Source organism: Phocoena sinus, chromosome 5 (genome assembly GCF_008692025.1).
Source record: "Phocoena sinus isolate mPhoSin1 chromosome 5, mPhoSin1.pri, whole genome shotgun sequence".
NCBI lineage: Eukaryota > Metazoa > Chordata > Mammalia > Artiodactyla > Phocoenidae > Phocoena > Phocoena sinus.
The window spans coordinates 34,413,370-34,521,177 of record NC_045767.1 but is presented as its reverse complement, the minus strand read 5'-3'; the positions used below and the strand labels follow the sequence as shown (position 1 = coordinate 34,521,177).

At 37.8% G+C, this 107,808-nt stretch overlaps 1 protein-coding gene and 1 pseudogene across 5 annotated transcripts; both read right to left on the bottom strand.

The window, feature by feature from the left end:
* Nucleotides 1-387: 387 nt before the first annotated feature.
* On the bottom strand, nucleotides 388-100,107 carry PPA2 (inorganic pyrophosphatase 2). Of its 5 annotated transcripts, XR_004349895.1 has the most exons (13): nucleotides 99,887-100,106; nucleotides 84,239-84,303; nucleotides 80,301-80,345; nucleotides 75,516-75,569; nucleotides 73,948-74,067; nucleotides 66,435-66,521; nucleotides 59,126-59,252; nucleotides 31,402-31,529; nucleotides 29,696-29,781; nucleotides 23,350-23,579; nucleotides 21,613-21,682; nucleotides 1,662-1,699; nucleotides 388-596 (listed from the first exon to the last, which is right to left on the bottom strand). XR_004349895.1 is itself a non-coding variant. In XM_032631829.1 (12 exons), exons 1-11 carry the CDS (start codon nucleotides 100,068-100,070, stop codon nucleotides 1,679-1,681), a joined length of 987 nt encoding a protein of 328 aa, XP_032487720.1. In that variant the 5' UTR covers nucleotides 100,071-100,106; the 3' UTR covers nucleotides 388-596; nucleotides 1,662-1,678. The 5 variants fall into 5 exon arrangements, 4 of the variants coding, with proteins under 4 accessions (XP_032487720.1, XP_032487723.1, XP_032487721.1 ...); XM_032631829.1 differs by lacking the exon at nucleotides 23,350-23,579; XM_032631832.1 differs by lacking the exons at nucleotides 388-596; nucleotides 1,662-1,699; nucleotides 23,350-23,579 and adding an exon at nucleotides 87,477-87,592 and having other exon boundaries at nucleotides 12,386-21,682; nucleotides 99,887-100,008.
* On the bottom strand, nucleotides 93,535-94,722 carry LOC116753871 (annotated as a pseudogene).
* Nucleotides 100,108-107,808: the final 7,701 nt, after the last annotated feature.

Sequence of the window (107,808 nt, the reverse complement as noted above, 5' to 3'; positions counted from 1 at the left end):
ATTAACTTACTAAATTTATTATTTTTATATTAACTCACAGAAATAAAAGTTAATAGGGCTTCCCTGGTGGCGCAGTGGTTGAGAGACCGCCTGCCAGTGCAGGGGACACGGGTTCACGCCCTGGTCCAGGAAGATCTCACATGCCGCAGAGCGGCTGGGCCCGTGAGCCATGGCCGCTGAGCCTGCGCGTCCGGAGCCTGTGCTCCGCAACGGGAGAGGCCACAACAGTGAGAGGCCCACGTACCAAAAAAAAAAAAAAAAAGGTAATAAAATCTTTGGGTTCCTTCAGGCATGCAAATTGGAACTGGTGAAACTCAATGCTTCTAAATTTTTGCTATGAAATTCAACAACATCTTTTCACATCAATAAATATCCAAAGGAGACTAATTCAAAAATTTAAATGTTTATTTACACTGTGCATATCCCAGAAAGTTTGAAAAAAAAAAAAAGTTTCAAAAGGAAGTTAGCAAATTCTCATAGATCTGCTTGTTTCTAGCACTTGGGGGAGATGGAGTCTTGGAGTTTTTAGAGACTGGAATCCTGATGGCAGAACTTCAAATGTTCTCATCACTTGCCAAGGAAGTGCCATACTTGATCTGTGTTTAAAAATGGGGGAAGCAGGGTGTTAGGGAAGGGGTGGAGAGGGAGGGGGGGAGGAAAGGAGGATAAGACAAATTTAATTTAGACCTTTCGGAAAGATTTAGGCAGATAAAAACAATCAGAACTGAGTATGACACATTTCTATATTTAAAGCCACTCACCTTTAAACTCCCATCCTAAGTTCTCTCATTTGGCTAAGGCCTTATATTCTAGAGCCTTCCCACTTTATTTCCTACCTTACTGGGTCACTTTAGTCTTTATTGAATAGTACTGAAGCTAGTGTCCTAGCTACGGCATGAAAGGTCTAGGAAAACCCTGTACTGTAAAATCTGACTGCCTGTCAAATACCCAAAATGGGATAGTATTGCAAAGAAACAATGTGTTAGTTTCCCATATAAGGAATATAGTTTGCTTTCCCACGAAATCATGTCTATACATTTGCTCCTTTCTAAACATCTTACAACTCGATTCATAGTAAATAGTTCTCATTTTTCCTCCAAACTTGCAAGTTGAATATTCTTCTAAAGTTTCATATTAAAACAAAAAGGCAAAAAAGCCTTGCAATATTTTAAAAGGCAAATGATACATGCACATGCTTGTATTTTGAAATTTTTACTACAGAACATTTTTACTTGTTTCTCAAAACAGCTTCAAATAATGGTAATTTAAAAAATGCTATTTTTAATCCTACTATAAATTTTGATTTTAAGATCTTTAGTTAAAATGAGTGATTCATTAAAATGATGATAGATAATTAATAAAGTCTCCTAAATGCAGACATTTGGAGGCTTAAAATTTATCAGAACTAGCTGGGACCTCAGTACTTCACCAACCATCACTGCACAATCAAACTACTTTCTAGCCTAAAAGTAATAAAACATGTTCCTTATTTTCTGAAATTAGGGAAATAATTGATTTCATCTGAAAATTATAATGACTAAAAAAGTACTTACTTAGTTTATATAATTTTTAAATTAATCTATTGTATTTTTTGGGGTCTCCACTACTGTAAATGAATAAATTTACATATCTAGCTCCTCAAGAACCAGCATATACCATACCTTCTTCATTACTTCCTTTATTCAGTGAAAAATGACACCTGAAAGATAAGAATAGAGTCTCTGTTATAATGAAACGTTAGATGTGGAAACTATATCCAGAATGGTTTTCTTTTAACATGAAATTATAGAACCAGAGGAATACTCCTCTTTGCCTTTATTGTTATTGCCTGTTCTTTCAGATAAACAAACCACAGACTTAAGAGTCAAATAAGAAAAAAAGACATTCTTGAAAAATTTTCTGTCATTAACCCATGCGAACTACTGAGATGTGAAGAGAGGAGAGGGGGTTTTCTTTCAGTTTCTTCTTTGGCTGAGGCCTTGAGAACAAAAATCCAAAACACATATTCATAGATACATGCACACACATGTACGTAGGTACACACAGAGAGAGACATTATATAATGTATTTAGCTGTCTTCTAAAGTGTTTAAATTAATTTTTCTCTTTTGATGACTGGGCCAAGATTCCTAGAACAGACATAACCTGTGGAAGACAAGATTGAAAAGTTTTTATGAGATATAAGATTTTTTCCTAATTAAGCATAATACATTTTTAAAGGTTTAAAAAGACATTTAAAGAGAGATCCATTCTCCACAGAGAATGCACAAAGCCCAAGATAACCAGAATAAGCATCTATGTAACCAACACCCAAGTCGAGAAATGGAACATGCCAGGCACTTCCCCAATCATAACCTCTTCTCCCTGAGGTATAACCACCACCCTGATTTTATAACACACTTTTCAGATTTCAAATTTAATAATCAACTTCTAATTCTCTGAATTTGCTCAGCCTTAGTGGGAAAGATCTGCCTCTGATATCTGAGGTCTGGGGCAAATGTACAAATGGAGACCCATATATCATACACCTGAGTAGTTAAAGGTTATAAATCAAGCTAATAAAGTGACTATAAAAACTGTTGCCTCCTACTATCTTGATAAATATACCTTTGCACTGGCTTGGAAGCTCTCGTTTAGCATTCTGGACACCTTAGAGACTGCCTGAACATGGCAGAGTACGGAAAAGAGGCACATGGCCTTCAGCCCACCCCGCTTCTGCTACCCCAGGCTCCATTCTGTGTTGAGGGCCTCACCTGCACAAGGGTAGCTCACACATCTAGGCATCCCCTGCCTCCTAACAGCCACCCACAGGCCCCTGTAGAAGTAATGGTGAGCAGAGTCCACACAGTCACGAATGTACACTTTGGGGGAGATGCCCACGTAGGCCCTGGAAACAGGCTTGCAGCTATCTGGGTAAGGAATTCCAGGGACTTGAGTAACTAAAAGGTGGTCTAGAATGGGGGCTTGGGCTCCTGGTGAATGCACAACTTTGGTCCCTCGGTCTTGCCCTGTGAGGAGGGACGTGATTGGATGAGGGCCAAAGCAGGACCTTCTAAAAGGAAGGACCCAAAGCAGGGCCCTCCTTAGGTCTAAGGACAGTCCTGAAGAACAACTCAGCAGGAAAATATAAATTTCAGCAATATTAAAAGATTCTCTGATAGTTAATGTGCCAACTTGGAGGTTGGTTTTGGCTGAGATTAACTTTTAAACTGATGAACTCTGGGTAAAGTAGATTGCCCTCCATAATGTGAGTGGGCCCCATTCAATCAGCTGAAGGCCTGAACAGAACAAAAAGACCAGCCTCCCCAGCAGACTGCCTTTGGACTTCATCTGAATCCCTGGCTTTCCTGGGTCTCCAGCCGGCCATCCCCTTCTGCAGATTTTGGAATCACCAAGCCTTAACAATCTCTTCATATGTATCTCCTATTGATTGTTTCTCTGAAAAAAACACTGGCTAATACATTCCCCTGAATCATAAATGGGTTAAAGTTAGTTTTCCTTCTACTCTTTGAGAAAAAGGTTAATCAAATATGCTTTGTTTTATTTTCTATCATACAAAATGATGATATAACAATGTAAATAAAGAAGACCTCTGTACAAATTTTATGCAAAACATCCTTGAGATTTTTCCAAGCACTTCCAAAAAAAAAAACCGAAAGAAAATTCTATTCAGCTTCCTAGCACAGAGAAAATGCTTAACCATGGTTGGTTTTGAGGATGGCAGAACTTAAATCATTCTGGGTGTGAAAGTAACACTACAACATAAAAACTGAGATTAGGCCTTTGGGATTTGATGGCTCTGTTTTTCTAAATAGACTATAAAACAGAATAACTTGCTTATTCTTTGAAAGTCTTACGCTCTTTAAATTGTGCAGGACGCCTATTACAGAGTTTGTTGGAAAGGTAGCTGTTTAGATTTCCTGCTTAAAATTAGCAGCTGCTTCTTGCTGGAGCTGTCAAACATTTCAGGGGAAGAAAATGTGTGATATATGAAATAGAATAATCGAGCAGCTTCTCATTAACCTAAAAAGCATTACAGAAAAGAAATGGACAAACTACTCTAGCTAAAACATTTATCATTACATTTTATTTTAAAAATAATTCCTAGAATGCTTTATTTCTTTATTCCTAAGATATATTTCTTGGTTGGTAGAATATATTCAGACTGTACAAAGCCTCATATAAAAGAAAACAAATATCACAGGTAAATCTAACAGAGATAAAATAACTATGAAAGTCTGGAAGGTTTTTTTTGTTTTTTACACTTTTCCATATTAACATATGTCAAAAGAGACCAACATTTAAATTTGAAAACAACAATGGGTTCATGATACACATCAGCTATTTAACTCATCACCTACTGTCAATGACTTCCTGATTCTTAAACATTACACTTGCTTACAGAAAATGGAAGAACAAAGAAATGCACAGAGCAGCATTTTAAAGTGACCTAATCCCAACCCTCACTCTCAGAAGTCACCATCATTACATTTTCCTTGTAAGAAACAGAAGGATTTTCAGTTACTTACTTCTCCTAATTTCTCAGTAGGGGATGAATGTGGGCACCCTCTACTCATCTAAGATAAATTCTCCAGGAAATTGTATTACTTTATACTCACATTCTAAAAATGCTATCTCCTTTCCTCTCCCACTCCAAAAATACTTCTCATGAATATTCATATCTTTAATTTCTTTCAAACAAATTTAGTGTTCTTATTACCAAAGTATTCCTCTTTTATCAACCAAAGAAGGCTTACTCTTTTCTGTCCCTACTCATGTATAAACTGTATTTTAAATGAATATGAACTTTTTTTTTTTTTTTTTTTTGTAGTTGGAAAAGCCAGGAGTATTTTTCTTTTCTTAATTTTTTTTTTTTATTTTTTTATTTTTTAAACATCTTTATTGGGGTATAATTGCTTTACAATGGTGTGTTAGTTTCTGCTTTATAACAAAGTGAATCAGCTATACATATACATATGTTCCCATGTGTCTTCCCTCTTGCGTCTCCCTCCCTCCTACTCTCCCCATCTCACCCTTCCAGGCTGTCACAAAGCACCGAGCTAATATCCCTGTGCCTTGCGGCTGCTTCCCCCCAGCTATCTTCCTTACTACGTTTGTTAGTGTGTATATGTCCATGACTCTCTCTCGCCCTGTCAAAACTCACCCTTCCCCCTCCCCATATCCTCAAGTCCGTTCTCCAGTAGGTCTGCGTCTTTATTCCTGTCTTACGCCTAGGTTCTTCATGACATTTTTTCCCCTTAAATTCCATATATATGTGTTAGCATAAGGTATTTGTCTTTTTCTTTCTGACTTACTTCACTCTGTATGACAGACTCTAGGTCTATCCATCTCATTACAAATAGCTCAATTTCATTTCTTTTAAGGCTGAGTAATATTCCATTGTGTATATGTGCCACATCTTCTTTATCCATTCGTCCGATGATGGGCGCTTAGGTTGTTTCCATCTCCGGGCTATTGTAAATAGAGCTGCAATGAACATTTTGGTACATGACTCTTTTTGAATTTTGGTTTTCTCAGGGTATATGCCCAGTAGTGGGATTGCTGGGTCATATGGTAATTCTATTTGTAGCTTTTTAAGGAACCTCCATACTGTTCTCCATATTGGCTGAACCATTTCACATTCCCACCAGCAGTGCAAGAGTGTCCCCTTTTCTCCACACCCTCTCCAGCATTTATTGTTTCTAGATTATTTGATGATGGCCATTCTGACTGGTGTGAGATGATATCTCATTGTAGTTTTGATTTGCATTTCTCTAATGATTAATGATGTTGAGCATTCTTTCATGTGTTTGTTGGCATTCTGTATATCTTCTTTGGAGAAATGTCTATTTAGGTCTTCTGCCCATTTTTGGGTGGGGTTGTTTGTTTTTTTGTTATTGAGCTGCATGAGCTGCTTGTAAATTTTGGAGATTAATCCTTTGTCAGTTGCTTCATTTGCAAATGTTTTCTCCCATTCTGAGGGTTGTCTTTTGGTCTTGGTTATGGTTTCCTTTGCTGTGCAAAAGCTTTGAAGTTTCATTAGGTCCCATTTGTTTATGTTTTTATTTCCATTACTCTAGGAGGTGGGTCAGAAAGGATCTTGCTGTGATTTATGTCATAGAGTGTTCTTCCTATGTTTTCTTCTAAGAGTTTGATAGTTTCTGGCCTTACATTTAGGTCTTTAATCCATTTTGAGCTTATTTTTGTGTATGGTGTTAGGGAGTGATCTAATCTCATACTTTTACATGTACCTGTCCAGTTTTCCCAGCACCATTTATTGAAGAGGCTGTCCTTTCTCCACTGTACATTCCTGCCTCCTTTATCAAAGATAAGGTGTCCATATGTGCGTGGGTTTATCTCTGGGCTTTCTATCCTGTTCCACTGATCTATCTTTCTGTTTTTGTGCCAGGACCACACTGTCTTGATTACTGTTGCTTTGTAATATAGTCTGAAGTCAGGGAGCCTGATTCCTCCAGCTCCTTTTTTCGTTCTCAAGATTGCTTTGGCTATTCGGGGTCTTTTGTGTTTCCATACAAATTGCGAAATTTTTTGTTCTAGTTCTGTGAAAAATGCCAGTGGTAGTTTGATGAGGATTGCATTGAATCTGTAGATTGCTTTGGGTAGTAGAGTCATTTTCACAATGTTGATTCTTCCCATCCAAGAACATGGTATATCTCTCCATCTATTTGTATCATCTTTAATTTCTTTCATCAGTGTCTTATAATTTTCTGCATACAGGTCTTTCATATCCTTAGGTAGGTTTATTCCTAGATATTTTATTCTTTTTGTTGCAATGGTAAATGGGAGTGTTTTCTTGATTTCACTTTCAGATTTTTCATCATTAGTATATAGGAATGCCAGAGATTTCTGTGCATTAATTTTGTATCCTGCTACTTTACCAAATTCATTGATTAGCTCTAGTAGTTTTCTGGTAGCATCTTTAGGATTCTCTATGTATAGTATCATGTCATCTGCAAACAGTGACAGCTTTACTTCTTCTTGTCCGATTTGGATTCCTTTTATTTCCTTTTCTTCTCTGATTGCTGTGGCTAAAACTTCCAAAACTATGTTGAATAAGAGTGGTGAGAGTGGGCAACCTTGTCTTGTTCCTGATCTTAGTGGAAATGCTTTCAGTTTTTCACCATTGAGGATGATGTTTGCTGTGGGCTTGTCATATATGGCCTTTATTATGTTGAGGAAAGTTCCCTCTATGCCTACTTTCTGGAGGGTTTTTATCATAAATGGGTGTTGAATTTTGTTGAAAGCTTTCTCTGCATCTATTGAGATGATCATATGGTTTTTCTCCTTCAATTTGTTAATATGGTTTATCACATTGATAGATTTGCGTATATTGAAGAATCCTTGCATTCCTGGAATAAACCCCACTTGATCATGGTGTATGATCCTTTTAATGTGCTGTTGGATTCTGTTTGCTAGTATTTTGTTGAGGATTTTTGCATCTATGTTCATCAGTGATATTGGCCTGTAGTTTTCTTTCTTTGTGACATCCTTGTCTGGTTTTGGTATCAAGGTGATGGTGGCCTCGTAGAAGGAATTTGGGAGTGTTCCTCCCTCTGCTATATTTTGGAAGAGTTCGAGAAGGATAGGTGTTAGCTCTTCTCTAAACGTTTGATAGAATTCACCTGTGAAGCCATCTGGTCCTGGGCTTTTGTTTGTTGGAAGGTTTTTAATCACAGTTTCAATTTCAGTGCTTGTGATTGGTCTGTTCATATTTTCTATTTCTTCCTGATTCAGTCTTGGCAGGTTGTGCATTTCTAAGAATTTGTCCATTTCTTCCAGATTGTCCATTTTATTGGCATAGAGTTGCTTGTAGTAATCTCTCATGATTTTTTTAATTTCTGCAGTGTCAGTTGTTACTTCTCCTTTTTCATTTCTAATTCTATTGATTTGAGTCTTCTCCCTTTTTTTCTTGATGAGTCTGGCTAGCGGTTTATCTATTTTGTTTATCTTCTCAAAGAACCAGCTTTTAGTTTTATTGATCTTTGCTATCGTCTCCTTCATTTCCTTTTCATTTATTTCTGATCTGATTTTTATGATTTCTTCCCTTCTGCTAGCTTTGGGGTTTTTTTGTTCTTCTTTCTCTAATTGCTTGAGGTGCAAGGTTAGGTTGTTTATTCGAGATGTTTCCTGCTTCTTAAGGTGGGCTTGTATTGCTATAAACTTCCCCCTTAGAACTGCTTTTGCTGCATCCCATAGGTTTTGGGTCGTTGTGTCTCCATTGTCATTTGTTTCTAGGTATTTTTTTATTTCCTCTTTGATTTCTTCAGTGATCACTTCATTATTAAGTAGTGTATTGTTTAGCCTCCATGTGTTTGTATTTTTTAAAGATCTTTTCCTGTAATTGATATCTAGTCTCATGGCATTGTGGTCAGAAAAGATACTTGATACAATTTCAGTTTTCTTAAATTTACCAAGGCTTGATTTGTGACCCAAGATATGATCTATCCTGGAGAATGTTCCATGAGCACTTGAGAAAAATGTGTATTCTGTTGTTTTTGGATGGAGTGTCCTATAAATATCAATTAAGTCCATCTTGTTTAATGTATCATTTAAAGCTTGTGTTTCCTTATTTATTTTCATTTTGGATGATCTGTCCATGGGTGAAAGTGGGGTGTTAAAGTCCCCTACTATGAATGTGTTACTGTTGATCTCCCCTTTTATGGTTGTTAGTATTTGCCTTATGTATTGAGGTGCTCCTATGTTGGGTGCATAAATATTTACAATTGTTATATCTTCTTCTTGGATCGATCCCTTGATCATTATGTAGTGTCCTTCTTTGTCCCTTTTAATAGTCCTTATTTTAAAGTCTATTTTGTCTGATATGAGAATTGCTACTCCAGCTTTCTTTTGGTTTCCATTTGCATGGAATATCTTTTTCCATCCCCTTACTTTCAGTCTGTATGTGTCTCTAGGTCTGAAGTGGGTCTCTTGTAGACAGCATATATAAGGGTCTTGTTTTTGTATCCATTCAGCCAATCTGTGTCTTTTGGTGGGAGCATTTAGTCCATTTACATTTAAGGTAATTATCGATATGTATGTTCCTATTTCCATTTTCTATATTGTTTTGGGTTCGCTACTATAGGTCGTTTCCTTCTCTTGTGTTTCGTGTCTAGAGAAGTTCCTTTAGCATTTGTTGTAAAGCTGGTTTGGTGGTGCTGAACTCTCTCAGCTTTTGCTTGTCTGTAAAGGTTTTAATTTCTCCATCAAATGTGAATGAGATCCTTGCTGGGTAGAGTAGTCTTGGTTGCAGGCTTTTCTCCTTCATCACTTTCAGTATGTCCTGCCACTCCCTTCTGGCTTGTAGGGTTTCTGCTGAGAGATCAGCTGTTAACCTTATGGGGATTCCCTTGTGTGTTATTTGTTGTTTTTCCCTTGCTGCTTTTAATATGCTTTCTTTGTATTTAATTTTTGACAGTTTGATTAATATGTGTCTTGGCGTGTTTCTCCTTGTATTTATCCTGTATGGGACTCTCTGTGCTTCCTGGACTTGATTAACTATTTCCTTTCCCATATTAGGGAAGTTTTCAACTATAATCTCTTCAAATATTTTCTCAGTCCCTTTCTTTCTTTCTTCTTCTTCTGGAACCCCTATAATTCGAATGTTGGTGCGTTTCATGTTGTCCCAGAGGTCTCTGAGACTGTCCTCAGTTCTTTTCATTCTTTTTTCTTTATTCTGCTCTGCAGTAGTTATTTCCACTACTTTATCTTCCAGGTCACTTATCCGTTCTTCTGCCTCAGTTATTCTGCTATTGATCCTATCTAGAGTGGTTTTAATTTCATTTATTGCATTGTTCATCGTTGCTTGTTTCATCTTTAGTTCTTGTAGGTCCTTGTTAACTGTTTCTTGCATTTTGTCCATTCTACTTCCAAGATTTCGGATCATCCTTACTATCATTATTCTGAATTCTTTTTCAGGTAGATTGCCTATTTCCTCTTCATTTGTTAGGTCTGGTGGGTTTTTATCTTGCTCCTTCATCTGCTGTGTGTTTTTCTGTCTTCTCATTTTGCTTATCTTACTGTGTTTGGGGTCTCCTTTTTGCAGGCTGCACTTTCGTAGTTCCCGTTGTTTTTGATGTCTGTCTCCAGTGGCTAAGGTTGTTTCAGTGGGTTGTGTAGGCTTCCTGGTGGAGGGGACTAGTGCCTGTGTTGTGCTGGATGAGGCTGGATCTTGTCTCTCTAGTGGGCAGGTTCACGTCTGGTGGTGTGTTTTGGGGTGTCTGTGGCCTTATTATGATTTTAGGCAGCCTCTCTGCTAATGGGTGGGCTTGTGTTTCTGTTTTGCTAGTTGTTTGGCATGGGTTGTCCAGCACTGTGGCTTGCTGGTCGTTGAATGAAGCTGGGTGCTGGTGTTAAGATGGAGGTCTCTGGGAGATTTCCACCGTTTAATATTATGTGGAGCTGGGAGGTCTCTTGTTGACCAGTGTCCTGAAGTTGTCTCTCCTACCTCAGAGGCAGAGCCCTGACTCCTGGCTGGAGCACCAAGAGCCTTTCATCCACAAGGCTCAGAATAAAAGGGAGAAAAAGTAGAGAGAATTAGTAGAAGTATGAGTAAAGAAAGAAGGAAAGGAGGAAAGGAAGGAAGGAAGAAAGAAGCAAAGAAGGAAAGAAAGGAGGGAGGGAGGGAGGGAGGGAGGAATGAAGGAAGGAGGGAAAGACAGAAAGAAGAGGGAAAAAAGACAGAAAGATGATACAGTAAAAATAAAATAAAGTATAATATAGTTATTGAATTAAAAAATATTTAGAAAAAAAAAAAGGGACGGATAGAACCTTAGGACAAATGTTGGAAGCAAAGCTATACAGAGAAAATCTTACACAGAAGCATACACATACACCTTCACAAAAAGAGGTAAAGGGGGAAAAATCATAAATCCTGCTCCCAGAGACCACCTCCTCAATTTGGGGTGATTCGTTGTCTAAAGGAGGGAAGGAAGGAAGGAAAGAAAGAAAGAACGAAGGTAAAGTATAATAAAGTTATTACAATTAATTATTAAGAAAAAGAATTTAAAAAAAAAAATCATGGACGGATAGAGCCCTAGGACAAATGGTGGAAGCAAGAGTATACAGACAAGATCTCACACAGAAGCATTCACGTACACATTCACAAAAAGAGGAAAAGGGAAAAAAAATCATAGATCTCGCTCCTAAATTCCCCCTCTTCAATTTGGGATCATTCCTTGTCTCTTCAGGTATTCCACAGATGCAGGGTATATCAAGTTGATTGTGGAGCTTTAATCCGCTACTTCTGTGGCTGCTGGGAGAGATTTCCCTTTCTCTTCTTTGTTCTCACAGCTCACAGGAGCTCAGCTTTGGATTTGGCCCTGTCTCTGCGTGTAGGTCGCTGGGGGGCGTCTGTTTTTTCGCTCAGACAGGACGGGGTTAAAGGAGCCGCTGATTGGGGCCTCCTGGTCACTCAGGCCGGGGGTTGGGGGATGGGGGAAGGAGGGGCACTGCGTGCGGGGCGGGCCTGCGGCGGCAGAGGCAGCGTGACGTTGCGGCAGAGGCCGGCGTGACGTTGCACCAGCCTGAGGCCCGCCGTGCGTTGTCCCGGGGAAGTTGTCCCTGGATCCCGGGAACCTGGCAGTGGCGGGCTGCACAGGCTCCGCGGAAGAGGGGTGTGACCTGTGCTCGCACACAGGCCCCTTGGTGGCGGCAGCAGCAGCCTTAGCGTCTCCCACCTGGCTCTGGGGTCCGCGGTTTTAGCCGCGGCTCGCGCCCGTCTCTGGGGTTTGCGCTTTCAGCCGCGGCTCGCGCCCGTCTCTGGGGTTCGCGCTTTTAGCCACGGCTCGCGCCCGTCTCTGGAGATCCTTTAAGCAGCGCTCTTAAACCCCTCTCCTCGCGCACCAGGAAACAAAGAGGGAAGAAAAAGTCTCTTGCCTCTTCGGCAGGTGCAGGCTTTTCCCCTAACTCCCTCCCGGCTAGTCGTGGTGCACTAACCCCTTCAGGCTATGTTCAAGCCGCCAACCCCAGTCCTCTCCCTGAGCTCCGTCCAAAACCAAAACCCAAGCCTCAGCTCGCAGCCCCGCCCGCCCCGGCGGGTGAGCAGACAAGCCTCTCGGGTTGGTGAGTGCTGGTCGGCACCGATCGTCTGTGCAGGAATCTCCCCGCTTTGCCCTCCGCACTCGTCGCTGTGCACTACTCCGCGGTCCCGAATCTCCCCCCTCCTGTCCTCCCGCAGTCTCCGCCCGCGGAGGGGCTTCCTAGTGTGTGGAAACTTTTCCTCCTTCACAGCTCCCTCCCACTGGTGCAGGTGCCGTCCTTATTCTTTTGTCTCTGTTTTTTCTTTTGCCCTACCCAGGTATGTGGGGAGTTTCTTGCCTTTTGGGAGGTCTGAGGTCTTCTGCCAGCCTTCAGTAGGAGTTCTGTAGGAGTTGTTCCACGTGTGGATGTATTTCTGGTGTATCCGTGGGGAGGAAGGCGATCTCCGCGTCTTACTCTTCCGCCATCTTCAAGGTCCCCCCGAATATGAACTATTAAACAACTGTTTTGTACTCCTTCAGATAACCCCACCAGGTCCCTATAAGCATTTTCACCTGCAGGTTACATTTGTTCAAATTAATTAACAAACATGACACACTCAACCAACATAAAAGCTTGCTTTACTACATGATATGAAGACTGATGTTCTTTTACTTTATTATAAGGATTCAAAATTAAAGAGAAAAAAGTTCCTGATTTTTCATTCAGGTGCAGTAGGGTTTTAGTTGAATTAAATTACCTTGGGTATTCTCTCCCTACATTATGTTTCCATGGTTCATAACGCAGTTACTCTATATTCATTTTTCTTCTTCTTCCAGTTTTACTGAGAATAATTGACATACAGCACTGTGTAAGTTTAGGGTGTACAACATAATGATTTAACTTACATCATGAAATGATGACCTCAATATGTTTAGTGAACAGCCATCATCTCATATAGATACAAAATTAAAGAAACAGAAAACACATTTTTCCTCGTGATGAGCACTCAGGCTTTACTCTCTTAACAACTCTCACATGTAACATACAGTGGCATGAATGCTATTTAGCCTACTCTACCGCGTATCTCTAGTAGTTACTTATCTTATGACTGGGAGTTTGCACCTTTTGACTGCCTTCATTCGATTCTTCCTCCCCCCACCCACCGCTCTGGTAACAGCAAATCTGATCTCTTTTTCTGAGTGTGTTTGTTTGTTGCAGTATAAATGACCTACCACACTAGGTTAGTTCCTGGTGCACAATATAGTGATTCGGTATTTCTATGCGTTACAAAATAATCTTACCATCTGTCACCATACAAAGATTTTACAGTATTATTGACTACATTCCCCTTGCTGTACACTTCATCCCCATGATTCATCTATTTTGTAACGAAGTTTGTACCTCAATCTCCCTCATCTATATTCATTTTATTTTCACATTTCTTTTCTGATTTCTGCTTTATAAATCAACAAAACGTGACCAATTCTTAGTTATCCACTAACAAAATGTAAGAGTTTTTTTGTTTTTTTTTTAACATATTTTATTTATTTGGCTGCACCGGGTCTTCATTGTGGCATGCGGGATCTAGTTCCCCGACCAGGGATTGAACCCCAGCCCCCTGCTCTGGGAGTGCGAAGTCTTAACCACTGGACCACCAGGGAAGTCCCTGTAAGAGTATTTTAGGTTTATGTTAGTTTAATCTACTTCCTCTTCCTTTCAAGAATGTATACAATTGGCTAGTAGCTGAAAAAAATTATTTTACTTTCATCTCCTTTGTTCATCTTTGAGTGGTAATGCAGTGAAGCTTTTAGGAGGAAAGAAACGGAAAGGAAGAGGGAGATATACTAGAATCAGATCCTGATTTACCAAGAAAATACATCATTTAAATTTTTTAATAGTAAACTGCCACAAAGATGTTCATTTTCAGAGTCACAAATAAAACAAATCTGTATGGCATAAATATTGTAGCATGACCTCATTAGAAAAATCACATCCACAGAAAGGTTCCACTCTAAAGGGAAACACAGTCCTCTTTGATGGAGATGTAAAGTGAGTGCCCACAGAGGGAAGGGTCTCTTGCCTAGGCAGTACAAGAGGTCCAAGCAACCCTGGTAATAAGACGGCATCCCAGACAGAGTGATTTCAGAACTTAGTTTTGAGTCGGCTTGATTTAAAAAACCAGAAGCCAAGGATTGTCATCTTGTTCTGAGATGTGCAAGGAAACTATTCTTGATGTCATCAATAGCTTTAAGCAGAGATGAAGTACATGCCCAAAGGAAATGATCTGAGAAGCATGCTGTTAAAAGTCCTATCCAACAACTATAATGAGCTGTAACATTATTCTTCTGGTCATTACTTTTCATATTTGAAACTATTTAAAAATATTCATTAGTTGGTAGTTTCCCATTAGAGCACAGAACCCCAAAGTTGCTGCTTTATTGATTATCTTTGTTGTGGGCCTCTAAAAAAATGTTAATATGGCTTTGGTGTGAATTTTTTTAAGTGCTATTGCTTTTAAGCGATAACAATGCCTCAGACTCACATCAGACACTTTTGATGATGGATTCACCTAAAGTCCTTCGCCTGGTTACGTAAACTCAAACATGCGTTTATGAGATTGCTGGTAAAGTTTAGGGATGAAAGAGGTGGCCACGGTATATACTGATGTTAACTGCCCCCGTACGGAATAACCAACTGTTCAGGTGCTATTTGTTGAAAACTTATTACTTGGAAAATCAGTTGTCCACATATATGTAGGTCTATTTCTGGATTTGTTTTAACTGATCGTTCTCTAGTTTTATACCATTACTATACTATTTTGATTACTGTAGCTGTATAAAATGTCTGTAAAGAACAAAGCTGGTATTCTAACTTTGTTCTTTACACAGTTGTTGAGTCTAATCTAGGTCCTTAGTATTCACATACATGAGTTTGTTAATTTCCACAAAAAAGTGTATTACAATCTGATTGATACTGCATTAAATCTATAGATCAATTTGAGAACTGACATCATAACAATATTGAGTCTTCCAACCCACGAACATGATACATCTTCCCATTTATTTAGTTCTCTGATATCTATGGGCAATGTTTTACAGTTTTCAGGGTACAGGTTCTTCACTTTTTTTTTTCCAGATTTATTCCTAAGTGTTTCATATTTTTGAAGCAATTATAAATAATGTATTTATTTTTCATTAATTTTTGTTCCTAATATATAAAAATACAATTGCTAATTGTATATTGAGCTTATATCTTGCAACCTTGCTAAAATCACTTATTCTAGTATCTTTAGATTTTATGGAATATTTAATATAGACATTCATGCCATCTTCCTTTATAACCTGGATGCCTTTTCCTTCTTTTTAATGCCTTCCTGCACGGCTAGAAGCTTCACTACAATGCTTAATAAAAGCAGTGGGGTCCGAGGTCTAGAGTTGTAGAGTTGTATTTACAGAAAGGTTTTTAAGTGCAAATTTAAGTTGCTTATGCCTATTTCTTCTTCAGTGAGTTTTGGTAGTTTATGTATTTCAAGGAATCTGCCCATTTCATCCAGCTTGTGAAATTAACTGGTATACAGTTTTTTCACAATATTTCTCTATTGTTCTCCTAATAGCTCCTAAATCAGTTAGTGATGCCACTTGTCTCATTCCTGACATTAAGATTTGTCTTCTCTCTTTTCTTTCCTGAACATTCTGGCTAAAGGGTTTATCAGTTTTGCTGGTCTCAAAGAGTCAATTTTTGGTTTCATTAATTTTCTGTGTTGTTTTTCTGGGCATACAAATTCTCTTAATTATGAAATATCAATACTTCAAACACACAGAAAATGAAGAGACCATTATAACACATATCTACTCTCTAGATTTTTTTAGAGTTAACATTGTTATTTCAGAAAAGTTACAAGTGAAGTCTCTTTTTCTCCCAACTCATCAAAAATAAAGACCTTATTTATTTTATTCCCTCTCAGAAATAACTTCTCCTAACCACTATGCTGAAACTGGTGTTATTGTTCTATTTATGTTTCTAAAATGCGAGCAATGTATCTGCTTGTATTCATTAAAAATATATGGTGCTGCTTTGGGTGTTTTAAAATTTACTTCAACAATGCATACTATATCCTGCTGCAAATGCTTTTTTCACCCAATACTGCACTTTCAGGTTTTATCCATGTAGAGTCATATAGTTCTAATTCACATATTTTACCTGTGGTATCGTATTCCACTGTACAAATATACTACAGTTTATTTACCCAGTTTTCTATTGACAGACATTTGCCCAGTTCCAACTTTCCCATGTCTGATCATAAAAACGTATGTATTAGTGTCTCTGTAGGATGTACGTCTAGAAAGGTAACTTCAGAGTAGTGGGTTATAAGCATCTTCAACTATACTAGAAATCACGTAATTGCTCTTCAGGTAGCTGTACTAATTTACACTCCTATAAAGCATATCAACAAGTACGAATGGTCTCCCTTCTCCACTTGCTTAAAAACACTTGTAAACGTTTGCCTATCTGATAACTATGAAATTTGCACTATGTCTTAATTTGATTTCATTGATCACTGGGGAAATACAGCAGATTTTCACATATTTACTGTAATTTAAATATTCTCTCTTGTGAGTTGCCCAGTCATACTTTTGCCCATTTTTTTTCCTACTGGTTATTTTTTCTTGTTGATTTGAATAAGTTGTTAATCCTTTTGTCACTTATATGCAAGTACCTTCTCCAATCAATGGCTTATCTTTTTGACTTATTTTGTGGTATCTTTAATTGTTTACAGCTTGAAAAAAAACTTTAAATTTGTCAGTCTTTTCTAGGTTATTCATGGCACTTTAATATTCCATATACATTTTAGGATTATCTTACCAAGTTCAGTGAAAAACCCTATTGAAATTCTGATTAAAAACAGATTGACTTCATTAATTAATATGGGATAAATTGTCATTTTCATAATAAGTATTCCTTTAAACTGTTGATAAGTCTATTTGGGTTTTCTGTTTATTCTTGATTTGACATTGTAATTTATATTTTTTAAAAATTGTCAATTCATCTGTGTTTAGAAAGGTATTGCCAAAAGCAATTTAGAATGTTCCTTTCTTTCTTTTTTTTTGGCCACACCGCGTGGCACATGGGATCTTAGTTCCTGAAAAGGGATCGAACCCATGCCCCCTGTCTCCCCTGTAGTGGAAGCATGGAGTCTACCAGGGAAGTCCTGAGTATTCCTTTCTGACTACTTACATATCTCCTGTGTCTGTAATAATGTCTTAATTTTAATTTTTGATATTTTTATTTATGGCTTCTCTATTTCACTGTCTTTCCTGTAATAAGCTTGTCTATATTATTAGCCTTAAAAGAAGAAAACCCAGCTTTTATTTAAATTGATCCTTTTCATCATCTCCTTGTTTTCCATTTCATTAAATATTTGCTCTACTCTTTATAATTTTCTCTCTTATAATGTAAAAAGATAGAAAAAAACAGAGTGCTTGTTGAGTTGAATGTTCAGCCTCTCAATTTTCTTTCTTCATTTCTGCTGTACAGTTAATTTCTCTCAAAAATTATTTTTGCTGCATCATGCAAGTTTTGACATAGAGTGATTTAGTTGTCATTCAATTTAAAATATTTTATAATTTTTCATAATTCATTTTTTTGCGGCATGACTTGAGATGTATTTTTAGTTTCCAAACAACACAGATTTGGGGTTTTTTTCTTTTAATATTTTTACAGCTGATTAGCAACCTTGTTATACTGTTGACAAAGAAAGTGGTCTGCATTACCTCAACTCTTTGGTATTTTTTTTCCAACTCTTTGTGGCCTAACATATACTTAATTTTTGGAAGTATCCACATGTACTAGAAAAAACAATCTATTCTCTAATTATATATATTGATAAAGCTTGTAAATTTTGCTCCCATCTTCTCAATATATTTTCCAAATAACACTTTATATACAGTAAAGGATCCTAAAACTAGCATCTTAAATCCCAGAATCAACTGTCATTAAATATCAACTGATATTAGATCTGAAAGGAAAACTACATGTGTGCACACACGCACACTCATGTGTGCACACACACACACAAACATACATTCCTTGTTCCCTATAAAGGCTCTGAACCTTGTTCCCTGAAATAAATCTCCAACTTCTGGTCATACAGTCTTCAAAAACTGGGAAAGAGTCCTACCTTTTGGGCTATAAAAAAGACACACTATCCAAAAAAATGTAATTGGGTGGTCCTGTGGTTGAACTACCACTGAGAGTTACTCCTGTTGCTGGTGGCCACACACTGTAGCCCAGAGTAACCAACTGCCTCTGTGGATCCCTAGTGTGTTCATATCTAAGTAGCAAACCTTGTTTTTGACACAGCCATGCCTTTCATGGTTGTATATAATTCAAACATCTGTATTTATAAACAAAATCCAATAACCTTTCTGACCATTTCAGTTCTCCTTATCCTCCTCAGATCAGCTATCCTTCTTAAGATCTCTAACCTACGTCTGATAAATTACTTCTGTAGATATTTTCTCTTTTGTTTCTAAAATGCATCCAAATAATAGTCATCAGGGTGTTGGCTTTTATTTTATTTTTCTTGGTTATGGTGACACTATTTTTCCTAATTTAATTGATCTGTACATATTGTTGGGTGACCACTTAATGATTTTGGGGGGAGGCCTCAATGCTACTACACTTAATTGTATTTTGATCAATATATGTTCACCAGTATATGCTTCCTGCAACAGTTCTCCTAATCCCTCAAGAGTTTAGTCCATTTCTTTTCTTTGTATACTTTAAACGTATATGTTCACCAAAACCGATTACTTGATCCTAAAATCTCACCTAATTAACGATCATTCTGAATATTCTGTGAATATACATCTAGAAAGTGAAAACTTGTATTACTATCTGGCCCTGTTTTAAGCATAACTTCGGGCTCATTTATTTATCTATTTTTTATTTTTTAAAGATTTTTTGATGTGGACCATTTTTAAAGTCTTTATTGAATTTGATACAATATTGCTTCTGTTTTATTTACTTTTTTGGTTTTTTTTGGCCACGAGGCATGTGGGATCTTAGCTCCCCGATCAGGGATCGAACCCACACCCACTGCACTGGAAGGCAAAGTCTTAACCACTGGACCACCAGGGAAGTCCCCAGACTCATTTAACATCTACACATCTGTCTTAAGATAATATTACCTAAGTTGATTAACTTGTTAGAATGAGTTCACTTATTCTAAGTCCACTAATAAACCTTGGGGTTATAATTCGTTTCCATACAGGCCCAGGATTGATGTGGTCTGAATATGATCAAGTTTGATAGATGACTTTAATGTCTTAAGTTATTCTGAGCAAGCAAAGGACAAACAAAAGCTGACAGTACTTTGAAGTCAGTGCAACATTCAATATATAGCAAAAGAGAGAGATCTGGGAATATGTACCTAAGTAATGCTGATTCAAACATCTCAATGTGGTTGTGAAGAGATAAAATGCCAAGTCAAAATGCTCTGATTACAAAGAATTTCATCATTACAAGTTGATAAAATTTGCAGGAGAAATTGTTACCTAATCTGAGCTTCTGAATCACTAATGAGGCTGCTAATAGAGCAATTCTTTGATTTACAAATTTTTAATGGTGAAATCCCATATACAGTAAATTCCACTAGAGCTGATGACGAGGGACTGCTTTCTCCGCATTTTGATTCTACCATAGTTTCCTCAGTGAAAAATCAGTATAGCACCTTCTTCATTATTATGAAACACAACAAAGCTACCAAACCATGTAATTAAAGCTGGATGTTAATGCTTCTGAATTCTAATCTTGTTTCCCAAATCAAACTATCCAGATCATATCCATGTTCTCCAATTATTATTTTTTTCCAAGAGGACTTTTCCTACTAATATGCTAGGAAAAAACTTTTTAAAAAAGATGTAATATTGAAACTTTATTCTTACAGCTAATTTTAAGACAAGTATCTATTATATCTATCATTTATAAAACCCAAACTAAAATGAATGAAACAGTCTTAATCTGAGATTAGTGGGAGACTACGTGAATAAAGTTTTTAATTTGTTTTCCTTAATTTTTTTCTTAAAGAATTAATAATAAATATTGATGAGAACTAAGTTCAGAATGTAATGACACAGATATAAAACTGAAAACTTGAAGAAAATACACCGATATTGTAGCCTGCACTACTGTCATGGCTCCCCTGCATCTTCCCTTGCTTCCCCAGCCCGTTCTCACCAACGCAGCCAGAATGATCTTGTTAAAAAATCTAAGTCAGATCATATCACTCCCTCAATGGTTCTTTCTTATTCAGAATAAGAAATGAAATTCTTAAAGTAGTCTCTAAGGGTATTTTACAGTGTCTTTCATAATAATTTGCCTCCATTTTCACCCCCAGATCCATGCATTTCTGATCTCATCTCCTCCTTTCTCCCTTAGACTCTTTCTACTCCACCAGCCACTGTGGCTCCTCGGTTATTTCTTGAACATGTCAGGTACCCACTTGCCTCATGGCCTTTGGGCTGCAGCATGGAATTCTCTTCCTTTACATAGTCACTTGGCTCAGTCCCTTACCTTCTACAAATCTTGACTCAGGTCCGTTCTCCCCTCAGTGGGGCTGTTCCCTACTACTTTTCAATCACTACAACTCCCATCCCACTCCTGACACTTTATCCCCTCTTCCCTCATTCATTTTTCATCATAGCATTTATCGCATTCACAAACACTATATATTTCACTTGTGTATTTATTATCCATCACCCCAACCTAGAATGTTAAGCTATACGAGGAAAGAGGTTTTTGTGTCTTTTAATACTGCATCCCCAGCACCTAGATTCTAACCACACGTAGCAGGCAATAATTAAATAACTGATTAATTAATGGAAAAAAAATTCAAAGCAGCCATTGTAAGCAAACATTTTTGTTGTTCCTTAAGATCTAAATTCACTAGTTTCTATCCGATAATTAAGAGAAAAAATACCCCAAACCCCTCAATTTATAAATGGGATTTCTAGCCTAAGATCACTCCTGAACACACTTTACACAGCAACATTACTTGATTATCTGAATTTGAATTTCCTTATTTAGTGGTTTCCAAATCAAGCATTACTTTGCTAATAAATTCAGTTGCCTCCAGGCAGTATTATCACTAAGACATGTAAAATCCAAGGGTATCTTCTTAGTTAAGAGAAGGAAAGCTGTGAGGTAACCAAACTAAATGGGAAAAAAAAAAAAAAAAAGGAAAAGAGATGTATTTATTTCATTTTTTTTGAGCCGAAATGCACCTGTGCCAGCAGCCAGTCACAATTTAGACACTGGATTGTGGATAACTCATGGGAACAGGTCAGTACAGAGGAGGGCAAATGCATTCACACAACAATAAACTGGTGAAAAATAGTATCATATGAAATCAAGTTAAGTGGTTAATGTACTTTAGAAAACAGAAATACAACTAAAAGGTTTTAAGGTTTTTAATCTAAATTCCCTGCATGAAAAAATAATTTTAATGTTATTTTAAAATTTTATGCTCCCCAAAAGTCTTGATACATTTCACTGCTAGATTTTTCAGAATTTCTGCTAGACTTCCCCATGACATTTATAAGAATAAAGGATGCCTTGGACATTTGTTCCTTACCGATTCAACTAATGATCTTGCTTCCTCTTGAGAGCAATGGAAAGGGCTATCACATACCTGCACATTTGTGCTGGAGAGGAAAAGAGAATATTATTATTAAACAGGATAAAAAGGAGCAATTACCAAAAGAAAACCAGCTCTCAAGTGCTTTACATTTGAGTGTATGATCCCAGCCAATAGTTGTTGAGTCTTTGGATCTCAGTGGATAATAACATACACACACACACACACACTCTCTCTCTGTCTCTCACTCACTCACTCAAAAGGAGACAAGAGACCTTCTAATGCAGAATGCTAGAGCACTGCAGAAATGTGATTAAGATACCCTGAAAAAGGACCTGGATGAATATAAATTAGGACAACTGGGGTCTTGTACATTCTTTCAGACAAAGTTATAAATATAAAGTGCTCCATAGCATTGCACCCTCCAGAATTAAAAAAAAAAAATCAAATGATAGTATACAAATTTAAATAATCTCCTGGTACATAAAAGGCTATTCCACTACTCTTCACCTTTACTGAAGAAAAAGGAAAAAACAAATTTGACCCATAGGACGACGACCACGAGGAAGAATTTTCCTCTAAGTGAGGTGATAAACACTGTAATTGGCTGCTGATAGATGCTGTAGAATCTCTTTCTCAGACAGGTATGGAACACTAAGCTAACAGTGGTGAGAAGAAACCACAGGAACATGAAAGCTCAGTTTTTGTACAAGTAAGGAAGTTTAGCAAGGCATAGACAGCAGCTCCTCCCATGACCAGTAAAGGCTCTATAAAGTCCAAAGTCTTCCCACACAGTGGGGACTAGCATGCTATCTCCACAAACATGCTGCCCACCACCTATTTCTTACCTCCTAGATGAAAGCAAATGCATCATTCCCCTCAAATGTATTAAGTCTGATTTTTGAAAATTTCATCAAAGAAATCAGATTAAAATGGATATAGAAAAAGGTAGTAGAGAAGGGCATTAAAGCCAAATTAATTTTTCAGAATTGAAGAAATAATTGATTAGCAGATCCCTAAAGGAGATAATTAATAGATGAAACACACACATGCACACACACACCCACACACACGCATGTGTGCTCTCCAAGTGGATCTAAGGGATGTACATTATCAAATTTATTTTGGCAATGGCTTTGTGAAATATGCTGGGATATATATGATAAAAAGATCTGTAGTTATTTATTTATCTTTTCAGCTACATCTGCCCATAATCAGACACTGGGTACATAGCAATTATGAAAGTGGTCATTTTGCTCTCTATCCAGACTCAAAATGTGGAATTTGTTTTCATTCTTGGCATAAGTGATGATGTTTGATGAAAGGTGGCATTATCATCTTTAAGACTAAACTATGTTATACTCTCTTCTTCATACCCACGTTTAAGTAAGCTAAAAACTGAAAAAGGTAAGGCTTTATAAGTTAGATGTTTCTCTAAAGAAAGTCAAAACTAAATTTAAAAGGAACAAGGCAAAAAACCAGATACTGAAAAATCTTAAGTGCTACTCTTCTGAAGAAAACATGGTGTATAGTACTAAATATGCTATACACCAGTGGTCCCCAACCTTGTTTGGCACCAGGGACCAGTTTTGTGGAAGACAATCTTTCCATGGACTGGAGTTGGGGGGTGGGGGTGGATGGTTTGGGGATGATTCAAGCGCATTACATTTATTGTGCACTTTATTTCTATTATTATTACTTTGTAATACATAATGAAATAATTATACAACTCACCATCATGCTGACAGGAGGCGGAGCTCAGACAGTAATGCGAGCGATGGGGAGCGGCTGTGAATACAGATGCAGCTTCGCTCACTCGCCCACCGCTCACCTCCTGCTGTGCGGCCCAGTTCCTAACTGGCCATGGACAGGTACTGGTCCGTGGCCTGGGGGGTGGGGGCCCCTGCTACACACAATGTTTTTAACATTAAAACTACACCAAAGTGAAACATTCCTTGGGAATTCTAGGAAAATGGTAATGAGAGAACAGGGAGTCCTGTAAATAGGGTTGTCAGATAAAACATAGAACACCCAGTTAAATTTGAACTACAGATAAACAGCAAATTATTTTTTAGTATAAGTATGTCCCAAGCAAACTATTTTTTTAGTATAAGTACGTGCCACGAGACATTTACATTAAAATCTGAAATTTAGATTTAAGGCGGTGTTCTCTATTTTTACCTGTTAAATCTAATAAACTATCTCTAAAGTAATCCTCTATTTCCACAACAAAGCAAAACCATCAACAGAAATATTAGAAAAGAAAGAAAATATTAAAGCCAGCACTGTAAATTTCAAAAACTGAGTAACTTTTAAAATATTCTGTGAATTTAAAGAAACTGAGTAACTTTTAAAATATCCCCAATAAAATATCTTGACAAGTAACCAGCTAGAATCTAGGAAGCCAACAAGCTCTACCAGTTTTCACCTTGGACCAATTATTAGTATGGCTGTTTCAAGAATTAAATGAAAGGTATATACAAATGGACTTAGGAGATTCTTGAATGATATATAAAATATAAAAGAGGAGAGATTACAAAAACCCCTTGTTACTATTTCTCCAATAGCCCCCCCTTTCTTTATAGCATTGTTTATTTCTACAAACAGTGCCATCCTCCTAAATATTCTTTTAGTTAATAAAGAATGCAGTCTGGGTTGCAATATACTTTCCTCAGGATTTAAGGAAGTGATTTTTACTTTGAATGTTTGAAGGTGTAATAAAAGGCATGTTATCAAGAAACATTTTAATTTTATCTGAATTGTCCCTTATACAAAAATAGTTAACACTGACTCATATTATTTATTGATTCAAAAAATTATTCTTATGCCATGTGTTAGGGACATTTCTAGATGCTGGGGATACAATGTTGAACCATGGAGCCCCCATGAACATTGTAATATTTAGGGTTCTTTCTAGCTTTCAAACTATGACTATAGCATACAAAAGGAGAAGCAGTATAACCACTTAAAGATGATGGTGCCTACTATAAATGAGATTAAAAATACTGACTGGGAAGAATGTGCTGCTTTCCTTTTTATAATAAGATATGAAATATTTTGTTCTAAATTTATAAACATTGTGTACCCTACACACAATCTTGATGATCAAAATAAGCAGATACAACATTAGAACAAAAGATCAACAATACCAAAATTTCTATGCACAACAAACCAAATTTCATTTACAAATAATAAAGATATATTAATAGCTATATAAAGGGCAAAATAAGTGATTAAATAAAAAGAAACAGGGGCTTCCCTGGTGGCGCAGTGGCTGAGAGTCCACCTGCCGATGCAGGGGACACGGGTTTGTGCCCCGGTCCGGGAAGATCCCACATGCCGCGGAGCGGCTGGGCCCGTGAGCCATGGCCTCTGAGCCTGTGCGTCCGGAGGCTGTGCTCCGCAACGGGAGAGGCCACAACAGTGAGAGGCCCGCGTACACCAAAAAAAAAAAAAAAAAAAGAAAGAAAAAAAAGAAACAGAAATAGAAAATTACCTGCAAATAATAAACATATACCTAAAAGATGAAATTTACAGGGCCAGCAATATGAAATTTTAGTAAAGAGAAGATTATTTTCTTCAAGACAATTTCAAATCAGACAAAGGCCCACACTCATGAGAATCCTCAAAGACAGTGCTCAGGATTCAGATTGCTCAAGGCTTTTCATTCTAAAGCGAAGTACTCAAGAAAAAAGGAGAGAGAAAATTTAAAGAGATAAGAATGATGATTTGGGTCCATAACCTCCAGAGTTTGTCAAAGAAAACTGACTTTGAAGTAAATCTATACAAAGCTAAAAGAACTGGAGCTATCCATATATGGATCAGATACACCTTCCTCTAGAAAGGTAAAAGAAACAACTTCAAGACATAAACAATTTGGAAGAATATATATACGAAAAAATATATATATATTTGAAATAAACCATGAAGAAAGGGTGAGAGGAGTTGAAGAGTAAACCCAAATGGCAAAAAGTATTTCTCCTACAAAGAATTTAAAGTTGTTTTTGGTAAAAACAGAAATAACAAAATTATCCCTGCTAAAAAAAATACGTAGCTTCCAGAGTAAACATTAAGCAGTGAGGAAAAGGAATAAAAATAACAATGACAAAACTTACTGTGATAAAGAAGATTATCAATTAAATAATTTAATAAATGCAGGGCTCCTGGAAACAGTAGAGTCACTACTGGATTTAAAAAACAACATCTAGGGACTTGCCAGGTGGCACAGTAGGGGTTAAGAATCCGCCTGCCAATGAAGGGGACATGGGTTCGAGCCCTGGTCCAGGAAGATCCCACGTACCGCAGAGCAACTAAGCCTGTGCACCACAACTACCGAGCCCGTGTGCCACAACTACTGAAACCTGTGCGCCTAGAGCCCGTGCTCCGCAACAAGAGAAGCCACTGCAATGAAAAGCCCGCGCACTGCAACACAGAGTAGCCCCCACTCGTCACAACTAGAGAAAGCCCGCGCGCGGCAACAAAGACCCAAGGCAGTCAAAAAATAAATAAATAAATTTATTTAAAAAGAAACATCTATTTGTTGGCTTTAAAATATTATTCAGCAATTACTCCAACAAGTATTTATTGAGTGACTACTACATGTCAAGGATAAGGAATATAAAGATGAATACAACATCTTTATTCATCTACTTTTTTTTTTTTTTTTTTTTTTTTGCGGTACACTGGCCTCTGACTGTTGTGGCCTCTCCCGTTGCGAGCACAGGCTCTGGACGCGCAGGCTCAGCGGCCATGGCTCACGGGCCCAGCCACTCCGTGGCATGTGGGATCTTCCCGGACCGGGGCACGAACCCGTGTCCCCTGCATCGGCAGGCGGACTCTCAACCACTGCACCATCAGGGAAGCCCTATTCGTCTACTTTTGAGGAACTTATACTCTAGAGGAGAAGACAAACTCATAAAACAAGCAGTTAATTAATAAATGCAGTGATAGGACTACACAGGGGGGCAAGGAATAGAGTGTAATGGCACCTTAGCAAGCACAAGGCTAGGATGAGGGAAAGTTTCCTAGAGAAAGCAAAGTCAAAACCAAGTCTTAAAAGATAAGTAAGTCAGCCATTTCAAGAAGTGAAAAGAAAATCATGGCAAAGGGAAACAAAATGAGTATGGCCCAGAGGTCAATAAGAAAACATGGTGTTTGTGAGGAGTGACAAGTGGTTCTAAGTTGTTGGAACACGAAAAAAGAGGCAAGAAGTGACAGAAAATGAGGCTGGACGGGTAGCAAGTGCCAAATCCTGGAAGGCCCTGTTTGTTCTTCTAAGAGAAGTTTGGATTTAATGGTTCTAAGCAGAGAAGCTCATCAGAAGCCAGGGAGCTTTTAAAACATACAGATGCTTAGACCCTACTCCTCAGAGATCCTAATTCGCCAGGTTTAAAGAAAAGGACAACACATTTGAATTTTCTAATGGTTTCCCTGGGTAATTGTGCTGTACTATACGTTGTTTGAGAGAACTGCTGTGATAATGTCTTCAGTTCAGACCTAAACTGATTTGCGTGGGGAGAACAGGTTAAGAAGGAAGGGGGGATGGTTTGGTAATCAATAACAGAGTACACTGTAAGGAACTGAGAGAGAGAAGCAATTCATTAGGTAAAGACAAAGGAAAGAAAAATTTTATTAATATAAATATATTTTAAAACTTTAGTGACAAAAACTAAAGAAAATATGGACAAAAATGAGTTAAAATTCTGAATATTTTGACTTGAAATTATCTAGATGTGTAAAATTTATAACCAGAAACTTATATTCTAAAAATTTTCAAGCTAAAAACATTAATTTTGTTGTATTCTTTGAAAACACAGAGGAAGAGTAAAGCTGTTGAGAGAGTAGGTTTGAAGTCTGGCTTAAATCCATCACACAGTGAGACCTTCGATAGGTCACAATCTCTACGTGGCCTCAATTCCCTCATATGTAAAATGGATATAATAATGATACACATCTTATAGGGTTCTGGTGAATATTAATTAGATAATACATATAAAACTCTTAGAACCTGAAAACTACTAGAGTTCAATAAATGTCAATTCTTATTGCTAATGTCATCCTTATCATTACCTAGGAGGCTACAGCAAAATGACTCCACAGAGCATAGAAATAAAGCTACCTTCACAGTAAAGATAATTAGAATCAGCATAGAAGGAATGCTATCAAGCTATAGAAAATCTAACCAGAGATGCTCTCTAGCTGTGCAGCTCAGGAAACCTGCGAACCATACAAGTCCCGTTAAAGATGGCAAAAGCTTTTCTGAAAGTATCATTAGGAAGGAGAGGAAAGCAACAGCAAGCAAATACCTCTTTGGGACAGTCAGAGGCCCCTCTTTTTAGAGAAGCCCATCACATTAATATCTGACTTAGAATATCTGACCATAAAGAAGAATTCAGTCTATTAGTTACTAGGATAGTGAGGGCTAGATGACATTTCATTACACCCAGTTTTCTTGTTAGTAAGTTGTACTATTTATGTTAGAAACAATTACCTAAATTTTAAGACTATGCTGAAAAAAAAGAGTATTCTATCAATACATAAAAGGTAAGAAAAATGGGAGGAGAAGATGGAGTCCACAGTGTTACTCTAGACTCAGGAGAAACAGAATCAGAAGCTATAATGCCCAAGCATTTCCAAGATGAGCCTCTGATGACGGATAAAATATTCCTTGAGACTGCCTAATTCTTTACTCCATATTACTTTATTCTAATGATTTCTTTAATGTCTCTCTTGATGCCCAGACTTTATGCCCCAGAAGGACAGGGACTCTATTTATTGTATTCACGGCAGCAACCCTCCCATCAGCACAGTACTTGGCAGTAGACCCTCAATCAGTATTTGCTGAAGAGTAAATGGCTTCCCACTTTCTCCTGATTCAAAGAGGACAATGAAGATGGGTAGGACTCTGCTCTCCAGAAAGACTGTGTACTTTTGCTTCCTAGTTAGGCTTACCAAGAGTCAGTTGTTTTTGTTTCCAAACTTTTTTTATGTCAGAGGTCTTTGGTATTACAATTTCATAATTAAAGCTGTAATTACGCCCATCGATGAAGGGAGTATGGAAAGAGAACTGTCTCTATGAACACCAAGTAGGCTCTAAAACCACTGAGGCTGTACACACTATCGAGGCTCTAAAAAGCCTCCATAAAGGTGAATCACTATAAAAACTTGGTATCAAATTAGGTGTGGTAAGACAACTGTAAAAGGTTAGAGAGGGCTTCCCTGGTGGCGCAGTGGTTGAGAGTCCGCCTGCCGATGCAGGGGACGCGGGTTCGTGCCCCGGTCCGGGAGGATCCCACATGCCGCGGAGCGGCTGGGCCCGTGAGCCATGGCTGCTGGGCCTGCGTGGCCGGAGCCTGTGCTCCGTGGCGGGAGAGGCCACAGCAGCGAGAGGCCCGTGTACCACAAAAAAAAAAAAAAAAAAAGGTTAGAGAAAAAGAACCCTAAAAATTTATAAGGGTTTTTAAGTGTAAGGAGTTTAAAGATTACAGGATTTGATCTTTACTTTCTATTATATATTACGTTAGGCTATATATAATCTATATGTAATCTATACAGAAAAGGTCTTAGCCCTATATCCACAGATTGATAAATGAATGTACATTTAAATGTTTTAAAGTAAAATAAAACGCTTGAGTTATATATGTTACTATTGTTTGATTCCCCTTAATCAGTTAGCTGGTGACCCAGATCACGTTGGATAAGAAGGCTTTTAACTGTTCTTACCAAGAAATGATGTGGTACTTATTACATAAATTAATCATATGTCTGCATGTTGAAAAGTCGCTGAAAAGCCACCTTTGCATATATTCACAGTGCATTATAATGAAATGCCTCTTTACTTGACAGTATACCGCACTAAATTATAAATTCCTTGGGAAAAGGGGTCATGTCAATTCCTAATTTCATAGTGCCCAGCACTTGGTAATGCCTTTCAAATAGGTGCTCTGTAAACATTTTTTAAATGAAAAAACATTTCAATTCTCTTAAAAAAAAAAATCAGATCTGAGCAGTATCATATGGCTCTTTAGTACCAGTTAGTAATAAAATAAAATAACTCTACATAGAAAAGACAAGTCCTTACCAATTTATAGCCCCTCCAGCACACTTCTCCATAAGCAATGCTTTCCAACATTCATGAGTAGATTTAATAACTTCAAGAGCAAAAGCCTAGTTAAAAACCAAAAACAGACACAGAAATCACATCATTATACTAACATGGAACTAGTCATAGTATGACAGTTAATTATTAAGAACATGAGCTCTGTAGTCAGGCAAACCTGAGTATAAATTCTCACACCCTTATTTACCAGCTGTGTGACTTTATGCAGATTACTTCATCTCATTGTATTAATTTATTCATCTATAATATGCAACGTAATGAAGATCATCTAAATCAAGGGTTGGCAAACTTGGGCCTGTGGGCCAAATCCAGCTCACCATGTGTTTTTGTAAATAAAGTTTTTATTGAGCACAGTCATGCCCATTCATCTGTGCATGGCCTCTGACTGCGTTAGTGCTACAATGGAAGAGTTGAGTAGTTGTGACAGAGACCATATGGCCTACAAAGTCTGTAATATTTACTTTCTGGTCCTTTACACAAAAAAGTTTGCCAACCCCTGATTTAAATCATAGAGTTGTTGAAAGAATAAATAAGATGTTGAATGTAAAGTGGTTAGCCTACTATCAATATCTTGCTTGTAAATAAGCATATACCTATTAATTTCACCTCATCAAAGATGTAAGTAGTCCAATTGCATAGCCGTTTTAGATTATCCACTGTCTGAAGGTAGTAAACCTCAACGTCTTCTAATTTTTTTTCTTAGTATGAATTCATATAGTTTCTAAAAATGCAAAATCAACAATAGATATAGATCTAGTGATACCATCTAAGGAAAACTTGCTTTATTTTTCCAAAGCAGAAAATTCTTTATATTTTTCCCCCCAAATGTTCCTAATTTTCCTTGTGAGAGATTACAGTCTAAAATAAGTTTTATATTTATATTTAAAAATCCTAGACAAAGCCCTCAAGATCTTAAGTGTTCTTTTAATGAACCTTTAAAAAATACTGGGTTCAGCAATAAACTCTTGTATAACAAAATACTTATTATAATTTTAAAGTTTTCACGACCATGGCTTACTTTACCTGCAAAACATACTTTATTTATTAGTACCACTTAAAGGTTGGTTTATAATGTGAAGTTTATATAGTGGCAGTAAGTTTAAAAGACATAGTCCATGTTTTTGACTTTAACTCTTTGGTCTGTTTCCTCCGTATGTGTCATATTAGAGCCACTTTCTGGTAACTTTGTGGTTTTCTAATAGAAAAATCCTCTGACAGTAAGATAATTCAAGTGCTGTCTTAATTGTTAAGCAGCTTAATTCAGCCATGGTAGGATGAACACTTAGGAGGGAAGCCCCTTTGGATCTGCATTAATGGTAAGTAACTTTCCCTTCTCTGGAGTAAGTAAATGGAAGGCTTTTCTTCATATACAATTTGCAGACTTAGACTGATCATGGAAATCCTTCATTTTCTGAGACGAAGGATTTATTGACAGATAAACAGATGCATATAGGTATTTATCAGCCTTACTGCTTTACTTAGAGAGATCTCCTAAAACTTTTTTAAAAATAAAAATGATAAAATAATGTCCTTAAATATGAAAGTCAGTAAAAAGCAATTTTGTTATCATACTATATACAAATGTTCACATATGAAATCCCCCAAAGTGAAAGAAATATTGTACAGGTATCACAGGCACATTTTAAAATAAAGATTATGAACTTCACCTTGTTCTTGAATTCCCCATTAAAAGCAAACTGGTTTTCTGGTTTTCCCTCTGGTATCTTATAAAATCTAAACCAATTAAGCGTAGCTTCTAAGTAACCAGGTTTGTACTTCTTAACATCTTCAATATCTGTAAGTGAAGAAACAAAAATACTTTTTGTTAAAAATCAAAATCTACTCCTATTAGTGGTAGAGCACTGGCCTGAGGGAGTCAGTCCAACCCTGCTGCTCACTAGCTGCATACTCATCAGCGGGTATCGTATCACCTCCGGACTTGCCTTTTCTTCCCCATGTAAAGTGTTACTCCTTCATTCCACAAACATTTCTTGAGCACCTTCAGATACCATGTAAGGAGTAGGGGATAAGTCAATGAAGACAACAAAGTTCTTTTCCTCAAGGAGCTCAAAGGTTTAATTAAAAAAACAAACATACAAAGCAACAGGCAGATAGACAACAAATTGTATTAAAGTGAGAAGATTAAGTGAGATATACTTAAGGACTGATGTCATTCTGAGGACAATGGGGGGCTTCGAGTAGGGAGAGTTACAACATCAGGATCCGTGTTTTATACGTACTAAGCCAAAGGATGCTGACAGTAGAATGGAGAGGGCAGCACCCAGAAGAGAACATACTACAGGTGGATGAGAAGGGTTTCATGCACTCCTAGACCAAATATTTAGTAAGTTTCTCATTATGTATCCGACACTGTTGTAAGCAGTGAAATAGAACAGGAATCAGAAACAAGTCCCTGCTCACATGCTTACATAGTAGGAAGAGACAGACAACAAATAAAGACACAAATACACAATTTAAGCGGTGAAAAGTCTGATGAAGAAAAATAAATCAGAGTAAGGAAGACAGAGAATGTGGTCAGGGTAATTTTAAACAGTGTTAACTGGATGGTTCAGAGTTTTTCATTTCAAATTAGTAATGATTTATAGGATTTACTTTTAAGTTCTATTACCATGTAAACACCTTAACCATTACATTTTGAAGACATTCATTTAAATATAATTGGAAATACTACTGTATTAGTAATAGGCCCCTCCCCCAAAAGAGGTCCCCAACGAATGTATCATTTCCAAAAATATCATTTCCAAAAGTATGAGAAATAACTAGATAAAACTAGAAGTCTTTACTCTCCACTAGACTGTGGCTTAAGGGAAATTTAGCATAGTCCTTTATTCACAGTATATTATGGCAAATGACAAACAGACTTAGCACCACTTGGAGCATTAGAAAGCTATAACTAAAACCAGGAGATGACACCAAGCATAGGGATAATTTAAAGATCACTTGGTTTCAGACATGCTCATGCAAGCCTTGTGGGAATCCTCACTCACTAGGCATGACAGGAAAAGGTAAGAACTTTGCAGGCATGGGTTGAACAGACAGGAATTATCCTTTTCCTTTTTATCCTTGCCTTGTGCCTGTTAGGTAAAGGTTTAGCAAGAGTGACAGGTGTCTCCAAAGGCCAGGTGTTTCACATAAGTGAAATAAGTGTGGTAAGGCAGAGACCATAGAAATGGCAGAGACTATGGCAAATAAAAGACTGAGTATGCGGCCTAAAGGCACGCAAATCTAAAATTTTAAAATATGTCAATGGGCCACACATCTATCTAAAGTAATTCTGGAGCAAACTGCAGAAATGTTACAACTAACTAAGGGAAAAAAGAATCACTTGAAACTGAACACAGGTTAAGTAAGTGATGGAAGATGTTTAAAACAGTGAATTCTAAAGATTAAGATCACATCTTTTTAATATTATACACTGTATCCTCGGTACAGAGTTCTTTGTTATGCCCCAAATGGAACATTCAATAAAGATTTCAGCTAATTAAATTCTGATTATTTTTCCTCTTTACCTTATAAAAAGAGCTTCCTTCTAAAGTGAGCTTTCTATTGACCATCTTCCGACATCCTATCTCATTTTTACAAAAATAAATCTCTGAAATTAACTGAGTTCCTCCAATTCACTGTTTTCTTACTCAGAGGAAAAAAATATCTCTTAGTCCACTGAAGGTGAGCAACCAGAAATGCACTTTAATCAATGTCCAAAATAAATAATTTTCTATTACTTAAATCTGATTTATGACATCATTATATTTGCCCAGTCTACCACTTCCTGTTCCACTGCATAAACCTTTTTTTTTTTTTTTTGATAATTGCTTTTTAACACACTGATTTCAAATAAGAAAGGAAAAACGAAGTTATCCAGTATCTACCTCAGCTGGCAAGGTTTTCCCTTCAGAAGTTATGAAGGGAACCTGTTAAGAAAAGACATCAATAATAAAAAACCTGAACATTTAATAATGGCAATAAGAAGTGTAACTCTACAAATATAAGCTAAACTTTTCCATTCTCAATTAATTAAACCCTGGGGAATAAACAGCTGCACTTTCACAAAAAAATAAAACATTTTAAATACGCAATTTAAATATTTTTAAAACCTCAATAGCAAATGCCTCAAGCCAAAACCTTATATGCAATACCAACAGTCAGTTCAATGAATTACCAAAAATATGAAAAATTCCACCTGAAGTCTATAAACTGACTTACACAGTTCATAAAAGATTTTTATATAAATAACCTCATTTCTTCCTCATAAAACTCCTGAGAGTTGTGAGGAGTAAGTAAATTCACATTAAACTTAAGAAAACTACAGCTAGGGGGGACCCTGAAGATGGCGGAAGAGTAAGACGCGGAGATCGCCTTCCTCCCCATGGATACACCAGAAATACATCCACACGTGGAACAACTCCTACAGAACTCCTACTGAAGGCTGGCAGAAGACCTCAGACCTCCCAAAAGGCAAGAAACTCCCCACGTAACTGGGTAGGGCAAAAGAAAAAACAGAGACAAAAGAATAAGGACGGCACCTGCACCAGTGGGAGGGAGCTGTGAAGGAGGAAAAGTTTCCACACACTAGGAAGCCCCTCCGCGGGCGGAGACTGCGGGAGGCAGAGGGGGGAGTTTCGGGACCGCGGAGTAGTGCACAGCGACGAGTGCGGAGGGCAAAGCGGGGAGATTCCTGCACAGACGATCGGTGCTGACCGGCACTCACCAGCCCGAGTGGCTTGTCTGCTCACCCGCCGGGGCGGGCGGGGCTGCGAGCTGAGGCTCGGGTTTTGGTTTTGGACGGAGCTCAGGGAGAGGACTGGGGTTGGCGGCTTGAACACAGCCTGAAGGGGTTAGTGCACCACGACTAGCCGGGAGGGAGTTCGGGGAAAAGCCTGCACCGGCCGAAGAGGCAAGAGACTTTTTCTTCCCTCTTTGTTTCCTGGTGCGCGAGGAGAGGGGTTTAAGAGCGCTGCTTAAAGGAACTCCAGAGACGGGCGCGAGCCGCGGCTAAAAGCGCGAACCCCAGAGACGGGCGCGAGCCCCCGAGACGGGCGCGAGCCGCGGCTGAAAGCGCAAACCCCAGAGACGGGCGCGAGCCGCGGCTAAAACCGCGGACCCCAGAGACGGGCGGGAGACGCTAAGGCTGCTGCTGCCGCCACCAAGGGGCCTGTGTGCGAGCACAGGTCACTCTCCACACCCCTCTTCCGCGGAGCCTGTGCAGCCCGCCACTGCCAGGTTCCCGGGATCCAGGGACAACTTCCCCGGGAGTACGCACAGCGGGCCTCAGGCTGGTGCAACGTCACGCCGGCCTCTGCCGCAACGTCACGCTGCCTCTGCCGCCGCAGGCCCGCCCCGCACGTAGTGCCCCTCCTACCCCCATCCCCCAACCCCCGGCCTGAGTGAGCCGGAGGCCCCGAATCAGCGGCTCCTTTAACCCCGTCCTGTCTGAGAGAAAAAACAGACGCCCTCCAGCGACCTACACGCAGAGGCAGGGCCAAATCCAAAGCTGAGCTCCTGTGAGCTGTGAGAACAAAGAAGAGAAAGGGAAATCTCTCCCAGCAGCCACAGAAGCAGCGGATTAAAGCTCCACAATCAATTTGATATACCCTGCATCTGTGGAATACCTGAATAGACAAGGAATGATCCCAAATTGAAGAGGTGGAATTTAGGAGCGAGATCTATGATTTTTTTCCCTTTTCCTCTTTTTGTGAGTGTGTACGTGTATGCTTCTGTGTGAGATCCTGTCTGTATACTCTTGCTTCCACCATTTGTCCTAGGGCTCTATCCGTCCATGACTTTTTTTAAAAAATTCTTTTTCTTAATAATTAAGTTTAATTGTAATAACTTTATTATACTTTACCTTCGTTCTTTCTTTCTTTCCTTCCTTCCTTCCCTCCATTAGACAACGAATCACCCCAAATTGAGGAGGTGGTCTCAGGGAGCAGGATTTATGATTTTTCCCCCTTTACCTCTTTTTGTGAAGGTGTATGTGTATGCTTCTGTGTAAGATTTTCTCTGTATAGCTTTGCTTCCAACATTTGTCCTAAGGTTCTATCCGTCCCTTTTTTTTTTTTTTCTAAATATTTTTTAATTCAATAACTATATTATACTTTATTTTATTTTTACTGTATCATCTTTCTTTCTGTCTTTTTTCCTTCTTTCCCTCCTTCCTTCCTTCCTCCCTCCCTCCCTCCCTCCTTTCTTTCCTTCTTTGCTTCTTTCTTCCTTCCTTCCTTTCCTCCTTTCCTTCTTTCTTTACTCATACTTCTACTAATTCTCCCTACTTTTTCTCCCTTTTATTCTGAGCTGTGTGGATGAAAGGCTCTTGGTGCTCCAGCCAGGAGTCAGGGCTCTGCCTCTGAGGTAGGAGAGCCAACTTCAGGACACTGGTCAACAAGAGACCTCCCAGCTCCACATAATATTAAACGGTGGAAATATCCCAGAGACCTCCATCTTAACACCAGCACCCAGCTTCACGCAACGACCAGCAAGCCACAGTGCTGGACAACCTATGCCAAACAACTAGCAAAACAGGAACACAACCCCACCCATTAGCAGAGAGGCTGCCTAAAATCATAATAAGGCCACAGACACCCCAAAACACACCACCAGACGTGAACCTGCCCACTAGAGAGACAAGATCCAGCCTCATCCAGCACAACACAGGCACTAGTCCCCTCCACCAGGAAGCCTACACAACCCACTGAAACAACCTTAGCCACTGGAGACAGACATCAAAAACAACGGGAACTACGAAAGTGCAGCCTGCAAAAAGGAGACCCCAAACACAGTAAGATAAGCAAAATGAGAAGACAGAAAAACACACAGCAGATGAAGGAGCAAGATAAAAACCCACCAGACCTAACAAATGAAGAGGAAATAGGCAATCTACCTGAAAAAGAATTCAGAATAATGATAGTAAGGATGATCTGAAATCTTGGAAGTAGAATGGACAAAATGCAAGAAACAGTTAACAAGGACCTACAAGAACTAAAGATGAAACAAGCAACGATGAACAATGCAATAAATGAAATTAAAATCACTCTAGATAGGATCAATAGCAGAATAACTGAGGCAGAAGAACGGATAAGTGACCTGGAAGATAAAGTAGTGGAAATAACTACTGCAGAGCAGAATAAAGAAAAAAGAATGAAAAGAACTGAGGACAGTCTCAGAGACCTCTGGGACAACATGAAACGCACCAACATTCGAATTATAGGGGTTCCAGAAGAAGAAGAAAGAAAGAAAGGGACTGAGAAAATATTTGAAGAGATTATAGTTGAAAACTTCCCTAATATGGGAAAGGAAATAGTTAATCAAGTCCAGGAAGCACAGAGGGTCCCATACAGGATAAATACAAGGAGAAACACGCCAAGACACATATTAATCAAACTGTCAAAAATTAAATACAAAGAAAGCATATTAAAAGCAGCAAGGGAAAAACAACAAATAACACACAAGGGAATCCCCATAAGGTTAACAGCTGATCTCTCAGCAGAAACCCTACAAGCCAGAAGGGAGTGGCAGGACATACTGAAAGTGATGAAGGAGAATAGCCTGCAACCAAGACTACTCTACCCAGCAAGGATCTCATTCACATTTGATGGAGAAATTAAAACCTTTACAGACAAGCAAAAGCTGAGAGAGTTCAGCACCACCAAACCAGCTTTACAACAAATGCTAAAGGAACTTCTCTAGACACGAAACACAAGAGAAGGAAATGACCTATAGTAGCGAACCCAAAACAATATATAAAATGGAAATAGGAACATACATATCGATAATTACCTTAAATGTAAATGGACTAAATGCTCCCACCAAAAGACACAGATTGGCTGAATGGATACAAAAACAAGACCCTTATATATGCTGTCTACAAGAGACCCACTTCAGAACTAGAGACACATACAGACTGAAAGTAAGGGGATGGAAAAAGATATTCCATGCAAATGGAAACCAAAAGAAAGCTGGAGTAGCAATTCTCATATCAGACAAAATAGACTTTAAAATAAGGACTATTAAAAGGGACAAAGAAGGACACTACATAATGATCAAGGGATCGATCCAAGAAGAAGATATAACAATTGTAAATATTTATGCACCCAACATAGGAGCACCTCAATACATAAGGCAAATACTAACAACCATAAAAGGGGAGATCAACAGTAACACATTCATAGTAGGGGATTTTAACACCCCACTTTCACCCATGGACAGACCATTCAAAATGAAAATAAATAAGGAAACACAAGCTTTAAATGATACATTAAACAAGATGGACTTAATTGATATTTATAGGACACTCCATCCAAAAACAACAGAATACACATTTTTCTCAAGTGCTCATGGAACATTCTCCAGGATAGATCATATCTTGGGTCACAAATCAAGCCTTGGTAAATTTAAGAAAACTGAAATTGTATCAAGTATCTTTTCTGACCACAACGCCATGAGACTAGATATCAATTACAGGAAAAGATCTTTAAAAAATACAAACACATGGAGGCTAAACAATACACTACTTAATAATGAAGTGATCACTGAAGAAATCAAAGAGGAAATAAAAAAATACCTAGAAACAAATGACAATGGAGACACAACGACCCAAAACCTATGGGATGCAGCAAAAGCAGTTCTAAGGGGGAAGTTTATAGCAATACAAGCCCACCTTAAGAAGCAGGAAACATCTCGAATAAACAACCTAACCTTGCACCTCAAGCAATTAGAGAAAGAAGAACAAAAAAACCCCAAAGCTAGCAGAAGGAAAGAAATCATAAAAATCAGATCAGAAATAAATGAAAAAGAAATGAAGGAAACAATAGCAAAGATCAATAAAACTAAAAGCTGGTTCTTTGAGAAGATAAACAAAATAGATAAACCACTAGCCAGACTCATCAAGAAAAAAAGGGAGAAGACTCAAATCAATAGAATTAGAAATGAAAAAGGAGAAGTAACAACTGACACTGCAGAAATAAAAAAAATCATGAGAGATTACTACAAGCAACTCTATGCCAATAAAATGGACAATCTGGAAGAAATGGACAAATTCTTAGAAATGCACAACCTGCCAAGACTGAATCAGGAAGAAATAGAAAATATGAACAGACCAATCACAAGCACTGAAATTGAAACTGTGATTAAAAACCTTCCAACAAACAAAAGCCCAGGACCAGATGGCTTCACAGGTGAATTCTATCAAACGTTTAGAGAAGAGCTAACACCTATCCTTCTCGAACTCTTCCAAAATATAGCAGAGGGAGGAACACTCCCAAATTCCTTCTACGAAGCCACCATCACCTTGATACCAAAACCAGACAAGGATGTCACAAAGAAAGAAAACTACAGGCCAATATCACTGATGAACATAGATGCAAAAATCCTCAACAAAATACTAGCAAACAGAATCCAACAGCACATTAAAAGGATCATACACCATGATCAAGTGGGGTTTATTCCAGGAATGCAAGGATTCTTCAATATACGCAAATCTATCAATGTGATAAACCATATTAACAAATTGAAGGAGAAAAACCATATGATCATCTCAATAGATGCAGAGAAAGCTTTCGACAAAATTCAACACCCATTTATGATAAAAACCCTCCAGAAAGTAGGCATAGAGGGAACTTTCCTAAACATAATAAAAGCCATATATGAGAAGCCCACAGCAAACATCATCCTCAATGGTGAAAAACTGAAAGCATTTCCACTAAGATCAGGAACAAGACAAGGTTGCCCACTCTCACCACTCTTATTCAACATAGTTTTGGAAGTTTTAGCCACAGCAATCAGAGAAGAAAAGGAAATAAAAGGAATCCAAATCGGAAAAGAAGAAGTAAAGCTGTCACTGTTTGCAGATGACATGATACTATACATAGAGAATCCTAAAGATGCTACCAGAAAACTACTAGAGCTAATCAATGAATTTGGTAAAGTAGCAGGATACAAAATTAATGCACAGAAATCTCTGGCATTCCTATATACTAATGATGAAAAATCTGAAAGTGAAATCAAGAAAACACTCCCATTTACCATTGCAACAAAAAGAATAAAATATCTAGGAATAAACCTACCTAAGGATACGAAAGACCTGTATGCAGAAAATTATAAGACACTGATGAAAGAAATTAAAGATGATACAAATAGATGGAGAGATATACCATGTTCTTGGATGGGAAGAATCAACATTGTGAAAATGACTCTACTACCCAAAGCAATCTACAGATTCAATGCAATCCCTATCAAACTACCACTGGCATTTTTCACAGAACTAGAACAAAAAATTTCGCAATTTGTATGGAAACACAAAAGACCCCGAATAGCCAAAGCAATCATGAGAACGAAAAAAGGAGCTGGAGGAATCAGGCTCCCTGACTTCAGACTATACTACAAAGCAACAGTAATCAAGACAGTATGGTACTGGCACAAAAACAGAAAGATAGATCAGTGGAACAGGATAGAAAGCCCAGAGATAAACCCACGCACATATGGACACCTTATCTTTGATAAAGGAGGCAGGAATGTACAGTGCAGAAAGGACAGCCTCTTCAATAAATGGTGCTGGGAAAACTGGACAGGTACATGTAAAAGTATGAGATTAGATCACTCCCTAACACCATACACAAAAATAAGCTCAAAATGGATTAAAGACCTAAATGTAAGGCCAGAAACTATCAAACTCTTAGAAGAAAACATAGGAAGAACACTCTATGACATAAATCACAGCAAGATCCTTTCTGACCCACCTCCTAGAGTAATGGAAATAAAAACAAAAATAAACAAATGGGACCTAATGAAACTTCAAAGCTTTTGCACAGCAAAGGAAACCATAACCAAGACCAAAAGACAACCCTCAGAATGGGAGAAATCATTTGCAAATGAAGCAACTGACAAAGGATTAATCTCCAAAATTTACAAGCAGCTCATGCAGCTCAATAACAAAAAAACAAACAACCCCATCCAAAAATGGGCAGAAGACCTCAATAGACATTTCTCCAAAGAAGATATACAGAATGCCAACAAACACATGAAAGAATGCTCAACATCATTAATCATTAGAGAAATGCAAATCAAAACTACAATGAGATATCATCTCACACCAGTCAGAATGGCCATCATCAAAAAATCTAGAAACAATAAATGCTGGAGAGGGTGTGGAGGAAAGGGGACACTCTTGCACTGCTGGTGGGAATGTGAATTGGTTCAGCCACTGTGGAGAACAGTATGGAGGTTCCTTAAAAAACTACAAATAGAATTACCATATGACCCAGCAATCCCACTACTTGGCATATACCCTGAGAAAACCAAAATTCAAAAAGAGTCATGTACCAAAATGTTCATTGCAGCTCTATTTACAATAGCCAGGACATGGAAACAACCTAAGCGCCCATCATCGGATGAATGGATAAAGAAGATGTGGCACATATACACAATGGAATATTACTCAGCCTTAAAAAGAAATGAAATTGAGCTATTTGTAATGAGATGGATAGACCTAGAGTCTGTCATACAGAGTGAAGTAAGTCAGAAAGAAAAAGACAAATACCGTATGCTAACACATATATATGGAATTTAAGGGAAAAAAATGTCATGAAGAACCTAGGGGTAAGATAGGAATAAAGACGCAGACCTACTGGAGAACGGACTTGAGGGTATGGGGAGGGGGAGGGGTGAGTTTTGACAGGGCGAGAGAGAGTCATGGACATATACACACTAACAAACGTAGTAAGGTAGATAGCTGGGGGGAAGCAGCCGCAAGGCACAGGGATATTAGCTCGGTGCTTTGTGACAGCCTGGAAGGGTGGGATGGGGAGAGTGGGAGGGAGGGAGACGCAAGAGGGAAGACATATGGGAACATATGTATATGTATAGCTGATTCACTTTGTTATAAAGCAGAAACTAACACACCATTGTAAAGCAATTATACCCCAATAAAGATGTTTAAAAAAAAAAAAAAATAAAATAGAAAAAAAAAAAAAAAAAAAAGAAAACTACAGCTAAGGAAAGGTAAAAGGGACTTCCCTGGTGGCACAGTGGTTAAGAATCCGCCTACCAATGCAGGTGACATGGGTTCAAGCCCTGGTCCAGGAAGATCCCACAAGCCACGGAGCAACTAAGCCGGTGAGTCACAACTACTGACCTGCGCTCTAGAGCCTGTGAGCCACAACTACTGAGCCTGCGTGCCACAATTGAAGCCCGCGCGCCTAGAGCTCACGCTTCACAACAAGAGAAGCCACTGCAATGAGAAGCCCGCACACCACAACGAAGAGTAGCCCCTGCTCGCCGCAACTTGAGAAAGCCCGTGCGCAGCAACAAAGACCCAATGCAGCCAAAAATTAATTAATTAATTAATTTTTAAAAAAAGAAAATGTAAAAGATTTGTCAAAATGTTGCCAACTCATTCATGGTAGAACTAGTATTATATAAATACAAGTCCTCTAATTCCATGAATTCTGACTTTTCTTCTATATTGCACATAAATAATTTGCCACAGGTTTATTTATATTAGTTTTTATGTGTAGATGTATTTTTATTTTGAGTTTATTGTGGGAAAATATACGTAACATAAAATTTACCATTTTTAAGTGTTTGATTCAAGGGCATTAAGTACCTCCACAATGTTGCACAACCATCATTATTATCTAACTCCAGAATTTTTTCATTAGATATATTTTTTATAATATATGTTATTTTAAGAAAAGCAGCGATTCTCTAGTAGTCATTTATTTCCACTCTTGGAATTAATTTTATTGAAAGTTTCTACTAGAGATAATTATATAATTTATTTTCAAGATGAACTAATCCAACAATAAAAGAATAATCTAGAAGAGCTCTTTTATATAATCAAGCTAAGCTTATTTCAGTTTCAGTTTTTAACTACAATTAAACTCTCTTAATCGAGATCTACTTGATCAATTAGCCAGACGATTAACAAAGACTCTCCACTTCTGTAAATATTCTGCCTGATGTCCACAGTGGTCTGTCTGCTGAGTCTGACAGACAGCTCTAGAATGAAGCCCACACTTGGCTCCCACCAGTTAAGTTTTAGCCTTAGCAAGCAGGTATGTTTATTCCCAAAACAGTCATGCCAACTGCATCTGTTGTTATAATTATGAGATTTAATAAAAATTATATAAGGCAGTGACTTTATCAGTACAAAAAAAATGAGATTTTGTTTCTATGAAAGTAACTTGAATGTTTTTAAAAGAATTCAATAAAAGAGACTGCTAAAAATATCTGCTGTCGGGGCTTCCCTGGTTGCGCAGTGGTTAAGAGTCCGCCTGCCGATGCAGGGGACACGGGTTCGTGCCCCGGTCAGGGAAGATCCCACATGCCATGGAGCGGCTGGGCCCGTGAGCCATGGCCGCTGAGCCTGCGCGTCCGGAGCCTGTGCTCCGCAACGGGAGAGGCCAGAACAGTGAGAGGCCCGCGTACCGCAAAAAAAAAAAAAAAAAAAAAAATCTTCTGTCAAAGTAGGCCTGGGTCAGTTAAAGATGAGATAAAGATGTAAAAATTTACAATTAAACATGTCGATTGATCTGCAAATGAGGTGGGGAAGAGGATTTTAGATATGAGAGATCAGGGACAGCCTCTGACAAAAAGTATTTTAGTAAATTCTTAGATGAAGTGTGGGAGCAGCTCATTCACATAGGCAGAAGAGGAGTTCTGGGAGGAAGACTGTGCCAATCAATACTCTGAGGTACGAGTGTGCATCAAACGTTTAAGGAAGACAAGACCCTGCGTTTAGAGCAGGGTGAAGTAAGAGTATTAGGAGATGAGATTATAGAAGCAGTCACATAGGAGTCTAAGGGCCAGACTAGGGACTTGGCTTTGCGATGAGAAGCCACTACAGGATTCTGGGCAGAGTATGTGTTGCATGAAGAATTCTAGCTGCCGTGTAGGGAAAAGACCGTGGAGAGGAAGAAGTGGAAGCAGGAAATCCAATATGAGGCGAAATGTGATGAGGGCTTTGATTATTGTAGTTGTATGGAGGTGGTGACAAATGGTCAGTTTTGGATATTATTAGAAAGCAGAACTGAGAAGAATTACCAGTTAAAGAAAAAATTAAAAACAACAAAACCCAGTAAAGATCAGACTTACGTAAAATTTAAAGTATCAAAGAGCTAAAAAGGACTAGTCTGTAACATTAAGTAGCAGTTTAAATTATAATACAACTAAATGCAGTCACCTAAATATATATTACCTATTTTTTTAGTTTCATAAAAGGTGTCATAACTTCTGACAAACAGTGTACAGCCATGATTTACTTTATAAAAGAGCTGTTTCCAAATTTGAAAGTTTAATTAACAAAGACTATATATAGTCTCCTTAAGGGAATTTTTATATTAAAACTAAAAATACATGATTTATAAATAACCATAGTTCTATATAAAACCACTGGAAATTTTGTAAATTTCTTTATTAAATGCTAGGTAAAAAGCAAAACAGAAAATAATGATGTAATATAACAAAATTTAAAGTTCAATTTGGCTTTTCAAAATCCAGAGTTCTCCATTTTAATTTAGTTTGTCTTAACTAATTTTGATTTAGAAATTTATAAAAGCAGAGAAATTAAGCTAAAATATCTTAGTCAAAACCTACCACTTTATCTCTGTAGATGTGAGAGGATCATAACACTTTTCACTTTTTAAAAGCAATCTTTATGACTTATCTTTTTCTTTCGAGATACTGTATACCTTTCAACATGTAATCAAGTTTCTTTTCAGTATAAACCAATTCACTTGTTTCTAAAACGTAACTGAATATCACAAACTGTAATCTATTAAGAAAAAAAAAGGTTTGATAATTGACTTTCTTTCTAATATTTACTATAAAAAAATACATTCTCTTATGCCAGGAGTAGCTTCTAATCACAGGTGTTTGTCAAGACTTCCATTTTACCCAGATTTCAGACTTAAACACACTTTAATACTCTATTTTTGCCAAATAAGCAAACAGTAATGATGTAAATGAGGTAAAAAATTCAGTTGATAAGGCTCATTTTATACATACAGCCCATGAACAATATGAGAGAGAAAGAGAGAGAGAGAGAGAGAGAGAGACAAATCTAACCTATGTCATATTTTTACTCTGGAGACTTATCAAAGACACAATGAACTTTAAAAGTAATTATTTACCAAAAACAAAAAAAAGTAAGAAATTTTAATCATGAGAAAATCTTAACACATTCTATAATAAATACCTTTAAGATATTTATTGATATTATTATATTATGTAATATTAATAATATATATTAATATTCTAATTAATTAATATTAAATATTTTAAATAATTTAAATTACTCTCTTGCCTACCCAGAAAGAACCATGTCAAGTCCCCCCAACTTTTGATATAATTAAATATTGGATATTAAAAACAAACAATAAAGGAAAAACACACTCTTACTTACTAATAAATAACTTCTTGGTACAAAAGAAAATCAAAAGAAATCAATCCTGAGAGGACCCCTACAAACAAGGATTTTAAAGTAGTTATTATGAATATGTTCAAGGACGTTCAGGAAAATATGGTCACAATGCATGAACATGTGGAGATCTCAGTTGAGGAATAAAAACTATGAAACTATCAAAAACAACAACAAAAAACAAATGAGGGAGTATCTGAAATGAAAAATCATGAATTTAATAGCAGAACTTGGATATGGCAGAAATAAATCAGGTAAGTAGAAGTCAGATTAATAGAAATCATGGAGTCTAAAGAACAGTAAGGAAGAAAGACTGAAAAGACATGAGAGTTTCAGTGACCTGTGAGACAATTAAGAGTGGTCTAAATACAGCATACACAAAAATTAACTCGAAATGGATTAAATACTTGAATATAACATCTGAAATTTTAAACTTCCTAGAGGAAAACATAGGCTGTAACCTCACTGACATCAGCCTTAATGATGTTTTTGTGGATTTAACTTCAAAGGCAAGGGAAACAAAAGCAAAAATAAATAAATGGGACTACATCAAACTAAAAAGCTTTTTTGTGCAGCAAAGGAAACCATCATCAAAATGAAAAGGCAACCTAATGAATGGAAGAAGATATTTGCTAGTCATATATCTGATAATGGGCTAATATCCAAAATATATCAAGAACTCATAAAACTCAACAACAAACCCAATTCAAAACTGGACAGAGGATCTGAATAGACATTTTCCCAAAGAAGACATACAGATGGTCAACAGGCACATGAAAACATGTTCAACATCACTAATTATCAGGGAAATGCAAATCAAAGCCACAATGAGATATCACCTCACACCTGTTAGAATGGCTATTCTCAAAAAGACAAGAAATAACAAATGTTGGAGAGAATGTAGAGAAAAGGGAGCCCTTGTGCACTGTTGGTAGGACTGTAATTTGGTGTAGGCACTATAGAAAACAGTATGGAGATTTCTGAAAAAATTAAGAATAGAAAAGCCATATGATCTAGCTAATCCACTTATGGGTATTTACCCAAAAAATATGAAAACACTAATTTGAAGAGACATATACACCCCTACGTTCACTGCAGCATTATTTACAATAGCCAAGATATGGAAACAACTCAAGTGTCCATCAACAGATGAATGGATAAAGAAGATGTCTTATATAAACATAAACATAATACTACTTGGAAATAAAAATGAATGAAATCCTGCCATTTGCAACAACATGGATGGACCTCAAAGGTATTATGCTAAGTAAATAAGTCAGAGGGAGAAAGACAAATACTGTATAATTTCACTGACATGTGGAATCTAAACAAAACAAAACAAACAAATAAAACAAAAACAAACTCATAGATACAGAGATTAGGTTAACGGTTACCAGAGGGGAAGGGGTTGAGGGGTGACTGAAGTGGGTGAAGAGGGTCAATGGTTTGGTGGTGGATGGCAACTGGACTTGTCATGGTGATCACTTTGTAGTGAATACAGATGTCAAATTATAATGATGTACACCTGAAATTTATATAATAATAATTTTTAAAGTGGTCTAAAATATGTTATGAGTCTCAGAATGAAGGTAGAAAATATGGCCTGAAAACAATGTGAAAATATAACAGTAAATAATTTCCCAAATGTGGCAAAAACATGAACTTACAGATCTGCAAAGTTCAGGATATCCTAAGGAGGACAAATAAATATAAAGGAAAGACCACCTTAGCATATCACAGAAAAATTGCTGAAATCCAAAAATGAGGAGAAAACCTTTAAAACAGTCTAATAAAAACAATATATTATACACTAAGTTAACAACACACTGTTGACTTATCAAAAACAATGCAGGCCAAAAGAAAATGGAAAATCTTTACAAAAAAACCCTGTAACTCAAAATTCTACATCCAGTGAAAGTATACTTCCAAAACAAAGTCAAGAAAAGACAGATCAATGAAAATGGAGAGAATTCATCGCCAAAAGAACTGCACTACAAAAAATGCTAAAGTTGAAGGGAAATAACACCAGATGGAAACTACAGATTTTCAGGAAGTAATAAAATATATGGGTAAAAAAATGGCAAAACATGGGTTAAATATAATAGAATACATATGTGTGTGTGTGTTTTTCCTCTTAATTTTTTTAAAAGGCATTTTATTGTTTAAGACAATATGAAACCAAAGCACAATGGATGGAGGTTCTGGGACCAACTGGATCTCTCATACAACTTGCTGGCAGAAATGCAAAATGGTATATAAAGTCACTTTAGTAAAGTTTGACAGTTTCTTACAATGTTAAGAATATAATTACCCACTGACCTATAACCCTATTCTCAGGTATTTCCTCAAGAGAAATGAAAACATAGGTTCACACAAAGACCTATATATTTGAATGTTCATAGCAGCTTTATTTGTATTAGCCCCAAACTCAAAACCCAAATTTCTGTCAACAGGTGGATGGATAAACTGCAGTGTATCTACACAATGGAAACTATTCAGCGACAAAATAGAACAAACTACACTGATCACACACAATATGTATGAATCCCTACAGCACTGCAAATACCAAAAAGTACTTGTCCTTAGCAATGTACAGGTAACTCCAAAGAAACATAACTACAATTGTTAAAAATGCCAAAAATTTAAGTACAAATGTTTTCTCACTTTAAAATAAGTGAAAATGGACTATTTTGAAGGTATTTTCAAACTGTGCTCAAAACATTCAGTTTTTATCAATATATATATGCATACATTCATTTATTCATCAATTAAAAAAAAATTACCAAGCACCTATAACATGCCAGACACTAAACAAAGCTTTTGTAGTGGAAAAATTAAATACCTAGAAACAAACCGAACATAAAATGTAAGACCTTCATTAGTAAATCTACATCAATTTTCTAAAAGATAAACAAGAAAACCTGAATAACTAGAGAAATATATAAACATATCACGCTCATTACTGCAAAATTTAATATTTTAAAGAGAGCAGAAATCCCTGACAATTAATTCCAAAAATTTGCCCAGAAGAATATATGCATTAGAAAAAAACCAAACAACTTGGAAAATGTAGAACAAAAGGAGGATTTGCCTTCTATATGTTTTATTATGAGGCTGTTGTAATTAAAATAATGTGGCACTAGCACAGAAATAGATCACTGACACCAAAGGGAATCCAGAAGCAGACTATCTGTATAAATAAGAATGCAATATACAATAAAGGAGACATTTCAAAAAAGGGGGAAGAGAAAAGATTTTTCTGTTAAGAGGTGATGAAAAAATTATTTATATGGAAAAAATAAATTCCACATGGATTAAAGATCCAAGTGTAAAAAAATTAAAACATAAAAGAATAAAAAAAAATAAGGAAAAACAACTTTGTGACTATGGGGTAAGAAATCCTTACATAAGAATCAAAATGCTAAAGTCACATATAAAAATGATTGACAAAATGCAATACGTCAGAATTTAAAATGCCTGTAAGACAAAAGGCAACACAGCTTCTCTGAAGATAGGGAGAAAATATTTGCAACCTAAATAATAAAGAATATCCAAAATATCTAAGCAACTCCCAAATATCAAAAGAATATGTCAACTCAATAGAAAAATGGAGGGCACCATGCATAGGCAATTCACAGAAGGGAAGATACAACTAGCCAATAAATATATGAAAAAGATGCTCCATCCAAGCATTAAGCAGAAAAATGTAAAATTAAAACAAAATACCATTTTCATCTATTAGATTGGCAAAAAAAAAACCTTTTAAAGGCTCAGTAATAGTATGTCATTGAAGCTTCAAAACCTGTAAATTAGGCATTATTTATTTCCTTTATGTAAATTAGGAAACTGGGACTCCATGAGGTTAAGTAATTGGCTCAAGATCTTAAAGGGAATAGAGTAACCTCAATATAGAGTTGACCCTTGAACAACATGGGTTTGAACTGTGCAGGTCCACTTATACATGGGTTCGTTTCAATGTGTGTACCACAGTACTAGTGATCCATGGATGGCTGAATCTGAGGATGCCTGCACTGCAGATACGGAGGGCCAACTGTAAAGTTACATGTGGATTTCTGACTGTGCCAGGTTGGTGCCCCTAACCACCGCGTTGTTCAAGGGTCACCTGCGCTACCTTTAAATATGGGGTGGCAGGGGTATGTGTGGGGAGAAGAACATCATCAAATTTGATTAGGTGATTACATCTCCTAACTGAACATATATCAAAATTGTTATCAATTATTCTAGTTCCAAGACTGGATTATCCAACCAGCAAAGAAGAATAGATTAACAGAATGGTTCTCAACTTGGAGGAACCCATCAGGGTCACCCAGGGATATTTATCAAACTATATATACAGTCACATCATTAACTTCCTATCCACATCCCCATATAGAGAACCACCTGTACTTCCATGAAAATGATCCAGAGGGGGAAAAAAAAATGAAAATGCTGTTTTCACTGGCATTATCTCCACCAGACCACAACAGGAAGTAAGGAAAGCATATAATCAGCTGAGGATTTTTGTTTTTATTTTTAGATAAAAAACAGTAACACAAATGTAGTGCCATATCTCCTTGCCCATATTATTTAAAAGAAAAAAAAAGATACTAGAAAATGTGCTCATGTTTGAAATTCTGTCCAAAGAGAGTAAAAACAAAGTAAAAAAGGAGTTTCCAATTCTAAGGGATGCCACCAAAGGAAGTGACATAAATGCACAAAGCTCTCGTTCCAATGCTGTAGATGCTGCTCTCACAGAGCTAAATGTGTGCAAGACCGGCCTCCAAACAAAGTCTGTGGGAAGTGAGAACATACGTTTTTAATGACATTTTATAAACATTCACAAGAAGTAACAGTTCTGTTCCATAATATTTACTGTATCATCACAAATAGAGGTTCCAGCTCAGAGAAATGTTTTAATAGCTACACTTACATGGGATCCCTAAAAGGTTCTCATGTTTCCCACGCTGTTCTGCATATCTATGCTTAATAGCACACAGACTAATGAATAGTATCCTTCATTTTAGTTGCCTTTTCTTTCTCTATTCTCCTTTTCCACAAATTCTACTCTTATCAACATCTATACTAAAAATATATGTTAACATCATGAAAAATGGAAATATACTTCAAAATAAGTTAAAACCAAACAAAGATAGAAGCCTATTTGTATTGTATCAGAAAAACTTCTTGGAAAAGACTTGGTAGATTTCTTTCCCAAAATATAAATATTTTTTACCATTTCACAAGAAATTTTACATGACCAGTAAAATGAAAACCATCCAGGTGCCTTGTAACACAGAAATCCAAATGGTTTTCTAATCTAATTTTAACTAGAACCACATAACCAAGTAGCTAAAAGCTAAGGCTTTGGGTCAGCCAGACTTTCACTGAAGTTTCAGCTCCACCACTTAACAGCTTCCCTAAAGTACCTAAAAATGTGCCAATGTCCCCAAGAAATCTATCTCATGATCTTTAACTTAAACTGCGTTTCATTCAGCACTAACTCTGAAGATAATTTAGGTCTTTCTATTTTAGAAGAAGACAGGCTTTAGCCTGTCTAAATAATGGATTGAAATATTCCTAAAACAACCAAAAGTTAGAGAAGAAAAGCTCTAGGGGTCACTTACTGATTAGAAGATCAATCCCACAACTTTAGAAATGAAGAAAGCTTCAAGAGGTTATGTGAGGGACTTCCCTGGTGGCGCAGTGGTTAAGAATCCGCCTGCCAGTGCAGGGGACACAGGTTCAATCCCTGGTCCGGGAAGATCCCACATGCCGCGGAGCAATTAAGCCCGTGAGCCACAACTACTAAGCCTGCACTCTAGAGCCTGCGAGCCACAACTACTGAGCCCACGAGCCACAACTACTGAAGCCCGCACGCCCTAGAGCCTGTGCTCTGCAACAAGAGAAGCCACCCCAATGAGAAGCCCGTGCGCAGCAACTAGAGACAGCCCGCGTGCAGTAACAAAGACCCAACTCAGCCGAAAATAAATAAATAAATAATAAAAAAATAAATACATTTGTAAAAAAAAAAAAAGAAAAAGCTTATTCGTGTATTGGGAACATGTGCTGGAGGGAAAAAGGAAATTAAAAAAAAAAAAAAAGGAGATTACGTGACTTTCCCAAGGTCAGATAACTAATACATACAAGAGAGGATTTTAGAATTTAGGCCTCCCCTACTCTTCACATCGTAGGAATATGACTGAAGCCTGAAAAAACACTGGAAGAGGTCAAGGTTCAAAAAAGAGGCAAATGGGGCTTCCCTGGTGGCGCGGTGATTGAAAGCTTGCCTGCCAATGCAGGGGACACGGGTTCGAGCCCTGGTCCGGGAGGATCCCACATGATGCGGAGCAACTGGGCCCGTGAGCCACAATTACTGAGCCTGCGCGTCTGGAGCCTGTGCTCCGCAACAACAGAGGCTGCGATAGTGAGAGGCCCACGCACTGTGATGAAGAGTGGCCCGCGCTTGCCACAACTAGAGAAAGCCCTCACACAGAAACGAAGACCCAACACAGCCATAAATAAATAAATTAATTTTTTAAAATAAAGAGGCAAATGATTCCCAGTAATTTAATTCTATTCTTAATAATAGTACATTTTACTTGATTTGTCCCCGTTCCTCAACTGCCTCCTCCCACATCCCATCCCTACCCACCCACGCCTATTAAGCCATACCTATTAATGAAATCAAAGGAATGAAGATCAAAAGAGCCATCTTTTACTGGGACTTCTAATCATAATTATCCCACTGACACCTCAACTATTGAAGAGCAAGTGGTCAGCGCTCCCAGAAAGCAAGATAGTCCAAGGCCACAAATACTTTTCCGAGCATCAATGCGATGCAGTGGCTCCCACGGCCTTTAGGGAAGTCACTGACCAATGCCCACCCCCAACCACCAGTGCCCTCAGGTTCCCAATCTGAAACAAAAAAGGGAACACTAGCACATCTTGCTTGAACTTAGGTAAACATTCAACAGATATTCCAAAAGAAGCACTCAGCATAGTTCCTCGACATACAGTAATTGTTCCAGAAATTTTACAGCTTTTAGGACGACAATGGTGACATGCCGGCCCCTTTCTGTGCCAAAGAATACACGCAAAGGAAAGCAAAGAGAACACCATTCTTTCCGGTTACAAAGGTTAATGTGAATATTTTCCCTTAAGATTAATATGCTGTGCCCTATTTTTTCCCTAAATGATAAGGTTAACTTGTGTTTTAGGAAGTAAGGAAATTAAATACCTTATTAATTTGGCTTATTTTTAAAATAATAATTGCAGGGGCACTAGAATTGTTTATTTAGCACATGAAAATTTAAGTCAAATAGATTTGGTTTCCATGTGTTTGTTCCTGCCTTGAAAGAAAATAAAAGAAACTACATAGTTTTATTTGACTTTCAAATTTCTTTAAATGTAAGTTGAAATTCTACAAATATGAAATACATATAAATTCTGATAATTTCAGGACAAGTGCAATGCTGGCCTTTGAAAAAGTCCCAACTGCCTCATTTAAAATAATTCCCTTATTACTCATGTAATTTATTCATCCCAGAATGTATCTACATCAATATAATTGTTCTAATTTTCAATTTTTGAAAACTTTAACATCACTGCACAGGCAATATTTATTACAGGACATCAGACAATAGTTTTCATTTATTTAATACCAATCAAAAGAAATCTTTATTGCTCTGCAAGTTGACACAGCTTCTAGGCTTAAATTACCTCATGACATTACTTCTCCTGACATAAGGGCCTTAGGCATCATTGGTGGTCCTGAAGAGGCTCAAACATCTGTTTGGTGAGTATCTGAAGCTCGATATTATAGAAGGTGGTTAGTTTAACCAAGAGAGAAATTACATATGCCCTAGCATTTCCATCTTCTTAAAAAGCTCTGAACTTGGTTATTTCAGAACCAAGCACTATTATCCCTAACAGCCAAGGCATTCTCTAGGAACAATTTAGGTGCCCTGGGAGTCTTATTAACTCTTTCAGGTCATTAAGGTACCATTAAGAGCATTAGGGGCTGGAACCTAATTACAGTACATTAAATGGTCTTAGTGCTCACCAAGTGATAATGAGCCAGCCAAAGTGACCAATTTTCTATCAGGGTGTATGAGGAATTTGTTTTCAAATGCTGTTTAGAAATTTTTTAGATTTTCAAAGTTGCTACTCAACTTTCAGAAGGCAAAACTTGAATATTTAAATAACAATGTTAAAATTACAGAAATATAGCCAGCAACCACAGTTTCCTTCCAACTGAAATGTATTCTCTGATGCAATGGCTAGTTTTAGTTCAGTCAAGTCAAAGTTTAAAAAACTATAAACATTAAAACAGGATATTACAGTCTACCAAAGTCTGTACATGTTCATTAGGATCAAAGAAGTTATTTCCTAACAAATAAAACAACCACAGGGCTTCCCTGGTGGCACAGTGGTTAAGAGTCCAACCGCCAATGCAGGGGACACTGGTTCGAGCCCTGGTGCAGGAAGATCCCACATGCCGCGGAGCAACTAAGCCCATGCACCACAACTAGTGAGCCTGCGCTCTAGAGCCCGCGAGCCACAACTACTGAGCCCGTGTACCCTACAGCCCGCGTACCACAACTGCTGAGCCCGCGTGCCTAGAGCCTGTGCTCTGCAACAAGAGAAGCCACCGCAATGAGAAGCTCGCTCACAACAAGGAAGAGTAGCCCCCGCTCAGGCAACTAGAGAAAGCCTGCACACAGCAACAAAGACCCAACACAACCAAAAATAAATAAATAAATATTAAAATATTGGTATCACACTTCAAGCATGATACATCTAGAACTACATGTATAAAAATTAAAGAGTAATAAAAATTGCTTAAAAAAACCCCAAAACCCCAGAACTTCCTTACAGAAATACAAATGTGTCTGAATACACCAAAAAATATATAGATAGATAGATAAAACATACTGTCTATAAATTAAAACACACTTTTTTGTTTTCAGAAAAGAAGAAACAGGTACTGACCATGTCAAAGACAGCTCCTTTTTCTTAAGGTAGTAGAAATTAATAGGAGGGACTTATTTTTTAAATGTCTAAATAACAATTATATATAGGAAATAATAAAAAAATTTCTCTATAAATTTCTGTATTACACACATCCTCAGAAAACTACAGAATTTTAAAGAATGTCCAGATAGTTACCCTTCCCTACATGTTTTTAATTCTTCTTCCCATTGAATAAAAATGTCAAGTATAGATGACAAATGTTTAAACTGTTAAAAAATCACTCCGTTGTGATAGAAATTTCAACTGATATACAGTCATTTATATTTAAAGTTACTGCATCCGATATTTTAAAGTTATTTAAGGAGAAGTTGACCACCAAAACAAACCATTTCTGACATGTATGGACTCTGACACGTATGAAATCAATCTCCCATGCATTTTCTGTAAAAATTTTTGGAAAATGTACACCAGCCAACAATGAAAAAGGAAAGTAAAGTAGAGGGCATCAAAGAATCTAAGAAAGAATAGAACTAATAACCCAGAAAGGCAATGAACTAATAACCCAGAAAGGCAACGAAAAGAAACCCCATGATAATAGCTATGCAGCAGGCTCAAGGGTACAGCCTGTCTAAAACCAGTCATTCGATAAACAGTATGATAAATGAAGTGAATGACAGTCACATAAATACTGTAAATGTTATTTATTAGTTTTCAACTTTCAGATTCAAGAGACAAAACATGAAAAACAGTTATGGTTAAAGAACAGAACCTATGCATTACAAATGTTTACACTGTAGAACTCATAGTGTAGCTGAGGGAAGCTGGGTTGTAAGGGGCAGAGAAGGAAAGAAGTACAGAAACCTGAATGCCCTGGTTTTACACTGGGCAGCCACGAGTTACCGTTCAAAATTAATGAAGCAATAAATACAGCTCAAAGTGTAATACCTAGAGTTATTAAGATAACAGAAGAAGAAATATGATAACAAAATTGAGAGATGTATAAGATGGTAAATTCCTAATCTTTGAAAGCAGCAACTTAAGTTAACAGGGAAAAGAAAGAGAGATGTGAGCACACTGATTACAGAACAGAAGCAACCACTTGAGAACTAAAAACATATGGGGAAGAAGATATGAGAAATAAGTCTAGGGGGGTGGGGATGAAAAAGTAGGAAGGAGAACATTACTTTTCATTTTATATACGCTTTTTATACTTCTGAGTTTTTATTTCCAAATATATGACTATTTTTTATAATTAAAAAAATGCCATCCAAAGTCTTCTGTTTGTGATTTCAGAAGGTACACGTGGGAGGGACACAATAAAATGTTTAAAAGTTGCTTGGTTTCAGATTAAATACTGTTGATTAATTTTTAAAGATTTATAGTAGATAGAGAATAGCACCAAACTTTTCATAGAAACTAATTTTGTAAAAATTCCTTCACAAATTTAGGAAGCTTTCAACCCCTGTGATTAGTGAGCATCTTTCAGTTCTCATCCCCTCCAATTCCCCCCTTTACAGGTGCTAATGAAAACACAAACAACACACCAGGCTAAGTAGTGAAGAAAAAAAGTAAGGTTAGGAATGATTTCTGTCCATTAATATTTGCTTGAGCAGCAGGACAACAGAAACTCTGTCTTTTGTCTGAAATCGTTGCAGAGGAGAGCTGGATGATGTTAGAGAGATATGGTAAATATAAACCAAATTTCAGTTTCAATGAAAAATAAAAGCTGCTACATAGGGTTACCTAGTATTCCATGATTTAGGATTAAAAAAAAAAATTTATACTGCAGACTCTTCACCCTTTCAATTTGCGCCTACATCTATTCTTTTTCTTGGGTCTCTATCGAATAAAAGAGGAGAGAAGAAACATGGAATATGTGGAGTATGTACAGTAACGTGGAGGTAAAAGAAATGAGAAGTCACAAAAGAAAACACTTATAACTCTTAAAACTACAGAACTTATCTTACAAAATCTAGATATATAAGAGTACTTAAGTATTGGAACTACTCAGTGTAAATAATATGCAAATATCCTTAAATAATCCATTTTCCCCTGTATACTTTATTCATTCTGGAAATAAACACAAAGCACAATGTCAGCTACCATTTCAGAGCAAAATATGTCAATAGTTACTCATCTAGTCTTTTAAGATTTAAAAAAGTTATTATAAAGAAGCACTGCTGTATTTCTTAAGATGAAGATAATGTATGTGTTCCCTTTTAGTGTAATGGAAAAAAAAGTACTTTTTGCCTTTCAAAACAATAATTTTAATTATTCTAGTCTGATAATTTCATCTCAACCAAAATAAGCTTCAATATTTCTGCATGTCACGGTTTCAGTATTTCTGCATGTCTCTCTGTATAAGCATACACAGCAAGAATTTAGAAGAGGATGCCCAAAGTGCAAGCCGTCTCCATTTGGGGTATAAACAGAAAAAAAGTGAAAATACAGTTATATTTTTTCATTCTAACCCTTAGGAAACTGTAGCAGTAAGGTACTTTATACTGTGTAATCTGGTTTCAATACTGCTAGTTACAAATACTGTAAATTACACAAATATGAATTGTGCAGTATAGCATGGTAGATGGGACAATGGACTTTCTCATCAGACTGAAATGAGTTCAAATCATGGTTCCACTATTTACTAAATGTGCAAACTTAGACAAGTTATTTATTTATTTATTTTAAAATTTATTTATTTTTGGCTGCGTTGGGTCTTCGTTGCTGCACAGGCTTTCTCTGGTTGCAGTGAGCGGGGGCTACTCTTCTTCGCAGTGCGCGGGCTTCTCATGGTGGTGGCTTCTCTTCTTGCGGAGCACAGGCTCTGGGCGCGCGGGCTTCAGTAGTCGTGGCTCGTGGGCTCTAGAGCGCAGGCTCAGTTAGTTGTGGCGCACGGGCTTAGCTGCTCCGCGGCACATGGGATCTTCCCGGACCAGGGATTGAACCCGTGTCCCCTGCACTGGCAGGTGGATTCTTAACCACTGTGCCACCAGGGAAGTCCCTAGGCAATTTATTTAAATCCTTTGAGATTCTTCTAAATTAAGACTAATAATATGTACTAGGACAGGCACCAGTGTTTGACATATGTTAGGGAATTTGAGGTGTTAAATCACATCTCCAACAGTACTGAGCTAAAGACTAGTTTCCTTAGACTCTCAGCCTCTCCAGTTTAAAGGGACATCCCTCAGTAGAGTTTCGTGACTTTAGTGTGCCACGTCACAAATGAATTAGTTGAACAGTTTGCTTTTGCTGGCTGTTGCATCATTATATTATCAGTTCTCATCTGAGGAGCAGCTTATGTATTAAAAATCTTTTAAATTGGGTATTGATTTACTCTTGTTACATATGTATACATATATACATGCATACATATATATGTGAGAAATACAATAATAAAGAAATCCAGTGCAAAATAATGAAATAGATAAGAAAAACATATGGTTTATGGGCTTGAGTCTCATATTTTAATTGTAGTTGTCATGTTTTAGTTTTGACCTTGAGGTTATATGTACTTCACCCGATCAGACCCCTCCCTTTCTCAATTACAAGCAAGAATGGCATAAAATCTCTCTTGTTGTTCCATGCGCAAGAAGTTTTTTGTTTTTTTTAAGAAAACACTTCCTTTATTAGATGCAGCTATGCTTACATGTTGGTGCATTTCAAAAAGCAATGTTGATCAGTGGCAATGCTTACGTTAAATTGAGCATGCACAATTATAATGGCAAAAAATCCCTAAGAACAGCTTTTACACATCCCTCTTGCTAGTGCAGCTCTGTGTAAAACCAGAAAGTCTGCAAAGTGTGCTTTCTGCATCAGGAGTTTCCCTCTCTGTACTTCTCCTTCCTGCTCCATGGTGAAGAAAAGGTTTTAAATGCACATAAATTAAGACAGTTTAAAATGTAAGTGTTAATGAGTTTCAGTCAACTGAGAAATGGTATATTTTCAAATTGAGATAAGAATTGAGGTCTAGAAAAGACCAGGATCCCAAATAAGGATGAAACTGAAAGGAAAAAGGTTAGAAAACTAGGGGAAAAAAATTGGTCAGAGAATAATAATAGTGGCCATATACCCAACACTTCATATGACAGCCAGATGCTTTAAGTAAATCATCTCTTATACTGCCAACAAGCTCACAAGTAGGAATAATTACCTACATTATTAGATGAGCAAACTGAAATTCAGAAAGGTTAAATGATCTATCCAAAGTCACTCAAGTAGAAAGTAGCACAGCCAGAACGCAAACTGAAGTCTGTCCGACACCAAAGAAAGTTAACTTTTTATCATACCAAACTTCTGGAACTTAAATTTCTGGGACATCAAAATTTTGTTAGAGGGCCGTTATCTTTCCCTTCACCTGTACAAGACAGAACAAAAACTAGGTATAAAACCAGCTTATGGGGCTTCCCTGGTGGTGCAGTGGTTGAGAGTCTGCCTGCCGATGCAGGGGACACGGGTTCGTGCCCCGGTCTGGGAGGATCCCACGTGCCGCGGAGCAGCTGGGCCCGTGAGCCATGGCCACTGAACCTGCACATCCAGAGCCTGTGCTCCGCAACGGGAGAGGCCACAACAGTGAGAGGCCCGCGTAACGCAAAGACAGCTTATGTCTTTGATGAACACTCCCCTTTTTGTTTTTTTATTTTTCCTGTTACTCAAATGAATGAAAGAGAGACTTAAGAAAGAAAAGAATGAAGGGCGGGAGGGAAGGAGGTGAGGGGGAAGGGAACCCATAGATTGTACTTTCTTAATCTGAAGTATCGTCCGTCTGTCTGCACTCCTTTTCGTTCTCTTGCTCCTCCCAGCAGTACGACATAACTCAGACACAATCATATTGAATTGCCCTTTATAGTCCATGGAGAGAGAATTAGAAAACAAAACGTGTAAGTTTAACTCCCAAAATATACACTGTGTTCTACATGAGCCTCTTTTAAATTCTAAGAATTCCAATGACACACTGATTTACTTCTGTTTCTGGAAAGTTACAGACTTACCATGAAACTTCGAGGCTTCAGGATCATTCACATTGATAGCAATTAATTTCCAATCTGTTTCACCCTGATCAATAAGAGCCAAAATTCCAAGGATCTTCACATGAACAACATCTCCACGAGAAAGAACCTTTAAAGAGAAAAGAAATTCAGCATTTGCCAGGCTTTGGAGAAATTTACTCATATATCATAAAAATCTATATGAAAGATTAAAAGCACTATAGACTGAAACTTAATAATTAAAATTATTGTAAACACAGTCCTAAAGCCTTTTATGATATCCTTCTTACAAAAGATGTCTTGATCCCTTTCTGGAAAATGAAATTATTTATAGATCTTAAAATTTAATGTACTAGGCCTAGAAAACTCATACTAATAAGCAGAAAATAAAGTCATGTATATCATGTTATAATATAAATCTGGCTTCTGCTGCTTGGGGGTAAAAAGACATGAGAATCCTTTGAAACTTGGGGGTAAAAAGACATGAGAATCCTTTGAAACTGCTTTATAGTACCTTTTTTGCAAACAATATTTATCAGTTACTAGTGAAAAGTAAATTTTTATCATATCTGAATACAGCCTTAAGATAATGAATGACAATGAAAGAATTATTAAAATGTTAAAGACAGAGACAAAGCAGGTTTCATAAAATGCTTTAAAAAGATTTTAAGTGAAACCAAGAAACAGCACGATGTTGAAGCAGATGTTCCTTGTACTAAAGAAAGTTATTTCAGTGGTTCCCTCAAGTTGCCAATGCCAAGCTTATATGCGTGCATTCTTTCTATAGCCTTTTATTTTTAAAGGTTTAGTCGGCTATAGAATTTCACTGTAAGCTGAAATCTGAACACATGCTTCAGAATAATTCCTTCATGATTCAAAATTCAGCTTTACATCTGGAAATCAAGGTATGCAAAGGAAAGTCACTGTTGTGTCTTGAAATTATTTGAGAGAAAAGAACAGATCTTAAACCATAAAGTCAAATAAATCCTTTCAGAACATTTGCAAAATGAATCTGAAATCTTAATATAAATCTGCATGAAAGTGCAATTAGTTTATCCAACAGATTAATGTGACTGTATAAACTAAACTGAAATACCACTTTTAGGAGAATATGCACAATTATATTAGCCAGACTCTCACATGTCTGGGCTCTATTTAGTGCCCAGCACCATATTAGACACTATGTATACAGAAAGAAAGCATCCCATTTCTTAAAGGTTTACAATCTTGTTGGGGAGACTTACACACCTCATGCCAGGAGGTCCTTTATAAAACAAAAATGTTCAAAGTTATCACATAATCATCAATGAAAGGTGGTTCCATTGGTTAACTCAGTGATGAACTGCATCCCTGCTTCTCAGCCAGAGGCAATTTTGCCCTCTAGAGGACATGTGGCAATGCTGGGGACATTTTGGGTTGTCACAACTGGGGGGGGGGTATTATTAGCATATTAGCGGGGAAGAGGCCAGGGATGCTGCACAGGACAGTCTCCTATTACAGTATCATCCACCCAAAATGTCAATAGTGCCAAAGCTGAGGAGCCTGCAGCAGACTTTGGTGACAGGGGTGTCTATCAGAATTACTGGGAATCATATATAGTTTTTAAAGGCACCTTCTAAATTGTTTTATTTTTATTCACAAGAATTAACTTACTTTGAAATTTCATACAACATAAGAGCAGATTTGAGACTTTTATGGTTACAAGGGCAAGCAGGAAGCATGTCTGGGAATTACCAAGTTTCATCAGAATGATAAATGCCCTCTGATCTCATAAGCAACAGAAAGGGATTAGACAAACCACTGCCTTGCAATAACACTTTAAAAACTGGAAAGGAAATTCTCTCAATCAAACCAAAAACTCAGGATAAGATGCTTAAAAACAAATGGTAAAATTCTTCTGAATACCCCACAATTCAATTCAGTCTAAAGCAATTCAACAAATTTTGCAGAACACATAATGTTAGATACCAAATGAATAACACTTCTCAAAGAACTTAACTTAAAAATTTCTGTATCTGTGATTCTAAGTCTATTAACAACTTCCAGGACTCTGCTCCTTTTCCTTTGCTCATTTACATATGTGGTGTTAAAAGAGGCTTTCTTCTATGATGTTCCTTATAGATGATTTAAGGACTAGCCAGGCATAGCCCGAAGCAAGATAAAGGAGCTGTAGTCCCAACAAAGGCCTATTGTTTAGATGGCAATTAAGTACTTACTTCATGTTTACTAAATATTTTTTCAGGCCTCATTAACTAAAAGAATAAATTGCTTTGGATATAAGATAAATCCTATTGCCTCAGTTCCATTATAAAACCCTCAGTCTACCCTGTGAGGAAATTAATGTACACAGAAGATTCTGTTACTAATTCCTTGGGAATCATACAGTTGACCATGTTTCAAAAATGAGTCGACACTATGAAACAAGAATGTAGGTATGCCTCAAAGATTTCAGGCAGAATCAGACTAGGGTTATTACAGACTTTTCTAGCTATTATAAAAATACTTCAAAAGACAGGATTTTTAAGTCACAAATATATGGGGTCAAATTCTTCCTCCACCATTCCTAGAGGTGACTGAGGGCAACTACTTCACACAATATTTTAGGACTTGGTTTCTCCACAGTAAAATGGAGATCACATGACTTACTCCTTGATGTAAAGATAAAGAGCAAAGGAAACAACAGATGCATGAACTAGAACACAAGAGGTCTTCCACAGATATTAGTATTTTTTCTCTCTGGGCTCTACCTGTACTTATCTGCTCACACTTGTCAACTGCTAACTCCTGGGAACCTGGAATGGGCAGAATGTAATAGTGGTCTACAACAAAACTTCTGTGCTGATTTAGAATTTGAAGAATGAGGGGTAAAACTTCAACCGGACCCAATCAATATAAAACTATGGAAAGTAAAACTGCGTAAAGCCTGTTATCCTGTGTATTAGGTTTTTACTGTAGTGTAACAAGTTATTATAAATCAAAAGGCTTACAATAGTGTATATTATCTCACAGTTTCCATGGGTCAGGAGTTTAGGCACAACACAGCTAGATCCTCTGCTCATGGCCTGACAAGGCCAAAATCAAGGTGTTGGCCAGGCTAGGCTCTGATCTGAAGGTTCTAAGAAAGAACCCATTTAAATGCAATTCTTTGCAATTGTAGGACTGAGGTTCCCCCTAAATTTGCTGGCTGTCAACCAGGGACTGCTCTCTGCATACAAAAGTATGCTTTCAAGATTAATGATGTATACCTTGTTACAAATCACTTACATTTAAAACCTTTAATTTTATTCTACATATTTAGTGACTTTGATACGTTTATTTAAAAGCCTGTATATCAAGTTTTCTTAGATTTCCTTGTTTTGTCAATAATGACTTAGTGTTACTAAGTCAAATCAGTTTATCAGATACCGAGATTTTCATGATTTCCAGTTACCAGTCTCATTAATTACGTGCTCACTGACAAATTTTTACATCAGTGAAAATAAGATACTTTCATTTAATCTTTTTGCTTACGTTTAATATCTGGCACAAGGATTTAAATTAACTTAATAATCTGCACTTAATATAAACTGAGTGGCCCCAAGGATTATACCTTCAGAGTAAGAGTTTTCTAAGGAACCTTCCTACATTGTTGGTGGGAATGTTCGTTGATGCAGCTACTACAGAAAACAGTACACAGGTTCCTCAAAAAGCTAAAAATAGAGTTGCCATATGATCCAGCAATCCCACTCCTGGGCATACACCCAGACGAAACTGTAATTTCCAAAAGATACATGCACCCTTATGTTCATGGCAGCACTATTTACAATAGCCAAGACATGGAAGCAACCAAAATGTCTACTGACAGATGAATGGATAAAGAAGATGTGGCACATATATACAATGGAATATTACTCAGCCATAAAAAAAGAACAAAATAATGCCATTTGCAACAACATGGATGGACTTAGAGATTATCATACTAAATGAAGTAAGTCAGAAAGAGAAAGACAAATACCATATGATCTGTTATATGTGGGATCTAAAACATGACACAAACGAACTTACCTACGAAACAGAAACAGACTCACAGACACAGAGAACATACTTGTGGTTGCCAAGGAGTAGGGGTGGTAGGGAGGGATGGATAGGGATTTGGGGATTAGCAGATGTAAGCTATTATATATAGAATGGATAAACAACAAGGTCCTACTGCATAGCATTGGGAACTATATTCAATATATGTGATAAACCATAATGGAAAAGAATATGAAAAAGAATGTATATATATGTATAGCTGAATCACTTTGCTGTACAGCAGAAATTAACACAAAATATTGTAAATCAACTATACTTCAATAAAATAAAAAGAATTAGGGTTTTCTACTATATAACCTTTCCATCGATGCAATGTTATTTAATTTAGTGACTCTTCTTATCATAAAATAAGACACAGGAAACTGACCCAATGTATATAGCATAGCATCTGGAACAAAGGAGGTACTCATTGAAATATTTATATTCTTCCTTCTAATCTATTCATTTTATACACACTTCACTACCCCCTCTGGAGAAAAAAGGCCAAAAAATAAATTTGTAAACGATAGCTTAAATTTGAAATAAAGCGAACAATCTGGCCATATTTCTGCTGGAGAGATAAAGGAATTATAGAGTAACACAAGCATGAACTCTAGCCCCTATTTGTCCTTATCTGGGTGTAAACTAGAAATCTAAGTTGGATGGGAAGCTCCCCTGCAGGAAAGGAGTAAGAGACAGAGGGAAGGAAAAGAATCCGGGGGAGGGGTGGGGGAAGGGCGGGGTGGTGGAAGAGAATAAAAGTACAAGGAAGAAAAAAAGAAGGAAGTAGAAGAATAGGAGGAGAAAAAGCAAAAAGAGAAGGAATAGAAAGTCAAAGAAGAGGATGAAGAGGAGGAAAGGAGGAGGAATAAGAAAGGAGAATGAGGAAGAAGACGAGAAAGAAAAGAGAAGAGTAACAGAAGAACACAGTAAATAAACAAAGTGACAAAGAATCAGAGGACACTATTCACTGAATAACATTCTGGAAGCCTAAAAGTGCTAATATGAGTTTCCAGAGAAAACCGATTTAACCTCAGCTAGAAGAATATGACTCAAGTAATTATTGCATTTGGAACGTCTTACATTAAGCATACGCCCTGTGCCAGGCACTGAGTTACACACTGTAACGGTGAGTCCCATCCTCACAGAGCTCACTGCCATCTCGGAGGAGACAATTAGACCAAAAACACAGCACTATTGGTACTGAGGAAGCACAGATCAGAGAGCAAGTATGTTAGTGTACAGAGGGCAAAGGGAGACTTCTGAGAGGAAGTGATATTACAGCTGAGATCCGAAGGATGAGCAGGGGGAGGTAAGGTGAAAAGAAGGGGAAAGTCAAATAAAGTGAAGGAAGAGAATATTCCATTCTACATAAAGGGAACAGCTTGTGTGAAGGCCTGTACATGAGTGACGGCAGATACATTATAGGAATTGGAAGTTCGGTACAGCTGCAGACGAACAGTGGCAGGAGAGGAAGTCAGAAAAGGAGGGGACAGGGACTCAAAAAGAGTAGAGCTGGAAAAGAATCTGGAATCGGGAGGGAAAATAAGACTCGGCAAGGAAACTGGTCAGTAGTAGGAATAATTCAAGTGCAATATAATTGAGGACTAGACAAAGCTGGCTGCAGTGATAATGGAAAGAAAGAGATTTAAAGGCCATTTAGAACAATAGAATCAGTATTTCATGACTAACAGGATAAAGAGAAGCAAAGGACGATCAAGGATGTCCTGTCAGTTTCTGGCTCAAGAACCTGGAGGTCAGGAGGGAAGGAGGAGAGACGTCCTTCATGTGGACAGGAGGAAACAATGAATTCAGTTTCGGACACAATGAGTTTGAGGCGCCTGGGAGACACTCAAGTGTAGGTGTAGTAGTTGAGAACGTAGGTCTGAGCTGGACATTAATTTGAGAGCAAAACCATGAATGCTTGGGACTGGATCACCAAGGGAGTCGCGACACGAAGTGAAGAAGAGGTGAACCAGGGCACAACCCTCAAGGGAAGCAATACTCAAGGAGCAGGCAGAAGAAAGGAGCTTGCAAAAGAAACCCAGGAGGAATGAGAACTAGAGGATATCCAAGATATTATGATATAATCAAAGCCAAGCAAAGAGACTGTTTGAAGAAGGAAGATGAGGTTAAAGGTATAAAATACTAAGGTAAATTCAAGTTAGACAAAACCTGTGAAACAGGCCAGTTGGATTTGGCTAAAAGAAAGCTACCAGTAACCTTAGTAAGAGCAGTTTCACTGAAATGATGGGGGGACGGAAACAATTTTGAAATAGGTTGAAGATTAAGTGGGAAGGAGGAGATAGAGGTCAGTGTTGACTCTTTTTACAAGTCTTCCTATGAAAAGGAAAAAGAGAGGAGGCATATGGGAGGAAGCCAATAAAGAAAGAGAAATTGTAAATACAGGACAGAGAAGAGCTAAGAAAATAGTGTCACTCAAGAGGCAAGAAGGGACATGATCTAGAGCACAGGGGGAAGCCCTGGTCTCAGAGTAACAGAAGGAAGGGAAGAAGGAGTGTCTGCAGGCACAGGTGTCTGGTACTCTAACGGGGAAAGTTAGGGGGTTCCTACATGCTGGTTTCTATGAGCTCTACAAAATTAAAGACAACATGTTCTGCTGGGAGTGAGAACAAAGTACAAGGAGTTTAATGTCTGCAGAGAACAATAAGTATTGGCAATAAATGCAGTAGAAAATAGGAGAAAGGAAGAATGTGAGCAAAGACACACAGTATTCTATGGGTAGCAGTAACCTATGAAAGCTCAGGTTTTGTTTGTCCCCAGTGGGACCCTGCACCCTGGAAACAGGCACACAAAAAAAAGAGTACCAGCTGGCTTTCATCAGTGTTGAACTTCCTGTCTGGATAATGGGCAAGGACGATGAAGACAGGACTCAGCAAACTTATTCTGTAGAAGGTCAGATAGCAAATATTCAGACATCGCAGACTGTACGGTCTCTGCTACACTCCTCAACTGCTGCTGTGGTGCAAAAGCAGCCGTAGACCATATGTAAATGAACGGCTGGAGCTGTGTCATTTATAAAAACAGGTGGCGAGCTGCATTTGACCGGCCACCAGCTGTAGTTTACCAACCCCTAGTTTAAGAGAAGGAAGTAAAGATACAAAAAGAACTGATATCAGAGGGATGAACAGGCTAGAACTTTGAAGAGTTGAAGAATCGGTGCCTTCCAAAGAGAACTGAAGTTTTACGGCATGAATAAAGTTGAACATATGTTAGAATAACAGTCTATGCAACAAACCTTTGAGCCTATTTCACAAACATCAATAGGATCATTATCTCCACAGCAGTCTGTGCTCTTATCTTTTCGACGGGGATCTTCCCAAGTCTAAAAAACAGAAGGGCGGGGGTGGAATATGGGTTAATACTCTCTACAACGTACCTTAATCTTTCCACATGTCCATGAAGTTTTACAGATAGCCATAATCTGAGGGGAAAATTCTCAGAAATTAAACAGGCTCAATGCCAACATGCCAGTACATCCCTAAGCATCATAATAATTAAAACAGATTCATACTATTTCCTCCCTTCTGTCTTTCATTTGTCTGTATAATCACATCTGAAAGTGGGTGGTATTTACAAATACACTCTTCCTCCAAGTTTAGTCAGTGTCTAAAATCATGCTCACTTTTATTTAGAGCTTCAGTTCAGATGTTCCCGTTGTCTGTGCCCTTGTTTCCACTAACTGTCTGGACTGCTGCTTCCACTACTCACTGCTTCCTTTGACATGGAACAGCATTGGGTCTGGCTTTCCAGGTTTGAAAATAAACTTCCTATACTCTAAGTAACTTCTACTAGAACAAACCCAGTTTTCCCTTCATAAACCAAAGAACAAGTATCTACGAAAGAAAAACCCATTTTTGTCCCACTTCATTCCATTTTAAACATCCTCGACCTTTGTCATCAAATCTCGAAAATTTGACAAAACCATGAAAAGGTGTCAACTCTTTAGTTTACTGAAAAGATTATACCCTGTTGGCTATAAACTATATACATTGAGTATTTTTATAAATGAACAGCATAACGGAAATTTGTTATCAAGCTTCAATATCCCTTAGGCACTATCCTTCCCCAAAAGCTCCATAATTAGCTGATTCTAAATGAAACTGTAGAAGTTCCCCGAAATTATTTCTCTCAGATTTATAAGATGTGCAGAGACTGTGTCATCTCAAGAATGTTACCTAGAATTTCAGATTATCCAAGATTGGCTCCTCTAATTTTATATAGATAATTTAAAATGAACCCTATTTACAGCTAAACCCTAGATAAACTCTAGTATTTCCCTTCTGATCATAATTATAGCATATTCAGGAATAAACTGACCCATCCTTACCAGAAAGCAAAATCAGTAAACCACGACTAACATTTCACTACCCCCAATACTAGCACTACTAATAAAATATAAGGATAATAAAAATAACTGTTAACCTTACATATTGGTTATAGGTGAGAGATACCTTCCCAGTGATATACACACACATATACATACATGTATCCCATGAAGAATGTACCACTATTAACCCCATTGTACAGATAAGTAAACTGCAGCACAGAGTTTAAACTTGCCAAGCTCAGATTCTAAATGGTGGCAATGAGATTAGAACACATGCTATTAAAAATTATGTTATGATGCCCAGATTTTGATAACAAATATTTGGTAATTGAATGGCAATTACTTTCAGATATAACCTTATTCATGTTTCTCTTCTTTTAAGTTCTCTTACTCTCAGAATCTCCTAAGTATATTTTCCTACGGTTGACCTTACTGCTTCTTGTTTTCTATTACCAGGCATCCATTCATTGAGTTAATATTTATTGATTACCTACTCTTGACCAGGAGTTAGGAACAGAAACCAACAGGACAGTCAACACCCTGAAGAACACCATGCTGATAAATGGTGTAGCATTTGTCACAAATGCTACAAAATTAATCTTAATGTGCTGGAGAAGCCAAGATGGAAGTGAAGTATAAGTGGAATTAGAAAACCCAGAGGCAGAATCAGAAAATATCTGAGAGGTTCTTCCTTCCTAATGCAGGAATCCTTTCTTGAACCTTCCTTAACCTCACTTCCACTCTCAGAAGGGAACAAATGTGATAAGCTAGAAGTCACTCCGGCCTGAAGGAAGATACCTAGATTCTAGTCCTACTTTAGCCACAAACTACCTTGGCCAAAACATCCAGACCTCAGTTTCCTCACCTATAAAAAGAATGGCTTAAATAAGACAATTGCTAGATACATCCCAGCCCTGAATTCTATGGTTGTTAGTGGTCATTCATAATCTACATAAATACTACCAGTGAACAGGAAGCTCACAAATTCATGAGATAACTTAGTCCATTTTGGTCGGATTTAATATTTACAAAAGTCCTTTCTGGTACTGACACAAAAACTGTCTTCATATAAATGGTATTCCATTTGGTTTTTGTGAGTGTTTCTGTTTGTTGATTGGTTCATTGGTCTACATTCCCTTCAGAAACTCCACTTTCAACATTACTTATCAATTTAGTTCCTTCTCTTGAGAAAATAAGTACATACAGGCAAAATTCTTAAGCTATAACAATGCTGTCAGTTTTAGGGCGAGTGAGTGGTTCATGATTTCCCTCACCAGAAAAAAAGACTATACGAGTTCTTTCTATCTCTACTCCTGCCTTTAACACTCCATACCTTCAGGGCTCAGTTTTTTACTACAAAAAGAGAGTCATACTAAATGACTTCTAACTTAACTTGAAAATACAGTATAATTTCAAACAATCACTAGGAGAGGAAATCTTGACAAATTTAAAACTTTATGCCCTCGAGTGTAGCTTTAAGTATCTAACTAGGCAGAGAAACAACTAGAAAAGCACAGTCAGGCTAGAAAAGAAATACCCAGAAGAGGAAATTCCAAATCTTAATATTTGCTTCACAAAAGTGACAAAAGATTAGATCCAGAATTTAGAAATAACTTCTACAGTTAAATAAGAAAAAGAGCAATGCAATACAAAATGGGTCAAAGACAGGAACAGGTAATTCAAAGAGGAAACGTGAATGACTTACAAATATATGAAAAGATACCCAGTCTGATCAGAGAAATACAAATTAAAACCAAAATGAGATGCGATTTCAAAAACTTAAAAATCTGATAATGCTAAATACTGGTAATGATGTAAGAAACCTGGAACCCTACTACTACTGGTAGGAGTATATATTATTACAACTTCTTTTGTAAACAATTTGTGAATACCTAGTAAAGTAAATAGGTATGTAACTCAGAACTTAGCAATCTGACTCATAGGCATATACTTAGTAGTATATACGTATATATGTTAAGTATATAGAAAAATTTTAGCAGGGACCCACGAAAAGCTTTAAAAAGAGTTGAAAAACCTATCAAGAGGAATACAAATAATGCTAAACTCATATAAAGGATGGCTATAAAGCTATGAAAAAAAATCAGAATACATAGATTATTGATCTAGCCTAAAACAAACCTTACTCACCCTCATGAAGGTTTTGAGATCATTACCTTACAATCTTATAAATATTAACCAATACATCTGTAATCACCATGATCTTGTACTTCAGTCTCTTCAAAAAAATCACTGAATGGTACAGAGCTGGGTATACAGATGCTTCTTGAGAACTACTTCCTGATCAATCAGAATTCCTATCATCAAGTCAAAGGAAGTAAGATCTACTCAACCGCTACCTGAAGTTCACCAGCTTCAATGTGGAGCAAAAGCTATTTACTATTAGCCGCTGATATCAATCAGTGGCAACAGTGTCATCATCGAGATAATACTATTGAACACTCACTACGGGGCTAAACTTGCTTTGATCATCTCATTCAATATCCACAATAACCTTGTGGGGTAGGTGGCAGGATGATACAGATAAACAAATAGGCCTAGAGACATTTAGTCACTGGTCCCAGGTTATAAACCTAAGAAGCGGTACTAAATGAAACTTGGGGTCACTGAACCAAATTTATAATGAAGTTCAAAGTAATAAATACAATGAGATTACATTAAGACTGAAGAAATCTTGAAGTTAGTGATTCTAGTCCTTTAACATTATTCAGACAGGTCCTCTAAATATTTACATAGAAAGTTATTACACTTGAATAATATGTGGGAGATATGCACAATCAGGGGGAAGACAAAGATGATTCTTGCCCAGTCCAAACTCAAACTCTGAGGACGGCATTATTGCTGTTGCAAGGGAAGTTATTAGGGTTAAACAGTCTAGGCAGATGAAGGTCTGAAATGAGGGCACACAGATGGATTACAAGCTAAATGGAGAGGCTGCTACTTAAACAGTATTCTGCTGCTTAAATGTTCTTCCAAGCGTGGTTGGCTTGGTAACCGCTGTGGACAAACTTCCTGCTGTTACAAGACAAATCGTAAGAGAACAGCAAAATCCAATTACCCACACATGCCTACGAAGCAAATGCAACATACACCGTGCATTCATGGATTCATTCATCCCCAAGTATTTACTGATCACCTACTTGGTGCCAGACACTAAGCTGGGCAGTTGGAAGACATCAGTGAACAAAACAGACAGAATCCCTGCCCTTATGGAGACTGCATTCTAGCTAAAAGATATTAAAAATAAACATAATAAATAACTAAATTATGTAGCATGTCAGAAGCTGGTAGGTGTAATGGAAAAGGGAAAAAAAAACAAGTATGGAAGGAGGAATGGGAGTACATGGGTTAAAGCTGTAAAGGATGTTCTGGGCAGACACCGTGAAGGAGGTAACTGACCAGCAAACATTTAAGAAGGCAGGACGTGTGACCACTAGGAGAGAGTGTCCCGGGCTGGAGGACACAGTAAGTGTGATGGCCTGAGGCAGGAGTGTGCCTGGAGCGTAGAGCAGTTGTGAGAAGGCCAGTGTGGAGGTGAGAGAGCAGGAAGACAAGCTAGACACGAGACCAAAAACATAAATGGAACCGGGGCCTAGCTTGCATTTTAACAGGCTCACTCTGTCTTAACATCAACCTGAACCAAAGAGATACTGGGTACGGTACCTTGCCCATCAACAACTGGCCTAATTTCAACTTTTTATGAACATGAATCTATGTAGCTATTTTTGTTTGGTGTTTCACCTCTACGCAGTCTATAGTACATTCTTCTGCTGAAGACTCAAACACACACACACACACACGCTACAATGTCAGTTTGGGTGTAAAAAGACAGTAAAGATCTCTGGTTGAAAACAGCAGAGAGAATACAGGTCGATTTCCTCTTCCTCACTTCCATTCCAGCCACACTGGCCTCCTTTCTGTTACTCAGGCACTAGAAGCCTCCTTCTACCTCGGGACCTTTATACTTGTTTCTTGATGAATTCCCCTAGACGGCCCTGGATGGCCCTCACTTCCTCAGGTCTTTACTAAGATAACCACCTTCCCATTTTCTTCAGGTCTCCCCCCAGATAATACCACCTCACTGAGGCCTTCTCCCTGTGTAAACCGCAACAATCCCAACACACCCCAGCCCCATTCCCTGATTTAGTTTTCTCTAACACGCTTACCACTATCTGATGTACTGTACATTTTTACTTTTTTTTTTTGTCTGTCTCTCTGCCCAGAATACAAGTCCCAGAAGAATTTTTGTCCCTTTTATCACTGCTTTACCTCTAGTACTTAGAACATGGCCTGGCAAACGTTAGATACTCAAAAAATGTGTATAGAATGAATAAGCAGCTCTGTGAAGGAAGGGCTGGTGTGGAAACGCCAAGGGACACTCGAAACACTGAAGAAGCTGCTGTGGTGGGATGGAAGTGAGGAAAGACAAAGGCTGCAAAACGAGGCTGGAGAAGCAGGGCCACATCATGAAGGGTTGGGGAGCCATGTTAGGAACTTTTTTATTTTATCCTTTTAGCAACAGGAGACCATTAAAAGGTTCTCTCATGGGCAAAACGGTATTTTGGATACTAGGTGGAGTATGAAATTTCGGTAGGCAGTGGTGAAGGCAGGGGGCAGAGCCAGTTGCAGTCGAGCTCTGCTCTAATGTAAGAACCACTGCACCTAACAGACCAATATAACAGCAGCAAGAGCATCTTGCACATTCAAACACATGCAGAGGAGTACAAAAGTTTGTCAGGACTTTAAATAGATAAACTACAAAAGATGAGTTAGTAGCATCTATTATGCCCCACTGTAACCACTGGTTTAGTTGATGATCACCCCACCCCCAAAAGTCTATATAAAGACCATATAATAATAAAAGTACCAACAGTAATAATGGGATCACTATCTATTAGGCGCTATTCTAACATAAACGCGCAATAACTCATTTAACCTCAACAGGACCATGTGCAGTAGGTACTTTATCATCTCTATTTTACATATAAAGAGGGTGCGGTACCGAAAGACAAAGGAACTTGCCCAAGGTCACATTACTAGGAAGTGGCAAGCTGGCTCCAAAATCAACATTCTTAGTCACTGATTATGCTACCTTGACCTTATACATATCTCTCATTTATCTTTGTTTCCCCAACACCTAATACACAGCCTAGCACATAAATCCTTAATAAATGTTTAATGAAATAAACAAATACATACTTTTTATGGCTCTGTTTTTGTCTTTCTCTAATTCAACGGCTTCTTTGGCCTTCCCCTCATCTGTCTTCTCGTACAGACCTATGCCCCAAGCTTAGCAAAAATATTCTTGCTCTTTCACTGCTAGGTCAAACAGGGTCTCTACTTAGGCACCTGGGGAGTCAGAAAACCTGCCTTCTTGGTTTCAACAGACATCCTCATTCTTAGCACACCATGTTAGAAATGCCTGTTTTAACCAAGAATGTATCTACTTGGGTGGTCTAACTGCATCAAAGACAGCCTGACTCTTCAGAAAACATTTTTCTTTTTTCTTTTCCTGTGAATGTTTATTCTACGTGGGCAGCTGTTTTTCTGAGTTGGATAAAGCAAGACCTCCTTTTCTCAGATAATTTCCAAAAAGCATCTTGGAATTTCATGCAAAATATTAAAATTAATAAATAAAATTTAAATAATCAAAATTAAATATTCAGATAGACAGATGCCCTAATGGCTTTTATAAACATAAAGGCAGATGCTTCTCTATGTCCCCAAACCTAGACTTCTGAATCTGCATATTCTGAGTTTTACTCACTAAATTATCTGGAAGGAGTTACCACTTCCCAGGAGTGAGGAAACATGAGAAGAAAACAAAAAGGGAGAAGAAAGGAAGAAAAGCAAATAGTGTTACTCTCTAATAGGAATGCTGCTTTACCATTACTTAGTCATTGTTTCCACTGCTTCCCACTTAAAAATTATAAATTCATAATAGTATATAATTAAGTTGCTTTATTCAATTCACAATGAGTTCTGAAAGAGGTAACAATTTAAAAGGTTCATCTGTTAAAATTTAAAAAACAAAATTCATGCTGTCATATATGAATGTATATAAAAGCATAACTTGTCATATCCAAAGAAATGACTGCAGATAAAGGAGATAAAACATTTTTCACGACTCTTAATAGCCAAGCCCAGAAAAAGAAAGAACATTCAAAATGCCAAATGTGATTGTTCTATATACCTAACTCTAAGAACTTGAGTACAGACATATATATACTTTGAAAAAAAAATTTACTGATACAACAAAACTCCACATTAAAAAAATTTATATTCACAAATCTTTCATACCGACATGTCCTCAGAACCAATTTAAATTCAAGTATTTCACAGGATTTACAAGGCAATTTTTTCAGAAGACAGAGAAGTTTTACCATTATAACAAAAATGTTACCTGAGGGAGGGCACCGTAATTCCATATATAACCCTTGTGAGGAAAGATATTTGCCACATAGCGAAGCTTGCCATCCTTTACATCTTGTTTAATGGGATTCAATGGCTCCTCCGTGGCAATCTAAGCAGGTCATGGAAAAAAGAGGGGTGGGGAATAAGAAACGATTAATTCTATATTCAAATAGTATTTTTTAAATCTGCCATTATCAGACTAAGTATTCATAATCCAACTTACTGATCAAAGACACTTTAAAATAAATTAAGCCAGTTCTTGTTTCTAATTTACTGTTCTGTATTAAAAAAAACTGTCTGGAAAAGAAACATCAGACTATATTTTTAGGCACTCTATTACTTATGAACTCATTATTTCTAACACAAATAAGAAAGCTTATTGAAACGGCAAGAGGATAAGGATTAATCAACTTCCTCTTTGTTACTAACCTCGGACTTTCTACCATCAATCTTATAATAAAGTTAACTTAAAGATTTTCACCAAGTGACTTCATTTCAAAGTTACCTTTCAATCAAACATATCCAAATTGCCATGCAAAAAGAAAAAAAAAAACTATCCTATAAAGTAAATAAAAAATAACTGAAGCCATGTTTGAATGAATAAACACTGCTTAAATTAGGCAGAATCTCACAGAATCTTGATCCTATACCCAAGTGAGGTAGAGAGTAGCCAGAATAATAAAACACTGTATTTAAAGCAAGAACAAAAGAAGAATCTAATATCTTTACTTTTTCCTATTAAAATATTAACAACAACAAAAAAATACACCAGGACTTGGTGAAGTTACTGACAATCCTCCAAATATAAAATCTCAGAAATATATACTGACATAACAATCCTTAAACACTTGAAATAATACTTGCCATCATACCCAAAGTTGTAGGAGAAGGCTTAAATAACTAAACAAACTAAGTACCATAAATTAAATTTCATTCGGAACTATAAGGGATCTTACCTAACTGAAGATGAAATCATAAAATTCTGAAAAGCAAAAGGGAAGTTCTTGATAGGTTCATGTCTCATGGAAAAACTTAAAAAAAAAAAAAAAAAAAAGCTAACCAGGGGAACAGCAGATGCTCTTAGAAAGTGCTCAGAAACCAAGTTGGCCAGCAAAATGCTTTCATTCCTAGTAGACTAAAATAAAATCTAAAGGAAAATTAAGTCCTTAGAAACCAAAATTATCATCAGCCCCAAATAATACGTTTCAGTTGTGTCTATAAACAAAATACATCTCAGAATCTATTTAAGAAAATCTTGAAAATATTTGTCATTTTCAAAGACAGAGGAGTCAAGGAAAATTAAATAAATACGTGTATAACAAACTAGGGAGGCAAAAATGGAAAACATTTTCTTTAAAGTGTAAATTCAGCTTTGAATAATATTTTCCTTTTTGAAATTAGATTCAAAATAAGTTCACAAGAATGTTTTCCATTGCTTTAATTATAAAGAAGTTTGTCAACCATCCCAATTTCAAAATATTATGGCAAACAACTTGAAACCAAGTTTTTATATCATTATTATCATTTCCATTTGATATTAATAGGATATATCCATACCTCCATTTTAGCATTTGTCCACCGAGGTACTTCTACAACCATATTAAACAAATTCTGCAATTTAAAAAAACAACAAAGAAAAGAAATTTAAAAGTTTGCCTTCCTTTATCTTTTCACTTATCTCCTGCATGAGAATGCTTTAGTCTTTTTCCCACAAAAAATGTCAAGCGTCTGCATCATATGTCTGCCTATGCCTCAAATTCCTTCTAAAAAATTATCGAAGTTGTTTAAAACACAACAGAATTTAAACCTGATCGTGTCACTTGCCCACTACTGTACAGTGTTAGGAGTTGCTACATTTCTGGAAATACCTTTGCAGGGTAGTGAAAGAACCAGAATGAAGCCAGGAAACTTGTTTCAATTTTTATTTTCCAGCTAAAATAGGAGTGAGAGCTGAATGTGTCACTTTTCCAGTCTACAAAGTAAGTGTGATAACCTCCTTCCTCACCCCACACAAGGTTGTTGTGAAGATGAATTACATATTTTAAATGAAAATACAGACAATTATGAAGTATTTTTAAAATTATAAAACAATATTTAAATCCAAGTTATTATGATATAATATAAAATTAAGGCTATTGGTATAGGTAGTTATAAAGCTTACAAAGAGTTTTAAAGCTTAGCTTGCATATCTAGTGATCTCTGGTTCCCTAAAGTTATAAAAGGACCACTGCTTCTTTTTAGCATTTCTGAACTTTGCAGAGTACTTAAAACAAAGGAGACTCTACATCAGTGATGGGTAAAAATAATTTCCTACAGTAATGGCCTCACAAAGAGAAAGTCTTACAGGTAAAGTTGACTTGTATGCCATTCTGATATCAGTAACCAACAACTTATCAAAGCAATGGTTTAAAACAGTCCTACTCCAAGTGTGGTCATGGACCAGGGCTAATCTGTAATCTGTTACTGGTTCATTTAGAAACATTTATAACAATCTGACAGAGTACTTTTTGTGACTGTTGAACCTAATAATAAAAATTTGGCACTTGAATTACACTTTTCTAATAATTCATTTTGATTATATTTTTTTAAAGTATCAGTTCACAACAGATTAGAAATAAACAAAAAAACTGTCCTTCACCACAGATCATTTGAGAAGCAGTGGTTAAATATACTTATTCTCAACTGTGTCACACAGCAAAATCACCTGGAGAGCTGTAACCGAGTAAAAAAAAAGAAAAAGATTTTTAGAGCCCCATCTCCTACATATTTTTTTTTTTTTTTTTTGCGGTACGCAGGCCTCTCACTGTTGTGGCCTCTACCGTTGCAGAGCACAGGCTCCGGACGCGCAGGCTCAGCGGCCATGGCTCACGGGCCCAGCCGCTCCGCGGCATGTGGGATCTTCCCGGACCGGGGCACAAACCCGTGTCCCCTGCATCGGCAGGCGAACTCTCAACCACTGTGCCACCAAGGAAGCCCTCTCCTACATATTTGAATTCAATGGTTCTCAGGTGGAGCCAGGGCACTGCTTATTTTTAAAAGCATTCCAAGCAATTTTCATATGCAGCCAGAGTTGAGAACCTCTGGTTTAAAGCACTGGTAAACAATATCTGGGGCTTTCTTAGTGAAACATGAATGCTATTAATTCAAAGAATGCCATTTATACAATTAAATATAAATCAAGCCACAAAAATAATGATGGTTTTTAAGTTCTTCTAGATAAGACTAAAGTTTACAAGTGACAAAACTGCATACTCATAACGAGATAAGGAACAAAGCTGAGAATGAATTCTCAACAATTGCTCCTTAGAAGTATGTCTCATACCTATCTTAGCAACCTTATACACAGGCCTGCTGTTATGTTTCATTTTCTATGCTCTTTCATGAGGTACCCCAGCACCTGTTTAAATATGTCTGAAGTAGCTGTTAAAAAGAAAAACCTAAGGAAATGACAGATGTTCACATAATTTATTCATCCCTGAAAGTCTGGCTATAAGAGAACAAATGCATGCAGATGAATACTCAGAGGTGACAGAGAAGACAAAGCTAGTGACAATCCTTTTACACAAGGACACCTACCAAAAGCACTCAGAGAGACTTGAATTACACCAAAAGAACAATGGATCAGGTTTGAATTTTAAGCCTGCAAACTACACTCTCCCTCATCATTTGTTTCTGATCACTAGGAGTGTATTTCCAGCCTGTTTTTCTTCTCTCTGCCTAAAATGCATACGACCTGTAATTTTTTAAAGGCAATGTTAGTCTGGTTATCCTAGGATTAGTGTAAATTACAAACCAAAAATGGCCTGCTGCAATTTATTAGAAAATCACAAAGATACAAGGGGACACATTTCAAATTCAGAAAGTTGAATATGGGTCAGGGGCATTTACTTCCTCCTTCAGTTCTTTTCTTTCTATTATTCCCTTCTATTTTTATTGCAGGGGAAAAAAAAAGATGAAAAAGCAGTCAGTAGATTTTATATACTTGGGGAAAAAAATGAGAGGAAATCACCCTTCTATCCTCTTTCTCTTAAAATATCAAATAAACTTTGGATTTGACACTAAAAGCAAAGGTAACAAAAGCAAAAATAAATAAATGGGAATACATTAAACTAAAAATCCTGCACAGCAAAGAAAACCATCAACAAAATGAAAAGGCAACCAATGGAATGGAAGAAAATAAGTCATAAATCTGTTAAGGGGTTAATATACAAAATACATAAAGAAATCATGTAACTCAACAGCAAAAAACCAATCCGATTAAAAAATGGGCACAGGTCTTGAATAGACACTTTTCCAAAGAAGACATACAGATGGCCAGCATCACTAACCATCAGGGAAATGCAAATCAAAACCACTATGAGATAGATGCTCATTGCCTGTTAGAATGACTATCATCAAAAAGACAAGAAATAGGGCTTCCCTGGTGGCGCAGTGGTTGAGAGTCCGCCTGCCGATGCAGGGGACACGGGTTCGTGCCCCGGTCCGGGAGGATCCCGCATGCCGCGAAGCGGCTGGGCCCGTGAGCCATGGCCGCTGAGCCTGTGCGTCTGGAGCCTGTGCTCCGCAACGGGAGAGGCCCCAACGGTGAGAGGCCCGCGTACCGCAAAAAAAAAAAAAAAAAAAAAAGACAAGAAATAACAAGTATTGGCAAGGATGTGGAGAAAAGGGAACCCTTGTGCACTGTTGGTGGGAATGTAAATTGGTGCAGCCTCAATGGAAAACAGTATGGAGGTTCCTCAAAAAATTGAAAATAGAACTAACATATAACCCAGAAATCCCACTTTGGGATATATATCCAAAAAAAAAATGAAAACAGGATACTGAGCAGCTATTTACACTCCTGTGCCCATTACAGCATTATTCACAATAGTCAAGACACGGAAACAACCTAAGTGCCTGTCAACAAGTGAATGAACAAAGATGTTGTATACATACAAGGGAATATTATTCAACCATGAGAAGGAAATCTCGCCCTTTGTGACAGGATGGATGAACCTGGAAGGTATTACGTTCACTGAAATAAGCCAGAAGGAGAAAGACAAATACTGCATGGCATCACTTATATGAGGGATCTTAAAAATTTTTTAAAGCCGAATTCATATAAAGAGAGTAGAAAAGTGGTTGCCAGGGCCTAGGGGGTGGGGGAAATAGGAGAGAATTTAAAAAAACAAAATACAAAAAAACCCTCAAATCAGGTAGTCTCTGACACACAAACTATGTAACTAAGAATTAAATGTTAAGTTGGCTGTGTGTACTCAGAATACATTTCTCCCACTGACACAACTATTTCCAGTTTAACATCTGAAGTCTCTAGGAACCTATAAAGACTTGAGCCCCTGAATGTCTATTCACCCAACATCTAGAGCAATGGTTCTCAAACTTCAGGTGTATAGGATGCCCTGGAACACTTGTTAAACATGTAGACTAGCCAGTCCCCAGCAAGCAGAGATTCTCATTTAGTAGATATGGAATGCACCAGGAATCAGAAATTTTAACAAGGGCCCTAAGCAGTTCCAATGCAGATGGCTTAGGACCATTTTGACAAACGCCAGTTTAGGAGAATACAAGATGGGGGGCAGGCAAAGGTGACAGGAATTAAACAGCCCCACAGCTATGTTTGGAAGTGGATTCAAAGGCTGGGGTCATAAGTTTCAGCCAGATGAGAGACTAGATAGCAGTAAGGTTGGAAAGGGAAAAGAAGGCTAAGGAAGTGGCAGGAAAAGCTGCCTGGAAACAGGAAGATAAAAAGGTATCAACAGCAAGAAATGTTCTGATCCTAAGCTAAGAAATATTAAAAGTTTGACAATCACATACTTGAAAGATTGATTTAGAATGTATTTATTTTAGCATATAGTTGGTATAACTTTTTTTTTTTCTTCTCTACCCACAAAAGAGTTGTTCCTGGATCCTAGAATAGTCAGATTCATAAACAGAAAGTAGAATAGTGGTTAGGGGCTGCATGGAAGCGGGAATGGAGAGCTTTTGCGTAATGGGTACAGAGTTTCAGTCTGGGAAGATGAAAAAGTTCTGGAGATGGATGGTGGTGATGGTTGCACAACATGCTAAAGTACTTAATGTCACTTAAAGTATAGTTAAAAAGTGTACAATAAATAAAATGCTAAGTGTTATGTTATGTATATTTTACCACAAGGGAAAAAAAGTAAAATGGTAATATTGTCCCTAGCTGCCTTAAAGAGTTACTAGAAGCAGAAAAACATCAGAATGCACACAAAAGTTTTGCAAGGGAGAATAATTCAGAATCATTTTACAAATGCAAACTATCATCAAGGTCTTTAAAAGACAATGTAAGTGAGACACACAAATAAACACCTTTAGATATACCTCATATTCATCATTTCGTGCTCTCTTTGTAGGAATGCCATTTTCCTATAAAAGAAAAGATGGTTATCAGAGAAATTCAATTCAAAAATACAATGAGGTACCACATCACACTGGTCAGAATGGCCATCATCATAAAGCCTACAAATAATAAATGCTAGAGAGAGTGTGGAAAAATGGGAACCCTCCTACACTGTTGGTGGGAATGTAAATTGATACAGCCAATATGGAGGACAGTATGGAGGTGCCTTAAAAAACTAAAAATAGAGCTACCATATGATCCAGCAATCCTATTCCTGGGCATATATACGGAAAAGACAAAAACTCTAATTCGAGAAGATACATGCACCCCAATGTTCATAGCGGCACTATTTACAATAGCCAAGACATGGAAGCAACCTAAATGTTCCTCAACAGATGAATGGATAAAGAAGATGTGGTATATACATATAATGGAATGTTACTCAGCCATAAAAAAGAATGAAATAATACCATTTGCAGCAACATGGATGGAACCAGAGATCATGATACTAAGTGAAGACAGACAGAGAGAGACAAATACCATATGGTATCACTTACATGTGGCATCTAAAAAAATGATACAAAAGAACTTATTTACAAAACAGAAGTAGACTCACAGTGATAGAAAACAAACTTATGGTTACCAAAAGGGAAAGAGGAGGAGGGATAAATTGGGAATTTGGGATTAACAGATACACACTACTATACATAAAATAGATAAACAACAAGGACCTACTCTATAGCACAGGGAACTATATTCAATATCTTGTAATAACCTATAATGGAACAGAATCTGAAAAAGAATATATATATATTGTGTGTTTGTGTGTGTGTATACATATAAAACTGAATCACTTTGCTGTACACCTGAATCACTGTAAATCAACTATACTTCAATTTAAAAAAGAAAGTATTTATGACTGTGATATTTCATGAAAGAATACAGCTGCATTGACTGCAGAGCAATGAAAATATGCCTATTGAATAAACACTCCACTACAGAGGCTTCCAGGAACCTGATTCAACAGAGAATCCACCAAATGCCCACTTCATTTTTCTCTCAGCATTTGCATCCCCAGTGCATGAGCATGAAAGTGTTTCACAAAACAAATTATCAGAAAAGCTACATCTCTTTCAAGTATATTTTCCTAGTTTTTATAAAACAAGCAAAGGTTCTGTTCAGTCTTTAAGGAAAGACTGGCAGTTTCCAGTGACTATGCTTAAAACAGTCATTTCATTATTGAAATGAAACTTCAGGGAGTATGACTAACAAGCCATGAAAGTACTCGGCTGCACCTCCTGCCTGTGATTTCCACCAAGGTGTGATTACTGTGCCTCCATCAAGCACTTTTAAATTAAGAGTGTATGGTGGGTTGAGAAGAAAAATTATGCCATTCTCAAATGCTCACACATTATAGGTAACTTTTACACACCAAAACAACTAGTGGAGGAAACAAAAACTAACAAAAAAACAATTATTCCAAGCCGGCCCGGAAACATTATTCCTGTTCCTAAAATACCACCACCCAAAGTATAAGGTGCAACCATTCTGCCCATTAGGACTGGGAACCAGGGAAACCTATTTACATAACCACTGTGTGTACCAGTCTCCAAAAGGCCCAGAATTCACCAGTATAGCCTGTTATACTTCGTCCTGCCCTATCCTCAATTTTTCATAAGCCCAAATCTCATGTTCCCCAAAACCCATCCTCCTTAGGCAGAATATTATGCCCACTGGGATGTTTAAAGCCTACTCTTTGTTCCACCTCCACCCCTACCTACTACATGATTCCTCCAAATATTATTATCATCATTGTTATTGTGATCAGGTATAAAGATTTTGTCACAGTACACCTGAAGCAGCACCCACCAGTCACTCCTACCCTCCTTACCCTATTCTAGTTTTCGAGCACATAACATTATCGGATTGACTTGTTTATTTTCAGGTTGTTAGTCTCCTCCGGCTGAGTGGGAACTATATTCACTTTATTTACCACTGCAACTCTAGTGCTTGGAATACTGTCAGCCTCCTAATAAGCATGCAATAACTGTTTACTGAATGAGTAAGTCTATGAATAAATAAATAGATGAATGCACGCACTTTTGGCCAAAATCAAAGAGAATTTTTGGGAGATGTGAGATATATAGGTTGGATAGCTCACTGGCCACAACAAAACACAAAACACATGGACACACACACATACACATACACACATTCACACACACACACAGTACTGTGGAGTTCTTTCTGCCCTCTCATTGGTTTCTTTCTCTCTCCAGATTACATGACTCCTTGTCCTGTAGCTGAATACTCCTCGGAAGTAATGAGCTAGAAGAATTACACAAGAGCAGTTAAGATACAGGCTTTGTAGAAAAGGGTACCCCTGTTGCCGAGCATCCTTTTCCTTGCTCTTTCTGGGAAAATTATTTATAGAAAATTCAAAAACATTATAGGAAATGACTATGGTTTTAAATGTGTTTGTAAATAATAGTTTAGAATAAAATACCTTTCCTTTTGCTTTTTTTTTTTTTTTACTATATCAAGTCACCATCACCTATTGTCTTCTTGACCTCAAACCTGTTATCATTTAAAATAAAGCCTGAAGAAATGTTTAAAAAAAAAAAAAAAAAGATACAGTCTGTGGAGTTAGAGCACCTAAGTTCAAATCTCACCTCCACAGCAAACTAGATTTGTGACCATGAGCAAGGTACTTAACCTCATTAACAAAATAAGGATGATAATAGTAGCCCGGCATATTTTGAAATAATGCAAGTCAAGCTCTGGGCACAGTGCTTGCCTAAGCACTACAAACACTCAATAAATCTTTGCTATTATTCTCCCCGCTGCCACTGTTATGGACAGTCCAGCCCTGCGAAGGGCTGCAAGGCAGCATAAGTCCTACTCCAGAGTTCCAGAACCTTTGGATGATGCCTGACATTCAGCCCCTGATCAAACCAGCCTTGCATCTGAAGCAGCTTCCCACTTCTTCACTGGCCTCTGCCCTCACACTGATCTCCCCACAGTTCTAGAAAACCCCACCCCGCTAACTAGCCCCATAGAATCTCAACCAGGAACATAGTCCTGGTTACTTACTTAACAGATGAAGTCAGCCAATTATTGTAACTACTCAGATTTCAAGAAAAGAACTTCCAACGTCATGGTGACTACTAACATCCACTGCCAATTATGCCATCTCGCCAGCTACTCAGGAGAGTCTCGGAAGGCTCCAATATTCCGAGCCCCTCTTAGTTCCACCTTCAGCAGCAGATCTCCCTCTGACCTGACTTACATCCCTTCCACCCTCACATCTGTCAAGTAATTTTAGGTTCTAAAAGAATAACTATTCAAAGATTACGATCTTCCCAACTTTATCTTTCTAGCATCTGTCTCGTAGAGTAGGTAAAGAGCATGAACTCTGTGGTCAGAAATGCTAGTTCAAAACCTGGCTCTGGCACTTACCAGCTGCGTGACCTTAGACAAGTCAATAACATGCCTTCGGCTCCAGTGTCCTTAGAGATGATAATAGCAACTCATAAGGATTAAATAAAATGGCATATGTTCACATGGTGGCTAGCAAACAAAATAATTCACAAATGTTATTACTTCTACTACTATTGTTACTACTACTTAAAATAAGCCTCTCGCTAATCTCTTAAATTCTATGCCTTAAATCTTTATTTCTGACCAAATTCTAAGCTTTATCGACTACTAACATCTCTTTCTCCCCAAGTCCTCCTGGAAGAATCCTATTCTTATCCAAATTCTAATTCACGAAGGAGGCTTATAATCCTGTTATGATAACTCTGTTGCCCTTCTCAGCTTCCGACCACATTCTTTCCTTTCAAGATGCTTCCAAAAAGTATTTTATGGTGATACGAGAAGTACATATTTTCATGCCCCAAACAAGTTAAAACAATACCTCTTCAGAGTCCGCCTTCAGAGGAATATCATGAAAGGGGGAAATGTAGTGACCAGCTACATTCTCTGCAAAGGAAAATAAACAAAAACACAGAATTAAAGCAATGGACTATCTTGTTCTTTAGAGCAATTATACTCTTACCCACTTTTAAATTTTAAACAAGTTTTTAATGTTTTTTTTCAAAATTAACTTTAACTCCAAATTTAAAGTTTAATTCAACTTTTAAAACTTGTTCCAATCTGATGACCAAAGAGAAAAACAGGAGTCCCCCCTTATCTTCAGGGGATACATTCCAAGACCCCAATGGATGCCTGAAGCTGTGGATAGTAACCCTACATATGTTTTTTTTTTTTCCTATACACACATACCTATGATAAAGTTTAATTTATAAATTAGGCACAGTAAGAGAATATCCGAATTGCCAGCATCACTACTCTTGCGCTTTGGAGCCATTATTAAGGAAAATAAGGATTACCTGAACACAAGCTCTGTGATGCCTGGTCAGTGGGTCTGACAACTGAGATATCTACTAAGGCTGGACAAAGGTATGACTCATGCCCAGGACAGGGACGAGGCAGGACAAAACAGGACAGCACCAGATTTCATCACACTACTCAGAATAGTGTGGCACACAATTTAAAACTTATGAAATATTTACTTCTGGAATTTTCCATTTAATATTTTCAGACCACATATGACCAAGGGTAACTGAAACTGTGAAAAGCAAAACCACAGACAAGTGGGACTGCTGTACACAACAAATCAACCATATTTGGGTTGCTGAAACCATTTACTTATTCCTGTGGCTTAAACATCCAAAGAAAAATATGTCTAAATTAGACTAAAACCCCAAATATGAAAAATCTTACTTTCGAAAAGAGACTGATTAATAAGTGAAATGGACTAAAACTGATGTCAATTTTCCCGAGAAACCTAGCAATAGAATTCCTAATTTCCACCTACAATTCACATGAACAAAGGATTAAAGGTCCTACCAAGTTAAAAGAAACGAATCATTTGTTCCACTCAAAGTGATAAGGGTGCTAATATTAAGGTAAGCTTAAAACAAAAATTTCAATAACAGAAAATATTTTATCCTCATTGCATACTGAAATGTATATATAAAATACCTTTAAAAGTATATATTATTTAAATAAAATACAATAAGCCAATGCATACTTTTGTTGGAATGCATGTTTCCAAAAGCTGGGCTTAATACAGCCATAAAAAATTTTCACTTTGCAATTTCTTAAGTCAGGGTATGTTCTACTTCTGGCCTGCTACTTCTTTGGTATAATTTTCAAATTCAGACTTTAAAAATATCTTAATAAATAAAATGAGGACTGGCTGACACTCCAATAGCAATGAGTATACCTAGCACCCAAATCTTGGCTTCTAAATACCATTCTCCAATGAAAAGAACTAGGGCTTCTTGAAGAATGGGCTGACTCTAAGGCTGGGGCAAAGAATATACAAGATGAGCCTGGAATATCCTGCACTACCAGAAACCAACCAAGTGTTCAAAACGAAAGGCTGGAGGTATGTCAAAGGGAAATGGAGCCAACCTGAAAGAGTTCCCAAAGGCCAAAGCTGGAACAAGTTGAGTGACAAAATAAATAATGGGTATGGGCAAACCTTGGAGATACTGTGGGCTTGGTTTCACAGTGCATATAAAAGTTATGTTTACATTACACTGTAGTCTTCTAAGTGTGCAACAATATATCTTAAGAAACAATATATATACCTTAATTAAAAAATACTTTATTGCTAAAAAATCACCAACCATCATCTGAGCCTTCAGTGAGTCGTACTGGTAAAACCAAAGATCATTGATCACATATCACCATAACAAATATTGCAAGAACTATGAAAATGTGACACAGAGACACCGAATGAGCAAATGCCACTGGGAATTGGCACCAACAGACTTGTACAACACAGTGTTGCCACAAAACTATTTGTAAATAACACAATATCTTCAAAGTACAACAAAGTGCAATAAAATAAGGTATGCCTGTATTGAATCATAACCCAAAGTATACAATAAATATACGTGAGTCCACAGTAATACAAATAAATGATTGTATAAATAAATAAATGAGGGGTAAGAGACAAATCCTACTTTCAGAAAAATTCTAAACAATATATGTAGATGTCCTCCCCTCCAAGAAGTAAAGCTTACCCTGTCCCCCCAATTGTGGACTGGACTTAGTGGCTCACTTCCAAAGAATAGAGTATGGAAGGGGAAAAACATTTCAGTGGAGAACGCTTGACAAGCAGTACCCTTAACCAAGTGATCAAGGTTAATATCACCAGTCATGTTCATAGCATGTACCTCCTGATATGCCATGATGAGAAGGGTACTTCACTTCTGTCACACTCTTACCCCAAACCCAGAACTCCAGTCTCATCGTGAGAAAGACATCAGACACACCCAAACTGAGGGACATTCTACAAAATACCTAACCAATACTGTTCATAAATTTCAAGGTCATTAGAAAACAAAAAACAAGGAACGACTGAGAAGTTGTCAGATTAGAGGAAACTAAGGAAATATAATGACTAAATGCAATGCGGTACCCTGAACTGGATCATGGGACAGAAAAATGACATTAGTGGAAAAACCAGTGACACCCAAATAAAACGTGGAGTTGAGTTAATAGTATGTACCAATGTTGGTTTCTTAGCTTTGACAAATGTACAGTGGTAATGAAAGATGTTAACGTTAGGGAAAACGTGGTAAGAGATATACTGGAATTCTGTACTACTGTTGCAACCTTGCCAGATCTAAAACTATTCCAAAATAAAGTTTATTTAAATAAACAAACGAAAAACAAGCCATGGCTTCAGTCCAATAAAATTAGAAGTATATAACTTAATAATGGCCTCCACTCCACCAAAATTTTATTTCCTCTTCTCATGCTGTGTGAGTTTTCCTTAGCACTTATCAATAGACTAAAGTTCTTGAAGATTTTTGTTGTTGTTGTTTGTTGCTGTTTGCTCTGTTATGCTCTCTACTGGATCCCCAGCATCCAGAAAAGTTTCCAGCACTTAATAGGCATTCAGTAAATATTTGCTGAGCAAATACCTCTATTACTATTTCATTTTTCTGTACAAGCTGTTAATGTAATTTTTCTCTTCCCACCCTAGCAACAAGGTAACTCACGAAGGACCCCAGTGCACAAAGTAGGATAAAGATGAGAAAAAGCACACAAGTGGCAAAGGGTATAAAACTCACTATGATCTGTAAAGCTCTTTTCCATCAGTTAAAAAGGATGCATCTCGAAAAAAAAGAAGTCTTCTCTTTTGCATACCACATCAAATTTCAAATTCTGTGCCTGATTTTAAAGTCTTCTATGAGCAACACAAGAACAGAAAGAACAAAATTATCAGTCTGTTGCTTGATTATTTACTTTTCTATAAATAACAAGGATACTTAAGTGGGTCACATTTACATATTTTTTATTAAAATAAAATGTAGTGGTAGGAAATGAAAATGGTACAGCAACTTTGGAAAAGATTTTGGCAGTTTCTTATAAAGTTAAACATATGACCCAGAAATCCTACTATTAAGTACTTAACCAGGAAAAAATGAAAACTTATGTTTGCACAAAATCTTCTAAGTGTATGTTTATAGTGGCTTTACTCAATAACCACAAAAACTGGAAGTAACCCCAATGTCCAACTGGTAAATGGATAAACAAACTGTTACACCCACACAATGGCACTTTACAGAATAGTATATTAGTCCATAATAAAAAGGAGTGAACTACTGATACACACAAGAAAATGAAAAAATCTAAAATCTAATGTGCTAAGTGAAAGAAGCTAGACTCAAACAATTCCATTTAGATGACATCTGGAAAAGGCAAAACTATAGGGATAAAGACCAGACCAGTGGTTGCCAGAGGATGAGGGTAGAGGGTGGAGTTGACTTGAAAGAGGGGCCACAGGAAATTTTGGGGAGTGATAGACTGTTCTGTATCATGATTGTGATGATATTTAAATGAATCTATATTTCTACTAAAACTCAGAACTGTTCACCAAAAAGAAGAGTGAATTTTATCCTATGTAATTTTTAAAATAAGTATATATGGAGCAATTAAAAAAAAGATGGCAATTAAGAAAAATATAGTATATTAACATATAAATAGAAACACTTATTCCAAATAACAATCAACCATCTGTGATCCTTTTCTCCACTTTAAGTCACAAAGATAAGGTAGAATTTTGAAGAGAAGAAAGATGTAATCCTTTAGCATATTACTTCAGTTGTTACATTTGGAACCTATCATTGTGATGGAAATTAACAATAATCTCAGCTCTAAGAATTCAGGAAGTTGTACAAACCAGGAAAGTTTGTTATTAAAATTAATGAAGTACAGGAAACTTGACAGAATAGCTAGGCTGCCTTTGTAATTAAGGGTAAATGATACCTTTGGCACACTGATTTTGTGTTGTTTCCCTAAAGCTCTCATTAACTGGGGACAAGCCCCAACAAACTTATTAAGATGTTAAGAGGAGCACATGCTACTCAAGTATGAGGAAAAACAGGACTAGACTAGGCTGTGATCACTAAAATCTAAAGATCTGTGAGAAGCGTGCTTAGATATCTCTTTCTTTAAATTGGGATCTAAATATATTCAAACACTAAGGTAATGCCAATATATACGTTAAAATTGTTTTCTAATTGCCATTTTGGAAGGTAAAAAATATATAAATGTAAGTGAATGGTCTGACTCAGATAACCAAACCTACTAGAAGCCATTTGGATCATGAAATAGTTTAAATAAAGACATAATAATAAAGAAAAAAAGAAGAATTTCTGGGAAAATAAAATAGGGCCTTAGATATCTGATAATCGTAATGCCTTGATGAGCAACATACCAATAAATTTGCACAGGAGCAATGAATACAGAGGCCAAGAATCTGCCATGTTATTTGCTGAGCTTGATTAAGTCACTCGATTTCTCTGAAACTTAATTTTCTCAATTTTCTTCAATTAAGCAAGATACAATTTAGTACTATGTAAAAGGCAACGTACTAGATGCCAGAATACAAGAGTGCTAAAATGTGAGCAATGCCCACAGGTAAGACAGGGCGAGTACTACATGTTATCAGGATCAGCATCATCCTGTAAATTTAAAAATAAAGGAGTCCTCTTGGCACAATGAGAGAGCTAACCACTGACCTAGCACACAAAGGAAGGCTGAGAATCCATTAAAAGTTTTCTAGAGTCAGTGATATAAGTATGCTATTAGGCTCCACTTAAAGGGTATTAAGATTCTCTAAAGGTGGATTTAAAGATAGGTACAGGTATCCCCTGCTTTTTGAAAAGTTTGCTCTACGCCACTTCACTTTTACAAAAGACCTACATTAGTACCTGTTTTTGCTAACAGAAAGAAATCCTAAGAGGATTTTCACTTTTACAAAAAAAGGCAAAAATCGAAAACAGCATTCGGTGTGTTTTTCAGCAGCTCTTAGAGAGGCAGCAAGCACCCCTGAGCAGTGAGAGTGGCCAGCCAAGCTCCTTCCCTGGGAACTATATACTCATCATCTCAGCAGCAAGCTGCCATAGCTTTGAACTGTGTCTGTGAGCACCTGTGCTTTCTCTCCATTTATTTTGTGCATTCATTAGCAAGATGTATCCTAAGGTATTGCTTCTTTGCTTTATGCCATTTCGGCTTACGAATGGTTTCATAGGACTGCTCCCTTTCTGGATAGTGGAGAAACCTGTACTACCTATCCTGATCAACTATAAAATGAACAGGGTAATCCATATTATACCTATGAGGCATAGACAGAGAGACACGGTACATGCAGCAAGCACTGTGGTAATCACCTTGTAAAGATACAACTGAAGCACAGATTAGAAATAGCCCTTTCTTAGAGCCTCAGAGAAAACTAGCAATAAATCTTAAGTTTGAACTTCATTATCTATAGCTCAGACTGGTTGCTTCTTTACATCTGAAACCAAGTCGTTGCCAATTTATTTTTATAAATATCTATTTTGTTGTTGTTTAAACAAAGCAATGCATGTGCATGGTTAAAAAAAGTCCCCACCTCTCTCCAATCCAGCTCCACTCTAGAGCAACCCACCTAGGCCTCCTTAACTTACTTTAGATCTAGATGTTATCTTCATCTCCCTAAATAATATATTTATATGGTTAGTTTTTAATTTACAATTTTAGAATATTGTCTACTGATTTCAGCTCTGAGAGGTAAGTTTAGTTTATTTGACCCCAACCTTTCCCTTTAAATTCTCTATTGGCCAATCTTAATACTTCACAGCTTTATTCCTTGCTCCACCAAACATATACAGTATTTCTTGACTCAGCTAACTGGTTTTTTACCTCTCTTCATCCTTCTCTCTTCTAATTTTATCTTCTGCACTTTTATTTTTTCAAGGCTCATAAAATGTTCTATAATCACACTGAGTTTTCTATGCTTTTCCTGTTAGTATATTTCCTAAGATTAAGAAAAATCTGAATTACTTGTTAAACAGATCGCTGGACCCCCATATCTAATCAGAATCTTAAGGAGAGAAATCTGGATATCTGTATTATTAGCAAGCACCCCCAAATAATTCACATAGTCAGGCAAGTTTAAGAAACACTGTCTGTGTGTTGATTTTTGGCCAGGTAGAATGTCATAAATAAATTTCCTTTCTTGTTCAGCTTCTATGACTTGTGCTTCTAATTTTCTTCCTTCCATTGTCAGTCATAATCATATTTATCAATTATTCAAATGTCTCACAGCTTCCATAAAAACTATGGAATTCTCTGTCTACCCAAGTGGCTCCCTTTGGAAATCTCATTCTTCCTGTTGCAATCTGGATTGGAAGCTTTCTTGGCACCCTTAGACTCTGCTTTGTTGGTTTCCAGCTTAGATCTGTTTTCTGGATCCCATGCATTCACCTTTTTTGGTTTACTTACATGTTTTGCAGAAGCATATCCCTAACTTGTGTTGTGTAAGAAAGGATTCATGGGAGGTAAATTTCCCAAGTCCTTAAATGTCTGAAACGTCTTGATTCAGTCTTTACCCTAGATTAATGGTTGCCTGGGTACATTCTAGAAGGAAAATCATTTTCTCAGAACTTCAAAGGCATTACTCCAGTTGCTGAGCTTTCAGCGCTGCTGGGTCAGTCAGATACCAGTTTGATTCTCAGTCCTCTGCAGGTGACCTGTTCTCCCTCCCCACCCCCGACCCCAACCCCAGGGACTTTTAGGTTCTTCTTTATAAAAGCTTCAGTTTTCAGAGATTTCACAAGAAAGTGTCTGGGACTCAGAATACTTGGGTACTTAAATTCTTAGATCTCTTCCACTATTCCTTGGAAAATTCTTCTTCGTTTTGTCTGTTCTTTTTCTTCTGGAACTCATATTAGCCAAATGTTAGGATTCCTAGATTAAATCTCTATGTCTCTTCTTTCTTCCTCATTTTTTTGCTGTCTCAGACATTTTGTTTACTTTCTGGTAGATTTATTTACCTTATGTTCTAACTTCTCTGTATCAGCCTTCTAGGACTGCTATACCAAATTAGCACACACTTGGTGGCTTAAAACAACAGAACACCATTCAACCCACTACACCGTCCACTGACTTCTTTGTCTTAACAATCACAATTTTAATTTCCAAGAGTTCTTGTTCTTTGATTGCCTTTTCTTCACAGCCTCCTCTTCCTTCTTAATGGGTGCCATCGCTTCTGAAATCTCAGAGGACACCCATGCGACTTTGAAAAATTCAAGTTCTCTTTCTACTTTCTTTTTTTCCCATTTAGCTTATGAGGTTTTCTTAAAATCATTCATTCAGTAAATATTTACTGAACACATACAGTATCCCAAGCACTGTTTTAGGTACTAGGTATACAAATTCCTTGCTTTTACGGAACTTATACTCTGGTGGGGGAGGCAATGCATAGGAGCAATGAAGATGTTTTCAACTCTAGCAGGTACAGGGCAAGAAAAGAGGGAAAAAGAGAAATATGGAAATGCCAGGGAAGATCTCTCTGATAGGTAACACTTCAGCACAGAGCTGAAAGAAGTGAGGACGTGAGTCAAGCAGACATCTAGACAGGAACACTGCATGCAGAGCAAGCTCAGAGGCAAGAATATGCACGGCGTGTCTGAGAAACGGCCAGGAGGCCAGGATGGCTGGAGCACAGTGATCAAAAGGAAGAGTGGTTAGCAATGAATTCAGAGGGGAAGCCCAGTATCAGGCCACACAGGAACTTGTATACGAGGAGCAGAACCTGGCATGATCAGACGTACATCTTAAAGAATCAAGATGACTTCTGGTGGAAAGCAGACTTCAGGGGACAATGGTGGAGACAAGGTGAAGAATCAGGAGGCTACTGCAATTGGTCAAGTGAAAGACAATGGTGACATGGATATAGTGGCAAGGGTGGGAGTGGAGAGAATTGTCTTCTGCATACATTTCAAAAGCTGGACTGAAGGGAGAAACTAATGAACTAGATATGGGCTAAGAGTAGTGGTGGCCACAACAGTGATTCCTAAGTTACTGCTTATAGGTGAGAAGACAGAAAGGAATAGTTGGGTGGGGGTATGGGACCAGGAGCTCTGTTTTGTATACGTTAACCTTGAGATGCTTCTTAGACGTTTCAGTGGAAATACAGAGTACATTCACTGCATCTGTAAATCTTGAGCTCAAGAAGAGACTAGGGCTAATGTTACACATCTGGGAGGCACAGATGGTATCTCAAGCTACAGGACTGGATGGGATCATCTACAGCAAAAGCAACAACAGAAACTCCAGACCATGGGCCAAAGCCAGCACATGGCCTGTTGTTATTTTTATAAATAACCTTTTGTTGGAACAAAAGCCATACCCATACTTTTACTCTCTGGTTGCTTTTGCCCTGCAACGCAGAGATAAGTAGTTTTAAGAAACCACAGGTTTTGCAAAGCCTAAACTATTTACTATCTGGCCCTTTCCAGAAAGGGCTTGCCAACCCCTGCTCTAGAGAGAGAACAGATAGATAAGTGGGCTAAGAACTGAGTCCTGAGCCGTTTCAAAGGTTAGAGTTCAGATCAGAGGATCCACCAAGGGAGGCTGCTGAAGGAGAAGCCATCAAAAGAAGATAAAAGCACCGTCTCAGAAGGAAAAAGAAAACATTTCAAGGAAGAAAGAGGGCTTCATTGTGAAAATACTGTTGAGAATTCACATGAGATGAGAATTTTAAATTGATCATTAAATTTGCCACATGGAGGTCACCTTTTTTTTTTTCTTTTCCTGTCCTACAGAGCTTTATTTGAGGGATCCACACAAAGGATATCCGCCTCACTTCCATAGCTTCTTGATGGACAGGCTTTGCTCACTCTCCTTCTGCATGACCTTGGCTACTGCCACCTCAAAGTCCTCCTGGGTGACATGGACTCACCGCTCCCATAGTGAGTACAAGCTGGCTTCAGTGCACACACCCTTCACTTCAGCCCCTGACGCTCCTGGCATGAGCTCAGCAATTTTTCTCAGGTTGATCCCCTGGGTCAAGTTCATTTTCCAAGAATGGATCTTCAAAATATCCAGCCGGGCCTCCTCGCTGGGGGTGGGAATTCACGCCGAGCCCAGGATATCAATCCCATTAGTCACCATGATGACCTTGATATTCTTGGTGGCCTCGGAGCCGTCCAGCTGGTTGAGCAGCTCCAGCTTCATGCGCTGGACTTCACTGTCCCCTCTGGAGCCTCTCTCCAGCTGTGAGGAGCCGATGGAGTCAATTTCATCCATGAAGGTGATAGACGGAGCGTGTTCTCGGGCCATAACAAACAGCTCCCTCACCATTCTTGCTCCTTCCACAATGAATTTCTGTACCAGTTCACAGCCAGAGACATGAATGAAGGTATAGTCTGTTTGATGAGTCACAGCCCGGGCCAACAGTGTCTTCCCAGTGCCTGCGGGTCCCTACGGCAGCACTCCCTTGGGCTGCGCAATGCCCGGCATTTCAAAGAGTTCAGGATGCTTAACGGGCAGCTTGATCACTTCTTTGATCTCCTTGATCTGCTTGTCCACCAATCATCTCTTAAGTTGAATCTGGCACCTCTTCCAGCATCATCAGTGACACCAGTGGGTCTACCTTGTTGGGTAGGATCTTGTGCAGAGTGTAGCTGTCATTTCTGAGAGCCACCCAGCAACTGGGTGTCACATCACTGATGTCGATGTTCTTGTCCATGTAGACAACAAAATTGCCCTCAGGACGTACCTTAACCAACACTTCTTCTCATCCATGGTCCCGACTACTTCCCCCACATAGGAGCCCTTTTCCTGCAGCAGCTGTAGCTCTTCCCGCAACAGGCGAACTTTTGCATTAATCTCATTCCTCTGTGCCTGCAGCCTCCAGAGATTTTGGCTCTTATCTTTCACAATCAGCTGGAGTCCTTCAATCTTGGACAGATAATATTGGCGGAGTCCACTGCCTGCCTTCCCCTCTTCCAGCTCCATCTGTTCTGGTCCATCAAGCGCCATCTTCCGTCTTCCGCGGAGACCGCGGGCATCAGAGCCGCCATGGCACCAGGCCGAGGACACCTTTTGGCAAAGCAGTTTGGCAGACAGAGGATGAAACCCTGGCTGAAAGTGATCCCTGACAATTTGGCTAATATTTAATAAGAGGCTAGAAAAGACTGATGTGCACGCAGCGAGCCTTGTTGAACGGCCAGCTTCCCTCGGAGGTGTGTGGGTAAGAAGCTGGCTGTGACACTGGGGCGTTCCCTAAATGTCACAGAGCCCAGAGCTCCGCTGAGCAGCGACACCATCAGGTTGGGCTACTGACCTCCGAACACCTTCAATTTCTGTAGAAGGAACCAGCACATCGCCTAAGCCCCAGGCCTGCATGGTAAACATCTGTGTGCTATTCCATGATAAAACTTAAACTGCTCCCCCTTGTGTCAGGCTCCACATGTCTCTTACTCTCTCTCCAATCTGACATCAACATGTCCACAAACCCTCTAAGGTTCTGCAAAGCAGTTCAGCTTCTTCCGAAACTACAGCCCCCTCAGCACATAGACTTCAGCTGGGACTGTCTCCGTGATGCTTCATCAATAACCACATCTCCATCTGCTTTTCTTCCTTTATAAATATCTTGAAATCACCGGCTCTGATGGCTCCTTCTTATTTGTTGTTTCAGGGTTATCCTTTTTTATCCACCTACTATCACTTTAATAGGATATTTATGAGGAGGGAGATAAGACAAACAACTGTAGTCATCCTACCATCTTGTTTTGGTATTTCACTTTGTCAAAAATCAGACTACACACCGACTGGGCGTAAGCTAATGAATTCTATCAGGCCCGTCAATATACATTAGACATTGCCAAACAGTGTCAAAACTTTCCCTTCAACTGGACTGAAATGAGATTTTATTCTATCATTGTGTAAGTAATCTATATGTTTTTCTCTTGTAACAGCAGGTTGTATCAGGATGAAAGTTTATTACTTGTATTAGCAAGTGAGGAAACTGAATGGACTGCAAAACTTATACCTGATTATATATGTTATACACATCAAATAGTTACATGTATGCTAAGTACCAACATACTATTACGTATCATTACTAAAAGCATTTATAGAGATTCTTATTGGAAGCTGTAGCAATGACAAAAACCAAGTAAATATAACTAACATTTCTATATCCACACAATAACCATTATCATCTACTGTGTCAATTCAAGTTTTATGATATGGGCCAAATTTTAAAAAAAAAGTTACAGGAACTCATATTTAAGACTCAAACACACATTTCATGTAATTCAGTAAATTTTATTAAGTCCAAATGTGTGGTACATTCAATGGCAGATTCCTCCTACTATTCAAATGACATACTTAAAAAACAAAACATATAGTAATTTCAACATAAGCATAGTCTTACTAAAATGATAAATTCATTGTTAAAGAACTGCATGATTCGTTCTCACACTAAATAAAAGCAATCTGAATTACCTGCAGCACTATTTCTCTAAGTGAACCAGTCACCTATCCCATAGTAAGAAAAAAAAATCCGAACTATGAAAAGTGTAGCTTCTCCTCATCCTTTAGGAAAAGTTAAAAAATCTAAAATAATGAATTTTCAAGTTATTAACAAAACAAAAACATGTAGACTACCAAAGAATATTGGCATGCAGTGCTATATGTCTTTGGTCCCATATGAACAAGTCTTACTTCGTTATGATTTCACAACTAATTCAAAAGACTGCAAGTTGGTATCCATGAAAACTGTAAGACTTGGAATTAATAAATCAGGACTTACTCAAAAGTATGCAATTCTATCCATATCCCATTGTTCTCATCCTTCACAAAACGTAACAAGAATTTTGGTCTTAAAGTCAAAAGGGAAAAAGAAATAATTCATATTAAACATTAACCATGTGCCATGTGTGAGACAGTGATAGTCTTTACAAACATGGTCTCATTTAACTGCCACAGCAATTCTATAAAATCATCAGTGCTATCCCCGTTTTACAGATGGAGAAACAGAGCTAAGGGATGTCAAGCGATGCCTAAAATAGTCAAGCCAGGGCTACAACCTAAGTGTTTTGACTATTACTGTAGAACCCAATGCTTCTCAAATAGAATTCCATCAAACTCTAGAGTTACTTAGATGTCAACAAATGTTCTGAGAAACTGGGGCTCTTGGATTCAAAAGTTTGGGACAAGTTACTTTACATAAGAATTTCCAACAACTTTAATATGCACATTGTGACTCCCCAAGGTGATAAAATGAGAAGTGTTTTGCTAATTTATTAAACCATGAAGCTCTTCCTTTAAAGAAAGCCTAGTAACATACCACGGGATGCTTGTGCTCAACCTAGCAGTTTGGAAACGATCAAGTCCAATCTCCTCTTTCCATGGTTTAATAAAATGAGGTACAGAGAGGTTCAATTACTCATGCAACGCCACACAAAACGTTCATTACAGGGCCAGAATGCCTCATGATTCCCACCAGGATGTTTTTTCCCCTCTGTCACCCTGTCTCACTTCAATACTGTTCCCACAAAGTTCAACACCAATTAAAAGGAAAAGAAAAGTACTGCATCTATCATTTATTCTAATTCTTCTGAATGATGGTAAAGAGAACCATTTACAGAAATGAAATGCCAAAAAGTCTACCTCCCAACTGCACTCGTATTTCAGAGGCTTGGGATATATTTGGAAACGTGGGAAATGATTTCCCTGTAATAATGCTAAATAATACTTTTCAGCCAAGTAGGGCTATATTCATGTTCTTCTTTGAAGGGAGTGAACTGCACCATACTACTGCACATAGATACTGCCAGAGTATAAAACATACAATTTGTGACCACCTTTATAAAGAGCAAATTGTTCACTGTTACCCCTTACCCCTTAATCCTAAAGGGGCTTCCTTTCACTTTGTCCTACCCCTTCCAGCAGGCAGTAAACAGTCTTGGGCCAAGGATGCCATCTGGCGTTTAGTTCAGGAATTGTTCAACCCAACAATACCTTCCAATGACTATCACACCACCTGGCCCCTCCCCCAAACTACATTCTCCTTTCTTCCAATTTTTGCCCATTTACCTCAGTAAAACCTTTTTTCTTCTTTTCTGTCATTTGTTCCAACTGAGTGAAAAAAATATATATGTATTTTATTTGTGGCATTCCAGTTAAAGAAAATCGTGAGTCTGAAATACACTTGCAGCTAAAGAAACAAACCACAGCGAGAGGCCAATATAGCCTCAAAAATACCTAATAGAGGCCCGGCCCCAATAGATAATGTTAAGACTATCTATTATTCATCCAATGTCTCCAAGGACTATCAGCACTAAGAAGGACCTTTAAGATCACTGGTAGGTCAACTGCTTCATTTTACAGCTAAAGAAACTGAACATGTAAGAAATGAAGCCATCACCTGGCCAATCAGCACACAGTGAGTTACAGCAGAGCGAGAACCAAGGCCTAGGACTCCCCATGCCAAAGTCAGTGCTCAGTGGGTTACACCATATGCTCTAGGATCCTCAAGACTATTTTTTCTCAGCCAACATTCAAATAATTTTATTTGTATTTTTTAGTGTTTTTATACTTTCCTTAATTAATTATATTGATATTACCAATCTCTTGAGGTCAGGGCCCATAACTAAAATTTCCTCAGTGCCACGTCTAACAGTGTCCAGCACATTTTATAAATATTTATTGACTTTTTGGTCAATCATTTATTACTGTATTACTTTCACCATTTTATGAGTTAGACAGCTTTCATCTACTTAAAAACCTAACTGCCATTTTGTAACACTGTTTCTATGGAAAGCTGTTCCTCAAACCATTGCTTTGTAACCTTTTGGAACAATCCGTTCAGAAATTTGGGTCTTCTTGTTAATGGTTCCTTTCTACCTGATCAGTCTTGACCAAATTAGGATGGAAAAGAATATGGAGTCAATTCTGAAGAAAATGGGAATTTTAGTATCAACTGCATTATAAGCACAAAACTATTCAAATTCAGCTTTCTCTTCCATAAAATACTCCTCGACCCTAAGCTCAGATAGCATACGTATAAACATTTTATAAATTACAGGTATCAATAATGATCACAAGTATTATTAACAACAGAATTTATATTCTAGACCTGGTGACTAATCATTTGCATACACTATGCCATGTAAGTCTTACCGCCCTATTTTACAGAAGAGAAGAACTAAGGCTCAGCAAGTTAGGAAACTCGTCCAGGGTCCCAGAGCTAAGAGCTAAAGAATCCAGCATTCGAGCTGAGATCTGAAATTCTCTAGAGCTGGTGTTCCTAATAGGTGGGCGATAAGGCAAGGTCGACTTTACAGAAAAAAAGGTACTACTCCCCTCGGGGCTCTGAAATCAGTGAGGCATGAAAGCAACTCAACGAACCTGGCTATTTCACATCATAGCTAACCTACACAGTGAAATATCGGGATGCAAAGAAAAATGAGAATAATGGAGACCTGGGTGTTTTCCCAGCTTAGTCGGCCAGGTCAGTGCCCCAAGTCGCTTCGCCCTCTGGGTTTGCTCAATTTGCGGAGGAGAATGAGCTACTTTGCAACCAGCGAGTCTCTTGATCGTGGATCGCATTCAAGGTGCAAACTCGTGAGTATAAATTCACGTTGCTGGCAGACCCTTCTTCATCAGAGTCCCTGCCCTGAAAAAGAACCACTGGACCTGTCATCTCCGAAGTCCCGCCTCATGGGCGGCCCTCAGCAGGAGTTTTGTTACATCCACTGGGAGGGGAAGGGGGGGGGAGGGGAACGGAGGGTAAGCGGGGGAGGGTAAGGGAGGTCGGCTAACCAGTGGACTCTGCTCCTCGCGTTCGGAGTTAACGCGAACCCAGAACAGTGACGCGGTCTGGGCTAACGGCTGCCGGCCCGGCCAGGTGACCGGGCGCACTCCCACGCGCGCTCCGCCCGCGGCTCGTGGAGGGCGGTTGGCCGCGCCCAGGGTGACCCGGGCGCGGCCCAGCCGGCCGCCCTGCGTCTCCGCGCTCCGGGACTTAGTTCGCCGCCCCCATCTCTGGCAGCTCCCATGGCTCGGCGCTGGCCCCCCGTGCGGGAAAGTGACCAGAACCGCGCGGCGATCGCGGCGGGCCCGAAAGAGGGAGGGATGGAGGCCGCGCTCCCATCCCGAGCCACCGGCGGGGCGCGCGATGGGACCCCCTCGAGCTACTTACTGAAAAAGAGGCGGTAACCGAGAGAGTGGGGCTGGCCGCGCTCCTCTGTGCGGTAAAAAGCCATGGCGCGGCGCGGCCCGGGCCCTGCGCTCGCTCCCCGCGGCAGGCGGGCGGCGGCAGCGGCAGCCGGGGCGCCCAAGCGCCAGGCCCAGCTGGTGCGCAGCAGTGGTAGCCGCACGCGCATGGCGTAGACCCGGGTCCGGTTTCGCGCGGGTGGTGCCGGGGGACTGGCCCAGTCGCACGCCGGCGCCCCCTACCGCCCGGAGTCGTCGCTCCCGGCCCGGGGCTTGGAACCCGCCCCAGCCAGGCTGGCCCTTGAGACTGCTCTTTGAAATTAGAGCGCCCGGTGAGCTGCCAGTAATACACACGGTACACGCAGCGAGATCGGGGTTCAGAGATAATCAAAACAAGGTCCACCGCCCCTGAGGAGCTCACTGCCACTTATTAATGCATACATGCATTCACTCCTTTACTCATCCAGACAGTATTTACTATCATAATATTGTTTTTATTAGAGTGATTTAATATTGAATGGTTACACTGTCCCAAGCACTGCTCTACATCCTGTCCAATGTAGGAGAAAAGCATGCACGCACGTAAAAACATCACTTTGAGACATAATGATCAGGCCTCCTTGTGAGGACTTGACCTTGACGTGACTTATAGAGCCAAAAAACGGTAACTTCCTCAAATGCCTTCTCCTCCATGAAGCCTTTTTCTGTTTAACCCAAGTAGAGGTGATTTATCCTTCCTTTTTCTTACATTTTCATTCCTACAATGGCACTGGGTACTGTGCTTATATGTTTGTGAGCTTATCTTATTCCCCATTTCACCCTGACCGGCCCACTGGATTGTCTACGTGCCAAGCACTTGAGATTTAGCATTTTTGAAGAATGGAACATCCATCATGTCTTGCATAGATAATTGCTCCTTTGTGTTGAGTTAAATTGTTCTTGGAACTCCTTCTCTACCAGATCTTTCTCATGAGCATATGAAATTCTACTTATTGGCTTTTCCGAAACACTTCTGAAAACATCTTCTACAGGCACTATCTCCACTTTTTCATATTCTTCCCTCATCTCAGTCCAAACGGCTTCCTCCACCTTCAGAGGGTTATCAATGACCTCCTTGTCAAATATGAAGGTCAATTCTCGTAACAAATCAGAATGAGAGAATCCAGAAGAGAGCATTAAAGAAGACACTTTTTAATTAGAAATTAAAACTTTTAAAGAAAATCAAATATTTCAGTTGTTTCATCTGTAAAAGTTCAAGCAAGAAGAATAGTAATTTTATGTTGTACACCTGAAACAATACCTCAATACATGTTTTAATTAAAAATAGATTGAAAAATAAAAAGAGAAGAGTAGCAATTTTACAAGAAATGGCAAAAAAGTTCACTTATGATCTTTGCAAAAACTAAGTGAAAGAGTTTTAATTAAAAGAGAAGCCATTTTGAAAATAATAAACTACGGTAATAAAAATTAACTAATAACTGAAATGTTAATAAGCACAATGAATACACAAATTCATGAAAAATATAATTCTAACTTAAAATTCTGGCTCTTGCAAGAGAAGACAAACATCTTTATGTAAATTATGTCAATTAATTTATAGTAATTAAGTCACAGTTACAAGAGCCGATCCAATTCAAACTAGTTAACCTCTCTCTGTTCCATGGCTACAAACAACATCCTCTGGTTATTAATGTTAACAAGATAGACAAGATTTTTAACAATTGGTGGAAACAAGCTTTTACTCACAAAAATCTGAAAGCAGAAATCTTACCAAGATGACTCTATAGTCATCATGTAACTTTATATAGAGAGGATAGTACTTACATCTACCTAGGCAGTGGTCAGGATTTTGATCAACACCAATGTCTGGAGGTAAGTGATACAGGGCTTTCCTATATGAGGGAGCCACCTTATTTCTATCCTGTTGCTCTGATGTATTCGATCTCCATTGCTGAGGTAACCTTCACAGTTCAAAGTGACTGCTACAGCTCCAAGCATGGCATCTTCAATCTACCTAGCAAGAAAGAAGAAATAAAAGAAGGCTGTATCCTTCTCTTAACAACACATCCCAGAAATTGCATACACCACATATACTTGCATCCCATTGAGCAGCACTTAGTTGACTGTCCATAACTAGCTATAAACTAGCAGTCTTTTATTCAGGGTGGTCATAAGCCCAGATGAAAATTAGGAGCCATACTACTACAGAAAAAATGGAAACTGAATATTGGAGAATAACCAGCAGTCTGCCATAAATGTCATTTGCTTTTCCTATATCCAACTTCCCTGGAAATGTTGGTGAAAAGTTTACATATTTCTACTCCAGTTGTGAACAAGGTTCACATTCTTGGGCACCTGAGTTCTTTCAGCATCTCCAATTATTTCATGACAGTTAAAGTTAGGAGACTGGTCTACCCAAGTTCCCAAAAAGATCTCTAGGAGATATCATCACTAGTTAGTTAGACTCCCTACTTAGATCGTAGATCCTAAGATGTTTTTGTCAACAGTAGTGGCTTTGTAATGTGTCAGCCTGATTAGGCTACAAACTATAAGGCAGACTCTCCCATAAAAAAGAGGGAAATTTCTTTTGTGCATAAACCATGATGGTTGTATCATTTTATTGTTTCCTGACGTAGAAAAAAAGCTTAATTGTTCTTTTAACCTTTGAAATTCAGATGTTTCAACAAGACAAAATCCTATTAAGATAAAGTTGTGGGCTAATTTCTAATGATCTATATATTCTTAGAATGAGACCAAACATTCCAGGTGTCTGATTCTTAGACATATTATTGCTCCATAGCATTAAACACAATGACTTTCTTTTTTAAAAAAAAAAAAAAATGAGGTATAGTTGATGTACAATATTATATAATTTTCAGTTGTACAACATAGTGATTCACAATCTTTAAAGGATATAGTCCATTTGTAGTTATTATGAACTATTGGCTATATTCCCTGTGTTGTACAATACATCCTTGTAGCTTATTTATTTTATACATAGTAGTTTGCACCGCCTAATCCCCTACCCCTATCATGCCCTTCCCGCCTTCCCCCTTCCCGCTGGTAATGACAAATTTGTTTTCTAGATCTGTGAGTTTCTTTTTTGCTACATTCACTAGTTTGTTGTATATTTTAGACTCCACGTATAAGTGATATCATACAGTATTTGTCTTTCTCTGTCTGACTTATTTCACTTAGCGTAATGCCCTCCAAGTCCATCCATGTTGTTGCAAATGGCAAAATGTCATTCTTTTTTATGGCTGAGTAGTGTTAAACGATGGCTTTCTTTAGAAAATGATGAAGAGAAGACTTTTCCCCAGAGAATTCTTCCTCAAATTAACACCATAAAGTTTCCTAATACTTGTAGTTACCCATTGGGAGAATCCAGCATATAGCTCTAAGGGCCCTCTTGCCAATGGCTTTCCTTAACTCTGGCAACAGATTTATTCATAACTGCCAACAAGTTATGTGCATCCTGATTTGAGAAAACCGACAAACATATTAAGCATTTTTAGAATATGAAATGTTTACTCAAAATGAAATATTGACACTTGTTATTTTGTAAATTACATTTTAGAGTGTTACCTAGTTTATCTTGCATTCAGAAAAGTAAGTAAGGAATTTTATTAAATAAGTTTTCACTTACTGTTAATCATTTAAATCCTCATCTTTCATTCCCTACAATTTACTGAAATATTTAAGACTCAGAATTAAGAGTGTGTTATAGCAATAAGAAGAAACAATAGGTAAACCAGGTTAAAGTTCTTTAAAGATTTTCAGTATGCGTTTCTGAAGGTAATATTTATTACATAATATTTAATTATTTCTAATTTAGCCCAATGATGGGCTGGCATCACTGACATCCCCTGCTATGGTCAGGCAGCAAGTCTCCATTCTAGGAGTTTACAAGTTGGAGAGTAAAGACAAATACACACAAAACCATTAAATAACATTTCCGGAGTTTATATTGATAAAACACGCCAGAGGTTCTTGAAAAGAGAATTGATTCTATAAACTGATGGTTTAGGAAAACGTTTAGAATAGCATGCAGGAGGAACCAGAATAGGAAGTAAAAGACAAGGTGTGTCTAGATATTGACAATGACGCAAATATCAGGTGATGAGGACCCAGACGTTCGTCCTGGCAGTGGATATAGAAAGGAATGTTGGATTCGAAAAAATTTACAAAATTTGATGCCTGATTGGAAGTAATGGAATAATGAGAGAAGAGTCACAAAAAAATCACTCAATTTTCTCTACAGAAGAACAACAACAGCAACAAAAGAAAACAACATGTGATGTTATTCTCAGATAAAAGGAAAGAAAAGTGGGAGATTAACTTGGAGATAAAGTGATAAATTTGCCTTGGGACATGTTGAGTTTGAAACAGTGCAGACAGCTCTTATTGAAGATGGAATTCTTTTCACTGGTTGGATTCTCTGAAGAGCAGACTTTGAGATCAAGTGTGGTATGTACAGTGCTTACTAGGTTGCACCCTTGGGACTGGTACCTGGAAGTGAAGGCAAGAAAGTGATACTGGGTAGAGGGAGAAGTTGAGCTGTGATGCAGGCCCAGCAACAAGTTCAGCTGACCCTGCAGGACACCCTAGAGCATAAAAGGCCAGTTAGATTCGCCCAGTGTAGGGTCAAAATCATCGGCCTTTATAACCCCAAGGATTGGATGGGCTTCCCTGGAGAGGGGCATGACTTGGACAAAGCAGCTAAGGCTGTTCCTGGAGAGGCTGACAGCCAAAGCAAATAGCCCTTCATTAAAGGGGGCACATCCCAGTAACTCCCACAATTACACAACTGTGGTGGAGATGAGAGTTGGAGCTAAAGCAAAGTTAGTTAATTAGTGAATCCAGTTCTGTTTCTGCTTCTAACATTGGTAAACGTAACACAAAATCTACCATGGTTGTAGTTGTCATTTTCTGAAATGCTGGATTATCCTAGCAGGAAATAAAAGAATTTTAGAATTGTGGAGTAGTCATTCATGTGTTGACTTTTATAAAAGCACATATGTCTCTAAAATGAATGATTATCCTCACCTACAACGTAATAAATAAGCAAATTTAAAAACTGCTAATTACCGTTGCCCATGCTTGCTAGCCAATAGCTAGCTTCGGGGGCTGGGCCATGAAATACAGCAGTAGTCAATAAAAGGAATGAGAATTTTAAAACAATTCTGAACATTTCCTAACTTATCTGTTTAGGGACACATAGACTGTGATATTTCACTGGTTTTTGAATACTTTATCTAAAGGGGTAACTTTAAAAATATTTTTGTTACCAAATGTTTAAATTTTTGTCATATTAGTGACAAATAAATGTTCACAAATATTTCTAAATATTATCTAGAGTTCATGTTCATCCACTATTTGTCAGCCACACTTTTTCCTTCTAAATACATGTCAAAGTTCTGTACCATTTCTCACTTAAATACTATTATTCTATTGAGAAACAAGGTTATCACCATGACAACACAGAAACTTTGTGGAGCAGAGCTGCCATACTTATCTAGTATACATACCTTTGGATCTTTACATGAGAGAGAAATAAGCATCTATTTTATTTAAGCCACTAGTATACTTGTTTCGGTTTTTGTTTTCTGGTTCTCCCAGCTGAACTTTATTCTAATCTTAATTTTTTTCTTCTTGCATAAGAAAATATTTTAGGGTACGTTTTGACTAACTTAAGGCCCCCTCTTTACTACCTAAACAATTTTATTCAAAAATGCTGTAAAAATGTTACATGACCTATCATTATGATGTATTTAAAGTAAGAAGTTATTTGTACTTGAAAGAAAAAAAATGTAATATATTCAACTCTAAAAACCGACTAAGATAATACTAAAAGGGAAGTTAAGTTGAAATCTTAAGCAGACTGGCAGAAAATCTTTGCAAAACACACATCTAATATATGACTGGTATCTAAAATATGCAAAGAACTCTAAAACCTCAACAATAAGAAAATAAGCAATCTCATTAAAAAATGTGGAAAAGATCTGAACAGATGCCTGACCAAAGATATACAGATGGCAAATAAGCATATGAAAAGACGTTCAAAGTTCATGTGTCATTAGGGTATTGCAAATGAAAACAACAATGAGATACCACTGCACACCTATTAGAATGGCTAAAATTCAAAGCACGGACAGCAACAAATTCTTCAAGAATGGAAAGCAACAGGAACTCTCATGAATTGCTGATGGGAGTGGAAAAATGCTAAAGCCACTTTGGAAGACAGTTTGGTGGTTTCTTATAAGACTAAACTACTCTTACCATATGATTCAGCAATCATGCTTCTTGGTACTTACCAAATGAATGAAAAACATGTCCACACAAAAACCTGCACATGGATGTTTATAGCAACTTTATTCAAAATTTCCAAAACTGAGGAGCAAACAAGATGTCCTTTAGTAGGTGAATGAACAAATAAATGGACTATTACTCAGTGCTCAAATGGAAAAGAGCCATCAAGGCATGAAAAGACATGGAGGAACCTTAACTGCATATTACTAAGTGAAAGAAGTCAATCTGAAAGGCTACATACTGTAATTCCAACTATATGAATTCAGGAAAAGATAAAACTATGGAGAGAGTAAAAAGATGAGTGGTTGCCTTGGTTTGGGGATGGGGGAGGGTTGAATAGGATACCAGTCCTTTATTAGATGTGTGTTTTGCAAAGATTTTCTACCAGTCTACTTAAGATTTCTAAATAGAATATTAGTATTTAAGTGAGAAATGGTACAGAACTTTGACATGTATTTAGAAGGAAAAAGTGTGGCTAACAAATAGTGGATGAACATGAACTCTAGATAATATTTAGAAATATTTGTGAACATTTATTTGTCACTAATATGACAAAAATTTAAACATTTGGTAGCATAAAAATATTTTTAAAATTACCCCTTTAGATAAAGTATTCAAAAACCAGTGAAATATCGCAGTCTATGTGTCTCTAAACAGATAAGTTAGGAAATGTTCAGAATTGTTTTAAAATTCTCATTCCTTTTATTGACTACTGCTGTATTTCATGGCCCAGCCCCCGAAGCTAGCTATTGGCTAGCAAGCATGGGCAACGGTAATTAGCAGTTTTTAAATTTGCTTATTTATTACGTTGTAGGTGAGGATAATCATTCATTTTAGAGACATATGTGCTTTTATAAAAGTCAACACATGAATGACTACTCCACAATTCTAAAATTCTTTTATTTCCTGCTAGGATAATCCAGCATTTCAGAAAATGACAACTACAACCATGGTAGATTTTGTGTTACGTTTACCAATGTTAGAAGCAGAAACAGAACTGGATTCACTAATTAACTAACTTTGCTTTAGCTCCAACTCTCATCTCCACCACAGTTGTGTAATTGTGGGAGTTACTGGGATGTGCCCCCTTTAATGAAGGGCTATTTGCTTTGGCTGTCAGCCTCTCCAGGAACAGCCTTAGCTGCTTTGTCCAAGTCATGCCCCTCTCCAGGGAAGCCCATCCAATCCTTGGGGTTATAAAGGCCGATGATTTTGACCCTACACTGGGCGAATCTAACTGGCCTTTTATGCTCTAGGGTGTCCTGCAGGGTCAGCTGAACTTGTTGCTGGGCCTGCATCACAGCTCAACTTCTCCCTCTACCCAGTATCACTTTCTTGCCTTCACTTCCAGGTACCAGTCCCAAGGGTGCAACCTAGTAAGCACTGTACATACCACACTTGATCTCAAAGTCTGCTCTTCAGAGAATCCAACCAGTGAAAAGAATTCCATCTTCAATAAGAGCTGTCTGCACTGTTTCAAACTCAACATGTCCCAAGGCAAATTTATCACTTTATCTCCAAGTTAATCTCCCACTTTTCTTTCCTTTTATCTGAGAATAACATCACATGTTGTTTTCTTTTGTTGCTGTTGTTGTTCTT

Coding starts and splice junctions, on each gene's coding strand:
- PPA2 (XM_032631828.1), bottom strand. CDS start 100,070: ATGCGCGTGCGGCTACCACTGCTGCGCACCAGCTGGGCCTGGCGCTTG. Junction 59,253..66,434: donor TTTGTGAAATAGGCTCAAAG/GTTTGTTGCATA, acceptor TTCTCTTTAAAG/GTTCTTTCTCGTGGAGATGT. Junction 21,683..29,695: donor GCTGGAGGGGCTATAAATTG/GTAAGGACTTGT, acceptor TTTCCTCTCCAG/CACAAATGTGCAGGTATGTG.